This window comes from Hippocampus bargibanti, linkage group LG12, assembly GCF_051943395.1.
Source record: "Hippocampus bargibanti isolate YZ-2025 linkage group LG12, ASM5194339v1, whole genome shotgun sequence".
NCBI classification, from domain to species: domain Eukaryota; kingdom Metazoa; phylum Chordata; class Actinopteri; order Syngnathiformes; family Syngnathidae; genus Hippocampus; species Hippocampus bargibanti.
The window spans coordinates 5,578,170-5,720,970 of NC_142745.1; the positions used below are offsets into that span (position 1 = coordinate 5,578,170).

At 41.0% G+C, this 142,801-nt stretch overlaps 9 protein-coding genes across 14 annotated transcripts in view; 5 read left to right on the forward strand and 4 right to left on the reverse strand.

Moving 5' to 3' along the window:
* The first annotated feature begins 1,149 nt into the window (after positions 1-1,149).
* Positions 1,150-10,921, forward strand: capzb (capping actin protein of muscle Z-line subunit beta). Of its 2 annotated transcripts, XM_089009694.1 has the most exons (10): positions 1,150-1,369; positions 3,898-3,987; positions 5,695-5,816; positions 6,900-7,013; positions 7,094-7,235; positions 7,356-7,472; positions 7,536-7,601; positions 7,702-7,778; positions 8,808-8,909; positions 9,996-10,921. In XM_089009694.1, exons 1-9 carry the CDS (start codon positions 1,367-1,369, stop codon positions 8,899-8,901), a joined length of 825 nt encoding a protein of 274 aa, XP_088865820.1. In that variant the 5' UTR covers positions 1,150-1,366; the 3' UTR covers positions 8,902-8,909; positions 9,996-10,921. The 2 variants fall into 2 exon arrangements, with proteins under 2 accessions (XP_088865820.1, XP_088865821.1); XM_089009695.1 differs by lacking the exon at positions 8,808-8,909 and having other exon boundaries at positions 1,155-1,369.
* A 1,467-nt stretch (positions 10,922-12,388) lies between these two features.
* On the forward strand, positions 12,389-70,557 carry celsr2 (cadherin, EGF LAG seven-pass G-type receptor 2). Of its 3 annotated transcripts, none has more exons than XM_089009691.1 (34): positions 12,440-16,231; positions 33,274-33,978; positions 40,418-40,640; positions 45,960-46,075; positions 46,292-46,380; positions 51,825-51,982; positions 52,326-52,489; positions 52,738-52,863; positions 54,530-54,696; positions 55,466-55,645; positions 55,727-55,840; positions 57,767-57,923; positions 58,004-58,145; positions 58,224-58,344; positions 58,433-58,616; positions 59,425-59,526; positions 59,663-59,757; positions 59,922-60,131; positions 60,248-60,431; positions 61,521-61,839; positions 61,949-62,116; positions 62,213-62,336; positions 62,889-63,089; positions 63,875-64,049; positions 64,134-64,246; positions 64,324-64,403; positions 65,105-65,231; positions 65,327-65,437; positions 66,334-66,464; positions 66,539-66,627; positions 66,690-66,854; positions 67,753-67,911; positions 69,020-69,260; positions 70,210-70,557. In XM_089009691.1, the coding sequence occupies exons 1-34, from the start codon at positions 12,697-12,699 to the stop codon at positions 70,232-70,234; spliced, it is 9,000 nt and encodes a 2,999-aa protein (XP_088865817.1). In that variant the 5' UTR covers positions 12,440-12,696; the 3' UTR covers positions 70,235-70,557. The 3 variants fall into 3 exon arrangements, with proteins under 3 accessions (XP_088865819.1, XP_088865817.1, XP_088865818.1); XM_089009692.1 differs by having other exon boundaries at positions 70,213-70,557; XM_089009693.1 differs by lacking the exons at positions 63,875-64,049; positions 64,134-64,246; positions 64,324-64,403; ... (6 more) ...; positions 69,020-69,260; positions 70,210-70,557 and having other exon boundaries at positions 12,389-16,231; positions 61,949-62,121; positions 62,889-63,027.
* Positions 70,558-79,623: 9,066 nt separating this feature from the next.
* dstyk (dual serine/threonine and tyrosine protein kinase) lies at positions 79,624-104,095 on the reverse strand. Its single transcript, XM_089010589.1, has 14 exons — positions 103,269-104,095; positions 98,969-99,378; positions 89,685-90,191; positions 89,334-89,529; positions 87,771-88,009; positions 87,596-87,679; positions 87,349-87,525; positions 85,856-85,985; positions 83,957-84,113; positions 83,047-83,179; positions 81,449-81,562; positions 80,770-80,884; positions 80,542-80,676; positions 79,624-80,230 (listed from the first exon to the last, which is right to left on the reverse strand). The coding sequence occupies exons 1-14, from the start codon at positions 103,495-103,497 to the stop codon at positions 80,043-80,045; spliced, it is 2,814 nt and encodes a 937-aa protein (XP_088866715.1). The 5' UTR covers positions 103,498-104,095; the 3' UTR covers positions 79,624-80,042.
* A 2,301-nt stretch (positions 104,096-106,396) lies between these two features.
* nuak2 (NUAK family, SNF1-like kinase, 2) lies at positions 106,397-117,888 on the forward strand. The gene is made up of 6 exons (XM_089010788.1): positions 106,397-106,687; positions 112,222-112,342; positions 113,336-113,487; positions 114,307-114,372; positions 114,838-115,090; positions 115,460-117,888. Exons 1-6 carry the CDS (start codon positions 106,463-106,465, stop codon positions 116,527-116,529), a joined length of 1,887 nt encoding a protein of 628 aa, XP_088866914.1. The 5' UTR covers positions 106,397-106,462; the 3' UTR covers positions 116,530-117,888.
* ccnd3 (cyclin D3) lies at positions 114,920-122,120 on the reverse strand. 2 transcript variants are annotated; one of them, XM_089010791.1, is made up of 6 exons: positions 121,995-122,120; positions 121,715-121,930; positions 120,901-121,063; positions 119,502-119,635; positions 118,352-118,441; positions 114,920-115,057 (listed from the first exon to the last, which is right to left on the reverse strand). In XM_089010791.1, exons 1-6 carry the CDS (start codon positions 122,103-122,105, stop codon positions 115,052-115,054), a joined length of 720 nt encoding a protein of 239 aa, XP_088866917.1. In that variant the 5' UTR covers positions 122,106-122,120; the 3' UTR covers positions 114,920-115,051. The 2 variants fall into 2 exon arrangements, with proteins under 2 accessions (XP_088866917.1, XP_088866916.1); XM_089010790.1 differs by having other exon boundaries at positions 118,259-118,441.
* A 728-nt stretch (positions 122,121-122,848) lies between these two features.
* Positions 122,849-126,983, reverse strand: bysl (bystin like). The gene is made up of 7 exons (XM_089010292.1): positions 126,587-126,983; positions 125,963-126,122; positions 125,735-125,873; positions 125,400-125,533; positions 125,151-125,311; positions 124,101-124,203; positions 122,849-123,402 (listed from the first exon to the last, which is right to left on the reverse strand). Exons 1-7 carry the CDS (start codon positions 126,843-126,845, stop codon positions 123,048-123,050), a joined length of 1,311 nt encoding a protein of 436 aa, XP_088866418.1. The 5' UTR covers positions 126,846-126,983; the 3' UTR covers positions 122,849-123,047.
* A 125-nt stretch (positions 126,984-127,108) lies between these two features.
* Positions 127,109-129,128, forward strand: med20 (mediator complex subunit 20). Its single transcript, XM_089010293.1, has 4 exons — positions 127,109-127,246; positions 127,805-127,950; positions 128,576-128,829; positions 128,896-129,128. The coding sequence occupies exons 1-4, from the start codon at positions 127,233-127,235 to the stop codon at positions 129,115-129,117; spliced, it is 636 nt and encodes a 211-aa protein (XP_088866419.1). The 5' UTR covers positions 127,109-127,232; the 3' UTR covers positions 129,118-129,128.
* Positions 129,129-130,052: 924 nt separating this feature from the next.
* usp49 (ubiquitin specific peptidase 49) lies at positions 130,053-141,325 on the forward strand. 2 transcript variants are annotated; one of them, XM_089010290.1, is made up of 7 exons: positions 130,053-130,076; positions 131,727-131,841; positions 132,741-134,211; positions 136,131-136,338; positions 136,920-137,028; positions 137,616-137,821; positions 137,892-138,557. In XM_089010290.1, exons 3-7 carry the CDS (start codon positions 132,811-132,813, stop codon positions 137,993-137,995), a joined length of 2,028 nt encoding a protein of 675 aa, XP_088866416.1. In that variant the 5' UTR covers positions 130,053-130,076; positions 131,727-131,841; positions 132,741-132,810; the 3' UTR covers positions 137,996-138,557. The 2 variants fall into 2 exon arrangements, with proteins under 2 accessions (XP_088866416.1, XP_088866417.1); XM_089010291.1 differs by lacking the exons at positions 130,053-130,076; positions 131,727-131,841 and adding exons at positions 138,989-139,002; positions 140,711-141,325 and having other exon boundaries at positions 132,803-134,211; positions 137,892-137,985.
* A 1,313-nt stretch (positions 141,326-142,638) lies between these two features.
* The window catches only part of tmcc2 (transmembrane and coiled-coil domain family 2), a 10,161-nt gene continuing 9,998 nt past the window's right edge, over positions 142,639-142,801 (reverse strand). Inside the window, exon 5 of the mRNA XM_089011019.1 lies at positions 142,639-142,801. This exon is cut by the window's right edge and continues 1,745 nt beyond it. The gene's annotated coding sequence lies outside the window, so the exon portion shown is untranslated.

Genomic DNA, 142,801 nt, shown 5'->3' on the forward strand with positions numbered 1-142,801 from the left:
GTAAAATGCAAAATATTTTTACAATAAAGTCAGTTTTGTGAATTGTTAAAACGTGCTATCACCAGTTTTCATTGCGGTTCCTGCCACTTCCGTCCAAGTTCCGCCGCGATGTTTCTTGTTCCCTAATAGTCCATATATTGCGAGAGTTTAAAAAATAAATAACTTGGCCTTTGACTCCCGAGAATATCGATATAACGAGACTTTACTGCATTTTATTAGGAGCTTTCAAGGACAACCAAAAGGTAAGCCCGTCCTTTCCTGGTTGTCGCCAAACAAGGCTGAGTATATAATCTGGTAAATACATTCAAGACTTTCTGATTGCTTTTGCTGTGTATGTGAAAAGGTATCGACTGCCCAAACCACAGGTGTCAAACTCCACAGGGGGCCAGATCCGGACCGCCATATCATTTTATGTGGATAGCAAATCATATGTGTCAACTTGCTGAAATGTGTACTGAAATGTCAAATTGTCATGCGTGATAAATATTATTTAGATTTTACAATAATCCGATACCCTGTTTAGACTTTCTTGAACAGTAATCAAAAGAACTATTTTAGTTGACCTGATTTATTCCAAATCTAGTAATCCATTAATTTGTAACAAGTAACAATGCGATTAGCCCTTTTTTGTGGTTTCACTGTCAAAAGTAACTCCAAAGTGGCCCGAGACCTAAAATCACATTGAGAGTAAAACAAATCTATAAAGCCTGTTTTGAAATTGACATTGGGAACAAAGATAAAAGGGCCCCTCACACTGTATGGCAGTGTGTAAAAACGAACGACACATTTTGATTCTACCTCCAAAACTGTCATAGAAAATATTGTTGACGCCTTTTTAAAATTGTATTGATGCATTCGTGTAATGTATGAACTTCAAAGGGGGGTTTTGCTTTAAAAAAAAATAACAAACAAAAAATTAATGAATAAAATTCTATCTTTGACGTCCTGACTTGAAAAGGATCGTGAAAAAGGTCTCGACTCCACAGGAAGACTGTCAATGCAGTGTGAGAAAGTAACCGCACAGCCCAAGTGCACCACTCCTCTCTTGCCATACTTGGCAATGCCTTTCTTGCTTCGTCGCGATTGGTTGGAACCGAGAAGGCCCTGAGTGACCCGGACACGCAACCGAGGCCCGTTTACTGACTGCAGCCTCTTCTTCCTGTAAGACCGGTTGAGGAAGTGAATTTCGCTGACAGGGCTGGGTTCACTGAGGGAGAGGCGAACAAAACATCTTCCGCGGGGGGACAGCAAAAAAAAAAAAAACAAGAAAGCGAGAAGAGCAGTTTGACAAACCATTCGAAGAATATAAGGCGTACAGTCACCGGTGATATTGTGCCTCCCTTGCACAGCTGAGAACGCCGCAGACATGGTAAGGTTCGCGCGGTTGGACCTGGAGCGAGCGAGAGGTGGAAGACTTTTGCTGGGGCTAGTGGCTAACTAACTAACTGCTATTGGTGCTACGCGAGGCTAAGCTAACGCTAGCAGTAGCCACCAGCTGCTAGCTGATAGTAACCTGAGAGGAACAGCTGGAGTTGGTCGGAGAGTTGACAATAAGTTACACACGGTTTGATTATCGTTACGATTACTTTCGACCTACCGTGGAATTAAAATATTTTAACGTATGGCAAAACGAACAGTGGCTTCCTCCAGCTAGTTTGTGAGCTAACCGTTAGCTGAGCTGGGGTTCCCCGTAGGCGTAAAGTTAGCACAGGATGTTTTGGATTTGACACGAGTTCGTGAAATGGATTTGAGTGCAGTCCCGATAGAACACACATGCAGAACTCAGCCCACTGCTCGTGTCCCACCCAGGTACACGCAAGTTAAAATAGCTCAACGTGGTGCCCGTTGCTATATTAAGACTGGCTGCTCCCAACATTCGCGATCATGACAAGCTGGCTGTCAGTCTTAAGTGGTCATTTTTCAAGTTGTTCTTGTTAGTTTGTTCTCAGTTTTCTTGTTTTTCTTATCTCTCAGAAGGACAGTCTCAAAACAAATCTATTGTTATTGGCTAATTACCTTGAATATGCTCATGTTTGCAACAAATAAAAGTAAATGAAGTTCTCACTACGTCGACAGAAGCTAATCTTCGTCTTCTCCAAAGGACTTTAGCTTGGCAATCAAAAATGTCAAATAATTTCTAGAGCCATTCTAACCCACATCCTGACAAATGTTGAGGTGCTTTTGAGCAGAGCAATACACAAACCAACCACCCCTGCCTGCCCAATATCTCACACCACTTTCACTCTGGACATCATTCCTTGCATTCTTGTTCGTGTGTGATCTGGTTCTCTATGCAGTGTTTTTGAAAGTCCTGCACTGTCATCCCCCCAAGTTTACATGTCCATGTGGTCTTAAATGTCTTCTCTCTGAAGTGGTAAAAGCAGCTGTCCCTTCTCCCCAGTCACCCGCTCTCCCCGGCCTCACTTCATCCATCTTGCTGGCTCAACTCCCCCTCTGACCCCAAAGTTGTTGCGCCGAGCGAGTGTTTACTCGAAGACGGGAGCACTGCTAAACACAACGTCAAAGGAGGCGCAGGTGTCTGATGGAACAACCTGACGCATTGGCTGAGAGCGATTCTTAAGACGAGGCAAAAAGAAACATTGCAGTCAATTTGACATGACCTTGAAACAAGTGTTTTGTTAAGGGTCATCTTTGATGAAAATGTTTACAGGAAGCTGGCCGTCCATCTGTGACATTTTTGTCCAGTTTTTGTCCAGCTGCATGAGTACACTTCTGTACTGAACAAAGTCAGTGAATTGCATTTGGAATGGTTATAACAGTCCATTTGATACATTAAATGTGTTGGATGCACTAAAACTATGTATTGGGAAATCAAATCAACAAAGTCCCTAAATGGTTTTTCCTAATCAGTCGAAGTTGCACCGTTGTGTTTTTTCCCCCTTTTACTCTTCCACAGCCGCCTACAGTTTGCCTTTCTTCACATTCCCCAGCGTTTCGTGTTGTGGCTGGTCTGCCCTGGTTTCCGATGCATATTTAAGGAAGAAAATCCCCCCTGGGAGAGACTTTGCGGTGTACTCCTCCGTTCTCACTTGCAGTCTTAATCGACACTTTTCATTCTGACCTCAGATCTTGGTTTGTCACTCTTGAATCATGATAGTCTTGATTATCCCCACAATTCTTCCAGCAGCTTTTCAACTCATCATTTACATATCAACTTTTACACACCTGAATGTGATTTCTAGTCGGCTTGTCCAAACACCATGCAGTATATTCACTCACAACTTTTAGTTAACAGACAATCTTAACTGCTTTTATTCTTGTAAGTAAGCAAAGGTGTAAGAAAATACACATCCGCAAAAAAGACCAACGGGACATTAATGAGTGGACTCTACAGTGTATTCTATTCCTTAAACTAGATGGGTATTATTTCGACTCCCTTGCATCTTCATCAAAAAAATTGTTGGTCTCAAAAAAAAAAAGTAGACCACTTCATCACACAAAAATCTCAACAATGAAGCCTGGGTCACACTGACGGAGCGCTTCTGAAGACTCAATTTACTAATTCATATTGTACTAGGACATTGCTCACGTGACAAGATGTGAGTGCAATTCATGCTGGAGCTGGAAATGTTCTGAGTGCACTTTAACAGGGCGAGCAGCATTTGGGCCGCATAGGATGTGTGTGATTTATTTATTTATGTCGAACTCGTACGAACAGCGATTGCGCTTTATCATAATTTTATGCTGAGAATGAAATCATTTACGATGTGGGTAACTAGCGTCGATGGCGAACATTTTTTTTAGCCTACAGATTGAAAGCTTTGAATGCAAACAGTGCAAATGAAGGCGGGTCGGTCGTGTTTTGAAACAGGCACATGTTTGTCTGGACATGCCTTTTCGATCTGACTGATTCAAATGTTGTGTTTTTTTTTTAAGAGTGAACAACAGTTAGACTGTGCCCTGGACTTGATGCGGCGTCTGCCGCCACAACAGATCGAGAAGAACCTCAGCGACCTCATTGACCTGGTGAGTCTTGCATTGCTTATTTTGTCACAATGTCCTCCCCTCTGTGTGGCCGTCTCGGATCAAAGTTTTACAATACGATGATGGCGATACTCATTGTCGGGCCAATGATGGCGCTTCATAAATTTATTAGACCACCTATTATGAACCTGAACATTCATGTATGTTAAAAATAATTCCAAATTTGAGATATTTTACGATATTAAACAGCATTGGATTAGATTGGATTAGCCTTTATTAGTCTCACAGTAGAGAAATTTACATTTCGCAGTAGCAAAATGATGAATGGAAGAAATAGAAAAACAAAATAAATAACGCTGTAAAGGCAGCCACTTTCGCAGCGCCATCCCAAAGTCAAAACAAGAACAAAAAAACAAATAATATGACAACACAAAAGACATAGACATGTCATTCAATCTTCAACACTTTCTGCACCCTCTTTGTTAAACGAAGCAGTTCTAGATTAATGATGAGCGGATCAAAGCGTCCTTTTCACCAGTGGATCGGGGACATCATGATGAAATGTGCACGTCTGCTACAAGCTAAATGTTGAAAGCAAAGACGAAGCTGTAGCATCTATTGACAAAAAGAGATTGTCTCACATCTCCTGTCCCACGTAAATCCGCTTCAATTCCAAGCCGCGACAGTTCCACATGCAGGTCGGTGTTCTGCGCTGATGCTTTTTTCTTCTCATCGCGGGCCCCTCTGGCCATGCCGCAGAGTGTCCAAAAGCACCAGACTTTCTGCTGAATAAAGCGGAGATGTGAAAATACTTGCCATTACAGCTGGATACAGGATAAAAAAAATTACTAATAATACATTGTATTCATAAGCGCCTTTCAAAACTCACGGGCACTTTACAGGATAATACCTGAAAAGAAAGAAACATCCAAATTGATGATCTTGTCTGCAGTGTGAACATAAGCCTTGCTGTGTTTAACCACAACAAATCAAGCCAAGAGTTTAATACAAAGTCTTGAAAGGAAATGAAGTCACACTCCGAATGCGACATCTTGTTTACAGCAGATTACATTCCTCCACTACCCCACCCGCTCACCTTATTTGCTCATCACCTTTGACCTCTCTCCCCGCTCTCCTCTCACCCATTTGACTGTGTATAGTACTTTGTGATGATTATCGTTACTCCCAATCACTTTTTTTTTTTGCCGTCTTCGCTGCCCGGAACTTTGAGCTTCACCATATTGGTTCCATCTCAAGTCGCAAGGATTTTAAGTCACCTGAAATTACTTTTTTGTCCTGCACACTCATTTCGTTTTTTTTTTAAGATGGCCAGGTGTGCATGTGTCCGTGTGTGTTTTACACTGGGAATGTGGGATCCTTTTTAGAGAAAACAGGGCTTCTTTTGTGTTTGTGCAACGATGCAGCGGACATAGAGGGTCCGTGTCAGTCTGTGAGAACTAATTTGTACCACCATATCCCCAAGATATTATGTTTCCGACTGATATTTTATTCCTCCTCTGCTTATTAAAGGACGCTGGAATGTCAGTCGGAGACATTCAACCATTTCTTGCCTTAAATGGGGGTATTCTTTTCCGTTGCGTGTCATGTTGTCACGAGAACCCTGGGGGTTGTTGTTTGCTCTCGAACTGTCAACTTAGCCCCCCTGGTCTCTCTTTGAGATGCAGTCACATTGTCATGTTGATTCTGTAAAACCTTACAAAGCTTTTTTCTTTGTGTATTTGTGTCCAGGTGCCCAGACTGTGCGAGGACCTTCTCTCCTCTGTGGACCAACCCCTGAAGATCGCCCGTGATAAGGCTGTGGGCAAAGACTACCTGCTTTGTGATTACAATCGGGATGGTGACTCCTACAGGTAGAGAGCGTTACTGCAAAATGCTAATGGCTGAAACGAGACGTCTTAAAGGACTCAAAACCGTGACAAGTACACCGCAAATTACCAATGTGCACGTAGATAAGGTTCATACATTTCTTGGAGAGGCGAACATGGTCAAATGCAAGAGAAGGCAGCTTTATATTATATATCTGTGCTGTATTTTTCCCCCTCTACATTCACATCATACGGTTTCATCAGACAAGCACATATGAATATTTTGTTTTGTCATATGCAGACATGCCAGTCTAAATATTACAATAAATATTTTTGGAACAGATATCACTATCATTTTAATCAGCTTTTTGGTCAATGTGGAAACAAGAACGGTTGAGCGACATCACCGCCTGAACTCATTCGCTGCCATTCCCGTATTTATTCGGGAATTTAACAGTATGTCGTGGAGTATCATTCCTGAATTTGTTCGGTTTTGTTTTTTTTTTCTTGCGGGGTGCCTATAAAACGCTAGTCACACCTCTGGCAAAGTTTTTTTCCCCTTCCACGAAGGGGCAACATTTGCCGTTTGTCCATGTTAGCGCTTTGTTCCAGCTTCAGCTCTTGTTAAAGCACTATATAAATCAATATGTATGTATTGTAGTTTGTCCAGCTGCCTCCATTTCAAGCTCAGCTAACCCATATAGCTTATTAATTATTTTTTTCTGATGAAAGAAGAGAGTCTAAGGTTTCTTACGCTGCATTGAATGTTTATGTAGTCCTAAAACTCAATATTCTGTGGTTCCTGAAATTTGTGTGAAAACGACAAAAACCCTCGCACTGGAGTGGACACATTTTTGCTCACGTCTGGCAGTGAATGAGTTAATTTTGTGTTTTATATGTAATTTTATATACAGTAAAGTCTCGTTATATCGATATTCAAGGGAGTCCGAAAAAATATCGATATAACCGGGACTATCGATATATCCGACCCTGTTTGCATGTAATTTTCTCCGTGCGTGCATAGAAATAGTATCGATATAACCGGGATTATCGATATATCCGATATCGATATAACGAGACTTTACTGTACTTTCAACACTTATCCTGCTCTACTTCCTGATACTTTAGATCCCCGTGGAGTAATAAGTACGACCCCCCCATTGAAGACGGTGCCATGCCTTCGTCTCGCTTGAGGAAACTGGAGGTGGAAGCCAATAACGCCTTTGATCAGTACAGAGATCTGTGAGTTTACATGAAATAAACAGACACAAAAACACACGCAAATACATTCACCCTCACGCAACCCCATAATTTGTGCGCAGGTACTTTGAAGGTGGGGTCTCATCAGTGTACCTTTGGGATTTGGACCACGGCTTCGCCGGCGTTATTCTCATCAAAAAGGCTGGAGATGGATCCAAAAAGATCAAAGGGTGTTGGGACTCCATCCATGTAGTGGAGGTGCAGGTGAGTTTCAAGTCTCACTGGTTCTGCGCTTGTCAACTGCAGACCAGAGAAGAAGTCTTTCAAAACCGGAGCGGAATATAAGATGCACCATTGAGCAAGTTGTGATCTTGGCGTGTTCAGGAAAAGTCCACTGGACGCAACGCGCACTACAAACTCACCTCCACCGTCATGTTGTGGCTTCAGACGACTAAGAGTGACTCTGGCACCATGAATCTGGGCGGCAGCCTCACAAGACAAGTACGGACGGTCTCAAACTTGAACGCAACCAACTTGACCAACCTTTTTGATTCCTCTACGCAGGCGGAAAAAGACGATACAGTTGGAGAGTCCTCGCCCCACATCGCCAACATCGGACGCCTTGTCGAAGTCAGTGGAGTGACAAGCTGATGCCCGCCACCCACCCACCCCCGGGGCAATGCCCCCCTGCTGTTACTCTTCCATTAAGCATTGACATGTCTCGTTGCAGGAAATGGAGAACAAGATTCGCTCCACACTGAATGATATCTACTTTGGGAAAACTAAGGACATTGTCAACGGACTTAGGTAAGGATTATAAGGGGATGAGTGTTCTCATGTTTCCTTGAAAAAGCGCCAGCAGCAACCGCAGCTCCTATTGATAAGACTCTGCCTTTTTTCCCCTTCCCTGTTTCAGACTTAATGTCTGCTACAAGCTAATTTTAGAGAGATGCCAGCCCTCATGATTTCCTGGTATGCCCAGGAGTCAAAATCTGCAATTTCCAACATTACAGACGTCTAAAAGATGCGTCTGGTAGCAAACAGGAGAAAAAAAAAACTTTGCCCTTATTGGGCCATCTTGAACGCTAAATTCAGACTGATATATGATATACAGACACTCCCCAACTTACGACGATTTGAGTTACGAACAACGGTACATACGAACATTTTTTGCAGGTATGTCGAAAAATGTTCGGACGGAGATGCTGTAAGTTAGATTTTGTATTGCGCGCCTGGATGTTTACGCGACGGACACCAAGGCTGACCAATCAGCGCCCGGCTATACTGAGGTGTTGCCAACGAGTTCAGGCCCTGATCCGCCGAGCTCGCTTATGATTGGCTGCGTAGAGTATGTGGGCGGGGTGCAAATCCCTCTTACCAGTTGACGCTGGAGGAGGATGTGATGGATAACAAAAAGTAATGGCTGCTGCCACGTAATTCACTGAAGACCCAAGGATATGTGCCGTCGTACTACAGTCGGTGTCAATTTTTTTTATGATTGTTAGAGCGTCTGTGTGTTATACTTCCCCGTTCAGCGTTTGACTTAAACATACATTCCATGCAAAATGTAGCACTGAAGAAACTTACGAACGACCGCTCGGAACGTATCTCGTTCGTAAGGTGGGGTGCGTCTGTATCTTTACAAAAAACTGATTTGTCTCCTGAGCCTTCTTAGCATCTCTCCTTTAATTTCTCTATTTTTTTATATGTACAGCCTGTCCTCTTCCACGATCTCCACAATCTTCCTATATTTCTACTTTTCAAACATGGCTTTTTCCACGTTCTCTCCACCGCGTAAAGCTCTCCCTCCCACCCTTCCTCTTATCTCTGCTCTAGATCTATTGAGTCTTTGCCTGATAACCAAAAGTACCGACAGCTCCAGAGGGAGCTGTCGCAGGTCCTCACCCAGCGTCAGATCTTCATTGACTAGGGCCGGAGGTACAGCCTGGCATGAGGAGTGTGCACGTGTGTGGAAAACATGAAAAAAAAGCTGAGCAGGACAAACGCTCGGTTCTGTTCGTGTTTAATTGAAAACACATTAACAGGCGATGAGCCAAAATAGTGACAGTTTGACCCTGAGTACTTCTAAATAGCTGAAGGTCGTGAAATGAGAAGGCTTTAAATTTTCAAAAAATATGGTTTTATATAAAGGTGTATTTCTTTGCTCAAATTAAGCCAGGGGTGGTACCATACTAACCATCAACCATGACATGCATGTATTCTTTAAATTCAACTGCTAAACTTCCTTTATTTAACAGGAAACATACATTAAGTTCAGCTTTCCAATAAGAAGATCATTATTATCTTGTCATTCGTTTATTGAAACATGCATAGGAGAGTGATGAAATAAACACTTGTATTGGCGGGGACACTTTTGTTGGAGACACTCATTTCATAGATTACTGTATTTTCCGACGCACCCAAAAGCCTTGATTTTCGTTAAAAGATGACCCTGCGCCTTATATGTGAAGTCACATTGAGCCACAACAGGTCTCACAACTACTGTCAGCAGCCACCGACTCCATTTCCTCCTTGTAGAAGTAGTGTGTAACCTCAGCCTGTTGTCCCTTATATTTGGAAGACTTTTACATATTTAAATATATTTGGAAAACTTTTCATTCATTGAAGGTGCGTCTTACAGTTCAGTGTGCCTTATATATGGAAAAAGTTTGAAAATACACCATTCACTGGGGTTGCGCCTTATACTCCGGTGTGCCTTATACACCGGAAAATACGGTATTTTGAAGCAGCCTTCAAGATCTCTGTGGTTCATGCCAATGTGTGCTCGAATAGCATCCTGCAGTGTCCTCCGTAAAAATGTGTGTGTATATATATATATATATATTTCACTCGAGAGTTATGAGTACATTTAATTGGATTTCTGGAGAAAGTTTGTACTTTGACACAGTAAGTAAACATTCAGGAGAAGAAACTGGACTTTACTAACATTCTTCCAGATTTATTTTCTCATAGTTACTGTATCCACACTGAGTAACTACTAACGTCTGTCTCTCGCCCTCGCAGGAGTGTCACATCTCTGGCCGACAAGTCAAAGCAGGAGGCTCTCCAAAGCGAACTTTTCAAGGCGCTCAAACTGAAAAACCAAAGCTAGAGATGCTACTGTTCTGTCTGTTTCTCTCCGCCATTTTTTCTCATGTTAATTTTCCCTGTCTTTCTCTTTCTCTCTCACCACCTCCTCATCCAGCGCTGCACTCTTGTTTATTTGTGGGAAAGTTAAAAAAAAAGAAATTAAAATAAAAAAGAGAAAAAGCTTAGCTTTTCTCTCGCCCTTTCTCCTGTCAAATTTTGTTGTTTTCATGTATTTCTACATGTTCTGAAGCCATTTGCTCACACTCCCTTCCATGTCCCATGAAATTAAGATTAACGGTTAACAATAATTTTGCAGCGTGACGGTCGGTGTGGTACTAATCCACCCCCCCCCCCCCCCAACTCACCTTTTCTGCAATATGTCCTCTTCCTTGAACACACGACCCCCCCCCCCCCCCAGAACCTTCCCCACCCAACTTTCGATTTGTTTGTCCAAATTGATAACTGTCGTTTTAGTCTTCCCTTCACATGGAGGCTTTTGCCTTGTGTCGGAAGATTTTTTTTCTCATCATCTGTCGGCATGCATGTGAGCCCGTGTGTAAGCGAGGAACTGCAGTAAGTGGAAAATACTTCACCGCCATAATAATGACCCACGACCACCTTGCCACAATGTGTATAACATGACGGTTTAACCCCCCCCCCCTCGACAGTATCTTAACTTTCCCCTCTGCTCACCTTCTATGTCTTTGTTGGGGGGGGTCACAGTTTTTTTGTCAGTGGAAAACTTTGACCATTTCCATTTTGGAGGGGAAACTTTGTATTTTGTTTTTGTTTTAATTTTGTAAAGCTTATGATTCATATTGTATTAGAGCCTCCAGCAACAATAAAAAGTAAAAAAGCCACTTTTTTTCTTTCTTCATAGGTCAGACAGTTGGGGATGGACAATCAATTGATTAAATGTTACAAACTTAGTTGATTGTGTGGAGTTGTTGCACCAAAAAGCGGATGTGCTGTTAATTCACTCTCATTTAGTTTTTGGTGTAAAATCCAATTAATCGGATTCATTCAACTGATTCTCCTATTTCAAAAATATGAAATACATTTAGTTGACAAAGAGATTGTAGTCAAATGGTCATTTCTAGTGCGTAGTTCAAGAGACCGTTAACATGTTCTATATGTGACACGGACATTTTACAATTCAATACCATAATTGTTGCGTACTCCTATTCACCTATTTCAATCAAGGCTTCTCTGCAGTGAGAAATAACTTCCTCCTGAGCAGGATTCCATTAATATTCTGTCAGAGACTGAGTAGAAGAAACTCAAGATTGAGTCTTTGATATCATTTTGACTGATCTCAAAATTCCAGGACGGAAGGGCAAAGTCATCGTAATAAAAAAAAAGATTGAAAACCAACCCTTCTAACTTTGAAGAGACTCGGTTTCTATCTAGCCAAACCGGCGTTGTTTGTATTTATAATCATAAAAATGCTAATCTGTCTGTGTTGTTTGTATTTTTAACCATAGAAATGCAAATGTAGAAGTAGCGCTTTGCTCGTTTGTCCGCAAGATGGCAGTAATGCTTCATGTTGTGTATTGAAAAACGAGAAAGACATTGTCAAATGAATACGTACTGCGCCTTGTGATTTTCAGTGCTCAAGAATAACGTTTTTATTTTTGTACATTGTGTCGATTTTAATTAGATTTATTATTGTTATAATATACTTTAGTATTTTGGGTCTCTATGCACCCAGTCTCAAAAAGGTTGTTGATTATCACACACTGAGATGAAATCTACTTGGTTTTTATTATGTTATGAGACACACAGTGAAAATGAATCGCAGCTGGAAAATGTTTACTTGGCACACCTCAACAATTATACACGTTTTGATATCAGAGTCAAGCAACTTTGAAGGTTCAAAAATCCAAGTATGTCACAAGATGCAGAACTTGCTTAATGATCTCAATGATTTCCACACGAATGAACCGGTGGAGGGGCAAACTGACTGCGCGGTGTTTTACACGTGAGTCAAAGACTGAAGAATGTCATCTATTAATGAGTAAACCACCCTTGGGGTGGTTTTTGGAAGGGTCACGGATGTTTGTCACTCATTAATTCTAATACACGTTGTGGGAGATCGCCATTGGGTCCCATCTGCATTTGAAGAAGGCACAAAAGAGTCGAGCAAAGTATGTTCGGCGTAAATAAGAGAATGAGTGAAATAAATTAACTTTACCGACAGGAGCCACTGTTGACTTTCTCGTGTTTACGTTTAAGAAATGAAGCAGCGGGAAGGAAGTCTTCATTTATCTCCGGTGGCAGGATTTGTGGACCCCTTCGCGTAACTGTCTAACGTTTGCTTACACGCACGCCGGGTTATGTTAATGAGGACCCCGAGTGGGTAGTAGGAGCCATTTTCACCATTCAAGCAGAGTTGCGCTGGCGCTCAGGATGTTCGAGCGAGCCTCTCGGCGTGTGTGAATGTGTTTGTGTGTACGCTTGTGTGAAAGAGTCCGTCCTGCAAAGGGTTTACCTCAAACAAAATATCCTCCTGGAGTGAGAACTGCGAGGGAGCATGGGCTCCTCCGCAACAAAAGAAAAGTCACTGGTGGAAAGTTTAAGGAGCCACACATTTTGAACTGCTCTCTACGAACCCTTGGATGCACATTGAGGAGCGATGCACTTCGTTCAGTTGGATTTTCTGCTTCTTTGCTGTTGGTGGAAGTTGGGTCCCCTGGTGTCCAGTTACGTGATTCACCTCAGCGAGGATGTCCGACCAAGGACGGTGCTGGCCGGCGTCGAACAGCGTGCTCGGTGCGCTCTGGATCAGGTGCTTGCGCCTAGAGCCACCGAACGTTTCCTGGACACAGACCCCGCGACAGGAACTGTGTTTCTTTCGAACTGCATAAAGTGCTCATTACTGTGCTCCAACCCATTTACACTGTACACCGTGTCGGACTGCGTGGACTCCGTGGGTTCTGATTACCGGCATCTCATCACCAGCCGCTATGATATTCACATCCACGGAAGAAACTGCTCCAAAAAGCCCACAAGGACAATAGATTGGGACATGGAAGTTCTCAGTTTATGTGTCAAGCCCGCGCAGTGTCACCAAGCAGGGTTCCGTTTATTTACAGTGAGGGGGCTGTTACCTGGAGTGCCCACCCGCTGCCGGGTCACCAGCCGGGGTCCCTTCTACTTCTCAGATGGGGACTTGTTTGTGTCTAAGACTCTGTGCTGGAGCCAGGAGACCCTCCTGGAGCTGGACCTGCTCTGCGATGTCCTGGTCGGTGACGGATCCTCGCGAGTTGACCCCATCTTCATCCACTGGCGTTTAGGACAAGGCCCCTTTCTTCAGGGCCACATCAAAAAGCTGCTTGAAAAGGCGGTGCGCTCCAACTTGGGAATTGTTGGAAGAAGGAGAAGAAGCATCAACAGCAGCCCTCAATTTCAGCCCCCAATGTACCAGGTGTCAGTGGCAGAGAACAAGCCAGTTGGAACTTCTGTTGTTGTTTTGAAAGCAATAGATGCAGATGAAGGTGAAGCGGGGCGGCTGGAGTATTTCATCGAGGCTCTCTTTGACAGCCGATCGAATCACCTTTTTGCTGTGGATCCGGCCAGTGGCGCCGTGTCCACGGTGGAGTTGTTGGATCGCGAGACCAAAGAAACTCACGTGTTCCGCGTAACCGCTGTGGACCATGGAACCCCTCGGCGCACGGCCATGGCCACACTCACCATCACAGTCAGCGACGCTAATGACCACAATCCCGTTTTTGAGCAGCAGGACTATAAGGAAAGTATCAGGGAGAACCTCGAGATCGGCTATGAAGTATTGACGGTAAGGGCCACTGATGGGGACGCGCCAATTAATGGTAACATTCTTTATCAGATCCTTAATAATAACGGGTCAAATGATGTGTTTGAGATTGACCCCAGGTCAGGTGTTATTCGGACCAAAGGCCTCGTAGACAGGGAAGCGGTAGATGCGTATATGCTGGTAGTCCAGGCAAATGACCAAGGTCGTGACCCCGGTCCCCGCAGTGCCACAGCGACTGTATACATTGTGGTGGAGGATGACAATGACAACGCTCCCCAGTTTAGTGAGAAACGCTACGTGGTCCAGGTTCCTGAGGACTTGGCTCCTAATACTGAGATCCTGCAGGTGACCGCCACAGACCATGACAGGGGTAGCAATGCCATGGTCCACTTCAGCATCATGAGTGGGAACTCTAGAGGACAGTTTTATATTGATGCCCAGACAGGAAAAATGGATTTAGTGAGTCACCTGGATTATGAGGCAAGCAAAGAATACACTTTAAGAATCCGAGCTCAGGATGGTGGCCGTCCCCCTCTTTCCAATATCAGCGGTCTGGTCACGGTGCAGGTGATGGATGTTAACGACAACGCCCCCATTTTTGTCAGCACCCCATTCCAGGCTACCGTGTTGGAGAACGTGCCACTAGGCTACTCCATCATCCACATCCAAGCCGTGGACGCCGACTCCGGGGACAACTCCAGGTTGGACTATCGTCTCACAGAAACCATGCCAAACTTCCCTTTCACCATCAACAACAGCACAGGGTGGATCATAGTGGCGGCCGAACTGGACAGAGAAAGTGTCGACTTCTACAACTTTGGCGTGGAGGCCCGAGATCATGGCTACCCTGCCATGTCTTCCTCAGCCAGCATTAGCATGACCATTCTCGATGTCAACGACAACAATCCAGAGTTCACCCAGAAGTCATACTACATGCGATTGAATGAGGATGCAGCTGTCGGGACTAGTGTTGTGACGGTGTCCGCTGTGGACCAGGACATTAACAGCGTGGTGACGTACCAGATTTCTAGTGGAAACACTCGCAACCGGTTCTCCATCACAAGTCAGAGCGGAGGTGGTCTTATCACACTGGCACTGCCTTTGGACTATAAACTAGAACGGCAATATGTACTGACTGTGACTGCGAGCGATGGTACACTCTTTGACACGGCTAAAGTGTTTGTTAACGTCACAGATGCCAACACGCACAGGCCCGTGTTTCAGAGCTCCCATTACACTGTCAACATCAATGAGGACAAACCGGCGGGTACCACGGTAGTGCTTATAAGCGCCACGGATGAAGACACGGGAGAGAATGCCCGCATCACCTATTATATGGACGACAGCATTCCACAGTTTGACATCGATCCTGACACGGGAGCCGTCACGACGCAGATGGAACTGGACTATGAGGACCAGGTGTCCTACACATTAGCCATCACTGCCCGCGATAATGGCATCCCCCAGAAGTCTGACACCACCTACCTGGAGATTCTGGTGAACGACGTGAATGATAACTCACCGCGTTTCCTCAGAGACAATTACTTGGGCTCTGTGATGGAGGACGTGGCAGTGTTCACCAGCGTGGTCCAGGTGTCCGCCACTGATCGCGACTCTGGACTCAATGGCCGCGTCTTCTACACCTTCCTGGGTGGTGAAGATGGTGAAGGCGACTTCACCATCGAATCCACATCAGGTATTGTTCGCACGCTACGTAGATTGGATCGAGAAAATGTGCCAGTTTACAGCCTGCAGGCTTTTGCCATGGACAAAGGTGTTCCATCTCTAAAAACGCCAATAAGCATCCAGGTGACAATTCTAGACGTGAATGACAACCCACCCGTGTTTAAGAAAGATGAGTTTGACATTATGGTAGACGAAAACACCCCCATTGGCCTTGTGGTGGCATTTATCTCAGCAACAGACCCGGATGAAGGCAGCAATGCACAGATCATGTACCAGATCGTGGAAGGGAACATCCCTGAGATGTTCCAGCTTGATATCTTCTCAGGAGAACTGACATCACTTATCGACCTGGACTATGAGATGAGGTCTGAGTACATCATCGTGGTCCAGGCCACCTCTGCCCCTTTGGTCAGCCGCGCTACAGTCCACATCAAACTGGTGGACAAGAACGACAACGTACCTGTGCTCAAAAACTTCCAGATCATCTTCAACAACTACGTGACGGACAAATCCAGCAGCTTCCCGGCTGGAGTGATTGGCCGCATCCCCGCCCACGACCCGGATGTGTCGGACCAGCTCCACTACAGCTTTAAGGTTGGCAATGAGTTGAACCTAGTGCTACTCAACCAAACAACAGGGGAGATTCAGCTGAGCCAGGCACTTGATAACAACCGTCCCCTGGAGGCCTCCATGAGAATATCAGTGTCAGGTAAGAAAATAACATCGCCCAGACTCACTCAGATGTACTCTTGTTGTATTTCCATTTTCACATCGCTTTACTTGATAATGGAAACGAACAGTGGCTTATGTATGGCTTCTTCTGCTTACCAAGTGATTTTCAACGCAATAGAAATATTCATGAGGTAGGATTAATATTCTCCACAGGTCAGGTTGGAAAACAAGACATTCCAAAGCATTCAAATTCAGGTCTTGGATTTGAATTGTTTTGTTTGTTTGATGTGGCTCACATTCTGTAATTACTTGGAGCCTCAAAAAGGAAACTCTCCTAGTTGGACTAGCTTGATTTGTAACCATCTATTGTGAAGATTTAAATAGCTGCCAGACTGAGCTTGTCTGTATCCTGCGTGATTCACACACAGTGGGCAGACTGATCTGCACCCATAATTGTCAATTATATCATCACTCTTGCCCCCCCCCCCCCCCCCCCCCCCCAAAAAAAAAAAAAAAAAAAGACTAAACTCATTCAATTATGGTCCGTTTCTGGAGCTTGTTTAGACTGGCACCTGAGAGTTTGTTTACGCGGACTGTTTTATTGTTCCATTGTTGTTTGTTTGATTATTTAACGGTGTTTAAGGTTTAAGAGCAACTGCATCTTTGATGACAGGCAAACTGCGTTTTTAACAACAGATTGAACTCATGGCTTTGGCTCACCAATTGTCTTGATAAAGGCTTTAATTTAGCAGAATTTGAGTTTTTCTCACTTGGACAATGTGAGTTAACATGAATTACACTCTAAAGTGTTCGAGTGCAACCTTCCCCCCTATGTGCCACAGGAGTGTGGACTGTAAATCTGTCTTTTCTTTTGACCTTGGCAGAAGTGAGGAGAAAACGAAACACAACAGGGAGCTCAATTAAGAGACACTGCGCATAATGGTTAAATTGAACGTGGATGTGGATTAAAGCTGATGGGCATTTTGGGGATTTGTCTGAGCTGGCTAAGTGGGTTGGTGATTAACTGTGCAGTAGATATAGCATCAGTGTTGTTGATAACGTCCGTACGGGTGTATGCACTTTTGACAATGTCATTGTCATAGGTCAAAGTATGCATATTCAGTACTGCCTTTTTTATTTGAACGATTTCATTTTGGATGAATGGTTCGCAAGGGTATTTGCACATCTGTCGCACTATTCAAGGTTTAGAGCTTGAATCTCAGGTCTGAGTGTCCAAAGTTTGTACATTTACCACATGTGCGCATTCTTTTCCCCCTGCTGCTCCGGCTTCTTGCCACATTTCCTAAGACGTTCTTGTTCTGTACATTTCAAATTTTTATTCTTGACATTGCAATTAATTGACTAGAACGTAGCCCACAGCTCACCCGAAACATAAAACAAAATGTTTGAATAGATCATTCAAATGAAACCTCAAATTATTATTATTTTTGGATTTGATTGGATTCGCCATTATTAGTCACACAATGGAGACATTTACATTTAACAGCAGCAACGTTATGAAAGGGAGAGTAAGGGAAAGGAATAATGAGAAAAACAAAATATAGGAGTTGCTGTAAAGGCAGCCACTCTCATATTGAAGTCAACAGAACAAAAAATAAAATGACACAACACAAAAGACACAGACCGTCATTCACTCTTAAGCACTTTCTGCACTCTCTTTGTTGTATGAAGCAGTTCTAGACGAAAGAAGGATCAAAGCCTCCTTTTCACCAGTGGATCAGGGACGTCATGGTGAAATGTGCATGTGTGCTACAAGCTGTATATTGGAAGTAAACACAAAGCTGTAGCATCCCATGACAAAAAGAAAATGTCTCACATCTCTTGCCCCATGTAAATCTGCTTCAATTCCAAGCCGCGACAGTTCCAGACATGAATTTATTTATTCATTTATTTATTACTCCTTGTTTGATCCAGATTTTGACCTAATGTCGTGTGTTGAATCCTCAACCAAATGCACTTGCTATAAATTACCTATCATTGCCTCTGCCCTTTTTTTTATAACCCAGCGCTGGGTTCACTAATGGTATTTTCACCCAATTTGGTTTACTTTTGGCCGAGCAATTTGAATAGTTGGGAATATCAATGGTAAGTCCTACAAACGCTGATCATTGCATGATTAGTGTGGCTTGTCACTATAGTGGATTAAAAGCCTTTTGTGCCTCTGGAGATCAATAGTGAGTGATTGATCGATGAATTGGTTCTCAAAGTCATAACAGGCTCCGGTCAAGGTGATGCAGCTACGACGCCATAGCTAAGCAATTACCATCTGCGTCTTCTTGCACCTTCTTGGAGTATGGATCTGCTAACACTTCTGCTAAAGGCATAGGGGGGTTGAAGTTGCAGATGTTTGAACTGTGAGCTGGATTAAAGTTGCAGCAAAGAAAGAAGCAAGAAGGGAAAGTCTCCTCCTTTTGAAGCCACTGACCCCAATTTTCAAAGGCTTTCCCCCTCCGGGGACCTCTCAAGTCTTCCCCATTATCTTCTTCTTCATGCAGCAGTTTAGAAGGCCCCTTATGATCGACGATTTGTGATGGGCTCTTTTGTTTGTCGTTGGCCTGTGATTAACAGAGCTTCTGAGCGCCCGCTTTCCAGTGGTGAAATGGTTTGAATGAAGCCGAACTTGCCTTATAAGCTTCAGAAGTCAAAACTTGGAGTCGACATCATCTTCTCGTCAATGATTTTCAAAATGTTTTAGCGCTCACTTAATTTTTTTGTTTGTAATCACATTCAGCTAAAGGTAAAAGCTTTATGCCACAAGAATGATATTGAAATGAGCTTCCCCATCCAATGTCAATATCATTGATGTTTTCCTCAAATTGCTCCAAAAATTGTAACAATGCACCCTTTTTATAGCACACCGTCAATGCTAATTGTAAGACCCAATATCACAGGTGTCAAAGTCAAGGCCCGGGGGCCATAACTGACCCGCTACATCAGAGGTGTCAAAGTCATTTTTTTGCCGCAGGCCACGTTTTACCTACGGTTCCTTCTCGAGGGCCATTATGAATTTAGGGAACCCATTAGAATGTTTAATCCCCTCCACATATTACATATAGAGCGCACAACAAATTGAGAAATAACCAGTTTTCAAATCTGAAGTAAAAAAATAATGACTGTTATTGTGGTTTACATGGGGCAAATTGATTTTTTTTTCAGACTTCAGCAAGCATCATGGAATTTCACAGGTTTGATTTGCCTTCGCGGGCCGAATAAATTGATGTGGCGGGCCAGATTTGGCCCTCGGGCCTTGACTTTGACACCTGTGCGGTACATCATTTTATTCGGCCGGCGAAAGCAAATCAAACTTGTGAAATTGCATGATGTTTGCTCAAGTCCAAATCAAAATTTCAAATTGTCCCATGTAAACCACAACAGTCATTATTTTTTATTTCAAATTTGAAAACTAGTAATTCATTAATTTATTGCACGCTCAATATGTAATATGTGTAGGGGATGAAACATTCTAATGGTTTTCCCAAATTCCTAACGGCCCCTAAGAGGAAACCCTAACAACAATGTGGTAAAATTTGAAAGGATCCAATACGCAGAATAATGTTTCAAAAGATCCCCAACCACCTCCCATGTAACTGACCTATATTCATAAATTAATTAGCCATTACAGAGAAATGAGCAGGCGCCATTGGAGTCAACCTTTAATCATTGAAAGAGACGACAATGTTCACGTCAATGAAACAAACGAGAAGATAAAAACAGTGATTGCATCTTTGCCTGGGTAATAAACACAATTTGATCATTTAGTAGTCAGCGTATAATTAAGAGTCACAGCTATGCTGGCGGATTTGCAGTCTTCATGCGCTGTGGTATGACACTTCGACGTGAAATTAATCCTCTGATTTTCTTCTGCACAAATTGAATCTGCGATATAGACGGCCGTATTCTGGTCACAGCAGTAGCCGAGGGGGGCTTTTTCATCATCCGTGGGATTAAATTTGCTTTTGCATCTCTTTCCTAGGATGTGTCAGATCAGTGTTGACTCACTCGCGGCAGATCAACCGTCGCGGGCCGCGAGTGAGCTTGCATTAATAGGTGTTTGTATCAGAAGCCGCATTTTGTTCTCCATTGTCCTCTTATTGCATCCTTAAGACCGGCTAATGTTCTTAATAAGATGGCGGCAGTTGTGTGAGTGAAGTGTGTTTCTATTGTTTTGTACATGTGGGGATGGCCTAGACAGTGACCTGATTAGTTTAACCTCCTTTGTTACAAATAATGTATACATACGCTTTAATATGCAACAAGGACACTTTGTCCTTTGTTTTAATCCTATTGACACATTGTTGAAAGAATCCACTGCAGGGATTGTGACCAAGAACCGAGAACCATCGGTTGGGCTTAGCGTTGAGTTCCCTTTTATATTACGTCTGTGTAAGCTCTCAGTCGTACAGGATTTTTATATTACGCTTTTCATCAAAGAATATTCTTAATAATAATAATAATAATAATAATAATAATAATAATAATAATAATAATAATAATACATTTCATTTCTAAGCACCTTTCAAAACTCAAGGTCACTTTACAGTCACAGGATAAGTTTTTCTGTGGATGAGTAGCGGCAGCCACACGCGCCAGCGTTCACTCAACCCGGAAGTAACTCAAATAGAATAGTAAGACAAATAGATAGAAAGCTAGCTAGCAAGCCAATAGATAGCTAATAACTAGCCAGATAGATAGCTAGACATCCAGCCAGATAGCTATTGTACGGTATTACATAATAATAATAATAATAATAATAATAATAATAATAATAATAATAATACATTTCATTTTTTAGCACCTTTCCAAAATCACTTATTTTTCATCAAATAATATTCTTAATAATAATAATAATAATAATAATAATAATAATAATAATAATAATAATAATAATAATAATAAGGTCACTTTACAGTAACAGGATAAGTTTTTCTGTGGATGAGTAGCGGCAGCCACACGCGCCAGCGTTCACTCAACCCGGAAGTAACTCAAATAGAATAGTAAGACAAATAGATAAAAAGCTAGCTAGCAAGCCAATAGATAGCTAATAACTAGCCAGATAGATAGCTAGACATCCAGCCAGATAGCTATTGTACGGTATTACATAATAATAATAATAATAATAATAATAATAATAATAATAATAATACATTTCATTTTTTAGCACCTTTCCAAAATCACTTATTTTTCATCAAATAATATTCTTAATAATAATAATAATAATAATAATAATAATAATAATAATAATAATAATAAGGTCACTTTACAGTAACAGGATAAGTTTTTCTGTGGATGAGTAGCGGCAGCCACACGCGCCAGCGTTCACTCAACCCGGAAGTAACTCAAATAGAATAGTAAGACAAATAGATAAAAAGCTAGCTAGCAAGCCAATAGATAGCTAATAACTAGCCAGATAGATAGCTAGACATCCAGCCAGATAGCTATTGTACGGTATTACATAATAATAATAATAATAATAATAATAATAATAATAATAATAATAATAATAATAATAATACATTTCATTTTTTAGCACCTTTCCAAAATCACTTATTTTTCATCAAAGAATATTCATAATAATAATAATAACAATAATAATAATACATTTCATTTCTAAGCACCTTTCAAAACTCTCAAGGTCACTTTACAGTCACAGGATAAGTTTTTCTGTGGATGAGTAGCGGCAGCCACACGCGCCAGCGTTCACTCAACCCGGAAGTAACTCAAATAGAATAGTAAGACAAATAGATAGAAAGCTAGCTAGCAAGCCAATAGATAGCTAATAGCTAGCCAGCTACATAGCTAGCCAGCCAACCAAATAGCTATTGTACGGTATTACAGAAAAGACAAAAAGAATAGATTTAGCACAATATTTCTTACTATTGTCTACATAAACAAAAGTCAAAAGAACAAAAACAACTAAATAACAAATAATATGACAACACAAAGACACAGTCATTCATTCTTCAGCACTTGACAAGAATATTGATTCAATTAATTTTCCATCTTATTTTTTTTCTTATCATTATCCACATTCTGTTTTACAGCGGTATTTCACTTCTTTTCTTGTGCTCAATGCTTCTGACCGGCAATAAGATGAAGTTTTTCCTTCCCAAGGCTATACTACCTGTAAATACTTGTGATGACCTTGTAGTATTACCAAGACGGAAGCCTACCAAACAGGCTCCATCGGGTCTTTGGTTTCACAAAGAAGTTTAAATATTTAGATGCTCCCTTTACCGTCTTGTAGAAACAAGTTGTAGTTATTCTTGTGTAAGACAATACTGCATGACTTGAATTTCTATAGAAACGCATTATCCTTGATGTGAGTTTCATTTTATTTTAAATCATCTAAATTTTGAAGCTGCTTAGAACTCTGGAAGGTTCTTGTGGTTGATCTCTCCATCAATAGTGAAACTTGAGTAATTTGTCGAGTGTGTGTGTGTGTGTGTGTGTGTTTTGCTTTTACATGAGGTGACAATCGCCGGAGGCACCTGTAATTTTTTTTTTCTGTACGTAAGATGTCAGTCACACTATACCTGTTGGGAATGCGTGTAGCTGGAAGGAGGCAGTTGAGGGATGATTTGGGTTGACAAATGCTAAATATGTGCGTTTATTATTTCTTAACTTTAAAACAGATCTTAAAACTGCTATTGATGTGATATGTTCAAAAATCCATTCATTTTGACATAGTTTTTTTTTCTCTGAATGATTGGATAACACATAACCTATATTGTAAACAACCAAACATCTGTGAGTTGTGAATTTCTCCGTTGTGAGACCGATAAAGGTTATATAATTTAATTTAATGTAATTTAATCTCATTAATCTGATTTAATCAAATCGAATGTAATGTAATTTAATGTCATGTAATGTAATGTCATGTAATTTGATCTAATTGAATCTGATTAAAATGATTTAAACTAATTTAATATGATTTAATGTAATGTAATTTAATGTAATTTAATTTAATTTAATCTGATTTAATCTAATTTAATTTAATCTAATTTAATATAATTTAAACTATATTAATTTAACATTTTTTCATATAAATTAATCTAATCTAATTTAATCTAATTTGATGTAATGTAATATAATTTAATGTAAAATAATTTAATGTGATTGAATTTAACCTTGCGAAGTGTTAATGAATCATGTGATGCTGCATCCTATGATCTTAAATAGCATCAGTCCCCATTTGATAAAATGGAGCCCAGCAACTCTGGAAAAGTTCTTGTCCTTGTTGGGACAGTAGAAGACCTGTGACCTGTGACCTGTAACCCCCTTTTGTCATCATGTCTCCCATTCCCATGTTGTTCCTATCTGAGTCTATCTGACTCTCACCTCTGTAACCTCCAATGTTCCCTCCCATCATTTCAAACTCCTCCGTCCCCCCTCTAAGTCTGTCCCGTCTTTTTAGACTGTTGTGCACTCTCACCCCCTCCCTCGTCGGTGAGTCCCCCACACGCCATCCCCCAGCTACCCCTCCCTGGTCCGTGAAAGGAAGAATGCCTAAGAGAAATGCTTTGTTAAGCGGCCTGTTGTCATGGTGAACCCAGCAATGCCTGAGAAATTCCTAGTGGGTGGGGATGTGGGCTAAGGTCCCCTTTTGTGGGGCGAAGATGCGGGGGAGGGGTTGGCACATAAAGTTCTAAAGAGTAACTGTCCCCGTCTCCCACTTTGGCAGTGAAGCATGTCAGGTTTTCTTTGGAACTGTGGTACTCCGGGAGACGCTGACCTGTCCCGCCGGGTGCAGACGTTTTTATAGGCCGTGCGGCGAGGTGGCCGACACCTGACCTCCGATATAAACCATCTCTCTCGTGATGTTTTTTCTTTCTTTCATAGTTTACACCTACATGTGGTAAACGTCAGAAGACTAAAAGCACCTGAGACCTCTTGTTGGTATAATGGTTCTGCTGTCTTTCTCAAGCACTCAGAGGGTATCCCATTTCTTGTTTCTGGCTTTTTTTTGTCAGTAGCGGGACATTGGTGTGTTTCTCTACACTTGACTGCAGTATGAGGGTCCCGCAGAGGAAGCGTAGGTGTGTGTTAGAGAGGGGGGTGACATCATCTGTTAGACAGAAGTTGTTTGCGATTAGGGTTGGTGCAATGACAAGGTTAGGCCTTATTTATTAGGGTTGTCCCGCATTGTACAGATCCTTCTGGCAGACAATGGGAGTGGCCTCTGTTGGTCTGGAGGAGGGGCTGTGAGCAACTTTCTGTCTTTCTGTCCACTTGTTTGAATTTTATGGAGTAAGTACTTACTGTAGTTGTTTAATGGTGACACTGCTTGGCATGCCACAGCCCTACTTACTATTATAAAAGGTGCTTGTTTGTTTTGATACACAGGTTGCTTCATATATTCAGCCATGTTCGTGTTGTTCCCTAATTTTTGTCCAGATCATAAAATATACTCATATCCTCTCAGGATGCAGACCTCAGCTGAACCTAGCGGACATCGCTGCCAGCGAACAGTTCCCACATTCTGAATGTTACATTCGCGCTACATTGCTCCCATTTAGCATGGAACCAACCAGATTGAGATTTCTCAATGACCTGGTTTCATATGCTCTGGCTACACACTGTAATCTGTCAACATTAAACTGTTAAACGCGTGGTGTGACTGTGAGCTGCAGCGATCTCTGACCTGTGGAAATTTTTCAACTGTCTCACCAGGGCCTTGTATTGATCGTGACAGGAGGGCGTCAATGTAGTGAAACAGATGGTCCTCCCTGTGAGCCACTCCAACTGTGATTGGGATTTCACAGTTTGCAGGCAATGTGTGATTGGATGCAGGTTGTAGTTTTCTCTTTGAGAAATATAATTTTGGAATTAAATATGGGCAAGAAAATTAATTACAATGAGTTGAAAAGTTTTAAACTTGCAAAATCCCAAATTACATTGTTGATTAATGGATAATGGTGTGCATTCCATTTTTGGTCTTTGTTATAGTTAGATAGCATCAATATGTGCTTCACAAGAAACACTATATGCTATACTAAATATATATGAATAGTGCGTGAATATAAAAAAAACAGCCACAGGTATGAATAGGTAGGTATGAAATGTTCCTTTTGAGCTTAATGCTAACCATGATGCTATGCTAACGTTCATGCTTTGTATTAGTTTTCATTCGACAGTTGCCCCTAGCATCATGGCCGCCATATCTGTACATGCATTGATTTTAATGGGAAAGTAATCCCAACTAACATGGCCACCCCCTGTCAACATGGCCGCCATATTGGCACACCCCTTAGCAGACTCGACTGTTACCCTCCTTTATTTTTACTTAGGGTATGTTTGGAAATGCACTCCAAGGGTGCTCTGCTACACTCCAAATAAAACTATAGAGCCTATATTGTTACTCACGCCGAAAGATGTGCTATCTATGAATTACAACGGACTCCTTGTGAGGCAGGAAACATTTGATACTTAATGGCTTCAAAACTTGGTTAATCAATGATCAATTTTGTACAATTGTTCAGTTAATTGGATTATGTTCACCTCTGTCTTGTAGCAAATATCAAGTGACCGTCGATTGAAACAAATGACATCATCCTCGCCCGCATCTCCGCATGCAAATGTCTTGTCCCTATTGCACTGACAGCAATTTCGTTTGATATGCAAATGATCTGATTGCGAGAGGTCAGATTCCTTTCCTGAGCCGCCACGCTGGAAGGAGCGTGCCAATTTCTTGAGTCTGGTATTTTTATTTTGCAACGCAGCAGGAAAGTGCTCAGTGTTCCTTTGGGGATAAACTAGAAGGCGCGACAGATGAGTATGGCCAAAGCAGCACATTGCGCTTTGAATTCTCTGGGTTGAAATCCTTGGGTTGACATTGCGCTGCAGAAGCTTGTGTCAGTATTGACTCGCGTTTGTCGCTGTTGTCTTTATCGCTGATCTTTGCCTTTTTTTAATCAATCGACAGAGGCTTTATTTACCTGCCGATTAATTTAAAAAAAAGTCTATAGTCTTGTAGCATTTTAACCAGAGAGAGAATATGTATTCCATTTTAATCTCAAATTATTTAACAGATTTAACATCGCTCCGATAAAAACAACAGCAAATCTGTTGCGTGGGAGGCTTTTTTGTTTCACCTGAGCTATTTGTGCACAGATCAACTTGTGAGTGGCTGCTAGCCAACAACAACTTCGAACAAAAGTGCTGTTTTGGCTCAGTTGTTGACAAATCTTTTTTTATCATTAGCGACCAATGTCATTTCTAACCCCTTTAGCTGTGTTGGGATAGCAAACATTTCTTTCCTACACCAAACTCTTTGCTCAACTATATTTGATGGAAATATCTCTTCCGATCTCATTTTTGGGTTATTTAATTATGTAGTTATTTATGTGTTTATTTTTGAGTGATTTATTTTGATTGATATACTGTATATGTTTATTGATCTATCGAGCTATTTTGCTAGCTGCCTATAGAGCAAGATAGCTATCGAGCTAGCTAGATATCAAGCTAGCTAGCTATCGAGCTAGCTATATTTATTTATTCTACAGTGTACATACTTGAGTTAAAAATTTTCACTTGAAAGATCGTTGAAATGTTCCGAAAACAGTTCCATGGGCTAGTGTAATGCACCAAGTTTGTTTCATAAAAGGAAATCATACTTGAATATATACATTTCTGATTCTTTAATGGAAGAAGGAAAAACAAATTGTAAAAGTTTCGTTCATTTAATTTTTCTTCATCTTTTTTTTTCACGTTTAAACAACTTTTTGTTTTGTACTCAAACTAAAATACCTATTTATTTATTTATTTATTTATTTAGTTATTTTTTTAATCCATCAGCAATATGCTCATGATTCATTTTAAAACTTCACATCAAAGTATAATGGTACAGGTACTTACTTTTCTCTTCATAAGAAATGTTCAAGTTACAAAAACATCTCAACAGGAAAATATGGCCTCTTTTTCCCAAAAGAAACTTCAAATTATTTTTATTGTAAACTAATGGATAGTTGTATTTAATGCCGAGGCACGGTACAAGCAAAATGACATAAAAAGAATAAGCAAGCTCCACACCTTTTGCTTAACCTCCCCGAGCAGCCTTCTTTCAACTTTCAGCCCAGTTCACTCATGCCAGCCGCTACCCAGCAGCCTTTTTCTTTTAAATCCATGTTCAGTTGTGGCCCATTGGTTTGAATGACAATAATAATAAAAAAAATATATAGTTTAGCCAGATAATAAGAGAGTATGTCTACATGTAAACAGTTTCACTATATGGGTTATGTCAAAATAGACAAAAGAGTTATATTCCATCTGACACATGCATGCTATATTTTACAGTTTTTAACATGGCCAAACACCCGAATTCCTATTTAACAAATTGACACTGTCAAATGAAAAGCGACCCTCAATTTGTTCTGAAGACAGCTTGACAACGTGACCTAGACCTTTTGAAAATCTTCTACTCTTTTGATCTTTAACCTACATTTGCCCTCATTAGTGATAGTTCAAGGCAGAAATGATCTCTCCTGCTCTTTGTTATTAATTGAACATCCGCTCGCCGGCTGCGGTGGAGGTGGAGAGTAACTTGTCGCACCCGCTGCAGGCTTTCTGGTTAGAATTCGCTGATGCTTGTGCACGGGTTGTGGTGGCCTAAATCATATTCCTGGCATCAGGCAAACAGGGTAAACTACTGTGGATTGATAATGGAATATATATCGAGACAGACAACACTCACATTCGCATTAACAATATTGTATAGTGTGAATCAGGTCGCTAAAACTAAATACAAATTGAAATTGTCAAATTTTCACTTCCTGAATATTCAGCGCAAGTCTTAAAACGTAAAATATAGCTATATGCGGTGGAATCTTTGTAAAATACGCTCAGTAGAGGTCATTGAAAGTGATTTTACAAATTATGGACACAACTTGTCCGGAGGCGTCGATTGTCCTAGTCTATTACAAATGTACTGTATGGAAATTGTTTATTTTATTTTAAAAACTGATAATATAAAGTCAGGTTTTCAATCATTGACATCTTCTTTAGAGGGGTTGGTGGGGGCATCTAAAAATGTCTGTGAGTTACTACGATGCGCGGTGGTTGCTGATGTCTCTTTCCTGCGCCATTTGGTCACAGTGGCTTTCTGCTCTTCATCCACCATGACTTGGTTGACATTTTCTGGGAATCCGTTGGGACACTGGACGGTAACTTTGAGAACTAATTAGGCTGGTCTTCACCAATTTGTTTTCTCTCTGTCGCTCTCTAACTGCCTGTCCATTAGCAGACAATTATCACGACAATGAAACCCTCCTTAAAGTTTAAAAATACAGTATTACCCGCAAAAAAAATATTTGTATTCAAATACTACTGTGCAAAAGTCACAATTGTTGTTTTAGCAATGCTACAATGAAAATACGATGTGCTGCAATATTAGATTAGATTAAATACACATTTATTAGTCTCACATTGGAGAAATTGACATTTCACAGAAGCAAAGTGATGAAAGGAAGAGGAAAGGAAAGGAAGAAGTAGAAAAACAAAATACAGGAGCAGCTGTAAAGGCAGCCACTCGCGCAGCGCCATCTTGAAGTCAAAATAACAACAACATATGACAAAACAAAGACACGGTCATTCAATGCCAAGCGTTTTCTGCACCCTCTTTGTTGTATGAAGCAGTTCTAGATGAAAGAGCACCGCGTCCTTTTCACCAATGGATCAGGAACGTTAAATTTTGAAAGCAATCATGAAGCCCTAGCAACCATTGACGAAAAAGATTGTCTTACGTCTCCTGTCATACATAAATCCGCTGCAATTCCAAGCTGCGACCATTCCAAATACGCATCGGCGCTCTACGCTGACGCTCCTTCCTTCTCTCTCAAACCATGCATCCAGCCGCAGACTGTCCAACAGCACCAACCTTTCCGCTGAACAAAGCGGGGCTATGAAAATGCTGCCCATGACAGGCGTGAAAAAAGCACAATCGCCCCAGAGCTGTTCAGCGATCAGAATCAGAATCAGAAAACCTTTATTCGTCCCACAATGGGGAAATTTGCATGACAATCAAATGGCACCGGCATTCATCCCAATCAAAAACAGTGCTTGCATTATCTACATCAAAATGAAAAGTGTTTGTCAGAGAACTGTATATAATCATGGCAGAGCTGAACGTAAAAATGTTTTTTCTTTCCATTGAGCCATTTACAGTAAGCAACAAGTAAAATCTGTGATCACAATCAAATACAGTAAAGTCTTGTTATATCGATATCAGTTATATCGATAGTACTGCTTATTACGATACTATTTCTATGAACGCAAGGAGAAAATTTACATGCCGCAGGATCGGATATATCGATAGTCCGGTTGTATCGATATTTTTTCCGACTCCCGAGAATATCGATATAACGAGACTTTACTGTAGTATAATCCAGTCAATAACTCTATCAACAAGATTCGACATTGTTTTCCATAAGTTAAATAGTTAAATGTCAAATAATCATTCCCGCTTCCCTATTTTGAGGTGTTCATGAAGACACGTATGCACACACTCAGTTCTGCGCACTGCAACGAGCCTGCAGTGTGCGTTTAATCTATTTCCTGGTGCCACTTTGTAGCCGAGAGGCTCCCAGAAGCCCACAAAGGTCCAAAGTGAAAGCAGCGTCACACTCCAGGTCTGGGATCTAAATGTCCCTCATTTGGCCCCCAAAAAGGCCCTTCAACCCCCCCTCCCACCCCACCGGCCCCTCTCCCTCTTCCTGCACGTAGTATCCTTCCATGGAGAATGACCTATTTGAAGGATGGTCTGCTTCCTTTCAGAGAAGATTCTCCTCGTGTTCACTTTCCCAGCGTTGCATCCACGCCTGGAGCTGTGCCTGAGTCCTCCATCCAAGAATGCGTGTTGGCAGCGGGCATAATTAAGGACACGTCTGTCCTCATACTCGGGACAGACCCTTGAAAAGCCCCCTTTTTTATTGAGAACTGTTTATCAGGCTATACTGTCATTGCAGAAACGCGGCCATAATGAGCGTGAATGGATGAAGTGGGTCAGAACTTTTGCTGTTTTGCCTAGTTATTAACTCATTCACTGCCATTCCCGAATTTATTCGGGAATTAAACAGCATGGCGTGGAGCGTCACTCCCGAATTTGTTCCAGGTTTTGGTTTTTCGTGCGGGGTGGTGGGGATCAAGCGCTGGTCAGACCTCTGGCAATGTTTTTTCACTTCCACGAGGGGGCGACATGTTAGCGCCTTGTTCAAGCCTCAGCTGTTGTTATAGCGCTACATACTGTCAATCATTATGTATGTATTGTATTGTATTTTGTACAGCCACCCCCATTTCAAGCTCAGATAACTCCAGACCTATATAACTTAGGAATTAACTCTTTTTTTTCTGATAAAAGAAGATAGTCTAAGGTTTCCTATACTGCATTGAATCGTTATGTATTCATAAAATTCAATATTCTGTGGGTCCTGCAATTTGAGTGAAAATGACAACAACCCTGGCACTGGAGCGGACACAATCATCATTTGAACTTGTGTGTCTGTTGAAGGATGCTATTCAGTTTTTTTGTGGTCATACAGTATTTGTTGTTGTTTATGTACAAGTATTTTTTGTTGTTGTTTTGATTTCAAGATGGCGCAGCGAGAGTGGCTGCCTTTACAGCAGCTCATGTATTTTGTTTTTCTTCTTCTTTCTTTCCTTTCCTCTTTCTTTCATCACTTTGCTGCTGTGAAATGTAAATTTCTCCACTGCGAGACTAATAAAGGCTAATCCAATCCATTTTTTTCATGTACACAAGTGTATGTGTGTGTGTGTGTGTTGTGTGTGTGCACATGCACGTGTGTTGACAGTACAGTGTGAATTAGTCCCGCTTGTTTCTGTACTTCCTCCGCTTGTATTATTGCTGTGTCGAAGGCTCTTGACTGAAACCAGAGGGATTAGAACCGTGTCGAACATGCTTCTCTTTTGCTTCCACTTTTGAGAACCCCCCATCCTGCCCCTCTTGCGCCTCTTTTTTCTTCTTCCTCCCTCTCCCTCTTGCCTGCCTACTATTTAAACCCGCCCGATGGTGATCTGGTAACTTCGGGAAGTTTTAGGATTGTTTGCACGAGTTGTGCATACAGGTTCTCCCCTCTGGCCGACATCCAGGTTCCTGAAACAAAGCGGCCCATTGATTGTTTCAGAGTGGGGAAGACGGTGGGCCTGTGTTCAGCACACGTTTACGTTATTGAACTGGTTTTGTGTTTGCTGCTCATGGACTGATTATGAAATACCGCACCCAATGAAATGTCATCAATATTAACTCATTCAAAAATGTGTCCACTCCAGTGCCAGGGTTTTTGTCATTGTTGCTTGAATTCCAGGACCCACAGAATATTGAGTTTTAGAACTACATAAACATTCAATGCAGTGTAAGAAACCTTAGACTCTCTTCCTTCACCAGAAAAAAATAGTTAATTCATTTGTTATATGGGTCTGGAGTTATATGAGCTTGAAATGAGGGCGGCTGTCCAAAATACAATGCAACACATACATCTTGGTTTAGATAGCGCTTTAACAACAGCTGAAGCTGGAACAAAACGCTAACATGGAAAAAAAGCGAAATTCTGCCCCCTTGTGGAAAGGAAACCGTGCCAGAGGCCATGGCCAGTGCTTTATCAGTACTCAAACAAGAAAAAACAAAACCCAAAGAAATTCGGGAACGTCATGCTTTTCAATTCCCGAATAAATTCGGGAATGGCAGTGAGTGAGTTAACCTGAACAATACAGGGCAAAACGAGTTCTTTTTAGGAAGTAAAAAATTAACATACCACATCCTCTTGTTTCCATACCACAATGTCGTATGGGAAACAAGAGGAGACAAGACAAGTGATTAACCGGGGCTGAGAAACACTTCAACTGCTGAACTTGGAGCTTTGGCATATAAAATGAAGAAGCATTTCTGCTTCCGGACAAAGAAAGAAGGAGTTTTGCACTCAATGCAAGCGTAAAATTCTTGATTAGGAGTTGGGATGGAATGAAAGGAAACATAAGCTTGTTCTTTCTTGGGCCTGGGGTCCGTTATTATCATTTGTAGAACGCATAGCAGGAGACAAACTCTTCTTTTGAATTGAGAATTTAAAGAAAGTATTTAATGGAAGCGTCGTCCTATTGTGGGGAGTGTTCACATTTGGCAGGTGTGCTTGGGGATTCAACACAATCGCTTCAACGGTACGGTTCATTCGGTCGAGTGTGAACAATATCACTTGAAATCTGCTACTTGGAGAGTTGGTCTTGTTTGGTTTGCAAGTGAACTCCGGTTTGGTTTCATTTGCGAGAGTGAACATCGATAGAAACAGTAAATCCGCAAGATTGTTTTGAAACTTGAATTTGACCTGGTCAACGTTGACATTTTGTTGAAATTCAATTTCATTTCAAGTCTCCTCAATTGAGTGCTTGCCAATACAAAGTCCCAATTCTTGATGGTAACCTTGTTTTATTGGATTGGATTGAATTTACCTTTCTTCATCTCGCAATGGAGACATTTACATTTCACATAAGCAAAGTGATGAAAAGAAGAGGAAAAGAAAGAAAATACAAGAGCTGCTGGCAAGGCGGCCACTCTCACGGCGCCATTTTGAAGTCAAGGCGTTATTAGCATTGTTTTTGTTTTCATAAAATATTGTTCAAAATACAAAACTTTTTAATGAAGGTGTTATATGAGATTTATTCACATAGAAACTAACATAAATGTTGTCCTGTGACATCCATGCTATTCGTCGGACATTTTATTGTGTTCTTCATTTCGCGTTAAGCTATTGCTAGCATAAAATGCAAATCAAAGCTGTGTGTTTTCTTGAATATATTAATGTGTAATTCAGTTTTTATTTGTGTTCAAGTGACTGTAAACTTCAACTGGGTGCGTCAAAAATGCTTTTGAAGCAAGCAAATGTTCTTTTTGAAGAACTTTATGCGCTTTGCCAAACTACACAACACCCCAACTTCAGAGAAGATGGTTTAGCACTTTTTTTTTCTTGTCTTGATGATTTTGATCAGCATGAGACTTGATTTGTCATGTGGGACATTTTCATTAACAAACATGTCTTTATCCTTTGTGCGTTTTTGTAGATGGCGTGCACTCGGTGTCAGCCCAGTGCCTTCTTCAGGTCACGATCATCACGGATGAGATGTTGTCCAATAGCATCACACTGAGGCTAGCCAACACCTCTCAGGAGCACTTCCTCTCCCTGCTGCTTACTCAATTCCTGGACGGCGTAGCCCGCGTGCTCGCCGCAGCCCCCGAAGATGTCGTCATCTTTAACATTCAGGATGACACCGACGTCAGCGCCCGCATCCTGAACGTCAGCCTCTCCGTGGCCGTGCCTGGCGACGCCGCCCAGCGTCTCCCGGGGCTCAACGAGCATGTGGAAGACGGCACTGGGAGAGGCGGCGAAGGCGTAGGAGGCGAGTTTTTCGGCTCAGAGGAGCTCCACGAGAGGCTGTACCTGAACCGCAGTCTTCTGGCTCAGATCTCCTCCCAGGAAGTTTTGCCTTTTGATGACAACATTTGCCTGCGTGAGCCATGTGAGAACTACATGAAATGCGTGTCCGTACTCAAGTTCGACAGCCTTGCCCCTTTCGTAGCATCCGACACCATCCTGTTCAGGCCCATCCATCCCATCGCCGGCCTGCGCTGCCGCTGTCCTGCCGGTTTTACGGGAGATTACTGCGAGACTGAGATCGACCTCTGTTACTCCAAACCATGTGGCGTTCACGGTGTGTGTCGCAGCAGAGAGGGAGGCTTCACCTGCGAGTGCATGGATGACTACACAGGTGAGAAGCTCCGCTCACAAAGCTCACTGTCAATGAGAAAGTGGCTTTAGTGAAATTGAATTTTGTGGGCCCTCGTATATCGCTGGGGGCGTATTCGAAAACCACTCATGATTGGTGAATATAGCAGCGATATAGCTGACATTTAGAAGGCACGATGTAGGATTGGAACACTTCGGCTCTGTTTTTTTTTTCTTTCAATACATCAGCACGTCTTTAACTCATTCGCGGCACTTTCCAAATTTATTCAGGAATTGAAAATATGACGTGGAGCGCCATTCCCAAATTTGTTTGGGTTTCGGTTTTTCTTGCAGGGCGTGCCAATAAAGGGCTGGTCAGACCTCTGGCAATGTTTTTTTTCCCCTTTCCATGAGGGAGCAGCATTTGCCTTTTGTCCATGTTAGCGCTTTATTACAGCTTCAGTTGTTGTTAAAGCGCTATATAAATCAATATGTATGTATTGTATTGCATTTTGTACAGCTGCCCCCATTTCAAGTTCAGATAACTCCAGACCCATATAACTTGGGAATTAATTATTTTTTAAAAAAATTTAAACAAGCGAGTCTAAGGTTACGTCTGTGTAAGCTCTCAGTCGTACAGGAGTGGTCCATCGATGAGAAGGTTTCTTCAGCCGTCATCTGTACAATTTTGAAGGTTTCGGACGTTTCGCCTCAGCGAACTGGTGACGAAGCCTCTTGGATAGGTGGCGAAACGTCCGAAACCTTCAAAATTGTACAGATGACGGCTGAAGAAACCTTCTCATCGAGTCTAAGGTTACTTACGCTGCATTGAAAGTTTATGTAGTCCTAAAAATCTATATTTTGTGGGTTCTGCAATTTGAGTGAAAATGACAAAAACCCTGGCACTGGAGCGGACACATTTTTGCACATAGTCTGGCAGTGAATGAGTTAAATAGGCACGGTGTTCACCTGCAGAAATGTTCACCCTCACACGCAAATATTCATCCCGAGCTGCAGCAGAAACTCCACATTGATTTGACAGCAATACAGTATGTCCTGACTAATGAATGCATTCTGGTCAGACACGATAGAAACATATGACATGGCTCGTGCAGTATGTTGCGACACAAGCTTCTATTTTCAATGATGATTAAGGAGTGTGACTGTCAGCAGCAGAACTGCCGCAGGAATATTCAGTCTAGAAACGCTGATATTCTTAACGTGGTTAAAAAGCATCTCATTCATATTAATTTTGTAAAAAAAAAAAGAGATGTGCAAAATAAAAGATGTTCATCGATATAGAATGAATATCATGGGGATTAGGTTCCATTTACTATAAGGTAAAATAGGACCAAAACGGATTTAGGCGTTGAAGCAGCATATTAACTCATTCACCGCTATTCCCGAAATTTATTTGGGAATTGAATAGTGTGAGCGCCATTCCCAAATTGTTTAGGGTTTTGTTTTTTCTTGCGGGGGTGCCGATAAAGCATTGGTCAGACCTGTGGCAATGTTATTCCCTCCCACGAGGAGGCAGCGTTTCCCTTTTTTCCATGTTCGCGCTTTGTTCCAGCTTCAGCTGTTGTTAAAGCGCTATATAAACCAATATGTATGGATTGCATTGTATTTTGGACAGATGCCCTCATTTCAAGCTCATATAACTCCATACCCATATAACTTTGGAATTAACTATTTTTTTTTCTGATGAAAGAAGAGAGTCTAAGGTTTCTTACTCTGCATTGAATGTTTATGTAGTCCTAAAACTCAATATTCTATGTGTCCTGCAATTTGAGTAAAAATGACAAAAACCGCAACCCGACCCCGGATAAGCGGCAGAAGATGGATGGATAGATGGATGGATGACAAAAACCCTGGCACTGGCAATGGACACATTTTTTGCACATCATCTGGCAGTGAATGAGTTAATCAAGCATTTCTCCCATGAACCAAAACGGACTGCTATTGACTGATATTCTCAACATATTTCCTGCCCACCAGCCCCTGACCCCCACCCCAGCAGGAACACACCACTCCATTATTCCAAATCCAACAATCCAATGTTTTTTTTCTGCCGCTGCATACACCTGAAATAGTGTCCAAATTTGACCCCCCCCCCCCCCCCCCGTCCCCCCCATCACCAGGTTGAGTGGCACTTAACATCTTCTCATGCACAGTTGTGGGTGTCAGAGCTGAACTGCGGTCGCTTTCAATGGGAATTGTCATGTGAGTGGGTGAAAGTGGGAAAGTGGGCGGATTGTCACTCCTTTCTCCTCTAAGTGGGAGACGGGTATTTTCACTAGTTAGTGGGGGGCGGGAGGGGTGTCGAAGGAAGGGATTGTGAAACCGTCATAGTCACTCAAGCAGGTTTTAGTCTCTCCCAACGTTGTGTTGATCAAAGTCCTCGCATTGTGTGGTTCACGTCGCTAAGTGCTGCAATTAAAGCTGGATGAACAATCTGAGGAATAGTTCCGTGTTGGTGGTGGGTGCGAGGATGTGTGAATGCGTGTGTGTGGTTTGGATCTGTTGGACCGTAGGCGTTTGCCAGATGGTAGCGATGGGGGGAGGGTGGTGGGGGGGGGGCGTAGAAAATGTCTCCATCATTTGAAACACATTTCGGAAGAACGGAGTGAAAGATTTTCATCATTTGGATTGGATTGGATTTGCCTTTATTAGCCTCGCAGTGGTGAAATTTACATTTCACAGCAGCAAAATTATGAAAGAAATGAAAGTAGAAAAGCAAAATACAGGAGGTGCTGGAAAGGCAGCCAACAACAACAACTTGAGTTGTTTTCGTAGTTGCTGATGGGGCAATCATGTTGTAATCACTACTACAAGAAAATGAAGTTGAAGTTTTAAAGTCATGGGTGTCATTGGGAATGAACTATATTGTGCAGGTTTTGTAAATGTTCAGTCAATCATAGTGGTAATTATAAATTGGCCATTTTTTTATATGTCAACATACTTATTAGCTCATTCCCTCCCAGACGATGTGCAAAAAAACGTGTCCACTGCGTTGCCAGGGTTTTTGTCATTTTTACTCAAATTTAGTTTTAGGACTACATAAACACTCATTACAGCGTGAGAAACCTTAGACGTTCCTGTTTCATCAGAAAAAAAAAGAGTTAATTCCTAAGTTACATGAGTTGGGAGTTATCTGAGTTTAAAATGGGGGCGGTTGTACAAAATATAATGCAATAAATAATGATTTATATAGCGTTTTAACAACAGCTGAAGCTGTAACAAAGCATGGACAAAAGGCAAATGCTGCCCCCTTGTGGAAGGGAAAAACATTGCCAGAGATCTGACCAGCGCTTTATCGGCACCCCCGCAAGAAAAACCAAAACCCGAACAAATTCCGGAATAGGGCTCCACGTCACACCTTTCAATTCCCGAATGAATTCGGCAATGGCAGCGAATGAGTTAATAAGTCATTAGAAGTGTGTATGTTTTTTTTTTATTATTAATTTTATTGGTTGAGAAAAGTGACCGAATCATCTCTAAAATCGTTCAATAGCTGCAGCCCAAAACTCATGTTTTGCTGGGTTTTGTAAAAGTCTAAATGTATCACCGCTAACCCCTACCCCGCAAAAAAAAAAGATACTCGGGAGAAGTCTGCGCGCTTGTTGAGGAACAAGTGACGACTACATTCAAACATTTGCAGAGCGGAAAGTGTGAATTTGCAATCGTGAAACGTCTTCATTTGTGAGTGAACCAACAAGAACACAGCACATTGTGAGAGAACACCCCCGCCCCCCCCAAACTCCTCTCCCCACTTTCCTCACAGCGTTCTGTCTGGCACCCCACTTTTGCTTGTCATGCTGCTTGCATTCATACTTTCATACAAAATTCCTTTTTCGGCTTTGAATGCGTTTTGGAACAAATCCTGTTTTCAAAAAGCGGATGACGCTGCTGCCAAACAACAACAATAACTTCAATGTATCTCTGAGAGAAGAATACAAAAATATACCTCAAGATGGATGGTCATTGAAGATGGTGGATAAGAAGATACAAGTCAATTAAAGTAATTTTATCTGTGTATTTATTTACTTATTTGTTTATTTATGTATTTGTTTTTTCAAATGTGTAATTTATCATATGTGAAGTCCTCTACATTTTTTTTTTTTGGTGTAGCAAGTGTCGCAACTAAAATAAGAAAATATTTTCTTTGACAAAATAGCATTTATTTATGTATTTATTTGCTTTAAATATTTATTTATTTGCTCTTAATATTTATTTATATATGTATATATTTACATATTTATATATTTATATTTAGATATTTAGATGTATTTATTTATTTATTTGCTCTTATCATTTATTTATTCATTTATATATTTATATATTTATACACTTATATATTCATACATTTATATACAGTAAAGTCTCGTTATATCGATATCGGACATATCGATAGTCCCGGTTATATCGATACTATTTCTATGCACGCACGGAGAAAATTACATGCAAACAGGGTCGGATATATCGATAGTCCCGGTTATATCGATATTTTTTCGGACTCCCTTGAATATCGATATAACGAGACTTTACTGTATTTGGATATTTAGATATTATTGTTAACCAATCATTTTAAGTGTTGGAACAAACAGAAAATATTTTTCTTTGACAAAACAGCATTTATTTATTTATTTATTTATTTATTGCTCTTGATGTTGATTTATTTGCTCTTTATATTGATTAATGTATTTATTTATTGCTCTTCTTTATTTATTTATTTGCTCTTGATGTTTATTTATTTGCTCTTAATATTTATTTATTTGCTCTTTTTTAATTAATTAATTAATTAATTTATTTATTTATTTTATTTGGGAAAGTAGTGAGTCTGCGTCTCAGCAATACCAAGTTGTTGTTGAGTATTATATCAACTCGAACCAAGCAACTCCTCTGCATTTTTGGGGGCGGGGGCTGTGGCAGCACTCCCTCAAAATGATCAAATATTTTCTGCTGCCCTTGAATTTATTTTCCTTAACTCCAGACACGCGTTTGTCAATGTTTGTGAGTTCGCAATCTTTAGGGTGTAACCATTTTTTTTTCAATCCATAATTGAACAGAGAGACTCCTATTCCAATTGCATTGATCATTTATGCCAGCATCAAGTAAACATTAAAGGGCGCGGCGCATCTTCCGTCATATCTCCGAGGTGTCTGTGCCATTTGCCGCCTTAATGATTCATGCCGGCAGCAAGCGTTCATATGCCATCGTTGCTTATTTTGAATTATTAACCAGGAGATGGGGAGCATTTGTCACTCTGCATCCTAGTGTCATACTCACATGGCATCGTCCGTGCGGCAGCTTCGCAACGGGGACGCTTGCAACAGCGTAGATGTCCCAGAACTCTACAAACCTAGCGAGAACAAAGCGTTTCGATCATAGAAGGATTGAAGGGAAGCAGTGTTTTAAAGCCGGAATAGACTACATCTACATCGGTCTTTCCAGCGTCCTTTGAATTACCCCCCCCCCCCCCCCCCCCCCCCCCCCCCCCCCCACCCCTCAAAACCTTCCGTCCTCCCCGCTGACTGACTGACTGAACGCATATCCCAGCAGTTCTTAAGCAAACTTTTTGTGGAGCATGATTCATAGTCTCAAATGAAAGGCGGGTGCATATTGATGTGGGCCGCCAGTGTTTCATTCGACTTTGCTGCACATTCACTGCGACGCCGGATTGAAAGCTCAAGTGGAAAATGTTGAAAAATAAACACAGAAGACATACTGATGAGCAATACACACGCACACAGTTATGTCCTGTATGAATAATATGATAATCTTACATATTTAGGAATTACATACAATAATCACAATAATAATAATTTTATTTGATTGATTTGATTTGCCTTTATTAGTCTCACAGTGGAGAAATTTACATATCATAGCAGCAAAGTGATGAAAGGAATGAACGTATAAAATAATAATAATAATAATAATAATGTAAGCATTAACTCATTCACTGCCATTCCCGAATTTATTCGAGAATTAATAATATGACGTGGAGCGCCATTCCTGAATTTGTTTGGGTTTTGATTTTTCTTGCGAGGGGGGTGCCGATAAAGCGCTGGTCAGACCTCTGGCAATGTTTTTCCCTCCCAGGAGGGGGCAGCATATGCCTTTTGTTCATGTTAGCGCTTTGTTACAGCTTCAGCTGTTGTCAAAGCACTATAAAAATCAATATCTATGTATTTTATTGTATTTTTACAGCCACCTCCATTTCAAACTCAGAAACCCCCAGACACATATCATTTAGGAATTAACTCTTTTTTTCTGATGAAAAAAAGAGAGTCTAAAGTTTCTTATGCTGCATTGAATGTTTTTTTTGTAGTCCTAAAACTCAATATTCTGTGGGTCCTTCAATTTGAGTGACAATGACAACAACCCTGGCACTGGAGTGGACACATTTTTGCACATCGTCTGGGAGTAAATGAGTTAATAATCGTATTATTTTTTATGATTTCATTTTCTCTTTGTCTCAGGTGAGCGTTGCGAGCTGTCGTCACGCTCCGGGCGCTGCGCTGCAGGAGTGTGCAAGAACGCCGGCGTTTGCGTGAACCTCCTGGTGGGCGGGTTCAAGTGCGAATGTCCGTCGGGCGGCTACGAGAAGCCTTACTGCGAGATGACCACACGCAACTTCCCCCCGCACTCTTTCCTCACCTTTAAGGGTCTGCGCCAACGCTTCCATTTCACCGTTTCGCTCACGTAAGCTGCGATATTTGCATTACGTATGTTTCAGTGGCTTGCTCATTTTTAACTCGTTTACTCCCATTCCCGAATTTATTCGGGAATTGAAAAGCATGACATGAAGCGCCATTCCTGAATTTGTTCGGGTTTTGGTTTCTCTTGCAGGGGGTGCCGATAAAGCGCTGGTCGGACCTCTGGCAATGTTTTTTCACTTCCACGAGAGGGCAGCATTTGCCTTTTGTCCATGTTAGCGCTTTGTTACAGCTTTAGCTGTTGTTAAAGCGCTATAGACATCAATATATATGTGTTGTGTTTATTGCAGCCGCCCCCATTTCAAGCTCAGATAACTCCAGATCTATATAACTTCGGAATTAACTTTTTTTTCTGATGAAATAATATAGTCTAAGGTTTATTATGCTGCATTGAATATTTATGTAGTCCTAAAACTCAATATTATGTGGGTTCAGGAATTCAAGTGACAATGACAAAAACCCTAGCACTGGAGTGGACACATTTTTGCACATCGCCTGGCAGTGAATGTTAATGAACACTTACTATGTGACTGTATTTAAATGTTGGTCTTTATGATGGTAAAATCAAGTATCGTTTGAGATGGGAGTTGATATTAACTTCTATTGCCATTTTCGATATTGCATAATTTCATCTGTGCTACATTCACCCACCCAATTTTATGCTTTTCATGCTACTTTTCATCATCGCACACTGTGAATCACCTGCAAAACTCCTCTTCCACATGTCACCCGCATGACCCGTATCATCTACTCTATCTCACTTTGTACTTGTCTGTATCACCTCCATTGCTCTTTGCGTAGTTTGACTCGGTGCTCACCCACCTATCGTTGAACATCAGGCCTTTTCTGTCGAGCCACTGCAGTGTCACATTCTCGCTAAAAATAAATACCGAAAAGCGGCGAAACAATCGACCGCGTGACATTTGCGGACTTGCTTTTATGGCTAGTGGGAAATGGGGGAAAAAAAGTGTATTTTGAGGCAAGCTGAGATGCTGCAATCAATGCAGTGGTGACATTTTATCCAGTATTGACAGGTTGTAGCATTAATTTATTTTTTGCCTCGGCAGTTGCCAGTTGATGAAAATTCATCCTTTATTTCATGGAATGAAATAGAGGATGAATTTTCAGCGTTGTTTGGAAATACAAACACAACAGATGTTGCCAAATATCTCAGATGGCATCAAAGGGAATGTGACAACAATGATGCTTACTTCACCTGCTTGACAGGGGATTGAGCCTCACAATCGCAATGAAAATAATATCCCCCATGTGATCCTTCTCGAATGACTGTCTTTTTTTTAGGGGGGGTTGAAGAACTGCCCTGACCAGTTTGAAAAGGACTCTACCGTATTTTCTGGTGTATAAGGCGTACCCAAGAGCCTTAAAGGACAACCGAAGTCACTTTTTTTTCCTGACATCAGAAAAACGTTTTATAGCATCTTAAATACCCAAAATACACAGTATGATATTTTTATTCAAATGCAAAACACCAATAAAAATGACTTAAAGTGTCCAAAATCTGCAAAAAATAGAGCAGCGAATTGGGCATTTTCAGAAAGTTTGGCCCCCAGTTCATGACGTCACGCCAAGACGTCTTGCATTGCTGGAGAATCAAAACAATTGCTTCAGATTCGGAGAATATGCTTTCTTGTTACACATCCAGTTATGAATAGGATTCAAATAGTTCTGAAGAGGAAAGCATACATGTTTGCAATCGATTAAAGAAGTCCATCCTGTATCATTTTGAGGCAACATTGGGGGGAAATGTATCACCCAAAAAGAGGCAGAAAATGGCGTCCAACCTCCTGTGATGAATTAATCAGCCCGTTTCCACAGGCTGATAAATTCCTTACATGAAGCTTGGTCGCCATCTTCTGGCAGCTTTTTGGTGCAACACAAGGTTTTCAGACCAAACAAGTACAGCAAAATACATTGACGTAATGGAAGGACTGCTAAAATGTGTCTTTTTTTTCGGTCAGGGCGTTCCTTCAGTGACGTCGCGTACAGACTCATCATCAACTCGAAAACAAGACTTCCTGAATATTCAGCACGAGTCTTAAAATGTAAAATATAGCTATATGCGGTGGAATCTTTGTAAAATACGCTCAATAGAAGTCATTTGAAGCCATTTTACTAATTATGGACACAACTTGTCCCGAGACGTCGGTTGTGTTAATTTTCTTGAAAAGATGACCTTATATGCAGGTGCAACTTATATTTGAAGTAATATTGAGCCACGACATGTCTTGCAACTACTGTCAGCACTGACTGACTCTATTTCCCCCTGTAGAAGAAGTCGTGCGTAACCCCAGCCACTACTATAGTGCCTTATATGGTGCGCCTTATATTTGGAAAATGTTCAATTATTCATATATTATATTGAGGATTTTTTTTTTTTCATTCCTTGAACGTGCGCCTTATAGTCCAGTGCACCTTATATATGGAAAAAGTTTGAAAATACACCATTCATTTGGGGTGCGCCTTATACTCCAATGCAACTTATACACCGGAAAATATGGTACAGTAAAGTCTCGTTATATCGATATTCAAGGGAGTCCGAAAAAATATCGATATAACCAGGACTATCGATATATCCGACCCTGTTTGCATGTAATTTTCTCCGTGCGTGCATAGAAATAGTATCGATATAACCGGGACTATCGATATATCCGATATCGATACAACGAGACTTTACTGTACTTTATAGTGGCAGGCCACAGAAGTAACAATAAAAAAACTGATATATGTACTGATATTTCAATTAAGTTTTTTCCCAGGGAGAGTTTGTCTTGATGGACAGATCAGAATGCAAAACTGTGAAGATAAAGCAGATCAGAAAATGCTGGGAAAGGAAAAGTAGGATTGGGATGATCCCAATGTTGAAACTTATCAAACTGTTTCCTATTTTTGCTTACGTTACATATTTTATACTTTTTCAACCCCAAAAAGAAGCTTGATATAACCCAACTTGAATCTCCGACATGCTAGCCATTACTTCACCATATAAAATAATGTTTTTACATATTGATAATAATTATACAATCATGTATTTTTTTTAAAACTAAACCCACTAGTGATCTTATATTGGCACAGTTGTTTGGAAATAATTCATCTAGTATTGATGGAATGTTCACATGTACAATGTCGCCTTCAGTTTAGTATTACGTCCAGTCCACATGGCCCAATAAGTCGAGGTTCCTTTTTTCTTCTTCCTCAGTGCACACATCATCTGTATTGTAGATTGTTGGCATCGCGTGACATGGTTCCCCCACATAAGGGCACACTGGTTGTTTTTTTTACTGATGACTGCCTAATGGGACACAAAGTGATGTGCGTGATTACTTCCAGTTGATTACTTTCATAGTTCTGAAGGCCCTTGAGGGAGGTGGGGGAATCGGGAAGGGGTCAAGATAGGTGGAGCCTTTTAAATTGATACAGCAAAGACGAAAGAAAGGATTGCCGAGTGAACGAATCCGTATATTATTTTAGGTGGATTTTATGATATATGATATTATGCAGACGTTTTTTTTAAATTCTGTCCAAAGTCGTTATTATCGCTATCCTCTCTCCTCCAAGGGTATGAGTGATCTTTTCTGTATCAGCATGATCATGCGATGAGTGTTCAAATATTAAAGGATATAATGCTAAGGGGAAAAAAACGCTTGCAATTGTTTTGTAAAAGTCAAGACAATTTTCTGTTTGTGTATTTTCCCGCCAAACGTGTAGTTGATACACATCATTTGCTTTCGAGATGTACCGTCTGACTGCTCTTGCTGCAAACATCTGCTCAATAATCTGCTGAAACTGACTTCCTCCTTCCTGCTTCTCCCTCTGTGTGCTAATGATGCACCCCCCTTCCCCCCAATGCGAACCCGATCCTCCAACTCACTCACTGCCGCGTCCAACCCACTCAGCTCCTTTAACGTCGGCCTACATTTTCTTACCTCTATGTTGTTTAATGCGCCCATCATTATTCATGGCACACTTCCTTTATGTGTCTTGGGCAAAGTCTCTGCTGTAAAGTTGTTGCAATGTGCTCTTCATGAATCTCGTCACTTCGAATGACTTATTTTTTTTTATGCACCTTATCATCTCTATAGAAGCGGCAATCTTTATTGGCATCTCGCAAGACAGGAACGGGCAGAACTTGCTGTGTTTTTGCAACACTTGCTTGTCGAATTTTTACAAGTATTATTGTCGTGGGGGTTGTAGTTAGCAATTATAAAGTAGAGAATAAAAGATGACTTTAATTACCTCAATTTTTTTTCTGTTGGTTGAGTGAACGCTGGCGCGTGTGGCTGCCGCTGCTCACCCACAGAAAAACTGATCCAGTGACTGTAAAGTGACCTTAAGAGTTTTGAAAGGCACTTATAAATCAAATGTATTATTATTATTATTATTATTATTATTATTATAGATAGCTATCTGTTGGCTATCTATCCAGCTAGCTAGCTATGTATTAGCTAGCTAGCTTGTTGGCTGGGTATCGATTAGCTGTCTATTGGCTAGCTATCTGTTGGATATCTAATAGCTAGCTAGCTCGCTTTCTATCTATTTGAGTTACTTCCAGGTTGAGTGAATGCTGGCACCTGTGGCTGCCGCCGCTCACCCACAGAAAAACTGATCCAGCGACTGTAAAGTGACCTTCAGAGTTTTGTAAGGCACTTATAAATCAAATGTATTATTATTATTATTATTATTATTATTATTATTATTATTATTTAATTACACAAATGAACACTGATGGCGATTAAAATACATTGATGATCTATCAATTCTGTTCAGTAATTTATCTATTTATTTATCTATTTACCTATTTTTCATTTATTTATTGTTTTTGTGTATTTATTCTTTTTTATTGTCTATTTATTTATCTAGCTATTTATTCATTCATATACTTATTGTGTATTCTATTTTTGTTGTGTATTTATTTATCTATTCATTTATGTATTGTTTATTGTGTTTTTTTGTTTGTGTATTTATGTATCTATTCGTGTATTTATTTATGTATTTATTGTTTATTGTGTATTTATTGTTTTTCTTGTATTTATTTATCTATTCATTTATTTATCTATTTATTAATTGTTTATTTATTCTTTGTTTATTGTGTATTTATTTATATATTTATTTATTAAGTATTTATTGTGTATTTATTCTTTGATTATTGTCTATTTATTTATTTATATATTTATTTATTGTGTGTGTATATTCTTTGTTTATTGTTTTTTTTATTTAGATTTTTATTGTTATTCATTCATCTATTAATATATATATTTGTTTGTTTGTTTATTATTTCGGGTGCTAGATTTGCCACAAAAGAACCCGAAGGTTTATTGCTGTACAACGGCCGCTTCAATGAAAAACACGACTTCATTGCCATGGAAATCATCAATGAACAGATTCAAGTCACCTTTTCTGCAGGTAACGCTCAGTTCTTCTTCAGACTTGCAAAAACGTTGACGCTGTTCATAAAATGTTTGGATTATTGGATTTTTTTCCGTGAAAGTTTCAAGCTGAAACTAACTAACTTGAACATCGATTGGTGAAATTAATTGGATCTTGTAAGAAACATGGAAAAAAAGTCCAAATATCCTCATTTTTTGTGAGTATGAACCATGATTGATCTTGTTTCCACAGGTGAAACCAAGACCACCGTTTCACCTTTTATTGTTGGTGGTGTAAGCGATGGTCAGTGGCATATGGTGGAGATCCATTACTACAACAAGGTATGGTTCCATTTGGCTGACTTGCCTCCTTTTAATTATGACACAACGCAGGCCTGACAAAAACATAAAACAGAACACGAACACAAGTAAACAAATCCAGGATTATCTAAATGTCTGTCAGAGGGTTTTGATTATGTGGAATGTAGCATAAAATAGTTGCAATCCTTGCCAGTGAGATGCTCAAACGAGTACAGCAGGAGTGAAGCAGGTCTGTTGGGCCGTCCCGTAAATGTCACCAAATAACAGCCACAGACAAAATGCTAATCTGGAAATCTGCCAAAGGGATGTAGTTGGTTTAATTGTTGAGGTGGTGGGTATTATTTTTGCAGACCCGCACAGATTAAAGATGTTACGACGAGCGCGCTTCTCCATACCAACGAGTCAACATCTCAATCAGTGAGGAATGTACAAACCAGTTGTCTGTCTGCGCTGTCCCAGACGGACGGAATGTCACATTTGAGGCCATTGAGGAAGCCACTTTGCATTATAAAGATGGCACCCACCCTGCAGTATACATTTTCTATTCAATGTCCAGGATAGCATGGCTGCGCCCATAAAAGCCATGACAGGGGGGTGGGAAAGCTTGTGCTTTTGCCAAAAAAACATTTTGGACTCTTTAGTCCACGACTTACAAAAGCTGAAAATTGTTTTGCTATATCAGCATTCCCATGTCCATTTTTGTAAAAGCCTGTAACGCTCTATGGTCATGAGTTTTTGGACGTCTCAACATTCAACACACAGGAAGTGAAATTGAAAGAATGTATCTTTAGCCTAATAGCATTTGCTAATGTCATGTATGTAATTGATCAAGGGTGTCAAACTATTTTTTTTGCCGCGGGCCCACATTGTAGTTACAGTTTCCTCTCCACATATTACATATAGAGCGCATAACAAATTAATGAATGAACTACTTTTCAAATTTAAAGTAAAAAATATGACTGTTATTGTGGTTTACATTGGAAATTTTGAAATTTTGTTTCGGCAAGCATCATGGAATTACACAAGTTATATTTGCTTTCGCGGGCCGAATAAAATCATGTGATGGGCCAGATTTGTTCCCTGGGCCTTGACTTTGACACCATGGTTTAATTCATTTGACGAAAATGTGATACTTGTATCCATAAAGTGACCTTATCCCTTACCACTCCTTGACATCAATTCACTCAGTGTAAATAGACGGCGCGTTCAAATTGTGAATTTAGCAAAGTAAATCACCACTAAACTGAGCGAGAAAGCACAGATTAATTTTGAATCTAAGAAATCGTACTGGTGTTTTTTTTTTTAATACAAAAACAAGTCCGCGGTCACATAGTAGTAATTTCTAAAATTATTATTTAACTATTTGGCATTTGGATAATGTCAGGGCAGCGCTCCAAATAGATTTAAAAAAATCAATGTTCACTCATTTTGATTTTCACCTTTAGAAGACTGGCGACATGCAATCTTTGACACCATTCTGTTCATGCAAAATAGGAATCATTTCCCATTTTGTGTTATCATGAAGAAAAATGAAAATGGATCGCCTGACTTCTGTATAAACTAAACATGGCCCAATAGCTTCACCTCTGACCATCACTCCCTCACCCGGCAACTGGCTGAGGTATAATCTTGGCTCCTCCCACTGGAGATACCCCACGGTGACCCGTCCCTATCAGCAGGAGGTGGGGCCCGAGTTTGAGGGAGGGGTGCGTTTGAGATTGAAATGTGGCTTTCATGGTAGCAAGCGCTGTGGAGAATGGCAATGACCGCAGCCTTTGTTCGTGTTTCTGCCTCCTTTGGGTCCATGGGCAGTGAATGATGCGGCCCCGGGGAAGGTTCCTCACTCTGTGTTCTCGGGAGAGGAGGAGAGCAACGGAAGAAAAGCCACGAGAAGTATTGACTCTGGCCTTGAACGGCGACACTGCGCTTCAGGGGCTAGCTCTCTTGTTGCTATGGTTTTTCCAGTCAATCTTTGATCACATATGCGCGTGTGACTTCTCTCATGCTCCTTTTTCTCACCTCTTGTCCCCCAACCAACCACTCCCATTTTTTTATTGTCAAGAAACTCATATTCCCATAATCCTCCTGTCATGGACAGCCAGAGTTGAAGCAAATATATACATTCCAATCAGCGCTGACAGCATGGGCCATTGTGTGGCCGAATGTCATCTTGACAGTCAGTCATTATTGGCGAGTCAACAGCCGTGACTGATGACAGCAGAGGTCAGCGAGGGAGCGTCCAATCTGGAGCGCTGCCTGTTCCGGACCTTTCACAAGAGATGGGAGGTTGGGTGGGGGCAACACCATGGATGAAAAAAAAAACCAACAAAAAAGAGCATGTCAGATGATTTTGATCACAGCCCGATTCAAATGGCTTGTTTGCCTTTTTCATCATCGACAAATTTGTAACACACTGGCCTGCTGAAACAAAATAAAGAACCAGTTGACTTCAACAAGCTCAGAATAAATGCCTTTGACTTGAAAGGACTAAACGGATAAAGACATTTTGGAAGGGAAACACACTCACAAGCCATTAGCACAGTCCAATGACTTCTCACACAACAGATAATGTATCCTCTTTCCCAAATCGAATGATGCTTACTTTTGACTGACATTGTAAAAGTGGTATTGTTCAACAGTCACCGTATTCTTCTCATATCCGCCCAAAGTCAGCTGAAATAGGCATCAGTCCACAAGTGAACGAACACTCATGAGAACATTAAACAACCGCTTGAGAAACTGGATAGATGTGGTTGATTTCACACGTGAAAAACAAGTCTTTCATTAAAAGTGTTAATTTATCTGAAACAAGAAATGTCGGGCCATATATTATTACATACTGTATGTGGTTGTTGACGTCCCTATAAGCTTTCATTCCACAGAGAAGTGGCATCCAAAGCTAGCTAGGACATAGTTAGCTCGCTAGGAGCTAGCTAACTCGCTAGGAGCTAGTTCGCTAGCTAGCTAGCGAGTTAGCAGTGAGATAACTATGTCCTAGCTAGCTAGCTATGTCCTAATCCACTAAATGTGAAGAAAAGATGCCCGAGTTCATATATAGTCAGGAGAGGTAAATCATGCTGAATACCAAGGTGGATCATTGGGCACCTTTTTAACCCATGTGAAAAACACTTTATTGCTGGAGCTCCACATTTGAATCCAGCATACTTCTCAGTCTTTCTAAATCAGAAATGTCTCTTATTGTTTTCCATACGAATACCTTATAGACGTAAATCCATCCGCAAATCCAGTCTCAGAAGTCACAACACTCGGTCTAGAATGTGTTTTGCTTGTTTGTTTCACAAGTTTTATTGCTGTGCTTAGAAATCACCCTTTACTTAAATGTGATCTACAACTACCGTCACAAATAGCGGTACATCACAATTAAATTTCCATCCCCAATGATGCAAGAAAGAAAACAATAATGGGACACGCAGAGAGCCCTCTACGAGGTTATAATATTTTGGTTGCGGTATGTAGTGAAATCAAAGGGGAAATATTAAAAACAGCTTTGAATACAATGCCATGTGGTCTCCACCACTACAATACGTAGTACTTAATATACCACGGCCAAATAAGAGTCACCATCAAATAGTGAGATGATCGCTTGTATCCTAGAGAAACCACTGAGTGATGAAGTCAATCTATTTTGGTCAAATAAAGACAATTAAAACAAGACAATTACGTCCATTTATAAGCTGCCAGTACTGATCGAGTTCAAATCTGTTGGACGTCTCATCTCTGCGTATGAGATGGGCTAAATCTTGCTAAATCCTGTCTGACCAGCTGACAGCACAGCCTCACGGGATTTTAGGCGGGCTTGGTCATTTCTTTTCTCTATATTTGCAGCAGCAGGTTGAACTCACGCTTAGTGTTAAAATGAGCTTGGCGTGACCTCAGAGAAACTGCTCCGTTTGAGAAGAGTTCATGACCTTTATTGATAGGATCGTCATTCTCGGCCCCCGTAGAACACACCCCATGCCCCTCGCCCCACTTTTTTGTGTCCCCAACTCCGCCTCTCCACAATTGGAAGACGACCCTTTGTTGACAGGGATGATCTCCTGCTGCGGGTCGGCGGCCTTTTGTGCATGTGCGCGTGATCTCGCCATACGCTGCCGTTAGCTCTCGTATGAATTCTCCAAACGCACAACAGCAGCTGGGTTAAGCAGATTTTTGGGAGCAGTGCGAGAAGCTGAAACAGGCTCAAGGCAAAAGATCATTTGGCTGATCTTTCCCTGTTTCAAAGCTGCGCCGTCTAAGCTGCCTCCAAAGTTGTGTGGAGCTTTGCACTGGTTGGAATCGCTGCTGATTAAACAAATAATCTTTTCCACAATGTGGGAGAACAATGCAATATTTTCTCAACGCCACTGCTATTTAGGATCGCGTCATAACCCAAAATACTGCAGTGTCTTAAAATAGCCCTGTGAGTCTACTTGTGCATCCGTTCATACTTTCATCTGTCAATCTGACTAATTTCCCACTTAGTTGACTGACACAAAGTTTTGCATGAGTGAAGAACAAATCAGACAAGAGTCATAGATATTAGAAAGTGCCGTACACAATTCATGGGCTTAAAATAAACATTTAAAATATAATTTATTAATGTAGTTTGACTTGTACTGATGACTGTTCATATTGTTCGGCAATTTTGTGAACCTAAAAAGGTCACCAAATTATTTCAAATACCAAATAACAGGTCACTCAAACCTATTGTATGTATCTCAAAAAATCTTTCACGATTGAAATGAATGGAAATGCCATTAATCTGTTCTCGTCTAGTATTTTGGAACGTGCTTTTTAACAGGGAAAATAACTATTGCTAATTTCATATAAAGAAAACTGTAAGAAATTGAGCAATCAGTGCATTGTGTTGCCTACTATTGTAAATAACTTTGACTGACATGTTACTTTTATGCAGCCACAAACAACCTTCAAGTGACCTCATCACTGCAGTAATAATAGTGAAGGATAAAGAATATGTGCCTGTGATTATTGATATACTGTTGCTCAAAGCTAGAACGAGACTATTCATTAGCATGTCTATGGCATTTAATATTTACAGAATGTCAACATTTAAGGTAGGATCTAATGCTGAAGTTGTGTGGTCATTTTAACTCATTCGCTGCCATTCCCAAATTTATTTGTGAATTGAAAAGTGTGACGTGGAGCACCATTCCACTATTTCCAACCTTCAAGCTCACATAACTCCAAACCCATATAATTTAGGAATTATAGTCCTAAAATTTAATATTCTTTGGGTCCTGCAATTGGAGTGAAAATGACAAAAAAAAATTGCACTGGAGTGGATGTATTTTTGCACATAGCCTGGCAGTGAATGAGTTAAATGTTCCTTTTTTTTTTGGACATGAGGCATTGAAGTTTCAGGGCAAAAATGCATGTCAAGGAAATCAATCAAATGTTCTTCTAAAATATCTTGGTATTATTTTGTTTTTCTGTGTTATTCACAGCCCATTGTCAACCAGGCCGGCATGCCACAGGGTCCCTCCGACCAGAAGGTGGTCGTGGTGACAGTGGACAACTGCGACAATCCCGTGGCTCTGAGGTTTGGTCATGTGATTGGAAACTACACCTGCTCTGCACAGGGAAGCCAATCGGGGAGCAAAAAGTAAGAATAAATCAATCCCCCCAAAAATTCCTGCAGCGCTAGTGGAAATAAAGTTGTTGCATCGGCTTTTCTTATTCACGACTTTTATTATTCACTTCCATAATTTAGCACATGACTTTATCTGCAGTGTGCTCATTAGTAAACTCTTGAAATGAAGTTCCACATCTCCAGGGTGTTACATTTTTCCATGATGTTTAATACTTTGCTGGTTTTATCTGGAGGCACTAATAGCAACACTGTGCATTATTTCTGTTATGATTTTTGAATGCATTTCTCCTTTAATGAGTAAATATTGAGGCAGAACTACGATATATCAAATGTTAAATGTGTTCTGTGCAATCAGATCGCTGGACCTAACTGGCCCGTTGCTCCTCGGAGGAGTCCCTAAACTCCCGGAAGACTTTCCTGTCCGAAACCATCAATTCGTAGGCTGCATGAAGAATCTGCATGTGGACAAGCAACGCGTCGACATGGCTAGCTACATCGCTAACAACGGCACGCTGCCCGGTACGCGCCGACACCATTCGACATTCAAAAGCTGAGACGGATTTGCTTTGGTTCAGTTTGGTAGTCATTGTGAGCGTGAGAGCTGCCAAGGGAGAGAGAGCAAGTCCTGATTATAATGAGCACAGCAGGGAAGACGTATCAAGGAATAGCGTGCTAACTTCACTTTTATGCTACCGTGATGAACTAATGAAGTTGGAACACACCAGAAGTGATTATGAATCACTTTTATTTGATGCTTACCTTACCAGGATGTTCCGCCAAAAGACATTTCTGCAACAACAACCCGTGTCTGAACGGAGGAACCTGTGTCAACCTGTGGGGCTCCTTCAGCTGCAACTGCCCGCTCGGATTCGGAGGAAGAAATTGTGAAAGAGGTGAGGCAGGGAATGATGTTTAATGACATCTACAGTGAATTTCAGTGAAGCGTTGAACCAATGTGCAGAATCAGAGGCAACAATATCGCATGACATCACCTGAGTCGCAACTTAGACCAGCTTTTAGCTGGTCTGATGTGTAGCCTACTTTCTGGTACCATAATAATAATAATAATAATAATAATAATAATAATAATAATACATTCCATTTATTGTCATCTACGCAGGGGGCGTGTAAATAAAAACACCCTCGGTCCACCAGAACGGCCATCATTGCTCAGAGCAGTCTGCCCAATTCTCAAACACACAAAACTAGACTTTCTATGGCAGGAAATTGAAGATACCGTATTTTCCGTTGTATAAGGCGCACCCAAAAGCTTTCATTTTCTTCAAAAGATGGCCCTGCGCCTTACACGAAGGTGTGCCTTATACATATGTGAAGTAATATTGAGCCACAACAGGTCTCGCAACTCCTGTCAGCAGCCACCGACTCCATTTCCCCCTGTAGAAGAAGTAGTGTGTAACCCCAACCGCTACTTGCAACAGCGACATCCGTGCCATGGCACATGGAGTTGATGCTGCGCACCAGTCAAGCTGGCGCCATGCTGCTCCACAGCTCTGTAGTGTTATAATGTGGTGTGCCTTTTATTTGGAAAATGTTTAGATATTTACATTAGATTAAATTAGATTGGCCTGTATTAGTCTTGCAGTGGAGAAATGTACATTTCACAGCAGCAAAGTGATGAAAGGAAGAGTGAAGGAAAAGAAGAATTAAAAAACAAAATACAGGAGCTGCTGTCAAGGCAACCATTCTCGGCAACCGGCAACCATTCTCTCGAAGTCAAAAGAACAAAAAAAAAACAAATTAAAAAACAATATGACAACACAAACACACAGACAGTCATTCAATCTTAAGCACTTTCTGCACCTCTTTGTTGTATGAAGCAGTTCTAGATGAACGAGGAGAGGATCAAAGTGTCCTTTTCACCAGTGGATCAGGGAAGTCATGGTAAATGTTGAAAGCAAACACGAAGCTGTTGCATCCGTTGACGAAAAGAGATTGTCTCACATCTCCTGTCCCACGTAAATCCGCTTCAATTCTAAGCTGCGACCAGTTTATATATTGTATTTGGAAAAGCTTTTCTCATTCATTTAAGGTGCACCTTATAGTCCGGTGCGCCTTATATATGCAAACATTTTGAAAATACACTATTCATTGGGGGGGGGGGGGGCCTTGTACCCCAGTGCGCCTTATACACCGGAAAATATGTCACGTAGGGTATGAGCATCTTTCTATGTACAAACACTGGCAAAATATCTGAATTGGACAGTACATTTTTAAGTATAAATATATAGACGACTTTAAAAAAATGATATGTATCTGGATTATTTTGGTTTGTGCAACTAGTTGGTGAAAAAAACCACGGAATCAATTCAACATGCCATTTTATTTTTTTATTGTTACTTTTTTTTAGCTTCGTCAACATGCCACAAATGTGTGCTGTTTGAGTAGAATCCGAAATTTAAACCCCGGGACGCAAATGTCATCACCACTAGGGTGCTCTCCTTCCCTCAGACTTTCTGACATGACGACTGTTCAACCATCACATGTTGTTTGACATGTTGAGAAATTCCACCCAATATCAAGATGATGTGTTCTCTCCAGTGATGGCCAACCCGCAGCGTTTCCTTGGCAACAGCCTGTTGCAATGGAACAACCTCGCGACAGCGACATCCGTGCCATGGCACGTGGAGTTGATGCTGCGCACCCGTCAAGCCGGCGCCATGCTGCTCCACATCTCTTCCGGGCTGCGGCACAATCTCACGCTGCAGGTGAGATCGGTCTTGAATTGAAACACTTGAAAAATAAAGCAAAGTGTTCTCCTTTGCCGCCCGTTGCGTCAGATGCTAATTTTCTGCTCACGTGTTGCAATACGCAGAAATGTCATCATATTCCTCAGGGTCATAGAATTGTATACAATATTGGTGTTTTAATTAGGAGAGGGGTGGGGGTTGTATTACATAATAGCTGGAATGAGGTGAAAACCTTATCCATATAAAATATGGATGGATGGGTGGATGGAGGATGAATGGATGATGGATGGGGGAGGGATTGAAAGGTGCATGGATGGATGGGAGGATGGATGGATGGAGGGATGGGTGGAAGATGGATGGATGGATAGGAGGATGAAGGAATGGGTGATTGAGGGATGGATGGGTGGAGGATGGATGGATGGAAAGATTGATGGATGGGTGGAAATACGGGTGGATGGTTAAATGGAGGGATGGAGGATAGATCATGGATGGATGGATTTTGATGGGTGGTTGGTTGAATGGATGCATGTTATTGGTGAATGGTTGGATGGGTGTGTGTGTGGATGGATGGCTGGATGGATGGGTTGGGTTGATGGATGGATGGAAAGATGGTTGGTTGGATGGATGTACTCCTCTTCAAGTTGCCATTTCCTGCTCTCTACTAACTTTCCAAATGCTTTTACGCTTGTATTTAATATTCTGCTGCTCTGTGCATCATCTGATCATTGATTCACTCCTCTGCCTGCCTGCCGCCTCTGTCCTTTTTTTCACCTTTCTCCCTTTGCAGCTGCGCGGCGGGAGTGTGCTGATGGGCCTGCACAGGGGGGAGGACTCCACGCTGTCCCGAGTGGAGGAGGTTCTGGTAAACGACGGCGACTGGCATCATTTGCAACTGGATATCAGCAGTTTGGGTGGGCCGGCGGGCCATCATAAAGCTGTCCTGTCAGTTGACCATGGACTCTACCTGGTGAGAAAACACGGCATTATGTATTCAGGACGATTTTGTTGGTCAGGACTCCCGCAATGAATGTCTTCTTGTTTGTTCCAGGCCAGTATGCAGGTGGATGGGGAGTTGCAGGAGTCCAAGTTGAAGGCTGTGAGTGTTGGAGGTTTAATGATGCCTGATGGGAAAATTCGCCATGGCTTCCGTGGTTGCATACAAGTAAGACCCCTTTTTCAATGCGACACATATTTTAGATCAATTTTATATACCAATTACAACCATTACAACAGGGGTGTCATTTTTTGCCGCGGGCCACGTTGTAGTTATGGTTTCCTCTCGAGGGCCGTTATGAATTTGGGGAACCCATTAGAATGTTTAAATCCCTTCAAATATTACATATAGAGCACACAGCAAATTAATGAATAACTCGTTTTCAAATCTGAAGTCAAGAATAATGACTTTTATTGTGGTTGACATCCAAAAATATGAAATTTTGGCTCAGATTTTAGCAATCATCATGGAATTTAACATGTTTGATTTGCTTTCGCGGGCCCAAAAAAATGATGTGGTGGGCCGGATTTGGCCCGCGGGCCTTGACTTTGACACCTGTGCATTACAATGTCCTTTTCCTGCTACATGTCCCTCCTAAAGCACCTATGACGTATCAAAGCTCGGGCTTGGGTAATGTTGATATCTGGTGTGCCTCAGGGGTCAATGCTTCACCCTGAGATGTTTCTTACCTACATTAATATTATTGCAGATAATAGAAGATAGTTTTTTTTGTGTCATGAGCGATCTAATTTAGTTTGATTTAAATACAGTTTAAAGGACAACTGACTGGGGTCCTTTGCTTGGTCTGAAAACTTCGTGTTGATGGCGAAATTAGAAGGAAAACATAAATAACGCAATGGTGAATCATTGTTTGTTGCACCAAGACTACTATTTCATACGAGTTGACACAAATTCCCAGAAGACAAATTAGCCCATTTCCAACGGAGCTTGGGCGCCATCTTGTGCATTTTCTGGGACGCTACATTTCAGTCCAGATGCCTCAAAATGACATGGAATAACTTCTTTAATCGATTGCAAACATTTATGCTTTCCTCTTCAGAACTATTTGAATCATATTCATAACTGGATGAGTAACAAGAAAGCATCTGTAGCCATTGGTTTGATTCTAGAGCAAGGCACGACATACTGGTGTGACGTCACGAACAAGGGGGCGGGACCTTCTGAAACTGAAACTTTCTGAGGTCATTTTGAAGTAGTTTTGGGACACTTTAAGTCATTTTTATTGGTGTTTTTCATTCGACTAAAAATATCAACGTGCGTGTTTTGGGTATTTTAGATGCTATAAAACGTTTTTCTGATGTCAGTTAGGAAACAAAAAAATGGTGTCGGTTGTCCTTTAACTCACTCACTGTCAGACAATGTGCAAAAATGTGTCCACTACAGTGCCGTACAGAGTTTTGTCATTTTCACTCACCCACAAAATACCGAGTTTTAGAACTACATAAACATTCAATGCAGCGTAAAAAAAACCTTACATTCTCTTCTTTCATCAGAAAAAAAAGAGTTAATTCCTAAGTTATATGGGTCTGGAGTTATCTGAGCTTGAAATGGGGGGTGGCCGTACAAAGGGCAAATGGCACCCTCTCGTGGAAGGGAAAAATATTGCGAGAGGTATAACCAGTGCTTTATCGGCCAAAGAACAAAAAACAAACACCAATGGCAGTGAATGAGTTAAAAAATGGAATAAGGTAGATATGTAACTTTTTTTTTTGCGTGACGACAGAGAAGAATCTCATCTATCATTTGGTAGTGTCTTTGTATACATAAATATGTACAATAATTCATAAATAACAATATTTTATAAGTCTTGAGAGTCACTCCGGATGCTTAGAATTGCCTCCCCTACTGAATACAGTAAAGTCTCGTTATATCGATATCGGATATATCGATAGTCCCGGTTATATCGATACTATTTCTATGCACGCACGGAAAAAATTACATGCAAACAGGATCGGATATATCGATAGTCCCGGTTATATCGATATTTTTTCGGACTCCCTTGAATATCGATATAACGAGACTTTACTGTATGTTCCTTTTTTTGAAAGTAAAGATGACTTTGTCTCCGTGCAGGGTCTTCGGGTTGGTGGCGCTCTGAGTCTGAGTCAGGCCAGGAAGATCAACGTGGAGGTGGGCTGCAACGTGCCCGACCCCTGCAGCTCCAGCCCGTGTCCTTCCAACAGCTACTGCAGCGACGATTGGGACAGCTACTCCTGCACATGTCGTCCCGGTCAGCATCATTTTTTTAATGCAATATTTTTGAAACGATCCATTTATCGCATGACCTGCACACTGTATACTTATTTGTAGGTTACTACGGCACCAACTGCACGGACGCGTGCACGCTCAACCTGTGCGAGCATGAATCTACGTGTACTAGGAAGACCAGCACCTCTCGCGGTTACACATGTGATTGTCCGCACAACTACTTTGGCGATTACTGCGATAAAAAGTACATTCACCCCACATAAATTGGTCAATGAGCATGCCGTTTTTTTAATAGTATGTGACTATGCTTGTGTCCCCGCAGGACCGATCTGCCTTGTCCCCGAGGTTGGTGGGGTCACAAGACCTGCGGGCCGTGTCACTGCCCCATTGAGCGCGGCTTTGATTTGGACTGTAACAAAACCAGTGGAGAGTGTCGCTGCAAGGTAAGCGTGTCGTTGGTCACAATCACTCATTTAAAATACAAATGCACTGTTCAGGCTTTAAAGTGTTGATTTTTGTCCCCTTTTGTAGGACAATCACTACCGTCCGGAAGGTAGCAACACGTGCCTGCTGTGCGACTGCTACCCGGTGGGCTCCTTTTCCAGAACATGCGAGCGCGAGAGCGGTCAGTGCCAATGTAAATCAGGCGTGATCGGACGCCAGTGCAACCGCTGCGACAACCCTTTCGCTGAGGTTTCTTCTAACGGCTGTGAAGGTAACAACCATTATATTTTAGATAAGATAAGAAAGCCTTTAGCTCATTCACTGCCAGATGATGGGCGAAAATGTGTCCACTCCAGTGCCAGGGTTTTTGTCATTTTCCCTCAAATTGCACAACCCACAGAATATTGAGTTTTAGGACTACATAAACATTCAATGCAGCGTCACAAATCTTAGACTCTTGCCTTTCATCAAAAAAAAAGAGTTAATTCCTAAGTTATATGGGTCTGGAGTTATCTGAACTTGAAATGTGGACGGCTGTACGAAATACAATACAATACATATTGATTTATATAGCGCTTTAACAACAGCTGAAGCGGTAACAAAGCACTACCATGGACAAAAGGCAAATGCTGCCCCCTCGTGGAAGATTTATTTTTTGCCAGATGTCTGACCAGCGCTTCATCGGCATCCCCTGCAAGAAACACCAAAACCCAAACAAATTCAAGAATGGTGCTCCACATCATAAACCTTAGATTTTCTTCTTTCATCAAAAAAAAAAGTTAATTCCTAAATTGTATGGGTCTGGAGTTATCTGAGCTGGAAATGGGGGGCGGTTATACAAGAGGAAAATTCTGCCAACTCCTGGGAGAAAAAATATTGTCAGAGGTCTGACCAGTGCTTTATCGGCAAGAAAAGCCAAAATTTGGGAATGGTGCTCCACGTCACACTTTTCAATTCCCGAATACATTCGGGAATAGCAGTGAACGGGTTAATTGTCCCGTGAAATTGTGAAATTATTTCCATTGACAATGTTTTGCACACAATATCCCCGCTCCCCCACCCTCAATTTTCTGTGTCAGTCATCTATGACAGCTGCCCTCAGGCCATCCAGGCGGGAATCTGGTGGCCCCGGACTAAGTTTGGCCTCCCCGCAGCAGTCCCCTGCCCCAAGGGGACTTTGGGTAGGATATCTTTTCAGCTGATTACCATAAAATAATGGCAACGCATGAGGTCGCCCGGAGCCTTTTTTTAAAAAATCCGCAGTCGTCTATTTCTCAACAACGTGCGCCTCTGCTTCCTCCTCCTTTTCCATCGCAGGCACGGCCATTCGCCACTGTGATGAGCACAAGGGCTGGCTGCCTCCTAATCTCTTCAACTGCACGTCGGTCACCTTCAGCCAGCTGAGAACGCTGGTGGGTGGCTTCTTCTTCTTCTTCTTCTCTCTCCCTCTATATTTTTGATCCTGAAAGCAATTACCCAAGGGAAAAAAGTTTTATGTCACATAAGCCACCTTGTACTGTATGTGGTAAAAAAAACAAAAACACATTTTAATAGAGGTCTTCATGTCCCCTTTCAGTCCGAAAGGTTATCCCATAATGCTTCCCCGCTGGACCCGGCCCGTGTCCAACAGACAGCGGCCATGTTGGCCAATGCCACAATGCACACGGAGAAGTACTATGGCAGCGATGTGAAAGTGGCCTACGGACTTACTCAAAGGCTACTGCATCACGAGAGTAAGCAGCAGGGCTTCAACCTCACGGCCACGCAGGATGTCCGTTTCACCGAGGTACCAAACACCGGTTTCGCGCCGTTTCAGGCTTTTTCATCAAGTTGGGTCAAATGAGTTGGATTATGTCATCCGTGAGCGGGGTTATCGATCTCCTCTTGGCTTTTGCCTGGCAGAATCTGGTCCGCGTGGGCAGTGCCATCCTGTCTCCAGAAACGCGTCCGCACTGGGAGCTCATACAACACACGGAGGGCGGCACGGCATTGCTGCTGCGCCGCTACGAGGAATACGCCAAAACACTGGCGCAGAATATGAGGAAGACCTACCTCAGCCCCTTTACCTTCGTCACGCCAAATATTGGTGAGACTCATGCAAGAAATTAATGTTTATTTTTTTATAATATATGTAATTGTGATTTTTGTTTTGGTACCCCCAATATTGCCGTTGGAATTTAATGACATTTATTTATTTATTTATCTATCAATATAAATATGTATTACAGTAAAGTCTCGTTATATCGATATCGGATATATCGATAGTCCCGGTTATATCGATACTATTTCTATGCACGCACAGAGAAAATTACATACAAACAGGGTCGGATATATCGATAGTCCCGGTTATATCGATATTTTTTCGGACTCCCTTGAATATCGATATAACGAGACTTTACTGTATATTAAAACATATCTGATTTGTCATAGATAAATGATTTCGTTGATGTGAGGCTTGTGTCAAACTAAAGACAGATGAGCTAAGGATGAAAATGAAAGATAATTTTTCTACTTCCGTTGCGGTTGGTAACTGATGAAAACTTTGACATGTAGTCAGTAAATGGTAATAATAATAATAATAATAATAATAATAATAATAATAAATTTTATTTATAAGTGCCTTTCAAAACTCAAGGACACTTTGACATGCAGTCTTTTAAGCATTCAGTATGACAGTTTCACAAAATTTACCAAGCAACTCTGACGTAGACTTATTTCAGTAAATAATAATAATAATAATAATAATAATAATAATCATCATCATCATCATCATAATCATAAGAATAATAATACATTTTATTTATAAGTGCCTTTCAAAACTCAAGGACACATTACAGTCATACATCTGATGACTCTTCTGACTTATTTGTCTTTTCCGGTTTCATTTTATTGATTCTATTTATCTATTTATTTTTACTTATTTATTTGAAAGGCGCCTATAGATGAAATGTATTATTATGTATTATTATTATTATTATTATTATTATTATTATTATTTACGCATTTGTTGGTCTTCTCAGTGGTGGTGGGGTAGTGCTTTGGCGCACTCTAGTGGTTATTTGAATTTCCTAACAACTGAGAACAACCATTCATATTCTTGCAAAATAGAAATATTTGTTAGGTTTTTATTGATTCATTATTATTATTATTATTGAAATAATTGTGTCTTGTGCAGTCATCTCAGTGGACCGTCTGAAAAAGTTGAATTTCGCTGGGGCCAAACTCCCACGGTACCAATCCCTTCGGGGCCCCCGCCCCGCTGACCTGGAGACCACCGTCACTCTTCCCGACTCGGTCTTCCAGCTTCCCATGGACACCAAAGGCCACAGGAACCTGGACGTTTTTCCGGAATCCTTGCCGAGGAACCGCTCCGCCAATAGGAAGCGACGCCATCCCGACGACAACCAGCCAGACGCCGTCGCCAGCGTGATCATCTTCTACAGCCTGGCATCTCTTCTACCTCAGAGCTACGACCCTGATAAGAGAAGTCTCCGGTAATAATAGCTCGTATGTGCCCAGCAATTGGCTAGCATCATATCCATCACCACAGAACTCTATAAAATGTCCGAACTGACAGTATTTTCGCCCCCCCCCCCCACTTAGTGTACCAAAGCGTCCGGTCATCAACACCCCGGTGGTGAGCATCACCGTTCACGACAACGACAAGCTACTGCAGCACCCGCTTGACAAGCCCATCACCGTGCAGTTCCGCCTGGTCACCACCGAAGAGCGTTCCAAACCCATCTGCGTCTTCTGGAACCACACCATTCTGTTGAGTGCGCTCGCATGGGGGGGGGGGGGGATGAGGGGGAGTATGACGAGACTGTGTTGCTGACATTATCACGTTTGATGATTGTGTTATATCAGAGCTGGATCGGGCGGCTGGTCTTCAAAGGGATGTGAGGTGGTCTTTCGGAATAACACTCACATCAGCTGTCAGTGCTATCACATGACTAGCTTCGCTGTGCTCATGGACATCTCCAGGAGAGAGGTAACGACGCGAATGAGGTCATGAAGTCAGCCCCATTTTTTTGTGAGGTCATGAAGGGGGGGTGCCTTTGTAGACACACAGTAAATGCTGGAGGACATTGAACAGTTCTTCCTACACCGTGAGCCCAATGTCCAATAGCCCACAGTGACACCCCAAAATTAAATAAATAAATCAATGAATGAATACATAAAGGAAGGAATGAATGATGAAAGGAAAAAAGGAAGGAACGAATGATAAGTGAAGAAGTGGAAGGAAAGAACGATAGAAGGAAGGAGGGATGGAAGGAAGGAAGGAATGGAGAAATAAATAAATAAATAACTACACACACCTACATACATGCATACATACATACATACACACATACACACACACGCACACACACACACACACACACACACACACACACACACACACACACACACGCGCACACACACACACACATAAACACATCAATACATACATAAATTCCACTTGCACCAGCCCAAAGGCCACCACAATCCTATAATGTGAATATGATGGTAAAAAAGTCTATATGCATATTTTTTTAATCAGAACGGTGAGATCCTGCCCATTAAAATCCTCTCATGGAGCACCGTTGGAGTCACTTTGGGCTTCCTCTTCCTCACCGTCGTATTGCTCTTGTGCCTACGAGCCATGCAGTGCAACAAGACCAGCATCATGAACAACGGCGCCACTGCCCTCTTCCTCTCCGAGCTCGTCTTCATCCTCGGCATCAACCAGGCTGATAATCCAGTCAGTATTTGTTTTGCTACTTTTCAAAAGTCACCTGTACCTTTTGGCATTTGACTCACTCAGCGTGATTCAGACTTCATCTAAGTTTTATTCCCTGGTGCTTTCTACTATCTTTATTTCCTGTTTATGATTGTTGTCCATGTTAAGCGCTTTGTTATAACTTCAGCTGTTGTTCATCAAATGCTTAGAAAACTTATAACATCACTTATAACATAATGACATGTATTATTATTATTATTATTATTATTATTATTATTATTATTATTATTATTATTATTATTATTATTATTATTAGTAGTAGTAGTAGTAGTAGTAGTAGTAGCAATATTATTATTATTATTATTAGTATTATTGGTATGATGATGATGATGATGATGATTATTATTATTATTATTATTATTATTATTATTATTAAAACACTGCTGATTGTAGCATCAGCGTATTCGTCATGTGCTATTAACTCATTCACTGCCATTCACAAATTTATTCAAGAATTGAAAATATGACATAGAGCGCCATTCCCAAATTAGTTCGGGTTTTGTTTTTTTCTTGCTTGGGTGCTGATAAAGTGCTGGCCAGAACTATAGCAATGTTTTCCCTTCCACAAGGAGGCACCATTTCCCTTTTTTCCATTTTAGCGAATTTGTTCCAGCTACACCCGTTGTTAAAGCGCCATATAAATCAAAATGTATTGTATTGTATTGTATTGTATTGTATTGTACTTTATTCAATGAAGATTGCAGCTGGATTAAAAAAAAAACATTAAACTGCTTCTCCTACTGCAGTTTTTGTGCACGGTCATCGCCATCCTTCTGCACTTCTTCTACCTGTGCACGTTCTCGTGGCTTTTCCTGGAAGGTTTGCACGTCTACCGAATGCTCAGTGAAGTTCGAGACATCAACTATGGGCCTATGAGGTTCTACTATCTGATTGGCTGGGGAGTGCCTGCATTCATCACAGGTCCGAATCCTCAATATGATCCGAAATATTTTTTTGTGTGGCTATGGTTTCTCTTTGAGTGAAATGATCATGTTTGCTCGGCAGGTTTGGCAGTAGGGTTGGATCCCGAAGGTTATGGCAACCCCGACTTCTGCTGGCTATCCATGTATGACACCCTCATCTGGAGCTTTGCCGGTCCCATCGCCATGGTGGTGTCGGTGAGTCCTAATGGATTCTTTGATTTGAACCGTCCAGCACAAGAAGCATCAATACGGTTTTATTTTTGTACCTGCAGATGAACGTCTTCCTGTACATCCTGTCGTCCAAAGCATCTTGCGCAACGAGACGCCAAAACTTGGAGAAGGGACCTCAAGTGTGAGTGTCACACCGGTCTGTTGACCCAACCGTTGACCAAACACATTTTTATTGATAATCACAGTGTCTGAAACTCATGACAAAAAGTTAGCGGACACCACGGCAGGCAACTCCATAAAGTTGCCTGCCCGGCGTGAAGTTGCCTGCTCCATTTTTCACAACTTGAAACACCATAAGACGACTAATCGCTTAATTAATCGCTTGCTTAATTTATGGTAAATATCCTTTGCTGAAGATTTTGCTCCAGTTGTCGTTTGTCATTATGGTGCACAATGCAATGTTTACATTGCGTTGTCTGCTAAAAGCCACGTGACTCCTCTTTCTAAGCGCCTTTCAAAACTTTCAAGTACACTTTACAGTCACGGTATAGTCCGAAGCACGAAACAGGCTTCTGATTGCCAAACGAACGTTCGTTTGGCAATTTGCATACTCGGCACGGCAGCCAATCATAAACCTGTTTCGTGCTTCGGACTATACAGTGACTGTAAAGTGTACTTGGGAGTTTTGAAAGGTGCTTAGAAAGAGGAGTCCGCGTGGCTTATAGCAATTTGCTTGTAGCTTTTCCTTTATTGAATAAAGCAAACGATTGTTTTGGAAAACAATCTTTTTTTTTTCCTTGAATAAGTTGTCGGCCACCCGGGCCAAGGCGTTCACGAAAGTTGTACTATTTCAAACACTGATAATCATTTTGTTTCGCTCAGGTCGGGCGTGAAGACCGCTGGTGCTGTCCTCTTCCTGGTCTCGGTCACTTGCTTCTTGGCTTTGCTCTCCGTCAACAGCGATATGATCATCTTCCATTACCTGTTTGCTGGCTTCAACTGTGTGCAGGTGTGCCTTTTTACGCTAATGTGACCATTTATTGTCATTGATGTGGTGTTACTGTTGTTATGTTCTTCAACATTGCCTTTGTCGTCATCATCCAGGGTCCTTTTATCTTCTTCTTTCGCATCGTGTTCAATAAAGAGGCAAGGAATGCCATCAAGTACTGCTGTGGACACAAACATCCTGATCACCTGCTTAAATCCAAATCATCTGTAAGTCACTCTCAACACTATCTCACCCAGTTACACCCAAGGGGCATTCCTGGCAACACGTCAAAGGAGCCAAAATTTTGTCGATAATTTCCCACTGCACTGCAGTTGGTTAGAAACATGAATTGGTGCGATCAACCAGCAGCACAAACAGAAGCCCCATTAGATATAAATAGCCCTGCGCCGAGCGCCTAATGCGTATGTGGAACTGCCGCGGCTTGGAATTGAAGCGGATTTACTGCACGTGGGATAGGAGATGTGAGACAATCTCTTTTTGTCAACACACTACAGCTTCGTGTTTGCTTTCAACATGTAGCTTGTGGCAGAGGTGCGCATTTCACCATGATGTCCCTGATCCACTGGTGAAAAGGACGCTTGATCCTCTCCTTTTTCATATAGAACAGCTTCAGATGACAAAGGGCGCAGAAAGTGCTTAAGATTGAATGACTGACTGTGTCTTTTGCGTTGGATTGGATTGGATTTAGGAGGAAGATGAAAGGAATGAAAGAAGTAGAAAAACAAAATCCATGAGCTGCTGGAAAGGCAGCGTTGTGTCACATTTTTTGTTACTTTGTTTTTTTTTGTTGTTGTTTTGACTTCAAGATGGCGCTACGAAAGTGGCTGCCTTTACAGCAGCTCCTTTTTTCTACTTCTTTCTTTCCTTTCCTCTCACTTTCATCATTTTCCTGCTGTGAGATGTAAATTTCTTCACTGCGAGACTAATAAAGGCTAATCCAATGCAAAAGACAGACCAAACAAATATTTTTCGGCCCATGTGGTCATATGTGGTCTGCGATTGTGAAAATTCCACTTCAAAAACCCCCCAAAACCAATACAAAGGCATCAAATAACACGACAGGACTGCAGAACGCTAAAAGCTAGCATCTCTGCTATTCCAGGGCTACAACTGCAACACCAACTACATGGACGGCAAGTTGTATCATCTTCCCTTTGGTGAATCCAGCCTATCTTTGAACGGCACCGTGCAGAGCATCAAGAGTCAGCACAGCTACGTACCTTTTGTCCTTCGGTGAGGACCAAAGGGCGGACATTAAAAGATGACGGTAGACAAGCGCTTTTATTTCAAGCTGTCGTCTTTTTCAGGGACGACAGCCTGAGCACCAGTCAAGCGCGGATCGCCCTCAACGACCACACGTCGCTCTTCCATGAAACCAACGAGCAGGAGAATGAAGGTAAACGGAACCGCTCGGTGCTCTTTTCCCCACACGGTCGTCTCACTGTCGCTTGTGTGCAGACCGTGACAGCGATTCAGACAGCGATCTGTCCCTGGAGGACGACCAAAGCGGCTCGTACGCTTCTACGCATTCCTCTGACAGTGAGGACGAAGACGGTCCACTTCCTCCTGAGGAATGCTGGGAAAACTTGGCATCCAATGGAGCTAAACGGCCTCCAGCAAACGGTACCATCAATGTTTTTCTAGGTTGCTGTCAGAGATGTTCGGTCGGACACTTTGAATGATTGTCTGATTGTCTTTTACTGCTGGCAGGGTACGTAGCGATTCATGACCGACGCCCAACTTCTGCAGCCATCTGCCAAGCTATTTATTGAGAGTATATGCAAATTAAAGTAATACATTAGTAAAACATAGCTTCTTGATATGAATACAACACCCGTGTACGTCCTAAGCACCATCAACAATAGAACAATAGAACGTAGAGATTTTAATTGGTTGTCCTTTCCATGAACTGATTGTAACCTGGCTCATGACCTCTTCCTGTGAAGGAGTTTACTAAGTCGTAAATTAGTCCAAGGCCAGATCTCCTACATCAGGGGTGTCAAAGTCATTTTTTGCCGCGGGCCACATTGTAGTTATGGTTTCCTCTCGAGGGCCGTTATGAATTTGGGGAACCCATTAGAATGTTTAAATCCCTTCAAATATTACATATAGAGTACACAGCAAATTAATGAATAACTCGTTTTCAAATCTGAAGTCAAGAATAATGACTTTTATTGTGGTTGACATGCAAAAATATGAAATTTTGGCTCAGATTTTAGCAATCATCATGGAATTTAACAAGTTTGATTTGCTTTCGCGGGCCGAAAAAAATGATGTGGCGGGCCGGATTTGGCCCGCGGGCCTTGACTTTGACACCCGTGTCCTACATGAAGATGACAGTTTAACAGGCTGTGTCTGTTCACCTCAGATTGACCCCAGATTTTCTGTGCTTCCATTGTGGGCCTTCTAAGCATTAAACCTTTAAATATGATCACTTCTACTTCTATTCTCTATCGGTTGCAAATCAGCTCTCAAATGTCTCCCTGCCGAAAAAAAAACAAGTTTTATGTTTTATGTGCAGACAGTCGACTACTCTGGCCAGCAGCGGTGAATGATGCAGGAGATCTTCAAGATGCTGACAAGATCAAGATGAATTTGGAGGCATCAGACGAGCGCATCCACGACATGGTGACCGTACTGCTGCCCTCCATGCCCAACCTGCACGCCCACCCGCACAAAGGTAAATGACCGAAATGGTTTTAGGCATACATTAACCCCCCTACACACATCGTTTTTGCTTCTTTCTTCATGAATGCTTGTTTTTTTTTTTTTTTTGGGATGTCATAAATTGATTCATCTCGAATGAAAGATTTTTGAATGTTGAGGGAACTTAAGTTTCACTAAAGTTGCTATGGAGTGACGTTAGAAACCTTACACTCTCTTCTTTCATCAGAAAAAAGAGTTAATTCCTAAATTGTATGGGTCTGGAGTTATATGAGCTTAAATGGAGGCGGCTGTACAAAATACAATGCAATAATAATAATAGTAATAATAAAAATGATAGTACATTTCATTTTAAGCACCTTTAAAGTACACTTTACAGTCAGACAAGCATAGGCACTATAATAAATAAAATACAATCGCGAATAGAATACAATAAATAAAATACAGTTATAAATAGAAACAAGCGAAAGAGCTACACAGAAATAGGTGGGTTTTGAGATGGGATTTGAAGGTGGGAAGAGAATCCATGTTATAAATGTTGGGAGGAAGTGAGTTCCAGAGTTTGGGGGCAGAGCAGCTGAAAGCCCTGTCCCCCATCGTGCTGAGACGGGGAGGAGGGGCACACAGAGGTGGAGGGAGGAACGAGAGGGAATAGAAATTTGAAGAAGGTCAGATAGGTATGGAGGGGCAAGGTTATGGATAGCTTTAAATGTCTAAAGAAGAATTTTAAAGTTGATTCTATACTTGACCGGGAGTCAGTGGAGCTCTTGGAGGACGGGGGTGATGTGGTGAAAGGAGGTTCTGGTGATGATCCGGGCTGAAGAATTCTGGATATGTACAATACATAAATATTAGATTTATATTGCACTTTAACAGCAGCTCAAGCTGTAACAAAGCACTAACATGGACAAAAGGCAAATGCTGCTCCCTCATGGAAGGGAAAAAAATTGCCAGAGGTCTGACCAGACCTTTCTTGGCACCCCCCGCAAGAAAAACCAAAAACCGAAAACAATTCAGAAATGGCGCTCTATGTCACACTTTTCAATTTCAGAATAAATTGGGAAATGGCAGGGAAGGAGTTCAATTGCAGGTGTTACATTGAGTGCTCATTGTGCGGCACACAGGCATCTTAAAGAAGAAGCAGCTCTCCCCGATCATGGAAAGGAACGGATTCAACCGCATCCACAACCAACTGTGTGACGGCGCTGCGGGCTCGGCCTCCCCTCGTGGCTCCGCCTCCCCTCACGGCTCGGCGTCTAGCGAGCAAATGGCCACAATGGCAAAAGCCAGCCTGCCTGAGCAGTTGAACGGCGTCGCCGTCAGCATCAAAGCGGGAACGGTGGACGGTGACTCGTCAGGATCAGAGTGAGTACTTGTATCACAAGTACGTATTACAGCAGTATTTGAAATAGCGTCTGCCTGGTGGTCCGGAGCGTATAACTTTCAAAACGGCTCGGGCCGGATGGCGGACAACTTCTTAAAAAAAAAACAAAAAAAAGTGTTTTTTTTCTTCAAATCAAACGTTTGTTTTATTCAATAAAGCAAAAGCCACAAAGAAAACGCTACAAGCCACGTGGACTCCTCTTTCTCAGCGGCTTTCAAAACTCTAAAGTACACTTTTCAGTCAGGGTGTAGTCCGAAGCACGAAACAGGCTTCTGATTGGCTGCCATGCCGAGTTTGCAAATTGCCAAACCAACGTTCGTTTGGCAATGCCGAGTATGCAAATTGCAAAACAAATGTTTGTTTGGCAATTTGCACGGACTATACCGTGACTGTAAAGTGTACTTGAGAGTTTTGAAAGGTGCTTAGAAAGTGGAGTCCATGTCGTTTATAGCAATTTGCTTGTAGCTTTTGCTTTATTGAATTGCCAAATTCAATAAATTGCCAAATGAACGTTCGTTTGGCAATTTGCATACTCGGCACCGGCAGCCAATCAGAAGCCTGCTTCGGACTACACCTTGACTGAAAAGTGTACTAATCCTCATTAAAACTGATCAAGAGCGTTTGATTTCTTCTTTATTCATCCGTTCTCACCACCTCTGTATGTGCTTCATTGTTCCTTGTCTTCTTTTATTTACAGTAAAGTCTCGTTATATCGATATTCAAGGGAGTCCGAAAAAATATCGATATAACCGGGACTATCGATATATCCGACCCTGTTTGCATGTAATTTTCTTCGTGCGTGCATAGAAATAGTATCGATATAACCGGGACTATCGATATATCCGATATCGATATAACGAGACTTTACTGTATTTTGTTTTTGAGTTGCTGCCTTTATCCACTGTTTTTTTTCTTCTCCTTTTCTCCCAGCAGTCACTGCAACACCGCCATGTGAGCCCGCGGACCGAGGGGTGCGTCTTTGCAGGTCATAGGACCTCCTTCGTCGTCGCTGGGACTTCCCCTTTAAAAATACTGGACTGTAATTTCCGGTGTATAAGGCGCACCGGAGTATAAGGCGCACTCACAACGAATGACGTATTTTCAAAAATTTTCCATGTACTGTATACTGTATATTTTGTTTTTCTACTTTCATTCCTTTCATCACTTTGCTGCTGTGAAATGTACATTTCTCCACTGCGAGACTAATAAAGGCAAATCCAATCCAACGCACACCGGACTATAAAGCGCACCTTCAATAAAAAAATCCAAATACAGTGATCCCTCGCTACTTCGCGGTTCATTTATCGCAGCATCAGTGATTTTTTTTCAGGGGAAAAAAACTTTTTTTTTTTTTATGGGATGCAAATGTGCAAACAAACAAAGTAAAAGAAACAACACTGCAAACAAAGCAGAATAAAATGAAACACTCTGGCTTTGAACAGCTCATGGAGCATTTTACTTTTTTAAAGAAATCGGGCCATGTCGGTTTATAAAAAAAAAAAAGAGTGCGAACAACAACGATCAGATGTTCTTCTTTCGGAGAAACACTCCTTCAGTAGAAAAAGACGCTACAGCGCAGCGGAGTCAGGACGAATAGGCGCAGCAGCAAAATATTGTTTTACAACACGGTTCTTTCAAGGACAACCGACGTCACTTTTTTGTTTTTTAACTGACATCAGAAAAACGTTTTATAGCATCTAAAGTACCCAAAACACGCAGTATGATATTTTTAGTGAAATGCAAGACACCAATAAAAATGACTTAGTGTCCAAAATCTGCAAAAAAATTGAGCATTTTCAGAAAGTCCTGCCCCCAGTTCGTGATGTCACGCCAAGACGTCTTGCATTGCTGGAGAATCCAAACAATGGCTTCGGATTCGGAGAATATGCTTTCTTGTTACACATGCAGTGATGAATATGACTCAAATAGCTCTGAAGAGGAAAGCATACATGTTTGCAATCGATTAAAGAATTTATTCTGTGCCATTTTGAGGCAACTTTGGGGAAATGTCTCACCCAAAAAGAGGCACAAAATGGTGACCGCCTGTGGCCACCTCCGTTTCCACAGGCTGATAAATTCCTTATTCCCTCTTCTGGCGGCTTTTGGGTGCAACACGGTTCTCAGACCAAACATGTACAGCAAAATACATTGACGTGATGGAAGGACTGCTACAATGTGTCTTTTTTTTCGGTCAGGGGGTGGTCCTTTAGTGACGTCACGTACGGACTCGTCACCAACTCAAAAACAAGACTTCCTGAATATTCAGAGCGAGTCTTAAAATGTAAAATATAGCTATATGCGGTGGAATCTTATTAAAATACGCTCAGTAGAAGTCATTTGAAGCCATTTTACAAATTATGGACACAACTTGTCCGGAGATGTCGGATGTCCTTTAAACTATTAAAAAAGAGGTTTTATTTTTTGTTTCATTCTGCAGTATGTACATTGCAAAAAAAGCTGACTACATTGTACTTCCCAGCTTTCACCTATCGCAGGCTATTTTTGGAACGTATCTCCCGCAATAAACGAGGGTTCACTGTATCGTATATAAATATATATATTTTCCAAATATAAGGCACACCACATAAGAAGCTACAGGGGGAAATGGAGTCGGTGGCTACTGACAGTAGTTGTGCGACCTGTTGTGGCTCAATATGACTTCACATATAAGGCGCACCGGCGTATAAAGCGCAGGGTCATCTTTTGAAGAAAATCAAAGGCTTATACATCAGAAAATACAGTACTTAAAAAAAGGATTCTGAAGTATGGTGTGTGTGTGTGTGTGTGTGTGTGTGTGTGTGTGTGTGTGCGTGTGCGTGTGCGTGTGTGTGTGCGTGTGTGCGTTTGCCAAAGCTCAGGCATGAGCACCGTGACACAACTTAAGTATCTCACTTCAAATAGATTTGTGGCATACTTGATTTTTTTTTAAATGCACTTTTGGTTTCATTTGCTGCCCTAATTTTCTTTATGTTTTAAAATGTGTACATTATTTTTAAAGGTGTACGTCTGTCGAATAATGAAGTCGTCATGCCTATGTGTGTATGTTTGTAAAGGCTCGCAAACATTCAGGGAACGTTCAGCTAAAATGAATTGTTGACATTGGACTGCGCTAAGTTGATGTCTGGGTAGCATCAACAATCAAAGTGAAGGTCAATTTTTTCAGCCGATTGTTCTTGGGGCACACATTTGCTTGTTTGTGTTTGTACACCTAAAAAAGAAAGGGAAAAAAAAGACTTTTTATACTATTTTCCTTATTTTGGAAATTGAGAAGAGCATTTTTTTTGGATGGACTTAATGCTCTTGTTTTTTGTTTTTCATCCAAGGGGAAGGACACATTTCCATCCATGAATTAACGCCTTTGTTTTTCTTAGATTAGCTGTGGCACATTTTTTTTGTAAGATAATTCAAATTGATGAATATTGCCATTTCATCTCTTTTTACTGTTCTGTACATTGTGGCCTGTATATGAAAGTAAATATGTATACTGATTTGAGGGATGTCGCCCTCGGAATCTACAATTTGCCATGTTGACCAACTGTGGACTTTAAATGACAACCGACACTTTTTTTTTTCCTGACACCAGAAAAACGTTTTATAGCATCTAAAATACCCAAAACATGCAGTCTGATATTTTTAGTCAAATGCAAAACACTAATAAAAATGACTTAAAGTGTCCCAAAACTGCCACAAAATGGACTCGAAACTGGGGATATTCAGAAAGTCCCGCCCCCTTGTTCGTGATGTCATACCAGGATACGCCTTCACAAACTGCCTTGCTCCAGAATCAAAACAATGGTTTCAGAGAGTTCAGATTCGGAGAAGATGCTTTCTTGTTCCTCATCCAGTTATGAATATGATTCAGATAGTTCTGAAGAGGAAAGCATAAATGTTTGCAATCGATTAAAGAAGTCCTTCCGTATCAATTCCAGCTGTCTGGACTCCAATGTAGCGTCCCAGAAAATGCACAAGATGGTGCACAAGCTCCGTTGGAAATGGGCTGATTTGTCCGCTGGGAATTTGTGTAAAGGTAACGCGTTATTTATGTAGTTTTCCTTCTAATTTCGCCATCAACACAGTGTTTTCAAATGAAAAAAAGTACCTAAAATGAATTGTGTGTTGCTTTCTTGGTCAGGGGCGTTCCTTCAGTGACGTCACTTAGGGCAATCATCATCAACTCGAAAACAAGACTTCCTGAATATTCAGCGCGAGTCTTAAAACGTAAAATATAGCTATATGCGGTGGAATCTTTGTAAAATGTGCTCAGTAGAAGTCATTTAAAGCCATTGTACAAATTATGGACGCAACTTGTCCGGAGGTGTCGGTTGTCCTTTAAATGTGTTTTCATTGCACCGCCATTAAAAAAAATGCAAATGGGTTTTTTTGTGACTGCGGCAGCAGTGGTGGTTGTGGTTCCTGTTTGCATTGTCCATTTTTTGTCCAGGCAATTTTCTGAAATGGTGACCGTATGTCATTCAAAAGAATGTCCAAAAAAATGTTAAGGTCAACCTCGAAATCATGTTCAAAAATTGTGACGTGTCTTCAGAGTAGAAATTGTGACATTATTCTTAATCAGAACCAAGCGTCCCCGTTTCATCAATGTAAAACGAATTTAGATGAAAATATGAAATTGTTGAGGATGTATTTAGAAAAAAAAATACAATCCAAACCGTATTCTCTTAATAGGAAGCAATCTATTTTTTCATATCCGGAATATATGGGAATATGGGAACAGACTGTATATAAATACAGTACAATGATACTTCGCTTTACGAATGCTTTAGCTTATGAACATTAAATTCGATGAACACGAAACCACACAGTCGAACAGTGCCACGGTGGCTGGCAGACTAGTTTTCCACACCCCTTTTGAGTGCAGACGTGGTTAGCTATCGAGTGGAGTGCTTTTGCTATTATGGGACCGTAAAAGACCCTACCACAGGCTAGTGTTACGCCAAAGAGGACACAAAAGAAAATTCGATCGAGCAGAAGACGGAGATCATCGAGAAACACGAACAAGGTGTGCGTTCGTGTGCCTTAGCGTCCCAGTACCAGTATGCTAAGTTGATCATTGCTACGTGTGGCTAAGGGTGTTCCTGTGTTGCCTAAGCAACAATCTCAGTCAATAGAAGAGGTTGAAAAACATCTGTTGATTTGGATTAATGAAAAGCAGTTAGCAGGGGACAGTGTGAGTGAGGGTATTAGCGCTGAGAAAGCACGGCAAACCCACTCGGATATCATCAAGAGGCAACTTCATCAACGACCATCACAAAGGTAAATAAGTTGACTTTATTGATGAGAAGGTTTCTTCAGCCGTCATCTGTACAAAAGTGAAGGTTTCGGACGTTTCGCCTCCTATCCAAGAGGCTTCGTCAGCGAAGTTGACTTTATTATATAGTACAGTATAGTTTATTTAAATACAATACATTTAGTATACATAAAATAAGGTATATTTTGGGTAGTTGCAAGGTTTATTTAGTCTGAAAACTTTGAAAATCCTTGAAATTTTTGGAACCTTGAAAATCCTTGAAAACAAAAGTTGTGGAACCTTGAAATGTTTTGCAAGGTTTTCAAGGGGTTTTTCAAGGTGTCAAAGTTTTTCAAGGTTCCAAAGTTTTCAAGGTTTTTCAAGGGTCCAAAGTTTACCATGATTTTCAAGGTATTTCAAGATTTAAAATGTTTTAAGTTTCAAAAATTTCAAGGTTTTCCAATGAGTAGAGGTTTTTCAAGGTTCCAAAGTTTTCAAGGTTTTTCAAGGGTCCAAAGTTTACCATGATTTTCAAGGTATTTCAAGGTTTAAAATGTTTAAGTTTCAAAAATTTCAAGGTTTTCCAATGGGTAGAGGTTTTTCAAGGTACCAAAATTTTCAAGGTTGTCAATGATTTTCAAGGTTTTTCAAGGTGCAAAAATTTTCAAGGTTCAAAACTTTCAATGACTTTCAAGGGTTCCAAAACTTTCAAGGATTTTCAAGGTTCCAAAACTTTCAAGGGTTTTCAAGGTGCGAGAATTTTGAAAATCCTTGAAAGATTTGGAACCTTGAAAATCCTTGGAAGTTTTGGAACATTTAAAACCCTTGAAAGTCCTTGAAATTTTTGGCGCCTTGAAAATCCTGAAAAGTTTTGGAACCTTGAAAGTCCTGGAAAGTTTTGGAAAGTTCTGGAACCTTGAAAGTTCTGGAACCTTGAAAATCCCGGAAAGTTTGGGAACCTTGAAAATCCTGGAAAATTTTGGAACCTTGAAAGTTTTGGAACCGTGAAAGTCCTGGAAAGTTATGGAACCTTGAAAGCCCTTGAAAGTTTTGGAACCTTGAAAGTTTTGGAACCTTGTAAGTTTTGGAACCTGGAAAGTTCTGGAAAGTTTTGGAAAGTTATGGAACCTTGAAAGTACTGGAAAGTTTTGGAACCTGGAAAATCCTGGAAAGTTTTGGAACCTGGAAAATCCTGGAAAGTTTTGGAACCTTGAAAGTTTTGGAACCGTGAAAGTTTTGGAACCTTAAAAATCCTGGAAAGTTCTGGAAAGTTTTGGAACCTGAAAATCCTGGAAAGTTCTGGAACCTTGAAAATCCTGAAGAGTTTGGGAACCTTGAAAATCCTGGAAAGTTCTGGAACCTTGAAAATCCTGGGAAGTTTTGGAACCTTGAAAATCCTTGAAAGTTTTGGAACCCTTGAAAGTCATTGAAAGTTTTGAACCCTTGAAAACCTTGAAAATTTTCGCACCTTGAAAAACCTTGAAAATCCTAGAAAACTATAACCTTGGAAAACTTTGGAACCTTAAAAAACCTTGAAAACCCTTGAAAACCTTTAAAATGTTGGAACCTTGAAAAACCTTGAAAACTTTGGACACCTTGAAAACCTTGACACTTTGAAACATTGAAAACCTTGAAAAACCCTGAAAACTTTGGAACTTTGAAAAACCCTGAAAACCTTGAAAACATTGAGCAAACCTTAAACAAACTTTGAAAACCTTGAGCAAACCTTGAAAACCCTTAAAACACCTTGGAAACTTTTGAAAACCTTGAAAACCTTTGAACCCCTTGAAAACCTTGAAAACCCTTCATCACCATTGACACTTTGAAAAACCGTGACAACTTTGAAACATTGAAAACCTTGAAAAACCTTGACACTTGAAATACCTTGAAAGCATATAGAAAACCTTGAGCAAACCTTGAAAACATTGAGCAAACTGAGAAAATTATGTTTTATGGGGACCTGGAACCATATTATTATTTCCTATGGGAAATAAACGTTTGGCGGACGAACTTTTCGCATTCCACACACTTTCTGGCAACCAATTAAGTTTGTAAGATGAGGTACAACTGTCTATAATAAGGAATGATTGTCATTTGTTCCAACCTTGTGCGTGACCCTCAGCGAGACATAACGGTCAATCTTTGTGTTAAAGACTTGAAAAAGTCAGACGCCCGTTTCCTCGCGACGTGCCAAGAAGTTCCCGATGTTCTAAGAAGCTGCGTCCGTTTAACAGCATCATCAGCCCTTCACTTTCAAAGGTTCGCTTTTGTGCTCGTCAAAGCATTTCGACAAATTAACATGTTGGAGAAATTGATTCGCATCTCACAACTCGTGACATTCGTAAACCAGACAGACGCAAAGATGCCGTAACAACTTCAACATCGAATTTAGGATGCTGCAATGTTGGTTAATTCATCTTGGTGTCGCGGCGGGTGCTGTCGCCAGGCAGTGGGTGGGGGACACCCTGAACCACTCGGGCAAAATTTTGAAGATTCAATATAGATGTTATGCATGTCTTTGCAATGCGGGAGCAACCCTGAGTAACTGGGAATGGGGAAAAAAACATCTCAACTCCACGCAGGAAGGCTAAGGCAGGAATCAAACCCTCCACCTCTTCACGGTCAGGCAGATTTTTTGAGAACTTTTCAAGCTACGATACAACCAAAAGCCGTTAGAGAGCGCTGATGCGTGCCTTTGCAGGCTTGAGAAATTACATTGAATTTTTTTTTGTGTTGAACCAAAAATAAAAATCCTGGACCAAAAAAATGCCTTGTTTGTCAAAACTGAATGCTACACTTATTTTAAACCACAGGTGTCAAAGTCAAGGCCCGCGGGCCAAATCCGGCCCGCCACATCATTTTTTTCGGCCCGTGAAAGCAAATCAAACTTGTAAAATTCCATGATGATTGCTAAAATCTAAGCAAAAATTTCATATTTTTGGATGTCAACCACAATAAAAGTCATTATTCTTGACTTCAGATTTGAAAACGAGTTATTCATTAATTTGCTGTGTGCTCTATATGTAATATTCGAGGGGATTTAAACATTCTAATGGGTTCCCCAAATTCATAACGGCCCTCGAGAGCAAACCATAACTACAATATGGCCCGCGGCAAAAAATGACTTTGACACCCCTGTTTTAAACTAATATGTTCTCCAAAGGTGTATGATAGAGATTAGACAGAATAAGAAGTTATAATTATTTAAAAGTTTCATGCTGTTATATGCTTAGTCAACACTTGTGACTCAATACACAATTGAAGCAGAGGCAACCTGGGGTCACTCAGGTCAACAGACACAGCAAGTTAAAATGTCAGCTTCATCTAGGAAATCAGGCCTAGCACAGAATTTAGGACTTGGGATACTCCAAGTTATTTACAATTTGAACATCCTGCGCAGGAAGAGCTCATTAGCCAGGTTACACATTTAGTAGCTCATGGAAAAGACAATGTTTTATTGCTTACAGCTGTTGGGACTTTCCAGGGGTGTGGTATTCTAATCAAGAAAACTATGTTTTACTAATGTATCACTTAAATTTGCATATACTCTCAATAAATAGCTTGGCAGAGGGCTGCAGAATTCAGACGTCTGTCATGAATAGCTACGTCTCCTGCCGGCAGTAGGGACAATCTTTCTGGTTCCGAGTCTTCTTCCACAGTGTCTGACTGTCATATCTCTGACATTGTATTAATTGTTTAAGATTAGCAAAGCTATTACATTTGCTTTATTTATTCTTGAAGAGTGAAAATTATGTACAGGCTGTAATTTGATTTTCTTGCAGTTGAATGAATTAATGTGGAAGTTCCAGGTGTGGAGCAATTTGGGGGTCTTTTTTTCCTTTTGAACAAAACCCTTAGAACATAAAATTGAACATGACAGCAATCCTAAATGTGCCTTTTTTCCCTCTGAAAAGGGATTTCACCTTTGATCTCAAGGTCAGGTTCTCACGGGCTTGGCTCAAGCTACCCCCAACAACAATGTCTATCCACATCTTTTTTTTTAAACATTTAGATCAACAGATGAGAAATTGCATATGGGAGCTAAAATGAAAAAAGGGAGGGGGTTGTAGTACAGTGAGACCTCGGTTTACGAACCCCTTGGCTTACGAACTTTTCGTTTTTCGAACGTTACATTTATTAAAATTTTACCTTGGCATACAAACTATTTTTTGGGATACACACGGAGCTGCCACAATGAGTGATGTGTCGTTCCTGAATGAGCCCGTTCTCCAAACAAGGAAATGGCAGCTGACTTTTTTTTTGTCCTCTATTCCCCGCCCCCAGTCGTCGGTTAAAGCCACGTGATTGGTCAAGAACGCAGCAGTGGGGGATCGGGTTACAGACAGAGAGAAAGTGAGGCCGTTCTCCCAAAAACAAAATGGCGTCTTCGGTGAAAGCCATGTGATTGGTCAAGAACCCAGGAGTGTGGGGGGGTTAAACATTAAAGAGACAGGCAGACAGAGAGGGAGAAAACACAAACACGAAAGGGAGAGGACAGAGCTGGAAACAAAAAAAAAGAAAAGGGGAAAAAACAAGTAAAATGGTGAGAAAATGGATAGAAAACAGTGAAATTTGGACCCATTTCAACTTTGATAGTTCAAAAGCAGAGTGTAGACTGGAAGGTTAAATATCCCATCAATCAGGCTCCACAAATAATCCGCACAAGACATCTGTACACTTGATGCAAAAAGCTATTAACCCAGCTAAACAGATCACAATTGATGAACTAGATACAATTATCACAGAGAAAGCACCTACAAGGGATCATTCCTCAAGATGGTGAAATAAGCATATGTTCCTCGTCAAGTGTTTAACGCTGAGGAAACCGGACACTCCATTCCATTAAGCCATTAACGACCATCACAAAGGTAAATAAAATGATGTTAAAATTATGTTTTATGGGGACCTGGGAACGGATTATTCTCATTTTAATGGTTTCCTATGGGAAATTAATTTTTGGGATACTCACTTTTCGCCTTACACACTCTGTCTGGGAACCAATTAAGTTTGTAAGCCAAGGTCCCACTGTATATTCATTTGTTCCAGTGGACAAGTCTGTCGAATCTGGGGTGTCACATGACAGACAGAGTGGAAAAGTAATTCAATAGCATTACCATCTGACTTGTAACAGATCCTTTTATTTAAAAAAAAGCGTTTGTGTCGATCCAGACATTAAATACAGTCTAAAATATATGTTTTTATATTTCTTTTTTTTCCTCACAATACTTGTAACGAACGACATTTAAAAGTTGCACGTAGTAACATTTTCTGTGAATGAGTGGCAGTTAGCATGTCAAAGTGGGGGGACCTCTACAAATAAACAATAAAACAAACACATCTGCAAACATCTGGATCGCCTCATAAATTACAATCAATCCCCATACGTAAACGACGACAAGGTCACGGGTCACAAATTTTGGCTATGGAGCGTCCTTTCATAAATACGAGTGGGAAAAAAAACCCTGTTTTGATGAGCACGATCCCCATGACATGCGCATCAGTTTAGTCGGGAGTGTTTTCAGTTCGAGTCCTCCAGGCTGCTACTTTTCTGCTCCGAGTCGTAGTTGCACAAGCGGACCATGATGCTTTGCAGGCTGGGCTCCACGATACCGAGTAGGGGCCTCTGGGAAGGGTCACCGTTCCAGCAGGCCTCCATCAGCTGCCAGCATTCCTCGTCAAACGAGGACAAGCGTTCGGGTCGGGCACCTGAAGGCCACACGGGAGACATGGTTGCTTTTTCAGAAAAACTTATAAACTTTGGCATTTGTGAGTGATCTATGTTACCATAAAAAAAGGGAAAAAATAGACAACTATGAGTGATCTGACTCGAAATGGGAGCTGTTGTTGGACTTTTTAATAAATAAATAAACACGTAGATGAGTAAATAAATAGATAGATAAAATGCAAAAAAAAAAAAAAATTACATAAAAAAAATGAGGAATCAAGATAACTAAGTCAAACTACTGTCAACGTAAACATAAAACAACAACACACATTTCTATTGAGAGCTGGATCACCTTTTTTGACATTATTCCAGAGTTGGTCTTTGCTGGAGCATTTCTCAAAGGCTTCCGGGAGTTTGACGGAACCGGTGCAGAGGTACCAAAATAGGATCCCGAAGGCATAGACGTCAACGGAGTTGTCATATTTGCCTGTGAGCAAGCGGCAAGAACAGGAGAGGTTTGTAATATGGTGTGTTCGGGGGTCAGTGTGAGAAAAAAAAAAAAAAAAAAAAGCGAAAATACCTGTAAACAGCTCGGGCGCCATGTGGATTGGGGTTCCGACAATGCTGCCGGACATCATGGCCTCCGGTTTACAGAAGCCCAGGTCTGTGATTTTGGCACGGTTCTGCTTGTCTAGCTATGATGTGAGAGGAAGGAAGACATGAAGGACAACAGTACAAATAATAACCACTCTCACACTGAAATTTTGGTTCGGACTTTAGCAAGCATCATGGCACTTGACATGCTTGATTTGCTTTCGCGGGCCAAATAAAATGATACGGCGGGGTAAATTTGGGCCCCGGGCCTTGACTTTGACACCCGTGCCTTAAATAGTACACCACGAGTGTATTTGAAATGATGAGTGTGTTTGAGATAAGCGGGTGCAAATTCTTGCGCCTAGGTGTGGAGGGAGCTTGACACGCCGCTCAACGATGATTCGTCAAGAGAAGAACAAAAGTTGAGTGTCAAAACGGGAGTGGAATTTAAGTTAGGGAATTAGTGACAGCTTAGTGGTGTCATTTTTATGTCGTAATCATCTTTTATGTTCACAACGTTGATCTGACAATACAAAACAATTGTGTGGTTGAATAACGGTCACGTGTGTATGAGTCAACATTATCTAAGATCTAATCGGATGACCAAAAAAATACGACGTTGGTGCACTTGTCAATTTTATCAACTCACTCTCACCCGCTCTTACCAGAACATTTTTGAGCTTGATGTCTCTGTGCAAAAGGCCCTGACTGTGCAGAAAGCGGATCCCTTCCACAACATCCAGCGCGATCTGAAGCCTCTCTCTCAGTGACAAACCAGCCTGACATGAAACAAAACACAAAAAGGAACATGACTCAAGACGCCACAGAGTCATTTCTTCTGGTGATTGTCACACAAGTGCATCTAAATATGGTCTAATTTTTGTTTATTAAAAAAAAAAGCAATGATAGGGAATATTACATCAATTCAAAAACCATTCAAAATGAATGGTTTGATGAATTATGAAATAGTTGCCGTTTCTCTTTTTTGTCATGACGGTGAAATTAAAATGTCCCTCATGTTCTAATTTGATGAGATGCATGTCTATTCTTAACTCATTCACTGCCAGACGATGTGCAAAAATGTGTCCACTTCAGTGCCAGGGTTTTTGTAATTTTCACTCAAATTGCAGGATCCACAGAATTGGATTGGATTGGATATGCCTTTATTAGTCTCACAGTGGAGAAATTTACATTTCACAGCAGCAAAGTGATGAAAGGAATGAAAGTAGAAAAACAAAATACATGAGCTGCTGGAAAGGCAGCCACTCTCGCGGCGCCGTCTTGAAGTCAAAATAACAAAAAAAAAAAACTAAATAAAAAAATATGACAGTATAGAGACAATATATTGAGTAATATTGAGTTTTAGGACTACATAAACATTCAATTCATTTCATTCCTTTCATCACTTTGCTGCTGTGAAATGTAAATTTCTCCACTGTGAGACTAATAAAGGCAAATCCAATCCAATCCAATAGGGCGTTAGAAACTTTATACTGTCTTCTATCATTAGAAATAAATAGTTAATTCCTACATTATATGGGTCCGGAGTTATCGGAGCTTGAAATGGGGGCGGCTGTAAAAAAGGCAAATTCTGCCCCCTTGTGGGAGGGAAAAACATTGCCAGAGGTTTGACCGAAGCTTGAAATCCACTCTTCCCACAAATTTGGGAATGGCGCTCCACGTCATGCTTTTGGTTTTGTGGGAGATTTTTTTTGTGCTTTGTTTTATTGTTTTTATTGTAAAGTGTCCTTGGGTGTTTTGAAAGGCGCTTGAAATAAAATGTATTATTTTTATTATTATTTGCTAAGGCACAGAAATATCAATAAGAATAATACAGTGTTATTTAGCGTCGGATAGGATCATTGTTTTGAGAATCAAGTACAGCTCTGTACAAAAGAACTGCTTATTTCAGGCATGCAGACATTTGTTTAAAAACATTTAGTTAACATATATCAGGAAAAACTCAATTATTTGGGGACTTTTTCCCTTGAAAAGGTCAGACCGCCAATTGTGAGACAGAAAAGCTTACAAATTCAAAGTAAAATATTTTGCGCTACATGTGACTGTCACGCACCAAGCACGTTGTTTTGGCAAGCTAGCAAATGAAGCTTTCAAAATTTCTTGGGGGGAAAAAAAAATCTGGCTGCCATAGAAATTATCTACAATGGCGGCTACCAAAAAGTAAACTGGAGAAATGAGTACACGTTACTTCTTAGTGACAACAACGACTCATCTACGGCTGTTTTGATGCGGCAGTCGTCACCTTGAGACCGGTGTAGAGGTCACGGTGCAACCGCTCCATGATGAGCAGCACGGCAATGCTGGAGCCTTCCCCGTACGTGTGGTCGATAACGGAGCCGTGGAGGTCGACGAGCCGCTCGTGCTTGGGCAGCGACCTGTAGCACAAAGTGTCATTTGTTTGACAGCGAGAGTCCAGCCGGTAAGCGGGCTTCACATTCCTCAGCTTTGTGATGCTTCAAGTAATCACACGAAGTTGAAGACACTTGGCACAATTCGGTGATGTGTTCGTAGAAAAGCAGCAACATCCCCGTTTTGGAATTTTTAGAAATAGAGGGCCCATGATATGAAAAGCTGCTTTTAAAGGTGGCTCAACTGGTGTTTGAAAGAATTAGAAAGACCGCTCCGATTGTTTTTTGATAGAGAATAGACAGTATAGAAGTTATCATATGTGTGACTACAATACACAATGGAAGCACAGAAAATCTGGGGTCAATCTGAGGTGAACAGACACAGCCTGTTAAACTGTCATCCTCAGGTAGGAAATTTGGCCTTGGGCGGAATTTAGGACTTGGTAAACTCCTTCGCAGGAAGAGCTCATTAGCCAGGTTACAAATCTATCAGTTTATGGAAAGACAACCCATTAAAATGTCTTTGTTCTGTTGGTTTGTGGGTGTTGGTGCTTGTAACATGGGTGTGGTTTTCAAATCAAGAAGACTGTGTTTACTAATGTATCACTTAAATTTGCATACACTCTCAATAAATAGCTTGGCTGAGTGCTGCAGAGGTTAGGCGTCGGTCATGAACGGCTACGCCCCCTGCCGGCAGTAAAAGGCAATCTTCCTGTGTTCCAGCCTTTGTTCACAGTGTCCGAGCGAACCTCTCGCACAGAAATCCAAGAAAACGCTCAAGACTTTCAGATGTTCAGAACTCGCCTTGTGTAATGAAACTCCAAAGCCAGGTCGTTCCAATGTTTATCATCCGGCGGCACCACGGACTTCAGGGCACATGGGTAGCGGCCCCCCCAACTGTCGCACAAGTACACCACTCCGTACTGGCCGCGGCCCAGCTCACGGCCTATCTTTGGTTTACCTGTTAAAGAAAGACAAATGTCATCTGTTACAAATGGGTAAAATAATATTAGTGAAAAGGAATGATGAAGGTGGAAGTCCCGTTCCAAATTTTCTTTACGATATATCAGATTTGCACTACGAGTGGCAACGCGATAGGTAAAGTATTCTGACCCATATGACATTTGCAGAATATGAATGAAGGAGCAAAATCCACCCGTTTTTATCCATCTCAGGGGGCTGCCATTTTGCCACTTGATGCGGGCTAAAAGTGATCTCACTGCTACTGAGGGATTAGTTAATGACCAATCACAGCTCAGATATTTTCAGGGATTGGTCACGTGACGTTCACAAGATGGGGTAGAGGTCAACTTTGAAGTATTGAAGTTTTAGAGAGAAGACATAAAACATCCGAGCTAAAATTGGAGACGGTGACTCAACATGAAGGTCATTATCAAAAAGTAACATAATAGGTCAAATCATTAGAGATAAAAAAAAACATTTCCTTAATGGACATAAACATGAAAAACAGATGACGGCTGAAGAAACCTTCTCATCGATAAACATGAAAATGCTTTTGAAAAATAAAAAATAACATAAACAACATCTTACATTTATAAACACCCATCGCTTTTGTCTGACAATTAACTCATTCACTGCCATTCAAAATTTATTTGGGAATTGAAAAGCATGACTTGTTTGGGTTTTGGCTTTTCTTGCGGCGGGTGCGGATCGAGCTCCGGTCAGACCTCTGGAAATGTTTTTTCCCTTCCACAAAGGGGCAATGTTTCTGTTTTGCCCTACAGCTGGATATATAAACCAATATGTATGTATTGCATTGTATTTTGGACAGCCGCCCTCATTTCAAGATCATATAACTCCAGTCCTGTATAATTTAGGAATTAACTCTTTTTTTTTGATGAAAGAATAGAGTCTAAGGTTTATTACGCTGCAATGAATGTTTATCTAGTCCTAAAACTCAATATTCTATGGCACCTGGAATTCGAGTGACAATGACAAAAACCCTGGCACTGGAGTGCACACATTTTTTGCACATCATTTGGCAGTGAACGAGTTAATATCAGACAGAAAATCTGTGAAGTGGGTACACTCCCCCCACCCCCGCTGGGAACCTATCAAGCAAGCTACAATCTCAGTCATTTGGCTTTTTTTCTGAACGTTTTTTAACTGAAAAAAAAATCTGTGATGCACTAAGTCACAGGTGTTAAAATCAAAGACCGCAGGCCAAATCCGGCCCGCCACATCATTTTTTTTCGGCCCGCGAAAGCAAATCAAACTTGTTAAATTCCATGATGATTGCTAAAATCTGAGCCAAAATTTCATATTTTTGGATGTCAACCACAATAAGTCATTATTCTTGACTTCAGATTTGAAAACGAGTTATTCATTAATTTGCTGTGTGCTCTATATGTAATATTTGAAGGGATTTAAACATTCTAATGGGTTCCCCAAATTCATAACGGCCCTCGAGAGGAAACCATAACTACAATGTGGCCCGCGGCAAAAAATGACTTTGACACCCCTGCACTAAGTGAACCGCAAAGTAGCGGGGGGGTCACTGTAATTAGTTATTTTTTTTGTTTCTACCTTACACCTAAAAATATACCACATATTAATACAAAAAAAGCCTAAAACTAATAGAAACTCAAGCACTACAATTAAAAACCTGGTTGATAATTTTTTTCTCAACTCAAGAAAAAAATACTAATTCGAATTACATTTAACAATGATGAGCCTGCTCACCATGCAACAGCACATCTCGGAGTGAGCGGCTTTCCAGTGAGAGGCGAGCCAGTCGTGGGGCGTGGTCCTTCCTTACGCGCAGCCACAAGTCTTCGGTGCGTTCCAATCGCCCCGTGTGGCCTTCTTCCAGCTGTGAGCGCACACACACACATTGAATGTCACACGGTTAGTTAACATTCACAAGTTGTTTGTCATAATGACTTTCATTCATCAACCCTTGCGGTGCGCTTTCTGGAACAAAGGTTTGCCAAGTTCGGTGGCTTGGCTCGTTCCTTTTCTGAAACAAATTAATTGGAATTTAATGAGCAAGGCGCCCGATTTCTCACCAGCAAGCAGTCTTGACCTCCCTGACGTTGTCGTCGTTTGTCAAATTAATAAATGCGGCCTTCCTCGCCAACACAAATTCACAAGGATGAATGTCATTTTTCTAAGCAGACAGCCACCGTGAATCAATGTTTGTCCAAACATCCCTTTTCAGAAATTCCCTCCTACAGGTTTGTGTTCTCATCAGTCTTGATGCAGACCCACAAAGTTGGCATGAGAGCGGCTATGAAGCCAAGTTCACACCGGCACTGCATTGCCGATGGGAGGGCTGCTCAATTATGAAAAAAAGGTTCATCATGATTATTTAAGAATTCATTAAAATATATAATATTTATTAATAATATATTTTATTTTTGGTGCAAAACAAAATGTTGTTTAAACGCAAAAAAAGATGAAGAAAAATTAAAGGAATGAAACTTTTACTATTCGTTTTTCCTTCTTTTAAAGATTGTTAGGTTCAAATGTATAAATTCAAGTAGGGTTTCCTTTTATGAAACAAACAGTGGATTGTTTTTGGAACCTTTCAATAAGAATTTCAATCGATCTTTTAAGCGCAAATTTTCCACTCAAGTATGCTCAGTATAGTAGCATACACTGTAAAATAAATAAATATAGATAGATAGCTATCTAGCTAGATACCTACATGTCTAGCTCAATAGCTAGCTCGATAGATAGCTAGTTTGATAGATAGCTAGCTTGATAGCTAGCTCGATAGATAGCTAGCTCGATAGCAGACAGTGTTTTAGGTGTTCAAATACATTGTAATTGAACACCTAAAAAACACTGTCTGTAAGAAAACAATCGGTGGTAAATTAGATATCAAGTAGACAGGATGAACTTAACACAACTAACAACAACAACAACTAGCTAGCTCGATGGATGGAATCACAATCTGGTCCTTTTTGGTGGTTTGGTAGGTTAATCGGTTTCGATACTGTAAAAGTATCGACAGGTAGAGAGGCAAAGTCAGTGAGGCTGAGCTTATTTTAAGCAGCATATTAGCCTTTTTTGGGGGTGGGGGTTTACTCGTCAATACAAGAAAATCCTTTCCAATTGAATCTGTGATTTAAGTTTCCTTTCTCAGAGTGCCAGTTATAAAGATGGTTCGTGATTTTTGTGTTTGAAGTAACTGTAGTGGCAAGGAGCTAAAGGCACGTGGACATATTTACCTGACGCAGGGATGCTGCAAAAGCCTCATGGGAGCTGTTGAGGCGCGTTCTAAACTGGGAGCAGATGCTTCGTGCCAGTTTGGCAGCACTGAGACTTTCGATGGCGTCCTGGGCTACTTTGCGCTTCCATTCGTGCGAGACGGCAGGTGGGTTCACAAATGTTATCCTGTGGATGATCTGAAAGAGCAAAATGATCACCGTGGAGTTGGGGGTCGCCACGTTGATTATAAATGTGACCTTTTCTCACCTGTTTAATTTGCTCCCACACGAGTCGCGTGACAGAGGATCCCGAATGAAAGGTGACCTCGACGTGATAGGCAGCGTTCAATAACTAGAACGGATACACGGGACAGGATGACATTTGTTAGTTGTGATCAGCGTGAGTTTGTTACACTGAGTTAGTTGCTTGTCTGCTTCTTCACCTGTTTGAGGTGATTGGAGGTGATGTTGTGTACGGATGAATCGATGTGGGACTTCTCCAGACTGTTGAGACATCGCTCCAGTGTGCCCACGAAGCTCTCTCTCAAATAGTCCACAGAGCTGATGAGCTTGTTGGCCACAGCCTGATTCAGACGTAACACAATCAGTTCCTGGATCTGATGGATGCAAGACTTGATCTCCTTTGACGTAACAGGCTCGCCATTGGTTGTGACTATGATGTCTGCGGTTAAAAAAAAAAAGGGCAGAAATTTAAGTTAGCAAGAAGTCAACGTTTGGCACGCATCCAAGGGTGAGTTGTTGTTGTTGTCATACATTATATTTTTATTTCTATAGCACTTTCATAACAATTATGGTGTGAATACATTGTTTAGGCTTGTATGACGTTAATGTTAAAATGTCATTTAAGCCACTGATACGTTTAAAAAAACATGGCAGCGAGCTGTATTAGTTTAAAAAATAATGTTTAGAACCACTCCATATGGTATGCTAAAAGAAACATCCAGAAATGTTCCTCTTACTTTTGATTCCACATGCACCCCCCCTCTCTCAGATTAAAATGGCAGCTAATAATGGCATCCCTCCCCCCGAATAACCCAAGAGGATTAGTCTGCCATGTCACAACCACCTACTTACAGGGAAAACTCTTTCCATTCTAAAAAACTAAACATTGATCTCCCTCCACTCAGCTAAAACAAATAAATAAAAAAACATGATAAAATACTTTAAAAACAGTCATGTCAATTTTTCAGGGACTTTCAGGGACAGCGGTTAGGACAGCAGGCAACTTGTTATGATCTTAGGTTACGAGGGGCCTGAAAGAGTTGAACGTTTTGTTGTGCATGCCAATCATCTAACAGAACATTCAGATGAATATTGATTTCGTGGAATATGAATTAAGCGGCAAATTCCACCCGTTTTCATCCATTTCAGGGGGCGGCCATTTTGCCACGTGCGGTCGACTGAAAATGACGTCACAGTTGCTCAGCGCTAAGCTAACGAATACTACTACTCCTACTACTACTACTAATAATAATCATACATTTCATTTATAAGCGCCTTTCAAAACTCTTAAGGACACTTTACAGTCGAATAATCACGGTTCATCACGTGATCAATTACGTGATTAACATATTTGTTTAGGATGGACATGTTAAACATTAATTTGTTGTGTCTTCCCAACAAATCCTTTAAAAATCTTTTCTGGTAACCAAACGATTTTACTGGCTCATTTTGATCATGTGACCACAACAGCTCATAATAGATTGGAAGGGACAAAAAACTGCTGCGTGACTGCATATGTAGTACACTTTATCTTGATTCACAGCAAGTGACTATGAATCCGCATAAGACCGGACCTAAACCAAAGTCCGCAAAGAAGGCTGTACTGGACTTTTCGTTTCATGGGGGGTGCGCAGATGTCTAAATGAATATGGTCAAATGTCGGGAAAAATGGTAATATTTACAGTATGAAGTAATTTTTATGAGAGTACAATCACATAGACAAGTGGGTCTTTTCATAACTAGCCTGATGTAAATTAACTCACCCGTAAACTCCAAGTTGGCAGCATCTTCCAGCAATTGCTCTTTCATACTGCTCAGTGTCTCCACAATCATTTCCTTCATCTCTTCTTGTTTGCGGTTTGCAATCGCCATGAGGGAGGTGAACAATTCCCCTTCTTTCTCACGGGTGTATTCCAGCCTGCGGGGGGTTATCTGCAGGTCTCTTTGCATGTCAAAGGCCTGCAGGGATGGGCGTGTTTGGGGTGGAGGGGGTAAAGGGAGCATAAAGGACAAATGCTGATGCTTACTGTGTGGTTCATGTGCGTGTTAAAAAAACAAAGTATTGGTGGAATGCCACGAACGGTCATATATTTATCTGGCAGAACTATTCTGACCTGGTTGATGAAAAGATCGAGGCAGCGACAGTGAAGCCCGTTGAGCAGGCTGGCAGCCTCCACTTGTTGGTTTTGAAGCACCTGGCGCGTAAAAGGCACAAGCAGCCTGTGTAGTCTTTCGAATGCTTCACCAAGCATGCTTTGCGGCTTGGCGCCCGGGACGGGCATCTGCGTGGGCGCCCCGCAGGAGCAATTTCCTGTCGGGCCGCTAAGAAAACCGAGGGAGAGCAGTTGTTTATGGAGAGCGCTCTTCTCTCGCTCCTTGTCCTTCTCAGCGCGGCGGCTGGGTTCCGGCGAGGCTGCGGGCATCGTGTCGGGGAGGCGGATGAAACAGATGGGAAAGGAGAGCATCTCTTTGACTTTCCAAAGCTCGGCCACTTGCTCCGCGTTTAAGGAATCCTCCTTGGTGGCGTATAGTATGATAGGGATCACATTCCGAGTGCAGTCTTCGAGAGTCTCTTCCATAGGCTGGACGCTCGCGCAAGGCACCACCATAACCTTTGCTTCCTGATGAGGAAACACAAACAATTGGGGGCATTTACAACTAAACTGAAAGCCAGAAAAGTACATCCCTTCTCTGAGCTCCACATAAAATCATAGTATGCTAAAATACAAGTACCAGATTTTTGGTACTTGTATTTTTGGTAATAGTTTGGCTGACCCTGCGACTTATACTCACGTTCGACTTATTAAAATTAAAGCTCAGGCTGGCACCTCAAACCTCCCTTTGATAATTATTGACTTTCTGTGCATTACCACCACCATTAAATTAGCGGCGGTTATGCACCAAAAGAATTCGCCTCTATAACAGCAAAAAACAAAACAATACAAAAAACAACCAACACACTAAGCAACAAACAAACTAACCAGCTAATTAGCTAGCTAGTTAACCAACCAACTAACTAACCCACCGGACAGTTAATTAGCTAGCTAGCTAACTATTTAGTTTGCTAGCTGGCTAACTATTTAGCTAACTATTTAGTGAGCTAGCTAGCTAGTCACCTAACTATCTATCTATATAGTTAGGTGACTATCTAGCTAGCCAGCTAAATAAAGAAATAGCTACATAAATAGATAACAATAAATAACTACTTTAAGTAAATACGTAATTAAAAACAAGTAAATAAATAAACAAAGTAATAATGCATGTGTGGTGTAATGGAGACAAAAAGAAAACATAAAAGAGCAGTAAAACAGACATTGAGGTGTATTATCACAATCGGTATTCAACACCACTAATAAACTGTTTATATCTTTTAAATCAAGCGGAGTTGCTGCCACTTTTCTCTGTGGTGTGTCAAAAAAAATGCTTTCACTTAACAGAGACTGGAAAACAGTGTAACAAAAGAATTTCTAAAACGGTAAAACAAAAGAACTTCCTGGAAGATCATGTACTGTAAATGTAAACAGTCATCCGCAAAACTTCGTGAAATCAGATTACGTTTTTACCTAATCCAGTTAATGTGAAAAGAGCAATGAATGTAACCTCATTGGCTGAGGTAATTACCATACATACTGTTAGGTTAAAATATTCCAAGCTAATATTAGCATTAACAGTTACATTTCATCTTGTTAACAATTTTGAACGGAATTAAATATTTACCTTATTGCGCAACGCTGTAACCTAACAATTGGCATGTTCGTTGTGAGAGAGATCACCAAAGAAGCCGGCAAGTTACTCACAGATAATTTATTCCTAACAAATTGATCTAATGCAGAATTCTGGGTCTCAGCTCCCTGACACAGAAAATATTTGTGTGCCCCAAATCAGTAAGAGAGACGAAAGACAAAGACTGAGACTGAGCAGCCCAGATTTAAAGGTGTCCCACATGCATATTCAAATTTGGCTCAAACAAAGAAATCAGCAGTTGATTGGATCCCTCTCCTCTGATGTCGTCATTCTTTTGGTGGGGTGTTGTGGAGACGGCTCCTGTTGCCTTTGCCAAGATAGCGTTGGTTTATGTTGTATCCCTTCACCTCCTTCCTTCAGCCTTGGTCAGGTCGTAACTTTTCCTCTCCTTTTGGTAATACGAATCAGCGTGGAGACGTCTCGAGTTGCTCTTTTATCTTTCCTTGGGTGATGAGGACCAGCTGACCCCTTGACATTCTGGTTCCTGAACAGACACAACTCCACAAACAAACATGCAAACCTTCCATGCCCGCTTGCACAACCTCCTGTTGAAAGCAAAGCACTATCTATGCTGAGTAACTCAATTGTTTTACCGCTTATCCGACACAGTGCCTAACATGGCTAAGTAAATTTATTACTTCCTTGATTGCAGACCAGCCGACCCCTTAACCCCCTGGTATCTAAACAACCACAACTTCAAACATGCAACCATTCCACATCTGTTTCTTCACCCATCCACTGAAAACAAAGCACCATTTATACTAATTAACTCACTATTTTAATGTTCATCCTACAATGTTAAAAATGGCTAACGAAATGTATTTATTTCCTTCAATACTAACCCAGATTCCACATCAGTTCCACAACTTTATAAAATAGTGAAGCAGGCACAAGACACAAATGTCACTGGATTTGTTTGAGAAGCTGAACAAAACGTAATTTTAGGGTCTTTGGAGGGGAAAAATGCTTTAAAGTCTCTTCAAAGTGGGAAGACCTCAGCTGAAAATGAAGTGAGCAAAATTATTTTCACACTAAGAATAAGAGCTTCAGAGAATTGATGTTTTACAAATGCCATTTGAGGCACTGTATTTGCACTGTCATACCAGAAAGCAGACTCACAATTTCCGTGCGGCATTAAAACGTATTATAATAATAATACATTTCATTTATAAGCACCTTTCAAAACTCTCAAAGTCACTTTACAGTCACAGGATAGGTTTTTCAGTGGGTGAGCAGCGGCAGCCACACGCGCCAGCGTTCACTCAACCCGGAAGTAACTCAAATAGATAGAAAGCTAGCTAGCTAGCTAATAGATAGCTAATAATAACAACAATAATACATTTCATTTATAAGCGCATTTCAAAACTCTCATGGTCACTTTATAGTCAGAGGATAAGTTAGATAGGTAGCTAGCTAGCTAGGTAGATAGCTAGATAGCTAATAGATAGCTAGCTAGTTTTAGGACTACATAAATATTCAATACAGCTTTCTGATTCTGATTTCACCAGTTGGTCTTTACACTTATGTTTGGCTAGCTAGCGGTTTGGTTGACTAAGTGGCGAGGAGACATTTCTACTGAGCTTTTTTAAATGTTTTAGCTTATTACAACAGTTACATGGTGACAGGTAGTGCCAATATCCTTTAGAAGAGGCCAAAATTAAGTTGAGACAGTAATTGTACGTGCAAAATACTGCAGCTGGAATTATGTTATTTCTATCAATTATGTAAATTAAACGCTCATACTTAAAGATAATACGGCTAATCAAAAAAATTGCATCAAATGTAAAATATAGTCTGATCCACTCCAGCCAGTCATATCTGCGTAAAATAAGGCACTTTGGTTTATATTCTAATTTAAAAATGTATTTTAACGCATTGACCAGACCGACACGTGAGGCGGCTTAAATCAATGTGATAAGCAACGGGATGTTTAATTAAAAAAAATTATATAAAGCTCCAATTCCATATAGCTTTTTAAATTGAATTAAATGAATGACATTTCCTGTTTGCTATTCCATGGCACACACGCATTACACTCTTCCAAAATCAGTTTGAGCTCATTGTTGTTTCATGACGAACCGTTTGACATTAAGTACCGGTAGTCATTTGTGAGCGAAGTCTCTAACAAAGTCCATGTTGGCAAACATTCAGCTAAAGAACGAGATTATCTCCTTTGACAGGGAGTGGAGAGCACAGTGAGAACAGAGAGTGCATATTTGGATTTTTAATGTGTACAAAATGCTAACCATTTGGTTACTTGAAGTTAAAATGGTAAATTTGGATTAGAGTTACTGCTCCCCAACAGCAGCCACACTTAGAACTCACTCAAAAACATGTCAAGATGCAAAATGTAAACTCCAACTGTATTTCTTTTCTCTGGATTGTTCTTGGTTGCTCATTCATGTACTTTGTAGTTTAAGAGGACAACAATTTTGTCAGACAAAAAGTATCAAGTTTTCAATAAGTAAATGTAAACCAGACAGATTATGTCCGACTTCAGCGGTTACACACGGTGAATTGATGTTGTATCTGTCGAAAGTCAGCAACCGTTACCTCGTGTGCGATTTGCTGAATAAATAACAAAAACAGAAGCCTGGGGGGTAAAGGGGCAGACATGGCAAAACAAAGGAGGCAGTCGGTGCCATCCCCAAGAAACACGAACTGAGCTGCCTTTCTGGAACAAAGATAGCCTGCAAGCATCCACAGAAACACAGTCTTTGAATCTCTTTAACTCAGTTGATCTCAACAAAGACCCGGAAAGAAAAAAAACCTGTGTTCTTTTTATTTCTTCATTTATTACTTGCATTTTGTCTCGGAGGGGGAAAAATATTTTATTGCAGGCGCAGTACGTAGCATGGCTTCCAGTGAGGAATATAAAGAAAGAATAAAAGATGGTCATGGTCTGGATGCTTTATACTTGGGAGGTCGACGACAACGTTCTCGGTTAAACTCCAAAAGCAATTATCAGAAATTCTCCTTACATTCATTATCAGAGTGCCACTGAAGCAGCCATTAATGGCTACAAGGTGTACCCGAGCTGGCAAGAAATGAAAATGAAGATTAAAATGTTTATTTTGAGGCGATATCGCATATTAACTCATTTGCTGCCATTGCCTAATTTATTTGGAAATTGTGACGTGGAGTTAAAATGACTTGTAATTTGCTGATTAATTGTTTTCTAATCTGAGATAGTTTAGTCGTACAAGTGGTCACACCCTCGTAACTGGGATGCGGCTGTGTTCAGCATTGACTAAAGGCATTCAATATCATATTAACACATTCAGTGCCATCCCAGAATTCATTCGGGAATTGAAAATATGACGTGGAGCGCCATTCCCGAATTTGTTCGGGTTTTGATTTTTCTTGCGGGGATGCCGATAAAGCGCTGGTCAGACCTCTGGCAATATTTTTTTCTTCCACAAATTTGATTTTTGTCTATGTTAGTGCTTTGTTACCGGTTCAGCTGTTGTTAAAGCTATATGAATAAATATGTACTGTATGTATTGTATTGTATTTCGTACAGCCACCCACATTTCAAGTTCCGATAACTCCAGACCCATATAACTTAGGAATTAACTATTTTTTTTCTGATGAAAGAAGAGAGTCTAAGGTTTCTTACGCTGCATTGAATGTTTATATAGTCCTAAAACTCAATATTCTGTGGCTCCTGCAATTTGAGTCAAAATGACAAAAACCCTGGCACTGGACGGGACACATTTTTGCACATCATCTGGCACTGAATGAGTTAATATACATGAGCATTGGGCAACAGAGTTGTTATTTCTACACTCAATTAAAAAAAAAAGGTTAGTTTGTGAATTTGAGTGAAAATTACCACATTAAAATAAGACTGTTAAAGTTGTTATTCGTGGTGGGTTATTACGTACATTTTAAAAGAAATATCTGGACAGCTCGGGACCCCTTTGTCCTTTTGGGTGCCAAAATAGCTCCACACTGGGACGTGGAGTACTAACTAATTAGCAAGTGTCTCTCTCCTCATCCACCGGAGAGTTGTGACTGTGGCAGCAGCGTGTGAATACCACAGCGTGCAGAGAGATTCTGTGCTCCATAAAACTGACCAACAACGCACTAATCTCTCTTTCATTGAGCAGAAACCACAGGCTGGTTTAGTCCCTAAGAAGGAACATGTGCTCATTAACTGGGCCGTGAAAATCTTCCACAACTTCTTGAAAGCAAAACGTTCAGGCATTTATTTCCATCAGCACCAGCTGACGACATTCGCAAACTTCCAACACAAACCAAACTGGAATCCGAATCTCTGATAAAGAATTCACGAACAGAGTGACTAGCTCTGACCCAAATAAGGGATCTTGTTTTTAAAACATGTGATTATGAACAACAATAACAAATATTCCCGTAGGGCCTTTTAACTTGTTTTTCATTGCTAAACCCCGAAGGCTATCACCAATTCTATTCGGAAATTTGCATAACATCACCTTTCTGGCTACACAGGTACAAAACATTTTTCCAGATGCCAAATATTCTCTTGTATCTATGGCAATTTAAAGGACAACCGACGTCTCTGGACAAGTTGTGTCCATAATTTGTAAAATGGCTTAAAATGACTTCTACTGAGCGTATTTTACAAAGATTCCACCGCATATAGCTAGCTATATTTTACGTTTTAAGACTCGCACATTGTAGCAGTCCTTCCATCACGTCATTGCATTTTGCTGTGCTTGTTTGGTCTGAAAACGCACCAAAAAGAGCCAGACGAGGGCGACCAAGCTCCATATAAGGAATTTATCAGCCTGTGGAAACGGGCTGATTAATTCCTCACAGGGAGCTTGGTCACCATTTTCTGCCTCTTTTCTGGGACGCTACATTGCAGTTCAGATCCCTCAAAATGGCACAAATAAATTCTTTAATCGATTGCAAACATGTATGCTTTCCTCTTCAGAACTATTTGAATCATATTAATAACTGGATGTGTAACAAGAAAGCATATTCTCCGAATCTGAAGCCATTGTTTTGATTCTCCAGAAATGAAAGACGTCTTGGCGTGACGTCACGAACTAGGGGCGGGACTTTCTGAGAATGCCCAATTCGCAGCTCAATTTTTTTTGCAGATTTTGGACACTTTAAGTCATTTTTATTGGTGTTTTGCATTTGAATAAAAGTATCATACTGCGTGTTTTGGGTATTTTAGATGAAAAAAATGACGTTGGTTGTCCTTTAAGGGATTTTTTCATCACCCCGACACAACCTAGTCATGTGAATCACACCAGACCAGCAGCATTACGTAAAGGGGGGGTTAGGCGAGTGGGCTGCCCAGAGGCAGGGACCAGGCCGGGCGTCTCCGAGTTTGACACGAGTGGTTTGGAGTAATTAGATGACAAAAATGTCCCTCGTTACACGTGACTGAGCACTGACCATTTTAAAAATCGATTCCCTCCCTCCACAAGCTCATTGGGATTTTGGGCTTTCATCAGAGCAGGTTTGTTGAAACTCCAAGCAAGAATGCTAAACTTTCCCCACATTTCTTCAACAGTTATCCAATAGAATTGAAGCAAGTACAATCTTCAGACAACAAAAGCACATTGTGGCGTATTCGTTGTGGACGGTGGTCGTTGAATTGAGCGTTTCTTACGGCAAGATTTCAGAATTAGAATGTTACTGAAAGCACATGATTCAAATTTAAACCAAAACCAAGATGGAAGATAGGCCTCATGAGTCAAGTAGAAAAATGAGGTCAAATCGCCATTGTGCCTGACGTCAACTTGTCTTGTGAGACTTTGACTTAGTGATGACGTTAAAGCATAACTCGCAATTTCCATGGCATGACATCTCTCATGGGGGGGGGGGGGGGGCACAGTGACAATATTATAAAGTCCAGAAAATCCAGGAAAAAACACTATCCCTGAATTGGGGTGCCCTCTAAAATCGATCGGTCAGTTGGGCTCCCTTGAAGCCAATAGCAACAATGACTCTATTGATCACTGAAGATAAATTGTGTCCATGTGACAACAGTCCCCTGAAAAAAATGTCAAAAGTGATAGAGGAAGCCTTATAATCAGTTTTTTTTGTTCAGCTGCAACTTGGGCCGGATTTTCAGTTTCAAAAATTAACTCATTTGCTGCCATTTTCCCAAAATTATTCGGGAATTGAAGTGTGACGTGGAGCCCCATTCCCTAATTCACTCGGGTTTTAGTTTTTCTTGCAGGGGTGCTGATAAAGCACTGGTCAGACCTCTGGCAATGTTTTCCCTTCCACAAGAGGGCAGAATTTCCCTTTTTTTCCATGTTAGCGCGTTGTTACAGCTTCAGCTGTGGTTAACGCGCTATATAAACCAATGTGTATTGTATTTTGGACAGTCACCTACGTTTCAAGCTCAGATAACTGTATACCCACATAATTTAGGAATTACAGTAAAGTCTCGTTATATCGATATTCAAGGGAGTCCGAAAAAATATCGATATAACCGGGACTATCGATATATCCAATATCGATATAACGAGACTTTACTGTAACTATTTTGTGATGAAAGAAGAGAGTCTACGGTATCTCACGCTGCATTGAATATTTATGTAGTCCTAGAACTCGATATTCTGTGGGTCCAGGAATTTGAGTGATAATGACACATTTTTGCACCTCTGGCAGTGAATGCGTTAACAAAACCTTCAGACTTCTTCTTTTCCTTTCGGCTTTTCCCTTCAGGGGTCGCCACAGCGAATCAGTGTCCTCCATCTTCAGAGGTTTGATTCGCATGTTTGTTTTGGCCAAGCTTTTACATCGGATGCCCTTCCTGACACAACTCTTTGTATTTATCCGGGCTTGGGAGTGGCAAAATAAAACACTGGCTTGTGTCCCCTTGTGGCTACAGAACAAGCAACTATATGAACTTAATAAAGATGAAGATGCTCAATAAAAAGGTAATGACATCGGCCACATTCAAATAAAGTAAAACTACTCACCACGTTATGTAAATTTCTCTACTGCGAGACTAATAAAACGACCTCTACCGTACCGCCTTATAATGTGGTGTGCCTTATATATGGAACACATTTTTAAACATGACATTCAATAAAGGTACGCCTTGTAGTGCCTTATACAGTAAAGTCTCGTTATATCGATATCGGATATATCGATAGTCCCGGTTATATCGATACTATTTCTATGCACGCACGGAGAAAATTACATGCAAACAGGGTCGGATATATCGATAGTCCCGGTTATATCGATATTTTTTCGGGCTCCCTTAAATATCGATATAAAGAGACTTTACTGTATATGGAAAGTTTGAAAATACAGCATTCATTGGTGATACACCTTATACTCCGGCGTGCCTTATAAGCCGGAAAATACAGTAAACATGTTGAAACTAAAACTAATTGGAAGAGGAAGATCATCCCAGAATAGATTGTGGTTATCCCCAGGGGGGTTCCACTTGACAGCAAAATTCAGCTTCACATAAAATGTGTATGGAAAGAAACCGTTTCACTATTCAAACTATCGAATTTCATTGTTTGAAAAGGGAAAAATTCCAAACATTCCTCAAATATTAACTCAGTTGAGATAAATAGAAGCTCATGTGTAATTGTATTCAGATCTAATGATATCTCCCCAGGCTGCCTCATTAGCTTAAAATCGATAGCCGAAAGTAAAATTGTAAAGCGGTGGAGATCCATCCTACCTGAAGTAAAGGGTGATGCAACGTGATTTCCAGCTCAGCGAGCCTATGCGCTGGGTCCTCGCATTCTTCGTGGATTTCCAGATCCTCAAGAGGCACTGTATCCCAACGGCCGCGGTTCGCCGCCAACTGGTGCACCAGCTCGTACTGGCCGGGCAGCGCCAGACTAAGTCGCGTTTGTCTCCCGTGGGTGAAACACAACTTGCGCCTCTTGCATGGGGTGTCCTGGACACCTGCGCAAGGTTCGCCGGCCTCAGGGCCCAGTGGCAGAAGTCTCTCTCCGAGCAAGCAGTTGAGTAGCTGATAGCGGGCAGTGCAGTTCTGCCCCAGAATCAGGATGTATGGGGCAGCGCCTACTGTGTTGCGCAGGAACTCTTCTTCGTGGCTCGGGAAAGCGATACAGCTTAATTGCCCTGTGGAGAGACACAAAATAAGAACATTTATTGTGGTATGGTACAAGATCCACACACGGTGACTTGGAATCCTCAACACAGAGAGACCATATGAAAAACTTTCCGCAGTTTTGGCATCATGCCGCTAATTATCCGATCATGGGGTTTTGTTACTCTATGCAGCACGCAAAATTAAATATTAATAAAAACCATGGTTGCCCGTCTTGGTGTGATTTTAGTCAGACCTTGAAACAGTCATCCAATTGAAATCAAAGGAAACATCATAGTTCCATTATAGCTTAGCGATTAAGTTATACTTATTTTTTTTTCAACTCATTCGCTGCCATTCCCGAATTTATTCAGGGATTGAAAAGTGTGACGTGGAACGCCATTCCCGAATTTGTTCAGGTTTTGGTTTTTCTTGCAGGGGGAGTGCCGATAAAGCGCTGGTCAGACCTCTGGTAATGTTTTTTTTTTCCTTCCACTAGGGAGCAGCATTTGCCTTTTGTCCATGTTAGTGCTTTGTTCCACCTTCAACTGTTGTTAAAGCGCTATAAACATCAATATGTATGTATTGTATTTTGTACAGCTGCCCCCGTTTCAAACTCAAATAACTCCAGACCCATAAAACTTAGGACTTAACTCATTTTTTTCTGATGAAAGAAGAGAGTCTAATGTTCTAACGTTCCTAAAAGTCAATATTCTGTGGGTCCTGCAATTGGAGCAAAAATGACAAAAACCTTGGCACCGGTGTGGACACATTTTCGCACAGCGTCCGGCAGTGAATGAGTTAATCAGCGTATAGTTAAAAATCACATAGAATGCAAATTAGGAAGGATAGAAGCATAATGTTATGAAGGAAAGAAAAAGAAAAAAAGACATTTGGGAGGGACACTTTGGCTCTGCATTGTCCACACATATTGCAGATGAGTCACCAAAGTATTTCAAAAAACTCCCAAATCAGGTAACGCTTAAGTCAAGGTTCCACCGTTTCATGTTTTTCTGCGTTTTGTGCAACAAGCTGTGAAATTTCATGTGATCCCTTTCAGCTATGAGGGGGATTTTTCAGGATCACTGAGTAGAAAAGGTCAATAAATAGATAAACATGTAATCAAGAATTTACAAGGCTCAAAGTTATTATAAAAAGCTGTCAATCTCACTAATCGTCAGTATGACTCAGCATAGTTCCAAACAATTATGAACATAAGGACCAGAAAGGACACATTTTTTTTCCATTTTGCCTCCGTAGCAACTCATTTCTTGACCGTTTACAGTCGTAATGCATTCCTGGAGCGAACGCAGCCACCACTGGCTTAAAGGACAACTGACGTCTCCAGACAAGTTGTGTCCAAAATTTGTAAAATGGCTTCAAATGACTTCTACTGAGCGTATTTTACAAAGATACCACCGCATATAGCTATTATTTTAGACTCGCTCTGAATATTCAGGAAGTCTTGTTTTTGAGTTGGTGACGAGTCCGTACGTGACGTCACTAAAGGAACGCCCCTAACCGAAAAAAAAAGACACATTGTAGCAGTCCTTCCATCACGTCAATGTATTTTGCTGTACATGTTTGGTCTCAAAACCGTGTTGCACCCAAAAGCCGCCGGAAGAGGGCGTCCAAGCTCCATATATGGAATTTATCAGCCTGTGGAAACGGAGGTGGCCACAGGAAGTCGCCATTTTGTGCCTCTTTTCTGGTGATAGATTTTTCCCCCTAATGTTGCCTCAAAATGGCATGGAATAAATTCTTTAATCGATTGCAAACATGTATGCTTTCCTCTTCAGAACTATTTCCTCTTCAGAACTATTTGAATCATATTCATAACTGGATGTGTAACAAGAAAGCATATTCTCCTGAATATCTGAATCCATTGTTTGGATGCTCCAGCAATGCAAGACGTATTGGCGTGATGTCACGAACTGGGGGCGGGACTTTCTGAAAATGCCCAATTCGCAGCTCAATTTTTTTGCAGATTTTGGACACTTTAAGTCATTTTTATTGGTGTTTTGCATTTGAATAAAAATATCATAAAAATATCGTTTTGGGTATTTTAGGTGCTATTAAACGTTTTTCTGATGTCAGTTAAGAAACAAAAAAGTGACGTCGGTTGTCCTTTAAATGTTGTCAGGGTATGGCAACTTCAATCTCCATCAACTCCCTGCACGGAAACAAGCAAACTAAATTGTAGAACAATCGTCTGGCACCATGTGATGCAAATGTATGTCAAGATATGTAAGGCCTGATGAATCTAGCGTTTTAGAAAGATAGGACACGTGCTCGGCTTCTCCCATGAAAGGGAGCCTTATCCCATGCTTTCTGTTGAGTATGACTCATCTAATGTTCAGCACTGTTCCGTCCGAGCTGAAAACAATTATGTCCATCTTTTGGGTGCATGAGCTTGATATTAACAAGCGCTTTAATCTTTAGCCACAGGTGTCGGTCACTCGGGGTCGAGAAAAGGAGACAGAACATTCATTCAGAATTGGAAAATTGACGTCTTTTTAAAGTTAGAATCAAACAACACATCACATCTTGAATGACTAAATTAGTTACACCAGAGCTCACATGAGCAATTTAATTGACAAAAAAATACAAATTAAAAAATTGCTTTCGTCCTCATTTGGGTTGGGATATATATATGCGATATTAACACAATAATCAAATAGAATTTCCATAATGAAATAACTAGTCATGTGATGTCAGGTGCACTTTTAGTTTGACTATGTCAGGAAAAAAAACAACTCAACATAATACAAACTGCAACAGGAACTCACCAAATACATGTGTACATTTGATTATTTTACATTACAATATTTTTTCCATGAGTATTTTCAAGAGATAATATGAATACAACATTTTTATTTGGCAACCACTGCGTGAGCCCATCTAGTTTGTTTTGCGATGTTTGTTAGCATTAAGCTAAACAAGACTTTCCGATAGCAAAGACAGGTGGCTATTGTAAATAACCGTGCATTCCTCTTTGTTTTGTTTGACAGTAAGCTTCAACAAGGAGTGGCAATGAACAATGTTAAGCTTTTTTTTTTCCACTTGTTGTGAAGTGAGCTTGACTTCACTGCTACCTCACAGCCATCGTGTCTCAAATTTGTGTTCGCACGGGGTTTTAGGAAATCAAATTACCCGCATTTTTTTTATTTAATATGTAACTTAAAACAAATCTAATGCCCAAATCCAACTCCATAAATACACACACGCGTATCTACATACATTTGGATGACAGTTGATGTCATCATAATCATCTATCACTTGATTTCGATAGTTAACTTTTGATTAATCGTGAATAACCAATTATGACACATTTTGTATTGGTTACATACTAACAAGTAAAAAAAAAGAGAAATTTGATATTGTTAACATAAAATGTAAAAGTGATGTTGACCCTTCTGAGAGTTTTAGCGATCTTGTTTGGTTCCAACTTATAACCAGCGGGCTATCAATGTTTTTTTAATTAATACTTCTTGACCTAGTATTTAATGTTTTTTAACGCCATCAGAAGCCTTAATAATCACCTTAGCTATTTAATGACTTTTAGTGTGTTCAAATAACCCACAAAAACCCAGTTTAAAAACAATTGGGATCACTCACATCTCAAAGCACCATTGCATTCATTTACATGAATGGCAGCAGGTTCATATACAGGTTAACAGTACATTCTGCTATCGGGTTGGAGAGTATGGAATTGTTCTTCCTGTCACGATATGTTGCAGGCATAAATAGGTACATATATAGGTTCACAAAGAGGTCGTTAAATGACCATACTGTATTTCACTGAATTGTGGTAAATGGAATGCTTTATCACAGTGGTTTGTTAACTGATATATACAAACCTATAAGTAGAAATAAATAAGTACGTGTTTGCAAGGATGACGAAGGCTGGATGTTGACCCACCTGCCTCCAGAGAAGCGGACTCCGAGCTCATGGCTGATGCACAGGCGTTACTGTAGTTCTGTCTGATTTCCCGGAAGAAGGCATTGGTCTCCTTGAGGTTCTTCTTGAGCAGAGCGGAGTGTTTGTTGTAGCTACTGAATATCCTTGTGAGCTCTCGCGTTAGGGGGGTGCTTTTTTGCTGCACATTCCCCTCCATGGCCAACTTGTGTGCTCCTAGTTTGTGCGACATCGCAGCGACAACAAGAGCTAGCTTGTCGACTTCATCCGTCGTTACGTTTGCATTCTGTCAATCGCTGGAGGCCCGTGAAATATTATTTTTTTTTCTATAGCAATGGGAGATTGACGGTGGGAGTCGAGGAAAGTACTAAATGGTGAGCCCCCACATGGTAATCCCCGCCTGTGTTAGCGTTGTTAGCCGGTTGGAAATGCCTGTTCGCCCTCGTCTTGGCCTTGCACGACAACCATGGCCGTTAATGTCCAGGAAGAGCGCGCTGGAACAATTTGACAGCCATGCAGTTCGGGGATAACCACCTCTTTGACCTCACAGTCCGTGGCCCAAAACGGCTCAAGACTGAGACCCCCCCGAAAAAACGTGGAAGTCTTCCGAATGACGCGTCGAGGAGAAAATCTTCCTAAAGTGCTGCCGCCCGTGAAAAAAACAATGTACACGTTTCCGAAAACAACGTCAAAATAAAAGTAGTGTCTCTCGGGGAAGCAGAAAGTCTCATGTGGTGGCAGACGAGGGGGCAAATCCTACGGCAATGTACAAACCATCAAATCACAGCAAAACAGAAAATCCCTCAGATTGAAGTTATGGAAAATAGAGGGCGGGATACCAGCAACGAAATGTAATCTGGGAAATGTAGTCTCACGCCGTTTTGTTTTGTTCCATTTCCTCATTTCGCAGAGAATAAAATTGAAGTTTTCGACTTCATTTCCCCCAAATTAACCATGCACACAATCATGCATGGTAAACATGTTGTCTTCATTAACACATTTTGTTAGGGTTAACATAAAAAACACACAGTATCTGTACGAATTTTACCATAATGCCGTTGTGTCAAATTTCCATGGAATATTAGCTCCCTCTATTGGCAAACTGATGGATTTACAAAAACACCAGTTTCAGGGTTCTGGAAAACTCAAACGCCGATATTAAATACGTACATGATTAATGTTTACGTGATTATTGTAATTCAATATATACGTGTTTTTTTTCAATTGAAAAATAAACGTTCATATTACAACTTCTTAATGAAAATTCAAACTTTTGATTTACAGTATTAATTCAAACTGGAATAACCCCTGTAGTGTGTAATTGTTTCATTCGAATTAGAATCACACGTGGTATGAATTAACACGTTCATGCATTTATATATTTTATTATAATTTGATTAAATACAAAAAAGTATGTGATTTACTCTAATTTTACCATTTCTACGTGTAATTTTTTTCATTATAATAAATGTGTCGTATATGTTCACACAGTCTTCTTCTTCTATTCCTTTCGGTATGATACGCATGTTTGTCATGTATTTAATTATAACGTAAAATAGCGTTTTTGTCATATTGGACCCTCATCATTTTCAACATAGTACATGTAGTAGAATGTGTCGAAGTCATTATTTATGTAGCTGGCCCGCATAATTACTGAATGTCATGTTCAATAAATTCTCCTGGTCACAAATGGTTACAAATTGTAATGTGAGCACAGTTCCACACCATACACAAGGTAGGAAGATGTGATAAGAAATGCAATTTTATCACGTTATTGTCGATGGGAGAAATAGTAAAATTAGATGATTTGTACGCAATGACCGCAGGGTGGCTGCTGAAATGACAATGCCGTCACTACTACCCCACACTGAGACATTGAGACAATTTTCCTCCCATTGGGCCGAGTCACACGAGTGTGTTGTGAGAGATCTGCACTCTGGAAAGGTATTCAATTTCACCTAACGAGAACGAAAACCATCATACATTTCCGACAAACAACATATCTTTTTAATCGAATGAAGTCTACAATTTATAGCAGCAGGCTGATCAATTACATGTTTTTTTCCACTGGATGGGAGAAGAAATAATACAATACAGTGCACAACAGCTGCGGCTGAAACAAAGCGCTTTACAGAAGTCTAACATAAAACAATCTAATATGCAGAACACATAACATAAAACAGATGGACACACAATCGAAACAACCTTTCCAAATATGCCTTACTGTTCGACGCAGTAATCAATGAAAGAGAAATCGATGTCTCCTTGTGGACCAGAGATATCATGCTCAAAACGTGCATGACGTCCCACACGTCTGCTACATGCTAACTAAAAGTCAACAAGAAGCTGTATATGCTTTTCTCATATGAATGTCTCTCTGTGTCTTTGTTTTGTCATATTGTCTCTATGCTGTCATATTATTTGTTATTTAGTTTTTTTTTGTTCTTTTGACTTCAAGACGGCGCCGCGAGAGTGGCTGCCTTTCCAGCAGCTCATGTATTTCGTTTTTCTACTTTCATTCCTTTCATCACTTTGCTGCTGTGAAATGTAAATTTCTCCACTGTGAGACTAATAAAGGCATATCCAATCCAATCCAATCCATTCTTAAAATATGCCCAGTGACGGTTTAGGGCTGTTAGTTTGATTAAGTATGGACAACCTACTCAAACATCGTAAAAGTTTAGAAACGCTGCTATGGCATTTGCTTTTATACTAATTGGTGAATATCTTACGTGCAAGTTTGAAAGTACTTGTTTGAGTTAGTCTGCCAACGCGAAATCGTAACCAACAGAGTTGCGTTTGAGCTAGTCGTGAGTAGAGCTTGTGCAGCAAGAGCATCTGCGCGCTTGTATTGCGTCTCCGCCTACCTGGGTTATAGTTTTATATTAAAATAAGTAATTTAAAATTGGAATTGTGTGCCATTTACAATAAACAACTCGGGCAATGGTGTGGATGTTACTCTCTAACACCATAAAGAAAACAGAATGAACGTCAACAACAAACGCCGAGTAAACTGAGTTTTAATTGACACGTTCGCCTCATGTAACATCGGCACTACCCAGTACTTAATATCAAGCGCTCCTCCTCGCATTCGATGACGCCCATATGCTCTATGACGCATCACTAAAGAGCATGCGCCTTGTTTGTACCTGTTGGATGCTTTCAAGTTTCACTTTTCTGTCCTCGGTCGGTTCAGGATGGAGGGCTCGATTGTTGGTCGACTTTCGTCAAGATCGTGGCCACCAGGCGAGAATCTTCCAGTCGTAGCGAAAGCTCCGCTCGCGCCGGTCCAGGTGAAGAAACAAGCCGTGAAGCGACACCACCACAAACACAACCTGAAACACCGCTATGAGTTCCTGGAGACGCTCGGGAAAGGAACATATGGCAAAGTGAAGAAAGCGAGGGAGCGATCTGGCAGACTGGTATGCTTTAATTATATATATATATTTTTGTTTTAATTTCATCAACATATATTTAATTGGTGATTGTGTGCGAGCTTCTTCCCTTCGCCACCTGTTCAGGAATAAAACTACGTACTGTCATTAGAGCGGCTGTTTAAAACCAAGGTTCTCTCATGCCATTTAAAACTAAACAAATAATATTGCCCGAATGTTGTTGATGTCTAGATAGCTATCTGTAGGCAATTTTAGTCAGACATCGTAGCAGTGGACTCTGAAACGTGCGAGGAATGTGCTGGTATCACAAAAGACTACACAAAAAAGCGAGTGCATGCTCCTAAACCAGTCAATGCACACAAAGCTTTCCAACCGTTAAACACCCCCGTTGATTGTAACCAACCGGTAAAGGCATTTCGGTGAGTGAGGCAGTGTAGCAAAATTTAGGGGTGTCCATGGTTCTTTGCAGAGGTCAATATAGTATCCGTGGGAAGTTTGGGGAAATAATAAAAACAAATTTAACAGAAGGCAGGTTACAAGTTCTGATTCTGTCAACAGTGGGCTTCTCGTGTCAATTCAACATCAATATAACCTCAAAATCTAAACTTCAACATTAAATTGATGTCACGTGTCGATTTGGATATTTTTTAATGAGAAAATATCAAACTATAATCCTAAATCGCAAGTGAAACGTATCTAAAGGGGACAGGTGAAATGAACCAATCTCTATTCGTCAATGTACACGACAGTTTCGTTTCAAACTTTAATGTCACACGCTGTGAGCATGACGTCTTTGATCCAGTGGTGTAAGCTATTCTTCGTGTTTTATTGTTATGTGGTCTGTTGCATCATTTTTTTGTATTTTATATTCAAATCTCCAAAGGGCTTTGTTACAGCTACAGCTATTGTGAAGAGGCTATATAAATGAAGATGGATTGTGTTGCAAGCAAACATGCAAGATACAAGAACTGTCAGTTGGTAGTGCACTCACTTCTCCAGTTGCAGCATTTTGGCAGATCATGAAAAGAAAAAGAAATAAGTACCGACTGTAAGCTAACTGCCACTCCCAAAGCAAAAAAGTAATAAAGCATTGTAAATTAAAACAACAACTTACAGGTAGTATTAAGGCTAACACATAATGGAAAATGCTACCAGCACGTTAACAATTAGCATCTGTATTCACAGTAGTATTCCTTTTTAAAGCCATGGTTATTTGAACACAAACTTTGTGCAACAGCCGTAGACAGATTGGATAGCAACACTCATTGGATAGCAACACTCATTGGCACACAAAAAACGATTTAAAAATTCAAGTCCTGATTTGCTGAGTAACGCCTTTTCTGTCTGTAGGACTGTTAGATTGCCCCCAAGTGGCCAAGGTGGGCACATATTTAAATTGAAGCTCTAAAACGTGATGCTTTAACTAATAAAAGCATTACATCAAACTGAATTATGTTATTGCTGCATGTTTTTATACATTACAACCAAATCCATTTCATTTCCTCCTTCAGTCATTGTGGGTTGACAAAACTGCTATTAAATCAACACAAGAATATATTTGCTTAGGCAGATGGCTATGATACCGTATGCTAGCCCAGGCGAGTATGCTCTTATCACTCGCGGCTTGTGTGATACAGTACTATGAGTGGCTAGTGACTAGCCAATCATGTGACTAGCCAGTCATAGTTTGCGAAAATTGATGTTTCCAGCGGGCCTTGGGTTGCCAACTCGAACTCTGATTGGTTAGAGCAACAGTTTCATTGACACTTATTTGATGCACCAGGGCCTGCAGAAGAGATTGTGAAGGCATCCAGGTCAATTTCTTACCCTGGTAACAAATGATGGCTGAAATGTGATTGGTTAAATGCTTAAATACGAAAACACACATCTGGAAGCAACACAACAAGGGAAAGCAATGAAAGAAAGCTAAAAGACAATTTGGAATTATTTAATAAAAAAAATCACGGACAAAATATCATTAACATCAGTCTGTGAATCAGATGTTTTTAGGCCAGCAGAGGAGGCCCTGATGGCCCACTACTGAAAGTATGAATAACGTACTTATTACAATTGAGTGCCAAATTTAACATTCCGCTGTATTTTCTGGCATAAATCTTTTTGGCCCAAATTGCATTTTTTTTTTTCTCGCTATGACAACTCTGCTTTGGGTCACCAAACGTGTAACCATGTCAGCCCATCTTCAATTTCCAGAGCCTTTTGTCTCAACCTTGACTGTTTGCAGATCTCTTTCTCTCCCAGCTACGGCTGGAATGTGAAGGGGTTTCCACCCCTGCCTTTTTTTTCCCCGACGGACTCTGCTAGATCAAATTCATGACCTAAAAGTTTCGTGGGAGTGTCAGCACTTCTGAAAAGCGATTGTCTTGTTTATCAGTAACCCACATTGTGATTTTTTTTTTTGTCTGAAAGTGCAAAACACAGATGGAATTTCCCTCTTTACACCTGTACTCGTCACGTCACAGTTACATGTTGAGTCGTGTCCCCGCATGCACGCACTACAGGATGTGAGTTGATGTCTGAGAATCACCCCGGCCGACGGCGTCTTACTGAGTCGGCTGTCATAATACTGATAAAGTACCAAATGGCTGCTCTAAATGTGCATCAAGCAAAGAGTTCCTCAAATAACCAGTATCTTAGTTGTAAATAAATTGTTCTGTTTTATTTTTACTGACCTGCCCTACCGATAATAGCACAATGGCGCATGTGATTTAAACAAGGGAGGAGCGCCAGACAAAAAGTTAGCTTCATCCTTTGCACTGGTTGCCACTTTGATCTGAACTACACTCCTCTTCATTGAGTACATAAAACCACAAGAAGTACTAAAATGACACATCATAGACTTGTGTTAAAGCACAGCAATCCTAATTTGGATCAATCCCAAACGATACACCCTAGTTTGGTTGTTTACCCAGCATTTTAGTGACGTAAATGTGCCCAAAAAGTATGAAAATTAATGAGCCGCAGCGCTCATTGATGAGAGCCGCTTTCAGAGTTGTAATCGCACCAATTTGGTTTGTCACGTGCACGGGAAATAAAGGGATCACATCAAAGAATCCTGCAATATCTTTGAAAGTTTCCCTTTAAGAGAATGAATGTTGGAAAGTAGGATTTATTCTGGCATATTAACTCATTCACTGCCAGAGAATGTGCAAAAAAATGTGTCCACTCCAGTGCCAGGGTTTGTGTCATTTTTACTCAAATTGCAGGAGCCACAGAATATTGAGTTTTAGGACTACAGTACATAAACATTCAATGCAGCGTTAGAAACATTAGACTTTCTTCTTTCATCAGAAAATATTTAATTCCACCAAAGTTATATTGGTCTGGAGTTATTTGAGTTTGAAATGGGGGCAGCTGGACAAAATACAATATATTTTTTTATATAGCGCTTTAACAACAGCTGAAGCGCTAACAAAGCGCTAACATGGACAAAAGGCAAAAACTGCCCCCCCCCCCCCCCCCCCAGTGAAAGGGAAAAACATTGCCAGAGGTCTGACCGGTGCTTTATCGGTAACCTCTGCAAGAAAAACCAAAACCTGAACAAATTCAGGAATGGTGCTCAACGTCATATTTTCAAATCCTGAATAAATTCGGCAATGGCAGCAAATGACTTAAAGCTGAAAGTGGTATGCCTTTGTTGTTTTTCTACTTCCTGGGTGGTAGCACAGTTGCAGTCCGGTCGTGTTTGTAACTGGAGCCCAAAGATTTTTCAGCCGTGGGTGCCGAGTACGTAGAACAAACTGCCGGTAACAAAACGGCGCTCACACACACTCCGATAACCTCACATGGGTGTGAAGTCATCATGAGTCCGACAGGCCCTGTCTGACAGCTATTCAAACAAACGCAGGAAATCAGAGTTCGCAAAAGTCAGGAAAAGGGAGTCGGACCGGCGCGAGCCCCACAGTGACGCACACCACACCTCCAGCTCAGACGATGATTCACGGCAGGATTGCCGGGTGAAATTTGACATGTCAAGTCTTCGCTTTGTCTCCTTGTGTGTCGGGTAGCCTGCAGGCCTCGTAAATAAATAGGCTGACCTAAACACCATCTGGTGCCTTACAATGACGCTTCTTTAACCTTGAGGTTGAGAGGCGAGGAATGCTCGGCATCCCGGATCTAACACATGGATACCAAAAGTCTTTTGATTTTCAAAACTGGATTACTATACTGCTTTATTTCCTGTATATGATAGTTGTCCATATTAAGCGCTTTGTTACAACTTGAGCTGTTGTTAAAGCGCTATATAAATCTTTGCATTGTTCAGTGATACCTCGGTTTACGAACCCCTTGGTTTACGAACTTTTCGGTTTACGAACGTTACATTCATGAAAATTTTACCTTGGCATACGAACTTTACCTTGGCATATGAACTTTTTTCGTACACTGAGCTGCCTCAATGAGTGATTGGATTGGATTTAGATTGGATTTGCCTTTATTAGTCTCACAGTGGAGAAATTTACATTTCACAGCAGCAAAATGATGAAAGTGATGTGTCGTTCGCTAACGAGCCCGTTCTTCAAAATGGCAGCTGACTGTTTTTGTCCTCTATTCCCCGCCCCAGTCTTTGGTTCAAGCCACGTGATTGGTCAAGAACGCAGCAGTGAGGGGGCTGGTTTAAACATTAAAGAGACAGGCAGACGACAGTGAGAGAGTTTCAACTTTGATAGTTCAAAGGCAGAGTGTAGACTGCAAGGTTAAAATATCCCATCAATCAGGCTCCACAAACAACCAGCGCAAGTCATCTGTACACTTGATGCAAAAAGCTATCAACCCAGCTAAATAGAACACAATTGATGAGGAACTAGATACAATTATCGCAGAGAAAGCACTTACAAGGGATCATTCCTCAAGATGGTGAAAGAAGGCTATGTTCCTCATCAAGTATTTAATGCTGATGAAACCGGCCACTCCATTCCATCAAGCCATCAACGACCATCACAGAGGTAAATAAAATGACTTTATTATGCAGTACAGTGTATTTCTTTAATTATAATACCATAGCACATTCATTATACAGAAAATAAAGTATATTTCATGTAGTTTTAAGGCTTAGAAAATTAGAAAGTAGAAATTATGTTTTATGGGGACCTGGGAATGGATTATTCTCATTTTAATGGTTTTCTATGGGAAATTAATTTTTGGGATAAACACTTTTTGCCTTACACACTGTCTGGGAACCAATTAAGTTCGTAAGCCAAAGTATCACTGTATTGTATTGTTTTTAGTACTTGTTGCAGGATTCTTTTCAGAGAACAATTTGAAGCATCATTACGTAGGAGCTTTATACATCACTAAACTATTCTCATATTCGGTAATAGTTTCTTAATTTAGGATTTTCCCTTTTGAATTGTTCTTATGAGAGCCATTAGCTGTGAACAGTTCGCTGTGTTCTGCCAACAAGGTCTGCTACTAATCAGCCTTGTTTTCTTTTCTGAAATGTGTGATTCCTTGAACAGAAGGCCAAATACTGATCAGTTTAAATAAAATTATTGTTAAGACTTGGAGATGTTATTCTCATATTTACTCTGTGCTTATTTTTAAAGGTTGCAATTAAGTCCATCAGAAAGGAGAAGATCAAGGATGAGCAAGACTTGGTTCACATTCGCCGAGAAATCGAGATCATGTCATCGTTGTGTCACCCGCACATTATCACCATATATGAAGGTATGTGCACAGTAAGTGCAAAGTAATTTTTTTTTTTTTGGACCGCAGGGCCTTTGTTAGGCGGCACACGTGAAGAGCGACACATGATACTTGTAAACAAAGCTGTTTATATCAGTCTCCTAATTGTTTGGCTTCTGGGTGCGCTCACGCAATCCCTTTTGTGGAAACTGATGCTCTATTACATAAGTCCTGACTTGCATCAGAATCACGGGAGTGTTATGGGCAGCGCACATGGCCTTGTGTCTTCCAGCTCCCCCTAATCGAGATTGCCTCACTGCGCACTTGTCGTGATGCGTAGCGTTTATCCCAATTTGTTTTGACAGGCTATAAATTTAAAAGACTCGAGACTCTATTTGGATTTAGGAGTTAAACACTTGGGATGCAACTTGAGACATGGCGTGTGTGGGTTATGTGTGTAGGTATTCTGCTCCAGTCCTGTAAATGGGATTAATGGCCAATATTGCTATAGCAACGATGAAAATGTTTTTTCAGCCGTCATCTGTACTAATTTGAAGGTGTCGGACGTTAAGCTCCTCGTCCAAAGCTTCGTCAGCGAACTGTGAGTACATAAAACTGTGCTGGTAACTCTGGCTTTATATATATCCCTAATGCACAGAGGTGGCAGCGCTGGAAATGTTGGATAGGTCCCTGGGACCTATCAGAGCAGATGTCTGGCACATCCATTTCTGTCCATGATTACTAGCACAACTTTAGTTCTCTGACAAAGCTCTTCAGATGAGCAGCGAAACATCCGACACCTTCGAAGAAATACATATGACGCGTGAAGAAACCTTTTCAGCGATGGACCACTCCTGTACGACTGAGAGCCTACACAGGCGTATTGCCATATCAACTATTATTACCTCAATACCTCTGTATTTCAGTTATGTTGGATCTCACTAAATTGTGAAACATCTGAAGTGCCACATTACCACTCAATATATTGAATTCTGATTAGTAAATGTCGGAAATGGTTTCATCTGTTCTTTTCAGTCTTTGAGAACAAGGACAAAATCGTGATTGTGATGGAGTATGCCAGTCGAGGCGACTTGTATGACTTCATCTGTGATAAGAAGCACATATCCGAGAGTGAGTCCAGGCACTTCTTCAGACAGATTGTGTCCGCTGTGCATTACTGCCATCAGGTGAGGATGCATTAAAATCCCACAGGTTCATCCAGTCAGTCAAACAGAGGACCTTATGTTATGACAGTTAGACTTTGCAGGCGATTTTGCGTTATCCACATGGCCGCTTTGTGTCTGTGAATGACGCAGAGGTGCCCCTCAGCTCATGGCATCAGAACCTCCCACATGTTGTTGCATAATGACCGTTATTAACTGTCAGCTGGCTGATTGGAACAGGGATGCTGTGACAGCAATGTGGAGGTGGGGAGGAGGGGGGTACTGAAGGCCAACCATTCCGACACACACATTCACTAATGAGGCTGCGATGGAACAGAACAAGCACACTCACACACCATCGGCCTGACTCCCAGCAGTCCAAAAGCTAAAGCTTCTGTGGCGGTGTTTGACATGTAGGCTGGATAATATTTACACAGCAAATGAACCCATCTTGTTCATGTTAACCACCTGTTTTGTATTTAATGGCTCCTTATACAAAGGCCCGATGGAAAACAAATCTCCATAGCAAATTAGCAGTGCTATACAGCATGTGCCTGGCCTTCCAAGTGAGCAGATGACTTGCATTTTATTTTTAAGGACAAACATTCGTGGCAGGCATGTCCCCTGGCCCCCAGAGAGCCAAGGACAATGAAGCATAGCTGACGCACCAGGAAAAGAAGAAAGAATCTGTTTCAAACAAGGAAGAAAATCTGTTGATGTAGTTAGTGTAGACTAAATGTCAAGGATTGTGATGTAGGGAATTTTACAGATGTAATCTGGTGAAAATAACTGATATGGACGATTTATTTTTCATTTTATTTTATTTTATTTTATTTTTTTCAGAATGGAATCGTTCACCGTGACCTGAAACTGGAGAATATTTTACTAGATGGCAATGGCAACGTGAAGGTATACAGCTGTCTGTAACTTATTATACAGTTGTGTGCAAAACAAAAAATGTTATTCTAAGTGATCAACTGTATATTAAACTGACAAATTTATTCGGACAGCCAACCATTAGACTTGATTTTTTTTCCATTAGTGGTGTGAGGTCAAAGATCATTTGAGGACCTGGTTCATAATCGTTGTTCTAGTTCATCCCAAAGTGCCTGGAATAGTCTAGTGTAAAGCGCACTTGCCCAATCAATTTGGATTCAGGATCCAAATTTGGATTCAGGACAAAATATAATTAACATCAATCCGTGATTCAGATATTTTTAGGCCAGCAGAGAAGGCTTTGCAGGCCTTGACAGTCCATCACTGCATCTGAGTGGCAGTTGTGTGTCAATCGATTTGTCCAATGTGTTAGGTATGTTTTTAGTTAAGAAGCAACCAAAAGCTAAATGTGTCGACCTCACGCTTTATTCATTCCAGATTGCCGACTTTGGCCTGTCCAACCTTTATCACGAAGACGAGTACCTCCAGACATTCTGCGGTAGCCCATTGTACGCATCCCCAGAGATTGTAAATGGTCGACCGTACCGTGGGCCGGAGGTGGACACGTGGTCTCTTGGAGTATTGTTGTATACTATGGTTCACGGCACCATGCCCTTTGATGGTAACAACCACAAGTCACTGGTACAGCAGATCAGCACTGGAAATTACAGAAAACCAAACAAACCTTCTGGTGAGTGTTTTAGAATTTCTTTACAGAGAGAATAATTTATGCATAACCTCAGACAAGAGGTTATGCATATAAAGTAGATCATTTTTCATGATGTGCCCCTAAAATTTTGTCTAGAAACTACACATTCCTTGTCTGAATTTAATACAGTTTATGTGAGTGTGAGGCGTGCCAAAAGAGATTGTGGGCTCATGTAAAAAAAACGATATTTCAAATTCAAACTTTCCGAGAGACTGAACAATGCCTTCAATAAAATCCCAGAATTGCTCTTCCAGGAAGTCCTCTGCAGCGCTGTTGTCTTGGCTATTTTGACATTCTACAGGTTTTTAAAACGTTAATGGACCCTCTATGTCCCTCTTTGCTTCCTGACAGATGCGTGTGGCCTCATTCGTTGGATGCTAATGGTCAACCCTGAGCGCAGAGCCACAATAGAAGAGATCGCGGGACACTGGTGGCTTAACTGGGGTTACCAGCAGTCCCTCTTGGCTGAGACAAAGTCCAGCCAAGCTGAGGAGACGGCATTGACAACCTCACCAGTCTCGCCGTCGACCCAGCACCAAGCAGGGTTGGCTAGCGTCGCCAGCTGGCTGCGGCGAACATCAAGGCCTTTGCTGGAGAACGGCTCCAAGATGCGCTGTCTGCTCCGCTCGCAGGGTAGTGGTGGAGCGGGTGATGTGGTGCGGCAACGCTCTGTGCGTAGGTCGCGAAAGGAGAATAACGTCTCTCAGCCCATCCATGAAGGGGCTACAGACGCTCGGCCTTCCAAAGGGATTTTAAAAAGAAGAAACAGTGTGAAACAGAGGGTGACGAATGACGCCCCGGTTGAGGTTCCAGCTGACAAGCAGAACATTTTGGGTTTATCCACTCCAGAAAGTGAATGTGACCCCTCTTCTGCAATGCTACCTCGCAAAGGTATCCTAAAGAAGCCCACCGAGCAGGAATCTGGCTATTACTCATCCTCTCCTGAGAACAGTGACTCTGGCTGGGTTCCACAATCTAAAACGTGCCCCTCAGCGTCAACCCACAGGAAAGGCATCCTCAAGCGAAATGGAAAGTTTTCTTCAGATGGTCTGCAGGAGTTCGGCTCATTGGATCAGCTGACCGTTTCGTTACCCAGCAGAGGCGCCAGGGTGAGATCAAGTGGCGCTATCAGCGAGGACAGCATTCTGTCCTCTGAATCCTTTGACCAGCTCGATCTTCCAGACTGTGTGGGACTTCCAGCACGGCCGGGGAAGGTTGGCGGCACCACCATGAGAGGGTGTGTGTCCGCTGACAACCTGCTGGACATTCAAGAAGAGGGGATTCTGGGAGATGGGCTGCAGAGGCAGTGGAACTGCTATGATGCCGGAGTGGCTGACAGTGCCTTCTCCATTACAGACTGCGATAATGTCACCGAGGCTTACAAGCAGGCCTTGATGATTCACAGCCCTGCACCGAGATGAAAGCCGATGAGGGCTCTGTCGCTTTCACACATGTCTATATCATACACAAAAGTGCTTTTTGACAAGATATCGGCGCACAATAGGTAGCATTTTAGCAGCCAAAATAAGGAATTACACATGCCAAAAATGGGGGAAAAGGGAGATATACTTTATGGCTTGGTCAGGTTAAACTATTTTGAAAAAAATGCGAGTCTCAGATGCTCAAACTTTGAATAAATAAAGAGCATCATCAAAATTTACTCTAAAACCAAAACATTGAATGTAAATTTTGGAGGATATCAGCCATTTGGGCATCCTGCTTCTGTGTATTAGTTGTTGTAGCTTTGGCTGCATTTTTATGATGGAAGCAAACTAACAAATCATGATGCCAAAGAGCACTCTGGTTAACAGTCTTGAATCTGTCTGCCTTTAAACGCACACATGCTCAGGAGAAATTATTTGCAATCCATGTGCTCTTTTGAAATGTGGTCCAAATTTGAAAGATGAGAGCAATAACAAACTAACGCGGAACAAGCTTGACCTGTTTAACCTGCCGCTACGCCCAAATCAAGACTTAATGCATGCGCTGGTAGCCACTGTCTTTCAACAGATGTTTTCCTGCCACAATTCAGGAAAAATGGCAGCATTTGTTTTGAAGTAAATAATCAGCTTTATTAGTTATGTTATTGTGTAACAGATGAAGTGAATGAAGACTTGTGATGCTTGGGCGTCTATGGGTTTATGGCTCAGGTCTTGGTTTTAATTGGAAAAACTATGGCATTTTTATAAAAAAAAATATTAGGTTTTATTGTTTGATAGTTTAAAAATAGTCTTGACAAATAACTGTGATGATATTGAAACGATTGTGGAAGATATTTGGCATACTGTATATGCTCGGTAGAAACATTTGCCTTTTATTTCACACTGGAAATCCTTATTTGTAAATGACATCGGTGAATAACAACATCAGAAAGTGACAAGTTATTATCCGATAGCTGATAAATGGGGTGAAATTACTTTTAGAATTACATGTCAAAGGAAAAAACACCAAGAACTGCAAACCTGAAACTGGAATCGTGATACGGCAATGTTTGTGTTTCAGTTTTTCTTTGACAAACTGAGTCTTGAGAATGTAAACAGATGCGAATGTGTGTACAGTGCATGCAACGTTGGAATTGTCTAAAATGTCATCTATAGTTTTTGTCATTTCAAGAATTTAAGGAGCAGTGTTCATGAAAGCAAGTGTTCATTTTTGTTTTGGTACAATTAATGTTTGCTGAGGTCATTCAATGCTTTTTGATTATTTTTTTTTTCCCATGTGCCAAAGTTATCACCTGACTGGGATGAGTGCATCAATAAAAGAAAAGTATGCGAGTGCTACCTCATGTTGTCAGTCATTTACATGCAATTATTTTATGGAATACAGAGGTCAAACAAGTTTATGGTAACATTGACATTGAAGCCAAACACGTTTAAAGTAAATTTAGATTTCACACATGGATGCAATCTAAAACATTTCAAACTCTTGAGTAATTACAACTACCTTTGAGTCCTAAGTGTGGAGTAAGAAAGCCATACCAATGTAAACCGGAAACAACGAATAGTATTTGTAAGGTTCTGCAGTAACTTTGAAAGTTCCCTAAAACAATCTGTGACATTGCATGTAGCAACCCCTGTAAGTGTTCTAAATGCTGTGATTAACTTGATGTGGAAGCAAAAAGACATTTCGGCCTGCCACCTTCACACTTGCCTGTGGTTTCAAGGTGGAGTTTCCATCTGTTTTTTCACCGGGCGTCAATGACGTCAATAAAAGATGGTCAACATCAGCAGGAGCCTGACTGACCTCTGATCTGCAAACAGCGGCTTGGAAAAGGGAAGGCAGGATGAGATCCGCTGCTCTCTGCAGCTGGCTGTAGCAGAGGAGGACGGAGCCCTGTGGTCGAGGTGAACCACAAAAGGTTCAACAGGAGGCCAGACAGAACGTGAACACCGATCGATATTAGATTGCATACGGTGGCTGTTTGTTATTTTCGGTTTCAGCAGATCACTTGAATGAATGAATGTACAGTGCAAGCTCGGTTTTAGTATGAGTAGTTTTCATTCACTATGGTTTTCAAGCGTTTTTTTTTCACCCACATTTTATCCCAGTTTTGGTACATCTGCTTTGTTTTTGGAAGATAAAATAAAATTTAAAGGGTGCCACATTAAGCCTTTTTGGATGGTAGCTCAGTTGCACCATCATGAGCCGTGTTGTGACGGGCCTCCCAGAACTGGGACTGTATCATGAGTTTCATAAATTCATATTTATCATCTTTGTACTGTATTGTTTTAGCCTTTCAAAAAAATACTGTTATTTGTCAATTTACTCATTCACTGTCACACGCGCAAAAATGTGTCCACTCCAGTGCCAGGATTTTTGCCATTGTCACTTGAACTCCAGGACCCACAGAATATTGAGGTTTAGGACGACGTAAACATTCAGTACAGCGTTAGAAACCTTAGACTCTCTTCTTTCATCAGAAAAGAGTTAATTCCAAAGTTATATGGATTTGGAGTTATTTGAGCTTGAAATGGGGGCGGCTGTACAAAATACAAATATATATTGATATAGCGCTTTAACAACAGCTGAAGCTGGAATAAAGCGCTACCATGGAAAGAAGGGAAATGCTACCCTTTGTGGTAAAGAAAAAATATTGCCAATGGCCGTGGCCAGCGGTTTATCGGCACCCAAGCATGAAAAAACAAAACCCAGACAAATTCAGGAATGGCGCTCTATGTCATATTTTCAATTCCCGAATAAATTAATGAATGGCAGTGAATGAGTTAATGTAATTATTTTATTTTGCTTTTTTATGGGTGCCTGCAATGAAGTAATAGGACTTACTAATGGGAAATATTTCATTTTTTTCCCTACAGTTTGGCTTCGGTTTCATCATCATGAAAAACTGTGTTTCCAGAGCAGTTGAAAGTGAAACTTTAAACATGATCCTTACCAGATCAACGGCCAGGAGATTAGCCAGAAACTGGAGCAGTGAGTCAGGCGAGTCCACCAAGTTGAGCCTCTGCGTTGCAATGCTCACACAGGCACAAGCAAGGGTGGAGGGCAAGAAGTCCAAAGAGTTCAATTCTAGGAATAAAGAAATATGTAGAACATAGGAGTCTGGAAGGCAAATACGGGTATATCAGTAAAGTAACATATCCAAGCGTTGAGTGCTTTGTATTTTGTATAAATGAGAATATAAAATAACAGAAACAGTGAATCATTTGATAAATCATTTTTGTTTAATTTACTTCATACTTTCCTCTTTCTAATCCCCCACCATGTTTACAGACATTTTGACTGGATGGAAAATACAGAAGTCAAATTCAAGAAGGCAGAAGTACAATTTAAAAATGCAGAAGTTCTTTATTTTGGATGCATGTGGAATAGATGTCAAAAAATGGTTTTATCTTAATGGTCACTTTCTGCACATATTCATTCTAAAAGGTGACATTTTCACCATGGGTGATATGTAATGTTCGTGTTTGTTGTTTATCTAAGGGCACTGAGAGTTGTGATGAGAGGCATGGGCCGAATAGGGGGACAGCGGTCATTCACTGCACAAAATACTGAATTACACAAACTCAGCTCTCTATCTCCTAAATGAAGTGCTGACATAACACAATCAAATTTATAGCTGCAGAGTCCACTGTTCCTAATGGTCAAAGTTGACTATTTCCTTTGAAATAGTTGTAGCTCATTAATTATGGGAACCACGCCCCATGTGTGGCATCGATCGGAATGAGCCTCGCTAAAAAAAACAATGAAAAATCATCATGTGACTGTCAGGATATTTGACGTTGAGAAGTTTTATTGCATTGCAGTAGCTCAAAAGTTATAATGAATTTATGAATATGTTCAACCACTGAGTGGACGGCTTCTGTTACACATATGGTAACCGAGATTTTGCTCACCTGCATCTACTTGGTTTATCATAATTCATACATATCAGTAAGGAACTCTGGGCTGCAAGTACTACGTGCTTCATGACATTACTTTTAAATTGATTCATTAACTTGGCATTGGTTTCATAGGCTCAGTTGGAACTGAAGCAAGAATGTTTGGCGAGAGCTCTGAGTGCCCTGTTTGAAAGGGGTAGTAGTGGTCAACTTTAATAAGATGAAGGGATGATATACCCTTCTACAAAGTTAAATATTTACCAGGGTGAATCGGTAAACAAAGGGAGATTAAGATATCCTTGCAGGATATAATGATAAAATGTGTTTAAACGCAAATGGCACAATGTCAAGCAATAAAAAAATTAATGAAAAATAGCTGGCACTGTGATCTTATCAGCGCACAATTCATATTGACGTTTGCCGGATTTTATGTAACTTTGTTACGCAACTCACCGATGGTTGCCAGTGCGACGTAGGAGTGGACATGTCGTCGCACGTTGGAAAGGTGCTGCGCTTGGAGAAAGGAGAGCGTGTGAAGAATTGGCTCCAGGAAATCAGAGGGGAGCACAGAGGCTAGACACCAGTCTAACCTGGACACCACCGACACTTCAAACTGCTTCAAGACACACACAGATGTACACGGTGTAGTTGTTATCTGTTAAAGGATTGGATCATGCCCGATTGTGTGATTGGCAGTGCTTCAAAATGTGTACCTGCCCATGAAACAACAAATGCCTGTTGTGACCTGTTTAATTAAAACAGTGTTATTTAAGAGATCTTCGAGAATTGAAGAGATAAATGATCCAGTTTATGAAGAGGAAAAGAACACCAGAGCAATGTTTGTGTAACTCAAATATGTTGTTTTGTGGCTGTTTTGTCCTATTAACCTTCAGACCTTGCTGTGATAGGTTGGGAAATACTTTGAGTGAACCATCTACTGGTACATACTTTTTTTTGGGGGGTGGGGGTGAAAACAGGTCATGGTAGACTAACTCAGGCATTCGGACTGTTTTTATTGAGCGTGTGAAAAGGTGTTTTTCTAATTGTTTGGTTACCTAGCCGTCGACTGTCAAGCATGACAAAGTTTTGTTATATTTTTACATTTGTGAATGGATAAGGTGGAGGAAAGAACACATTCAAGTCAAACAACGATTTTTGTCAGAACAAAAGGCCCAGCTCACCTGTGACGTTAATAACAACAAGCAGTATAGAATATGAAAGTATGAATAATCATTGATTGCATGGTCAGAAGATCTACAGCATTTACCAGGATTTCTGGCAATGAAACAGCAAAGTCTGTGTAGATACAGAGCTTGCTGGCTGTCAGAGGAACCATCTCTCTCATCTTGGAGGCCAGCAGCATGGTGACGACTCCTAAAAGCTGCAGCATAGAGTCTCGCACAGCATGGCGGCTCATGTAAGAGTCTATGTAATCGACCGCAAGTGGGAACACCTCCTCTTCACATTTCTGGTCCTCACATACCTTGCGAAAAACACAGTTAGCACCACAGAATCACAATAAACGTACACATAAACTGTTAGAATACCTGGAACATCCAGCTGATTAGTATTTTCCTCTTTCGTGCTTGGATGTTCTGCTGGATTCCAGGCAAATGAGAAGACACTCTGCTCCTGGTGCCCACCTCAAGGGCTCTCATGTTCTGAACAGCACGGAGGTTCCCAACTAATTCCAAGTCGTAGCCCGCCCGTACAGCCACGTCATAATCAAAAACCAGTTGAGGGATACATTTATCCTTCGAAAAAGTCAGATTAATAAAAAAAAAAAACACGAATAAATATTATGAACAAATAAGCAATTAGATCTTTCACAGTAGTGTTCCCAAAAATATAAAAATCATTTTAAATATCAAGAGCTGAAATGTGTTGGATAATTTCATAAAAGCATGACAGATATAACACCTGGGAGCAGTTGTAGTTTGTGAGAAAATGTGAATCACGCTTTTTAGCTGAGCTGCTAACGTGTTTGAGTTTCCTTCGATATTATTGACGGAAACGTCAGCAAAACATGTCTTAATCTCTTTAAAACTCGCGAAATGTGTGGAAATAAGATATCAGAGAGGGTAACTTATAAAATCAACCAAAACATTTACCGTGCTAACAGGTTGGCTGCTCACCATCGTCATTTTAGAATTTAGCACGTAAATGTTAGCATACAACAGGTCGTTCAGATGTAGCCGAAACTAATGGGACTCGTACCAATTTAAATTATTGTAGATAACACTGGTGTTAATCGGAGATGGCTGTACATGTCCCACAAAGTTATTTTTCAATTAGATTTGTCTCAAGTATTATTTTTCAATTAGATTTTTCTCAATTAATTACACCCAATAGCTTATGCGTGGAAATGGATGGACATACACAGGACACAAATAAAGTAATCTCGATTCCCAATTGTTCAGGATTCAAGTTTTTTTTTTAATTATAAATTCTTGATTTGAATTGTAGTCACCATCAAACAGACATACAGCATTTCTGTGCAGAAACTGTCGACATTGGAACTGATGTGCTTTTTCATCACTGTACGATATACTGTGTTCAAATGATCTTTCATTGGAGGAGTTTGGGGGCTTAGCAAATTTTCAGTCCATGTCAAAAGTTGCGGGGATTCCGATTTCAATATCCCGTGACTCTGAGTTTTGTAGTTCTCGACGAATCTCTGCCGAGACCTGAGGATGGGTTTGTATCTTGAGCAAATCAAGCAGTGCCGTCTTCTGTTCGGAGGCAAGGTCAGCCTTGTATCGTTGAGCTAGTGTGAGGAAACTCTGATGCCAGAGCACAGGAAGTACTCGGTGTTCGGTGCGGAAAGATAGGAAGTGAGCCACCAAGGCATCGAGCACACGGAAAGGCAGGGCGTATTTCTTATCGAGCAACAGACGCAGAAAAATGCTGTTGGCGCCGTTGTACTCCATCTCTGCCAATTTGAGCATCGTGGCGCTGAAAGGTAAAAAAAAAAGGGATGCATGTTATGCAATCGTCCACCGCAGGCAAAATGACCCCACCTATTGTAATGTGCCCATTTTGAAATCCAACAACTATAGCGGCACCTTGAAAATAAATTACCCTTGACATTAAATGATTTTATCACAAAACTACTTTCAACACAAAACATTATCTTTGCGAACAGCAAGTTCACAATCAAACGCGCCATATACCCTCGCATCATTGTCAGAGCCAGTCTCGTTGCCGTGCGGCTTTTGCAAAGAATACTTGTTGCCACAAGCATCCACAATGCAATCAAATTGTGCCGCAACTCGCACGGCTCAGTAAAAGCGTGCATCGCTCCCACGCCGCGAGTAACCTCACATTGGCCGTTTCTCTCCATCGCTGTGGCAACCAAGCCCAAAAGATGACTTCATGCGCCCCGTTGTGCGTATTACTACCGTGCTGTTTGAAAGTGAGCGGCACCTCATCCATGTTGATGACGCAGTTTAGTTAATGTGTGTGTTTGCAATTTTTTGTTGTAAATCAAAATGCTAAATAAGTTTGACCGTCATTACTTGCCGTACTCCAAGAGAGTATATAGGAATCAGTGAGTTATCCCATCGATGAATCAAGTAACCAGATAAAATTTGCATCATTAAACAACAACAATACCAACACAATAACAGTCTATGTGAGGAGACAATGCTTACCTGGCGTGTAGCACAGGGATAGAACATTTCGTCAGGATGCTTCCGATGATGATTGCCTCTCTGAGAGTGCATGTCCCGGATTCACACAGGGGTATCAGTATACCTGTGGCACAAACAATTACAGTAAAGTCTCGTTATATCGATATTCAAGGGAGTCCGAAAAAATATCGATATAACCGGGACTATCGATATATCTGATATCGATATAACGAGACTTTACTGTAGTTATATTTTCACTTTTGTTTTTTAATTGACATGTGGTGTATATCTATGAAAATAAGATGTTGCAACAACCATATTAACTCAACTTTGTTTGAGCACATATGATTTTCAAAGCACTTACCATAGTTTATTTTAATGGGTCATATGATCCCACACATTCCTGAAATGTGACTTTTATTACGTACTAAATGTTTTTTTATGATAAAGTGAAAAGTAGGTATCTTTTATACAATGGCAATAAATTCCAAACTCTCTCTCTCTCTGGTATTTTAAGATAAGATAACCTTTATTGGTCTCACAACGAGAAATAGCAATTCACAACAAGTAATTTTGAAAAATCTATCCATTTAATTGTACCTGGTGAGTTATTTTGTATAGCTGAGAAAGACAATGATTATGTACCTGATTTTGTAAAATTCTAAAAGTATAAAGTAAAAATTCTAAAAGTATAAAGTATATGTGTTCAAGGACAAAACAAACGGTATCCAAATTTTTTCATCATAGTATAAATTAATCCACTAAGCCTGTTCATAAGTATCTATTCTCAGTAACCATCCTAATATTGACTAAAATATTAAATTGCGGCTGATTAACCCGATACACTCCAAGGAGCAACAGCCTGTTTTTGTAAGCAACACTGCCACCAAGTGGACATGTTACACAATGATCGTTTCAAAGTGTGCGACGGAAATTTCACACAAGAAATCATATAATATGATTTAATAAATATCAGGTAGCATGAGTAAAAATGATGACTATTAATTAACTCTGGAATGTCAGAACCTCAATATGAGGTGTTTTTAGCTTGACCTTGAACAAACGTCTCACCTTTAAACCAGGCCCCTGGTTTGAACAAAGCCTTCTTCAACGCACTGTAAAGATGAAAGTTGAGTCTCTTATACTCAACAATATCATCCCGAATTCTGGGTAACAACACCAAGTTGTAAAATCTCTGGGCCATTCGCTCTTTCAGATTAGAAGAAAAGATTCTGCAACAACAGTAAAATCAACATATTGAAGATTGTCATTATGAAACAAAAAAAAAATATCCCCATTCGTATCATGCAGAGAACTGACCTCGTCGCTTGATACATGGCAGCTGCCGTCCAGCTCTCAGGCTCAGTCAAATAGAGGACCTGCTCCCAGTTTGAAAGCGCCGGAATTATTTTAAAAGCCTTTGGCAACTTTCCACTGCGATATTTTGACAGGACCTGTAGTGTAAAGAGCACAAAAAAAATTGAAATTGCAACTGGAATGACGTCAGCCTGCCAAATTCACTTGAATGAGAACAAAATTCTAAATTTTTTCATTGTTTTTTGTACTGTATATGTAGCATTGGATTGGATTTGCCTTTATTAGTCTCGCAGTGCAATAAACATAAATGCAAGTGTGTAATTTTAAAACTCATTCACCTTATTTACACCTCTATACACTTCGACTACCCTGGGGTCAAGTTGCTGCATTGGACAGCCAGATATTTCTGACATGACTGTTCCTACTTCCGTCTGTTTTTCTGTTATCTTCTCCATTATAATGTCAGCTAAGGTTCGCCTGCAAGACAAAACAAAATGCATACACACAAATTGTTTATTTGTGTATGATTATGTACATCCAAAGATGAGATGCTCACAAGGTCTTGCCTCATCGGGGGGTTCTTATTCATGAACATCTCAATGGCTTTCTCGTCATCTGCGTCAACCACAACTTCGTGATCATACACAGCGTTGGTGTCACCTTCACCAACGGTTGCCCCCAACGCTGGCCACTCCTCATCTGATTCTGCATCCTTAGATGAGGGACCTGAAGGAAGGACATTGTTAAGTAGGAGTCCTTGTGTTCCACTTGGCATATTTGTGTGTGTGGTTGAGACATAAGACAGCAATAAAATCAGACTGTGAAGGATTAAAAAAAAATAATGCAAAGAAACTGTAGGTTAGGACAAGACAATGACATTTGTACGGACATGCTGTATTTCGTCAATACCTTAATTGCAATGAGAGCAAACATTTGGCAAATAACATGTATAGTAGTCCATAAATGAAAACAATCATGAAATGCAGTAAGCATTGGAGTAATTAACATATTTATGATGAGACATAATATAATATAATATATATAATATATAATATTCAAAATATTAACAGCTGCAATTGGCAGATTGTTATAGATTTGTTTGAAATGCCATTGATAAAACAAGCTCCATTACAAAATGTGACTATGTATTGTTTATAGTGTAGTCGCAATGCATAACCTGGTAGCCGTACCAAGAAAAGTGACGGGTGCTTTCTTCTTTGGCACCAGACCATATTCGCTCTGTAGTTCCTCTTGTTGAATCCTGGCTTGTTGCAAGATTTTCTTGGATAGGCGTTCATCCACGTAATTGTCTTCGCCTTCAATCCGATCGTCCCGAAGCTTCACTCGGCCTTTGCTTCGGACCGTGTCGCCCTGTAGCATCTGATCAACAAGAGTGTCTGACTGCCATCGCTTGTCACCTTCTGCTTTCGATTTTCTCACTTTCGGCATGGTTGCGGTTTGTTTAGTCTGAAAGACAACGTTCCTATATTCGCCCGACTATGTTAACTCACATTTGTGTGATTTTAACTGTGTAAACAGAAGTTAGCTAAACACGTGCCAATGTCGCTCAGAAAGGAAGTTGTCCATGACGTCACATCCTCCAAGTGTTCGCCTCTCAAAATCTTCCACTATCTTTTTTCTTCTTTATTATGTAATTAATATCACTCATTCTGAATAAAATGTTATTACAATTAATATAGTTTGCGTGTGTTTTTTGTTGAACTTATTTTGACCGGAAAACTCAAATTCACCGTCAATAAAAAAGACGAAGAAGAACTTCACCAGGAAGTAGTATTCTTTGAAGACGGCGTCTGGCAACAAATAATTGTGATACAAATGGGGGTTACTTGGTGAGGTTTTATTTCCTTCTTGTATCAATGTGCGGTTGGCATTGTCACTCATTAAACTTATTGTGTTTTAAGGCGCATGCAACCCTTTCGATTTATCTTCGGTACACAACATCGCTTTGCCTATTCAGGAACGTAGTTCGGCAGTGATTCTCAACTTTTATAGAGCCAAAGCCCAAGTTTTACATCGGAAATCACACGGTATACCACCAAATACAAATACGTAATAGTTGGATACCGCATGCTGAAATAATCATGAGGTCGTCGTGGTTCGCTCTACTGATGTGTGCCTGCTATGCTATTATTTTCAATGAATGGGGTCAGGTAAACATAGACCCCCAACAATCTAGCGCGAGGACATTTAATTGTACTAGTTATGCTACATCACTGGCATAGATAGATGAACCACAGTGCATTCATAGTGCATAATATTTTGAGACCAATTACGATGGCAAATGTGCTGTGGAATAGTATTTATGAAATCACTGAATGATGATATTCAGTCGCAAATTTGTGATCACTTTGCTGTTTGTTAAGATTAAAACAATGTTCGTAACTCAGTGTGTGCCAGGTGCCGGTGGCAGAGGGGAAGAGCGTGCAGCAGACTGTGGATATGGTGCACAAGAAACTAGAGCAGCTGGGAGCTGTAAAACAAGGCAGCTTCTGTGTCGACTGTGAGACGTACCATGCGACTGGAACTGTCAGTGGTAATACTTAAGGCTGTTGTTTTGTTTAACTATGTTTCATTTTAAATACTGTATGTGTGAAAATGTACAGCAGGACACTTCCGTTTTGAGGGGCACTGCTCTTGGTAATTTTTGCATTCACAATATTTTGTTTTATCATGGTTGTGGTTTGCAGTAGTGAACTGAATCACAGGATGTTCCAAGTATATTGCTCATATTATTGAGCCAAACAAATGCAAAATATAATGAATATAAATACACAGAACATCATCTTGCAGTATATTTTTTTGTAGATGAATTTCATCTTATGGGTTTTGTGTGAGTTGCTAACACGCACACTACCAGAAAAGCTTTAAAATTGTAATCTATAATTGTATCCTATTTGATCGTTAGATTGCGGTAAAAGTAGTTGACTGCCCCCGGCCAATTGCAGAGTTATAAGAAAAATAATTTAAAAGCAATTTACAACCACTACAACTACAATCTTGATTGAAATGAAGTGTGTTCAATTAAAAGCCACAAATCAAATAACCAAAAGCAGTTAACGGGAAAAAAAGTGCTGAGATGAAGTGGATAATTAAATGGATCGTCATTCTACTGAATGTAAAACAACAGCATTGGTAATAATGCAACCTTTGTATTTCAGGCCAGCCTTCCAAACTCTTATACGTGATGCACAACTCGGAAACACCCCTCAGCTGCCTGGCTCTTTTTGAAAACGGGCCCTGCTTGGTAGCTGACGCAAATTTTGACGTTCTTATGGTGAAGCTAAAGAGTCACTTTCAGAATGCCAAAGGCCACAAGGTGGAATGCCGGGGATCACGATACCGCTACTGCGACTTCTTGATCAAAGTTGGCACAGTGACCATGAGCTCAAGTGCCAGAGGAATATCGGTAGAAGTAAGGGCACACTGCCAATGATCTCACAACCTCACTTTGTTTTAACTGCACTCACTCTCTCTGCAGGTGGAATATTGTCCCTGTGTGGTTCCAGGGGACTGTTGGAATCTAATGAAGGAGTTTATGCAGTCATTCTTGGGCCCCAGCGTCCCAGAGCTGCCATCTGCCTTTGCTGCCAAACCCGAAGGCATCTTTGCACCAGCTGATTGCGTGGACACTATGACACAGTACCTGGAATTGTTCAACAAACTGCGTAAACTTCAAATTCAAGGGAATAATGTGCGGTGAATTCCCATTCCTGATTTTGAATGTTCCTAGGAATGTTCATTTATTCTTCTCCTGCGGCTAAAGATGCCCGTAATTGAAGAAAGCCCGGACTTTTATTTTTTATTGCTGCAGCATTAGATCATGTATAAAGCCTTTTGACGGACATTGTGGAAAAACAAAAACAGAAATATTTCTGTATTCGCCCACCCTTTCCAGTGCTCACACGCATGACACAAGATATTTACCTTAGATTCAGTTTGACTCACCCAGATGAGGACACACAAACACACACACACGCGCGCGCGCGCGTGCACGCACACGCACACGCACACACACACGAGAAAATATTGTGAGTAAGTCTTTGTGTTGGAATCTATAAGGATATTTTTTTTTACATTTGTGAAATAAATATTTTGGAGCTTTTTAACAAATCCTCCTTACGTTTGATTTGTGTTCAACTTTCATTCAACGACTATTGATGCTTATGTGCCCCCTTTTTTTAATTGGGTCACAAAGATGAGAAAATGCATACCATACGAAATAAGATCTAAAACGTTCCAGTCGTCACTATAATTAATGGTTGTCTGAAGGTTCTGTTTTCATGTAATTGTAACCAGAGTCAAGAATACTGCAGCATTTGTAATGCAGGACGTCTTTAAAGCGTGTCATGAATTAAACGCAAACCTCAGTGTTGACACCGAGGTCGGGCTCCTCCTCGCCCAGTTCGGGGCATTGAGCTTGGGTTATTGTTCCATGTGGCCTCGGTGGGTGGGTGGACCGACGGCCGGGCCACCCTGCTGCCTGTTGTTCCGCCACTCGGCCAATGGGAGGCCGACTGCCGCTCAGCCTGCGTCCAATGGGAGCGGCGGGGTCCGGGCTTGCATCGAGAGTTGGGTTGTTCAATCTGAGTGAGGACAACAAGCAGATTTTTTTTTCTTCCCATCTAATGTGCCGGATGGAAGCGTTCCGCTCCGGCGATGGTAACATTACACCCGCTATCTTCCTGTTATCGCATCGCAACTCGTTATAAACAAACATCGTTACCGTCCGCCGTGGATGTCAGCGGGGAGTTTGCACTCGCGTAGCGGCGCAGTGCGATAGCTAAGAGGGTAAATCGGCGACCGACAACTGCGGCGAGGTCAACTTCAATTAACACAGGGGGCAACGCGAACTACAAGCACACCATGTAACAATAAACCTGCGACTCGTGTTTATCTCCGTTAAAGTGCTATCAGAGACGCCCCCTCGGTTACTTGACGGGAGGCTAGCGGCGCCGCGGCGTCCTCTTTGCCAGGTTAGCATGGAGCGAGCGCGAGCTAACTTGGTGGCCGCGCAGCCTCAACAAAGTTGCTGGATGTTCTCCGGAAGAGAGGGAGAGGGGCTCTTCTTCACGCCCCTTTGTTCTGCTTCGACGCGGAGGTGGAAGCAGTGAAGTAGCATAGCATGGTTGCAAAGAACCGCTCGAACAATCGAGATTAAAATAACCACGGCAGACCTGTGGTCTATCAGATAACAGGCAACGCAGTGCAGTTCGTACGATTAGCGACTACGGTGCATGAAATCCTTGTTTATTTCAATTGCCACTGCATTAAGACCTCACCATATACATCTCGAGCTCAACACATGTGATTCAGTGCTTTACGACTCGAAAGAATCCAAGGCACATTTGTATGGAGATTCATCACCATTAAGGTTTGTGTTTCCATCGCGTTTGCATGTAAATAGTAAAAAAAGATAAAGCCTCTTTGACAACAATGCGTTCCATGGTTACCTGAATATTATCTGCAAATTTTATCAAATCTACAATAAACATTTTCAGATGGTTCTTTTCCACTAATCTTTTGTGTCACCAATACCTCGAGCCAGAATGTTCAATAGCATCCATTATGGGGTGCATCAAGTGGTTTTTATGTCCATCTTGTAGTTAACAAGCATGGTAAGAGAATTCTAGCTTCACTGTAAAAAAAAAAATCAATACAGTAAAGTCTCGTTATATCGATATTCAAGGGAGTCCAAAAAAATATCGATATAACCGGGACTATCGATATACCCGACCCTGTTTGCATGTAATTTTCTCCGTGCGTGCATAGAAATAGTATCGATATAACCGGGACTATCGATATATCCGATATCGATATAACGAGACTTTACTGTATCTGGAAAAAAGTCATTCAGATTAAGGATTTATAGGCAATATCCCATTGAAAAGCATGCCACTGGAATATCTTCCCTTTAAAATTGGTACGTGAAAACCAAACATATTTTGAATGTTGTTTTTCCAGGATTACTCATGATGGAGTATGAATTGAGTGTTGTTTTCTCTCCTCAATGCTTGTTCCTTCCTCCTTGTTGAAGAAATCTGAAGCTGTTCATTTCAGTGTAAAAAAATCGAACCGCTATGCTCTTCATAGAAAAGCGCAGCTAATTTGAACCTTGAAGTGACCACATGATAAACCACATGAGTTCCAACTAGTTTGTTTAAATCCCGCTCAAGGCACACAGATTAAACTCAGGATTCCTGGAGATCACAGACACTTAAGTTGAATGCGGCGTACACCTTTTTTGTTTTAAACTTTGCACGCATTTCAAGTTCATAACGCCGATTCACTTTTGATCTATATCTCCCTCAGAATATTCCAGTGGCTGCTGCTGATGACAGTGGATATGGATGATACAGAGCATTGCTGTTTTCTTCAAACTCGGTGAGGTTTTATGTGAAATCTGATCCATCCAACTATTTGATGAGTAAGCACTTTTCCCTTCTTCTATGTTCACTTACAATCCATATTTTTCCAATTCAAGACTTAGAGGCTTCAATGTGTCCACAGTGTGAATTAAAATCTTATTTACAGTCGTCCATAAAAAAAATACGGCTGGGTGGATGTTCCCCCACTGCAACGTGTTTTTCAGTGAGAGAAAAAAATGCTCCCTCTGTGCTGACAGCCAGATCAGCCAGGTAACATTTGAGATGAGATAACACTTGGACAAATTCCCAAGTCACAGAAGCAAAGTTATGAAAGGAATAGAAAAGGAAAAAGAATAAGCAGGAAAAACAAAATATAGAGGCGGCCACTTTCGCAGTGCCATTTGTAAAACAAGCCCTAACAGGAGTGGGAAACCCGCACGTGTTCTCAATGTGGGACCACCACAGCGGCGATTTCAACCTGCCAGTTTGTGCTATTTCTGTACAACCATTTTAACGCTATTGAAGATAATTGGATGGAAACAATCAAAAACCCCTTATCAGCCCAGCGAGGCCCGTATTTTATGTTTTTTTTTTAATCATTTCAAATACAGGTAACATCCGACTTTACGACTGGGTTCCATTGCGACCAAACGGTCATAAGTCAAAATCGTCTCAAGTGGAAATCCATTCAAAATGTTAAATAGAGACACTTAATGGCTTGCAAACGACCTGATACGGTGATGACTGTAAAGTGTCCTTGAGAGACTTGAGATTTGCGCTTATAAATGAAAAAAGTGTGTGTATGTATGTGTGTATATATATATATATATATATATATATATATATATATATATATATATATATACACATATAATACACATATATACACACACACACACACACACACACACACAATATAAATTCCGCCAATCTAATGAAATGTAATTGCAACCCGCAGAATGACTTGGTACTCGGCGAGAGGACGTGCGTCCTACCACTGAGGGGCCCCCCCATGTGCATGTGGAGAGATGGATCGCTGTAAGCACGTGGTGCGCCTTCGCCTGGGCCACGACCACTCCATCCTCAATCCGCAGAAATGGCATTGTGTGGACTGCAGCACCACCGATTCGGTGTGGGCATGCCTAAAGTGCTCCCACGTGGCCTGCGGACGCTTCATGGAAGAGCACTCTCTCAAACACTTTCAGGAGTCCCATCACCCACTGGCCATGGAGGTGCGGGAGCTGGACGTCTTCTGCTTTGCTTGCGGGGACTATGTACTCAATGACAACGCAGAGGGAGACCTCAAGCTCCTCCGAGGGGCCCTCTCCACCGTTCGCAACCCCGGGACGCGCTCGCTGCGCTCCTCGGTGTGGAGGGCGTACGCCCACCGGGGCGGGGAGAGCGGGCCGCAGCCTCCCATGCAGCTGGCGTTGCGTCACAGGAGAAAAACCCTCCTGGCCAAGATGCTTCAGAGGTGGACGAGCAGACATAAAGAGCTGCAGGCGGAGCACCAAGAGAAGCTGGACGAGGCCAAAAGACAAAAGAAAGAGGTGAAAAGGAGACTGTTGGAAGAGCTGGTCAGCGTCCCGCCCAGAAAGAGCGCTCGGCTTCTCACTCAGGCGCCACGTTCGACCATCACGCTCATTCCCTGTAAGTTCCGAGACCCTCCGGAACGCCTACCTCCTCCTCCTGCTCCGCCCAAGAGGCCTTCTCTCCTTGCCTTGTCACGAAAGACCCCCACGAACGGCAGAGCCGCAAAACTCAGGCGGTACTACTCGGCCCACTCGGCGAGCCGCCGTCGGCTCGCTCCCGGGGTCACCGGTCTGCGTAACCTGGGGAACACGTGCTACATGAACTCCATCTTGCAAGTGTTGAGTCACCTGCAGAAATTCAGGGAGTGTTTTCTCACTTTGGACCTGTGCGAGACCGAGGAACTGCTGGCCAAGAGCAACCAGGCGCAGGGGGTGAAGGCGGTAGCCGGAAGTGTGGTCAGCGGCGGGAACGTGCCTCTGACCTCTTGTCCCCTGGGACGCGTGGGAAATCTGACGGTGGGCAAAAAGGAAAGCCCCCCGCCCGCCCCTCAGACTGCCGAGTTGGTCCAACCCAAGGAGACCCGTTGCTCCACCCGCCAGCAGATGTCCCTGTGCCATGAATTGCATACTCTATTCAGGGTCATGTGGTCGGGCCGTTGGTCTTTGGTCTCTCCCTTCGCCATGCTGCACTCCGTGTGGAACCTCATCCCGGCTTTCCGCGGCTACGACCAACAGGACGCGCAGGAGTTCCTGTGCGAGCTGCTGGACAAGGTGCAGCAGGAGCTGGACACGGAGGCCTCCAAACGGCGGATCGTCATCCCCATCACCAAGAGGAAGCTTTCCAAGCAAGTGCTCAAGGTGCTCAACACCATCTTTCATGGCCAACTACTCAGCCAGGTGAGTCTGGCAACATCTACCATTGGGCCTCTTTTTCTCCTAACTTTTCAACTGCCTTATTTTTTTTTGGAGAAATGGGGTCCAGCAGAGTTCCTTTCACATGTTTGAAAACCGCATTCCTACAATGGTAGCCTGCTTGTCGTATGTTTTTCAGTCAGGTTGTCTGCAAAAGTGAGAAAGGCTAAATATAGATGTATATATTACCATATTTTCCGGTGTGTAAGGCGCACCCAAAAATGTTTGATTTTCTTCAAAAGATGACATTCGGCCTTGTATGCAGGTGCACCTTTATATGTGACATAATATTGAGCCACAACAGGTGTCAACTACTGTCACCGGCCACTGACTCCCATTTCCCCCAGTAGAAGTCATGTGTCACCCCAGCCTCTACTGTAGCTCCTTATAATGTGGTGTGCCTTATATTTGGAAAACATTTCTATATTTATATATTTTTAAAACCTTTTTTCATTCATTAAAGGTGCGTCTTACAGTCCGGTGCGCCCTATATATTGAAAACACACCATTCATTGGAGATGCGCCTTATAGTCCAGTCCCGCTTACACACGGGAAAATACAGTACCTTTAGCAAGATCGCAGTCTAATTTCTCATGCAGTATGAGTTATTTTGATGCCTATTTTCTTTTTTTTCTCGCCAAGCTCACTTTCATTCATTGTTTTCTTCTGTATTTTTAAGCGTCATAGCATCGAGATTGTAAAATATTAACTCATTCACTGCCAGACGCTGTGCAAAAATGTGTCCACTCCAGTGCCAGGGTTTTTGTCAATTTCAATCAAATTGCAGGACCCACAGAATACTGACTTTTAGGACTACATGAACATTCAATGCAGCTTAAGTAAGCTTAGACTCTCTTCTTTCATCAGAAAGTCGATTGTATTTGGCTCTAGAATTATCAGCAATGGAAATGGGGGACGGCTGGACAAAAGGCAAATGCTGCCCTCTTGTGGGAGGGAAAAATTACCAGACGTCTGACCGCAGCTTGATTCTCACCCCCCTCCACAAGAAAAAACAAAACCCGAACAAATTTGGGAATGGCGCTCCACATAATATTATAAAATCCGGAATAAATTTGGGAATGGCAATGAATAAGTTAATAAAAAATATATATTTGTGATTATGTGTTAGTTGTTGGTCAGGGGCAACCTACATTTTAGGTGAACTAAAAGTTGACTATTTTTTCTCCTGTTGCCATTGGTTTGTTCTCTGCATTTTTTAGCATTATGGCTTGCTTGTCCTGTTTATATTTTGTCTACAGTAGGCACATGTAAAAGAAAAAAATGCCCAGCCATGTCCATCTAATCTCCCCACAGCCCTTAAAATCAACAGTGCTGTCCCTTGTAACTTAAAACAATATCAACAATGTGACCGTTTCGTTATCAATCAGATTTAAAATCCTTCTCACGGGACCAGCGAGCGACCCAACAGTGACGCCAGCATTCTATTCTCTGATTGGTTGGTCAGAGCAAAACCGCTCAACTGACACAACACGGTACAGTCAGCATCTCTGGTGAATGTTGAGAAATACAAATTTTCCACCGCCTCCAGACAATGTAAGGGGCGCACTTGAGTGCTCTTGTGTTGCATTTTGCTGTAATTTGGCATCATTCGTGGGGAATTTAATTTGGGTGAGTCAGTACATAAAGGCCCCAAGTACCAAATGCTCAGCCCACCTCTGATTGGATCTCCGATGAGCGTGCAGATGTACTAAAAGGCAGGCCTTAACGTGATATAGAACAACAGCGCATCTTCGTCATTCTCCTAAATGAGAAATTACAAACATCATCTTTGTTATTAGCCCACTACAAACAGATGTCTCATATGTTTTCTCGACAGCCTGACTGAATTGCATTTCGAGGCTACGACTCAGCTTTCTCCCCCCGACCCCCCCATTTCTGTCCAGGTGACGTGCCTGTCCTGCAAGCACAAGTCAAACACAGTTGAGCCATTCTGGGACTTGTCTCTGGAGTTTCCCGAGCGCTATCACAGCGTCAACAAAGGCGCCGGCTCCACAGCCTATCAGCGCAGCTGCACCCTCACCGAAATGCTGTCTAAGTTCACTGAGATGGAAGCACTCGAAGGCAGCATTTATGCCTGCAACCACTGCAACAGTGAGTCCAGCCTTTGGACTTTGACCCGTGTGCGCCTCCTCGTCTGACAATGTTTCACTTCTCCAACAGGGAAGTGGGCGTCAGCCATTCCAATGTATTTCCTTACTGAATTGTTATGTGCTTATTCAAGATTTAAGGCGGGGTGCATCATATAGAATGCTTAACTCATTCACTGACAGATATGTGCAAAAATGCGTCCACTCCAGTGCCAGGGTTTTTGTCATTTTAACTCAAATTCCAGGACCCACAGAATATTGAGTTTTAGGACGACTTTTTTTTTTTCAGAAAAAAAAAGTTAATTCCAAAGTTATATGGGTCTGCAGTTATCTGAACTTGAAATGGGGGTGGCTGTACAGAAGGCAAATGATGCCTCCTAGTGGGAGGGAAAACATTGCCAGAGGTCAGACCAGTGCTTTCTCGGGACCAGCACTTTAATTTTGGGAATGGCAATGAATAATTTAAGATTATATTGTGTCAACAAAAACCTTTTTTTTTTTTTTTTGCGACTTTCTATATTTTTGCCCTCCCGCTCTTAACTTTCAAGCAATAATTTTTCATCTTGCTCTCATGTGATTTGCCAGAGAGAAGAAGGAAAACATCCCACAAGCCTTTAGTTCTTTCAGAAGCCCATAAGCAGCTTATGATCTACCGTTTACCTCAGGTTCTACGGCTGCACCTCAAGCGCTTCAGGCAAGTTCCTTTGTATTCCATCAGAATGTATTACAATCTTTTAACAATGTATCTTCTTTCATGAAGATCAATGTCCAAAAATAAAAGTGACTACCATATTTTCCGGTGTATAAAGTGCACCCAAAAGCCTTGATTTACTTCAGAAGATGACCATGTGCCTTATACGCCTTATATATGAAGTATTATTGAGCCACAACAGGTCTCACAACTACTGTCAGCAGCCACGACTCAATTTCCCCTCCTGTAGAAGATTATGTGTGTAACCCCAGCCGCTATTGTAGCGCCTCATAATGTGGTGTGCCTTATATTTGGAAAACTTTTACATGTTTATACATTATATTTAGAAAACATTTAACATTCATTGATGGTGTACATTCTAGTCCGGTGCGCCTTATATATGGAAAAAGTTTGATAATACACCGTTCATTGGGGGGGGGGGGTGTCTGATACACCGGAAAATACGGTATTTAAATCCCTATCTTCACTAGTTTTGCTCCAAAAACAAAGTCTCTCATGAGCAAAGTTTCTACTCGCTTGATCGAACTCAATGTTAGTGACATGAACAAAGCTCTGTGTTGCACGGGCAGATGGTCTGGGAGGAACCATCGAGAGAAAATCGGCGTCCACGTGGCCTTCGACCAGGTACTGAACATCAAAGCCTATTGCTGCACGGGCTCGGGTCACTCTGTTCACAGAGGAGGCTACACCTACGACCTATCAGCCGTGGTGATGCACCACGGCAAGGGATTTGGCTCAGGGCACTATACCGCATACTGCTACAACACAGAAGGAGGTGAGAATGATTGACGAATGCGGCGTTGCAAGTGCAGTATCGAATCTAACCGGATTGGTGTGCCTCATAGGTTTCTGGGTCCACTGCAACGACTCTGAGATGAAGGTTTGCAGTGTGGAGGAAGTGTGCAACACTCAGGCCTACATTCTCTTCTACACCCAGAGGTCTGCTTAGGGACTTCTCGCTGTGAGCCTGAGCTGCATTTATGAAATTGTTTTGCACCCTGATGTCACCAAACACTCTCTAAAATAGTAATCGGGGCTTAATGTTTCGATTATGTTCCCGGCAGACCGTGGCGATCACATTTCCGACCATTATAGACAAAGCAAATGTGACAGACCCTAAACATTTTTTTTGCCACAACAGTCACTGTGTTGGTTAGCCTCTGTGGCAGTACTTCGAAGCCAGCAAAACTTTGATTTGGACAAGAAAGGAAATAAAAAATACAAAATCCATGGCCACGTATCCCAAATGCCACGAGAACATCATATAAACAGAGCATGGACTGACAAATGTCCAGTGGATTTGCACAGACCTCCGTCAAGGTTTACAGACATTCAAGTGCCCTCAACTTTGTTTGTTTGTGGGCATCCATATATTGGATCGGATTGTACCACATTTGATTCTGCAACAGGGGGAACCATGACACAGCAAGAAGAGGAAATACATTTTTCTTTCTGCGTTTTTTGACTCAGATTACCAACAAAATGTATGAAGGACTATTAAAGCCACGTGTAATAATAATGAAGTTGTGTAAACACAAAAACAAAGTTGCAATCGTTTCAATCATAGTAAACATTAGCCTGTCCCGTCCTACCAGAGTTAGTCACGATGATGCATGATTTGTAATCCTCCATTTAAAGGACAACCGACATCACTTTTTTGTTTCCTAACTGACATCAGAAAAATGTTTTATAGCATCTAAAATACCCAAAACACGCAGTATGATATTTTTATTCGAATGCAAAACACCAATAAAAATGACTTAAAGTGTCCAAATTCTGCAAAAAAATTGAGCTGCGAATTGGGCATTTTCAGAAAGTCCCGCCCCCAGTTCGTGACGTCACGCCATGACGTCTTGCATTGCTGGAGAATCAAAACAATGGCTTCAGATTTGGAGAATATGCTTTCTTGTTACTCATCCAGTTATGAATATGATTCAAATAGTTCTGAAGAGGAAAGCATACATGTTTGCAATAGATTAAAGAAGTCCTTCTGTGTCATTTTGAGGCATCGGGACTGCAATGTAGCGTCCCAGAAAAGAGGCAGAAAATGGCGACCAAGCTCCCTGTGAAGAGTTAATCCACCCGTTTCCACAGGCTGATAAATTCCTTATATGGAGCTTGGTCGCCCTCTTCTGGCTCTTTTTGGTGCAACATGACGTTTTCAGACCAAACAAGCACAGCAAAATGCATTGACGTGATGGAAGGACTGCTACAATGTGTTCTTTTTTTCGGTCAGGGGCATTCCTTCAGTGATGTCACGTACGGACTCGTCACCAACTCAAAAACAAGACTTCCGGAATATTCAGCGCGAGTCGTAAAACGTAAAATATAGCTATATGCGGTGGAATCTTTGTAAAATACGCTCAGTAGAAGTCATTTGAAGCCATTTTACAAATTATGGACACAACTTGTCCGGAGACGTCGGTTGTCCTTTAAGACATAATATTACAAGAGTAAAAAACAAAAAAAGACAATTTGTGTCGTATATGTGTCCCTAAATTGGGTGGCAACGAGCCCGGGGTGTACGTCACCTCCGCTGAAGTCTGGTGGGATGGGATCCAGCTCAACCTGTAAACGGAATGAGGACAAACGCTATTAAAAAATTGCATGAATATATATGGCAGCTCTCTAGACATAGACAGCGGCTGCTCGCCTCCAAATGTTGCCTTTAGGTCAACGTGGAATTTTAACATTCACTTGTTAAAACGGCAACTTCATCCTTCACCTATTTTTATTTTCTTACTCAGTATTTCTACTCAAATGTGTCAAATTGCAATACATTAGAATTTGATAACATCACTACTTCATTCTTTTCGGAATATGACAATTTTTTCCCCTTTATGGCTCGAATAGTCCTTCATAATAACATTTGATGTAATGTTGTTCCACACTTCTCCACAAAATCGTGCTAATGAAGAATTTCAATTTTCGCTAATCCTTGCGAACCAAACAAAACATTAGCATCAATAGGCGAGGTAATTTAGTCAATGTGTTTCAAGCTCCATTTTCCGAAACTTTTTCATAAATGAAGCTACAGATTGGTCCGCCTGTGGGACCAGGAGACTGTGCGAGCGGGTTCGATTCGGTCCTGCTGAATACCCAGTGGTGTCCTTGCATTTAAAGAAAAAAAAGCTCATTTATATTAAGTATGAGGACCGAGCAGGTACACATACGTGAAACTGCATTTTATGTTGAACACAATACAACACATAATCTGTATCCCATTACTTTTTTTGTTTGTTTTGATTTTTTTTTATCACCTAGAACACTTATATTTCGTAGCTTTACGTATGACAAGAGCGGGAGTAACTCTCCCCAAAATGGGCCATCTTACTTGAAACAAGAGTCGGAGAATTTCAGACTGTGTTCCATGTTGTCCTAATTTTTATTTCATGTATTTTTTTTTGTAAAATGTCACTTTTTGATTCCTCACCATTGACATCATGATGTCGTCTCCTGGTTTGTATGTTCTCCTTAGCGAGCTCACTTGAGTTCACTCTGTGTTTAATTGCCATGAAAGGAAGCCAAAAGGACATTTGACTGAGAAGTGACAGATTGATTTTGAGAATTGGGTGGGAATTTGCTCATCTAGCTGGTCCTAGCTTTGTGATTGTTCATCTTTTTCGATTTTTTTTATTGCTCCTGTATGACTTCTACATGGGAGCTCCCACCCACCATTCTCCCTCATTGAGTTCATGTGGAGATAAGACCGGCGATGGAGAAAAGCCACTGCAGAAGTGATGAATGTTTCTTTTTTTCCTCTTTTTCAAGAGACATTTGGTACCTTAACTTTTAGCACCTGAAAGCAATATATTGTAAATCTTAAACCTTTACGGGATTTTAAGATCAAATCAGGAATCGTTTTTTTCTACTCTGCTGTTTTTATTAAAGTCTTTAGAATTTGCTAGCTAATTGAGAAGAAACACTTGTGTTTGATACGAGTGCAATCCACACTACATTTGTCAACTTCAAGTCAGAAACAATCTTAATGACGATGAATGTCCTACTGCTTAGAGGTCAGGTGAGTTCTGTTGTTTACTGTAAGAATACATGTCATCTATGTAATCGTCATATGGGTTTTACCTGACAGTTATTAAAAACACAAAGCAATTTCTTGTAAGATTCTGAGCCATTTTTTGCTGACGAATGCAATTTACCCTTTAGACTTTGTTCTTCTAATATTCAGTCCACCACTCAATCCCCACAATCCAATGATATTCCAAGATTGACGAACGTTACAGGTTTGTGATGTGTGCTGTCATCAAGCCATCATCTGACAACAGGCAGTAGTTTGGCAAAGTACAAAAAAAATCTGCCAAACGAGGCTTCGAATTGATTCATCACACTCATTTTAAGTTTACGGCCAAACTAAAGATAGAGAGATTCTAACACCGTGCGCAGGATTTGCTAGCTTAATGCTAACATGCAACACACAAGACATGCTAACAAAGAATCATTTATGCCTTTGTGTATTAATACTAAATGCAACGGGCGTTTAGATAACAATGACACTTACCAGCATATATTCTTCAGCCTCTCAAAAGAATAACAACAATACATTTTATTTATAAGCGCCTTTCAAAACTCTCAAGGACACTTAGTGGCTACTGTCTACTCGTGTCTACTCTACTCGTGTAAACTTCGCTAAAGAGTCCAAGGTGTGTGCAACCGTTTTAATTACGATCATTCAATTTCTCACTCACTGTTTTTAATGAGTACATGCAGGTGCTATTTGTCTTATTAAGAATCAAATAGCAATATTTTTTATTTGAACTTTTATTGGGAACCTGCAATTAATTTGTGCGATTACTTTTAATTTAAATGGGGAACGGCAACTTTGGTGATATATTTTTTTGTGTTGGGTCTGATTTGACTCATTTCAAATCTAAAACTCATATTTTTTCTACACGTTTTGAGCTACATGTTCTCCCTTTTTCTGAAAACATGACAATGTATGCATGTAAATAAAACAATATAAATTGGAATACAGTAGTTACACGCTTTGGAATCTAACAAAACAGCCACAATGAAATATAATTTACAACGAGATGCGCTTGATTACAAGGTCTAGAGAAAAGACAACATTAATTTTATTAATTCCTACTATATCTTTCTTTTTGAATATAGTACCCATGTTTGGGGAGCTACATGTTGTGTCGAATTGTATTGAGTATTGTTCGACTTTGTAGTTGCTTGGTTATATGTATTTGCAACACAAGGGTCAACCTGATTAATATAGTTATGCTGTACAGTAGTATAGTTAAGAAATAAAAGATATTCATTGAGTTTATGTTTATATTTATATTTGCAATTGTTTCCCAGAATGGAAAGATTGGCTGAAAATTTATCAGTGACCTACTTTGAATTAATTAAGGTCCTGAATTATTTATTTCCTCTTGAAAGATTGGAACCCTCAAAAGAAATACAATCTAGTCCAGACAAAGATTCGGCTGACGACAGGGAATTAGCTGTATTTTTATTATTAAAGCTTTCCTGTCAACATATGCTTTGCTTTACTTTATAAACTAACATCAGGAGGGAAGTGGCAGAGTAAGTATATTTATCACAATTTGTAATAAAACGGAAATATTTATTTGTAGATATTTTTTTTTTTTTTTTTTGCAAACTGGTTAGAAACATTTACACAAATTGACATGCCAGCTCATTTGACACCATGGACGAAAGCAGATCTATGACAATTGTAATGAAATATATCATCTATGGAGGGGAAATCTTTGACAGGGTGATGAAACAT

What these genes read in the sequence shown, in the direction of transcription:
- nuak2 (XM_089010788.1), top strand. Translation starts at nt 106,463, where the DNA reads ATGGAGGGCTCGATTGTTGGTCGACTTTCGTCAAGATCGTGGCCACCA. An exon ending in CATTATCACCATATATGAAG is followed by an intron (nt 112,343 to 113,335) that starts GTATGTGCACAG and finishes TGTTCTTTTCAG; the next exon opens with TCTTTGAGAACAAGGACAAA. An exon ending in ATGGCAATGGCAACGTGAAG is followed by an intron (nt 114,373 to 114,837) that starts GTATACAGCTGT and finishes TATTCATTCCAG; the next exon opens with ATTGCCGACTTTGGCCTGTC.
- capzb (XM_089009694.1), top strand. An exon ending in CGGGATGGTGACTCCTACAG is followed by an intron (nt 5,817 to 6,899) that starts GTAGAGAGCGTT and finishes CTGATACTTTAG; the next exon opens with ATCCCCGTGGAGTAATAAGT. An exon ending in GCGGCAGCCTCACAAGACAA is followed by an intron (nt 7,473 to 7,535) that starts GTACGGACGGTC and finishes TCCTCTACGCAG; the next exon opens with GCGGAAAAAGACGATACAGT.
- dstyk (XM_089010589.1), bottom strand. Translation starts at nt 103,497, where the DNA reads ATGTCGCACAAACTAGGAGCACACAAGTTGGCCATGGAGGGGAATGTG. An exon ending in TCGATCTTTTCATCAACCAG is followed by an intron (nt 89,530 to 89,684) that starts GTCAGAATAGTT and finishes CCATCCCTGCAG; the next exon opens with GCCTTTGACATGCAAAGAGA. An exon ending in ACCTCTACACCGGTCTCAAG is followed by an intron (nt 81,563 to 83,046) that starts GTGACGACTGCC and finishes GTTTCATGTCAG; the next exon opens with GCTGGTTTGTCACTGAGAGA.
- bysl (XM_089010292.1), bottom strand. Translation starts at nt 126,845, where the DNA reads ATGCCGAAAGTGAGAAAATCGAAAGCAGAAGGTGACAAGCGATGGCAG. An exon ending in AGCACCCGTCACTTTTCTTG is followed by an intron (nt 126,123 to 126,586) that starts GTACGGCTACCA and finishes TCCTTCCTTCAG; the next exon opens with GTCCCTCATCTAAGGATGCA. An exon ending in GCCATGTATCAAGCGACGAG is followed by an intron (nt 125,312 to 125,399) that starts GTCAGTTCTCTG and finishes CTGTTGTTGCAG; the next exon opens with AATCTTTTCTTCTAATCTGA.
- usp49 (XM_089010291.1), top strand. Translation starts at nt 132,811, where the DNA reads ATGGATCGCTGTAAGCACGTGGTGCGCCTTCGCCTGGGCCACGACCAC. An exon ending in ATGGCCAACTACTCAGCCAG is followed by an intron (nt 134,212 to 136,130) that starts GTGAGTCTGGCA and finishes ATTTCTGTCCAG; the next exon opens with GTGACGTGCCTGTCCTGCAA. An exon ending in CTGCTACAACACAGAAGGAG is followed by an intron (nt 137,822 to 137,891) that starts GTGAGAATGATT and finishes TGTGCCTCATAG; the next exon opens with GTTTCTGGGTCCACTGCAAC.
- ccnd3 (XM_089010790.1), bottom strand. Translation starts at nt 122,105, where the DNA reads ATGAGAGCCCTTGAGGTGGGCACCAGGAGCAGAGTGTCTTCTCATTTG. An exon ending in TAATCAGCTGGATGTTCCAG is followed by an intron (nt 121,931 to 121,994) that starts GTATTCTAACAG and finishes GTTTTTCGCAAG; the next exon opens with GTATGTGAGGACCAGAAATG. An exon ending in CGTCGCACTGGCAACCATCG is followed by an intron (nt 119,636 to 120,900) that starts GTGAGTTGCGTA and finishes CTTTATTCCTAG; the next exon opens with AATTGAACTCTTTGGACTTC.
- celsr2 (XM_089009691.1), top strand. Translation starts at nt 12,697, where the DNA reads ATGCACTTCGTTCAGTTGGATTTTCTGCTTCTTTGCTGTTGGTGGAAG. An exon ending in AGGATGTCCGTTTCACCGAG is followed by an intron (nt 60,132 to 60,247) that starts GTACCAAACACC and finishes TTTGCCTGGCAG; the next exon opens with AATCTGGTCCGCGTGGGCAG. An exon ending in CCTGATAAGAGAAGTCTCCG is followed by an intron (nt 61,840 to 61,948) that starts GTAATAATAGCT and finishes CCCCCCACTTAG; the next exon opens with TGTACCAAAGCGTCCGGTCA.
- med20 (XM_089010293.1), top strand. An exon ending in TGCGACTGGAACTGTCAGTG is followed by an intron (nt 127,951 to 128,575) that starts GTAATACTTAAG and finishes TTTGTATTTCAG; the next exon opens with GCCAGCCTTCCAAACTCTTA. An exon ending in CCAGAGGAATATCGGTAGAA is followed by an intron (nt 128,830 to 128,895) that starts GTAAGGGCACAC and finishes CTCTCTCTGCAG; the next exon opens with GTGGAATATTGTCCCTGTGT.